The sequence below is a fragment of the Microcebus murinus genome, chromosome 1 (genome assembly GCF_040939455.1).
Source record: "Microcebus murinus isolate Inina chromosome 1, M.murinus_Inina_mat1.0, whole genome shotgun sequence".
Taxonomy (NCBI): Eukaryota; Metazoa; Chordata; class Mammalia; order Primates; family Cheirogaleidae; genus Microcebus; species Microcebus murinus.
This window is the reverse complement of record NC_134104.1, coordinates 73,676,078-73,820,256: the sequence shown is the minus strand read 5'-3', so window position 1 is coordinate 73,820,256 and position 144,179 is coordinate 73,676,078. Positions and strand designations below refer to the sequence as shown.

At 35.8% G+C, this 144,179-nt stretch overlaps 4 protein-coding genes across 4 annotated transcripts; 1 reads left to right on the top strand and 3 right to left on the bottom strand.

The window, feature by feature from the left end:
• Positions 1 to 243: 243 nt before the first annotated feature.
• Positions 244 to 16,968, bottom strand: CLDN1 (claudin 1). The gene is made up of 4 exons (XM_012745199.3): positions 16,485 to 16,968; positions 7,363 to 7,527; positions 4,503 to 4,587; positions 244 to 2,838 (listed from the first exon to the last, which is right to left on the bottom strand). Exons 1-4 carry the CDS (start codon positions 16,705 to 16,707, stop codon positions 2,676 to 2,678), a joined length of 636 nt encoding a protein of 211 aa, XP_012600653.1. The 5' UTR covers positions 16,708 to 16,968; the 3' UTR covers positions 244 to 2,675.
• Positions 16,969 to 55,362: 38,394 nt separating this feature from the next.
• LOC142870935 (ferritin light chain) lies at positions 55,363 to 56,255 on the bottom strand. The gene has a single exon (XM_076002961.1). The coding sequence runs from the start codon at positions 56,028 to 56,030 to the stop codon at positions 55,503 to 55,505; it is 528 nt and encodes a 175-aa protein (XP_075859076.1). The 5' UTR covers positions 56,031 to 56,255; the 3' UTR covers positions 55,363 to 55,502.
• Positions 56,256 to 80,354: 24,099 nt separating this feature from the next.
• Positions 80,355 to 104,793, top strand: CLDN16 (claudin 16). Its single transcript, XM_020286731.2, is given in 6 exon segments — positions 80,355 to 80,683; positions 80,685 to 80,864; positions 93,188 to 93,290; positions 97,295 to 97,459; positions 99,950 to 100,141; positions 100,827 to 104,793. Coding segments are annotated over 6 exon segments (921 nt in total). The 5' UTR covers positions 80,355 to 80,536; the 3' UTR covers positions 100,961 to 104,793.
• Positions 104,794 to 113,587: 8,794 nt separating this feature from the next.
• TMEM207 (transmembrane protein 207) lies at positions 113,588 to 138,679 on the bottom strand. Its single transcript, XM_012745204.3, has 5 exons — positions 138,488 to 138,679; positions 136,627 to 136,664; positions 126,627 to 126,671; positions 125,313 to 125,455; positions 113,588 to 116,763 (listed from the first exon to the last, which is right to left on the bottom strand). Exons 1-5 carry the CDS (start codon positions 138,560 to 138,562, stop codon positions 116,627 to 116,629), a joined length of 438 nt encoding a protein of 145 aa, XP_012600658.2. The 5' UTR covers positions 138,563 to 138,679; the 3' UTR covers positions 113,588 to 116,626.
• Positions 138,680 to 144,179: the final 5,500 nt, after the last annotated feature.

The following is a 144,179-nucleotide window of genomic DNA, read 5'->3' as shown; positions in this document are numbered from 1 at the left end:
TTTTTATGGATGAAAAAAATTATTAAGTAATGTCTCCTAGCATCCTCTTTTAACACAGCCTTGACGAAGAGCTCAATTTGAGGGAAAAAAGATATTCTAGTGGGTGGAGCCACACAATATTCAATGGATGGCGCAGAGGCATAATAGCTATTTCCCAGGAACACAGTGAGTCAGATCCTATCCCAAGACACCTCCCTCCTCCATGCATGGCGATCTTGATAGAAACGATTAGCAAATAAGCCAAGAATCTGTTTTTATTAAAAAAAAACACAATTTATTGAAAAAGAGTAATGCTTTATACAAATCCCATTATAAAACCCCAAAATATCTATTGGTCTGTTTCCAGGCATGGTAATGGAGTATAAAAATATCAAAATTGGGTAAATTCTGTTGTAACTATTCTGTTGGTCATTTTTACCATAGGCTTTTTTTTTTTTTTTTTTTTTGTAGAGTTTAGCAACTGGTATCCACATGCATTTACATTCACTTATCATTAGGATCTATGTATGTGGCTAAGGTTCCTTAAATTATAACTTTTAGAAGCATAGACTTTCATGTTTGGAAAACAAAATAAAACTGTTCTAAATCCAGATCCTCTTAAGACATAGTCCTCTGGCTAGCTTTCTCCATGTGGTTCCCCAGGAAGTTCCATTCCCTAACTGATACCCTAGCAGTGTCAGCTGCCAGCTAATAGCAACAGCTCTGAAAGCATCACTTAACAGATAGCACCTTACAGATATTTCCAAGTTATTATAATTCAAAACATCTCCAAAATTGCGGCTTTACTCATATTTAGGCTTTTATTTTTTCTCATTATATCTGCCACAAATGTGTCAGGCCACACTCACTGAAGAGTCTTAAACTTCCCTAGAACCCTTTTCATTTAGTGAGCTGAATTTTGCTTCACTCTCATCACTTGTGAAACTGGTTAAGGCAAGAAACCCATTTCTTAATATTCTCTCTTTACAGAGATTTGAAAAGTAACTTCCAAAGCTATGCACTTAAATTTCATAATTTTTTTTTTCTTGTACATCACTTTTAACCTTACAAAACCACATTTACATGTATCCTTTCTCACTGAATTCCCACAACATCCTGTGAAGTAGGCAGATCAGGAATTATAATCCACCCCTGACAGATGAAGCAATAAATCTAGGGCAGCCAAATACCTTGCCCAAACTCAGACAGTAACTGATAGTACTGATAGATTCAAATCTGATAGATTCAAATCCAGGTCTCCAAACACCAATGCCAACATCCTTTCCATTACATCATCTTGTACAAGTGAAGTAGTATTTTGTACGGACTGGAAAAGTAACAGCAGTTGTTAAAATGGAACAAGCACCGACAACATGCTAGGGACAGCTTAATGAAAGAAAATACACCAGTGGAGAAAGGAAGATACTGAACCACATTAACGTACTTTGTGTAGGTTTTGTTCAGCAACTTCTAAACAGCCAATTGAGCAAATAAAAACACTACTTAGACATATTTCATGTTCAAAGAATGAGAGTGATATCAACTAATTAATACTCACAGTACTTCTACCAACTGGTTAAGTATCATTATCTCAATTTGACAGCTGGGAAAATAGGTAGAAAGATTAAATGACTCGCTTACAGCTACACAGAGAATATTTGTCACCACATTATCACTCCAGAAAGTCTAGCACTTTGTTCAGACAAACAGACCACACCTCTTCAGGAAGAGGTAAACTACATGATAATTACAGTGGGAAAACAATATAGTTGAAGACGGAAGAATGAAAAGGTAGTCTGGGGGATATGTAACTATAAATAAGTAGCTTAAAAATTCAATCAATAAAATTGTGTTACAACATGTGGGTGAGCAGCACAGAACTACTCAATTAGACAAATATTTTGAAAGCAAACAAGAGTGCTACAGGTCAGAGTACAGGGATTGTGTGGGAAGGTCAACAGGAACATATCATTTCAGTCATGCAGAAAGATTTGCCTTCAAAGCTCGGATTTGTAAGAGATTCTTATTGGCCTTAGAAATTAAAATGCAGGCTATGAAATGTGTTAGATTCAGGAGTTAGAAACCAACCAAGTGAAAAACAAATATGGGCTTAATGAAGAAGCAAGTGCTATAAGATTATGGTAAAAAATAAAATGAGTATCTGTAAAGCACACATGTGAAGAATTGAAAGAATTCATACTTGGCAAAGTAGGTTTGGTCTTACGGTAAAGACATCAAAAGCTGATGAAGGAGGTTAAATGATATTTGACTTATTACATATGTATAGTTAGAGAAAGAAGAAAATATACCAATAAACTCATTTAATCAATATAGAATTAAATATTTTTTGTATTTTAGACATATTTTAAGTTGGTATCAACATAATGAGAAGAGTTCTTTACTAATTTTTTATAGAAAAACATGTATATATATACATATCTATATATATTTAAAAAGCAAACCCTCCCCCCATTTGAGTATGGGGGAAGCAGTAATACAAATGGATAAGCCTTTCCTCTTGTATTGAGGAAAGAAGATAAAATAAGACTAGGTCATGTCTAGCAATAGGTCTTTTCTTTTGTAATACCACAGTTGAGATTACAATAGTCAAAACTCTAAGATCCTAATGTCAATGCTAGTATTTTAGTGTCCATTTTCTGTTTGTTTCAACATGAGTATCTCCTTTTGCCTCTGTGTCACACGTAGTCTTTCCCACTGGAAGGCGTAGGTTTTGGATAGGGCCGTGGTGTTGGGTAAGAGGTTGTTTTTCGAGGACAGGAGCAGCAAAGTAGGGCACCTCCCAGAAGGCAGAGAGAAGCAGCAGCCCAGCCCGTGAAGAGAGCCTGACCAAATTCATACCTAAGAAGAAAAGAAAATGCATTTGTTAATCAATAAATTATTGGCAATTTTTCTAATATAATTAAGGAAGAAAAGAAACATTCATTTTTTTTTATTGAAAATAACCTATCATAATCCCTTAGGAAAGTACTTTAAGGTCTGCACACATATACTCAGAATGTTTATATTGCAATTATTGACAATTTGCAATGGTGGATCAGGAAATAGGAGATGCAATACTAGGTTAATTACACAAATATTTCCAAAGATTTTTCCATGTGTAAGACACTTGTAAAGCATGCTTATATGTTTTAGAAGTGAGGTTTGGACCATGACTCCTAGGCTAAACCTTAACAAGTTATGCTATTACCAAGAATAAATCCTATTCTATAAAGAAACTGACAGAGTGTGATAGAGACTATTAGAGTTTTTAAGTTGACCCCAGGCATCTACAAACTGAAAACCAGATATTATGGTTTTGTAAAAAGGATTAAGCTGATTCCAGTAGATGTATTAAACCACACACTTGGGCTGAGATATCTGTGAGTAACTGCAGACAATAAGGATGGAGAAGGGTTGGATCTATAGAGGTTGAAAGGCCTGAGTTTGAATCCTGTTATACATTCTCAACTGCTGCAATTCTGAGATAGCAACCTTTCAACCTTAGTTTCTCCTCCTCTCAAAGCAGGATAATCCCACTTGCCTGACTGGACTGATTTCAGGATCATGTGCATTAATGTAAATAACAAATGCATAATGCCTAGCAATTTATGAAGTGCTTTCATGTGCATAACTGGCATTATCACTTTGGCAAAATTTTGGCCTATTGAACTCAAGCAGTTTCTCTCCCTATACTGTAAATCTTATGGGATGGGCTCCAACATAATCATTGCAGTATGTGTTCTCCTATATGTGGGTGATTATAGAAAAAGAAGCACAACTTATCTCTCCAAACAAGGAGATTTTTTACCCATTCATCCTAGCATTTAACAAATAATAATTATATCTTAACATCCTGACTCTGAATGTAGTTATTAGGCTTTAAAGATGTGAAGACAGCAAGATGAAGAACCTTGTCCCTGATCAAAGAGTGTTATTAAATGAGAGCCAAGAAATCTGCTCTTCAACTTGCCTAACTTGAAATATTAGTAAAGTCAATTATATAGTTGTGATGGAACATAAAATTTCAAGGCAGCAGCTCAATATACTTAAAAAAATTGTGGCTTTATATGTAAGATTGGGAATAAAATATTATTTATTAACCTCTGCAGTAGTATTATTTTTCTCAATCAACCATAAACTGTGCATAGCTTACAAATAATCATCATTAGGGGTTATAAACATCAGAATATACTTCAGAAAGGAAATTTCAAATATATTAATATCTTCATCAATACTTGAAAAAAAGAAAACAAGAGAAAAAATTCCAGCAAACAGAAAGTATAGGGCTTCAAACTTCTCTACTTTGAAGTACATTTTGTCATCAATACAGGCTGTTAAAGCAATTATCAAACTCATCTTAACATGAGTCACAGGTCATTTAAATTGTTTGCAAGTTTGACAGAAAATTCCATAAAATTTTTCAAAACAAAACTGGGAAACTATGGGACTAGCAGAACTTTGCAGGACATAAAAAACGGCATGTTTCTCAGAGAATAAACTATTTTACGCATGAATAGCATTACCTGGCATTGACTGGGGTCATGGGGTCATAGAATTCTTGAACAATTCTATTGCCATACCATGCTGTGGCAACTAGAACAGCCAGACCTGCAAAAATTCCAAACAAAAGACTGTTAATCACTATGGAATACTAAGCATAAATATACAGCCCATTAAACCTAAAGATATTTTATAAGAATTAAATCTTATCAATAGTGCTGACATTTTTATTTTAGTATTAGGGAGATTAGAAGTTCAGATGATTTATTCCAAGTATTCTGTTAAGACATACAAAAATATTACATTGGAGTTAGGCATAATTTATATTCTTAATGACATCTTATTCACCTAGAGTTCAGGGTACAAATAATGTTATTTGTAAACAAATCAGCAGTTTTATGTTGTACAAGATCTCCTTCAGAGATACATTAGTGTATTAAACTACTTTTGATGAAACCATTGCCATTATTAGTGCAAATAGCATTGCTTGTGAAAGGGAAGATGAAAACCTTTCTATGTTCTTCTTAACCAAATTCAAATTTTACATTTCTGCGGGGTCAAAAGGGAAACAAGCAGCTAGATAACAGAGAGAAGAGGACGTATCTCAGAATGGACCAGAACATTCATGTTCCTACTGCCGCACTGGCCAAGGCAATACTTGGCATAGGTATCGATTGCCCTGAGATTTGCTGAGGGTGCCGCATCAGATCAATTTGTGCATCCCAATCTTAATTTCTCATAGCACATTGCATTTAGTAACACCAAAGAAACCACTAAGTCAAAATCATTCATTCCATCATTTATAAAAAAGTATAAAATACCTCAATTTTTCTTATCCAAAGAAACTAAATAACTTCTTTTTATATAATAGTAATTCTAAAAATTAATCAATATAGATAAAATATTTCTATCCTGCTCCCACTCCCTTCCAAAAAAGTGGTCCAATTTAATTTTCTCTAATTCTTGATAGAAAACACTATTGCTTTTGCCTGTTCAAATAGACCATGTGAATGCTCTTGAACTGGTGACCCTTATTCCCAAGAAAATCCCTGAAATTGAAATGAAAGTGATGTAGTCACCTATGGGAGTTATAAGAAGGCAAGTAAAGAAAGGATGCAATGCAATAAGTTTTGCAACTTTTGATGTAACACTAAATTATTGGGAATAAGAGTCCATCATGCCCTTTCAGACAGTTGCTAATTTGTGTTTGGATAAACTAAACAATTGGTCATTTTAAACTAACCACATCTTTGGCAAAGCCACAGACAATCTCCCTCCATACATATATAGTATATATAGCTATGTATTGGTTAAACTCAGGTGTTATGCTGGAGCAAAAGCCCCTACAGGTCTTCTGTCAAAAATAAAATAAGAAAAGAAAGTCTATTCTAGTTTTTCCTAGTAGTAGATTTATATCACTGATGTCATTTCTAAAAGCAATAAACTATTTTATATATGTATACTATTTATTATACATAGCATAGTCTATAGTCTACTGTTATACATAGCAATGCCATAGTCTACTGTTATATCTATATACTATATACTATTTATATAGATATAGCTAATCTATTATAGATCAGATAAATAGTAAACAGTAGTCAAATGCTGATTGATAAGGTTAGATGATGTATCCTTTGAGAAACTGAGAGCCAGAAAACATGGACAGCACCATTTCAAAGCTTTATAGTAAGGCTTATTTTACATATTATATATAAATAAAATCTAAAATTTTATATATGTATAAACATACACACTCATATGTCTTTAGCAGTATATCTCTATATGTATCTATATATACTATAAACTATTTTATATAGAGATAGTATATAGTATATATAGCTATATATAGATATGTTATATATTATATATAAATATAGAAAGTTATATATAGATATGTAGTATATATGCTATATGTAGTATATATTAGCATATACATATATATTATCTATATATGATAGTGTTTGTATATATAATCTTTAAATGTATATACTATATCTGCATGTATTTATCTATCTATACCTATATATACTATCCCATACGTATTTAGTATATATAGCTATATAGAGAGATATGTAGTATATATGCTATCACATTTAAAATAAGCCTTACTATAAGATTTCAAATGGTGCTGTCCATGTCTTCTGGCTCTCATTTTCTCAAAGGACACAACATCTAATCTACTAACCAGCACTTGAATAATGCAACAAATACATATTTATATTCTATGGGAAATTTAATCTCATTATTTTATCAAGTTTTAAAAAAGCATTTCTATATTGTTGTTTTTCCTAACTCATTTAAGCTAACATCCTACCATTCCAACATTCCACCTCTATTCCAATTGGCCTTTCTTTTCACTGATCTATGGTTATATCCTATTTATTCTAGAATTAGATCTGCCCATCTTTTAATAAAATACTGTCCTCATTTTTCTTTAATAAACCCAATACCATCCATCCCTCACAGGTCTGTAGTAGTCATATGTTCTTTATGTTTTCTCTGACTACTCCCCATCTTCTCTGCATAGTATCTGTGGAGACACCATAGACATTTTTTTAATTACATAGAACTGTTCCTTAGTGTTTGCCAGGTAGCTAACATCTCTCTTCACCTGAAGAGAGTGCTTCTAATAAACCTGTTGTCACCTGAAACCTCAACAAATAGACCTGTCAGATATAAGCACAGATCTCATATTTTCATTTGGCTCCTGCATGGGAACATGAAAGTCAACTGGACTTAAGGTCCGTGTCTGTAGACTTTAAAGAGACTGAACTCAATTCAAGTGCAATGAATCCAACATAATCTAAGGAAACTGAAAACTAGATCTCAAATCATATCAGGAACAGGTTAGTAAGGTGATGAGGGGTAAGGCCTCTTTACCTGAAATAAGAAATATCACACCCCCGATGACAGCCATCCGCATCTTCTGTACCTCATCATCTTCCATGCACTTCATACACTTCATGCCAATGGTGGCCACAAAAATCGCTATCAGTCCCAGCAGGATTCCAATCACCATCAAGGCACGGGTTGCTTGCAAAGTACCTGGCAGAAAACATTTTAGAATATGTAAAAATGTGCCTACACCAACAAAAGAAGAATGGAAGAAGACCTCAGTCCTAGTAATGTTTCTGTCGGTAACCCAACACAAGATCCTCTCCAGGAACACAAACACTGAGCTGGATGATAAAAAAAGAGGTCTCCCCGCTTTAACATTTTATGTTTTCAACATTACATTCAAAATCAACAATAAAAATAATTAACGATCTAATTGAATAGATTTTGTTGAACTAATACATATTTAATCCTTACTAATGGAGAATTTTCATTCTGAAATAACAATCATATACATTACCCTCAATGTTAACCATTTGTAATTAAAATAGTTTACAATATATCCTTGCTATTAGTGACCAGCTTTACACACCAATCATCGAGTTTCAGAAAAACTGCACGAATTTGGAAGATTAAACAATGAATTTTTGTTAGATTGTTATGGCTGGGTAAGCAACATTTGTCTCTCCAATGACATGGCCAGGTGTAAAGGGTAGGAAAGGATATGAAAATCATTTCCTTAAAACAAAATAACCTTTGAGATATTACCTTGGGGCACAGTAGTAGATTCTTATCAAACAAGATCACCAGCTTTTAAAACTGTTTAAAATGTCATGTGGTAAAATAGTAAACACAATAATTTAATGTAGTATGTCTCAGGATTCCATTAATTTTCTGTTATTGTCTTTGGTGTATTAAGTCATGATCAAATAGGCACAGTTAATGTTTGATAGATTATACCAATATGTTTCTTAAAGAGTAAAAACTTGATACCATCTTTGTGGCATAAAAGCATAGACTTTAAAAATGAAATGAAATTATGCTGGTTAGAAGATTTTGTTTAAATTTTAGATTTACTTCCTCTTTCAATTAAAGATCACTATCTCACTGACAGCATTAATATGTAACAAATATTTTTACATAAATAAGTATTATTTACCTTGTAGTAAACTATGCTATCTTGGGTAAGCTATTTAGTATTCTTCGTAACCATCTTTGTATTACGTAAAATATGAATTATGATCTCTCTCTCCAGGGGATTGGAACAATTGACTCCAGGATGGTCTTCAAAAGTGGCTGAAAGGCTGGGCACGGTGGCTCACACCTATAATCCTAGCACTCAATGAGGCTGAGGTGGGGGATCTTTTGAGCTCAGGAGTTCAAGACCAGCCTGAGCAAGAGTGAGACACCGTCTCTACTAAAAAAATAAATAGAAAGAAATTAGCTGAACAACTAATATATATATATATATATATGTAAAAAAAATTAGCCAGGCATGGTGGCACATGCCTGTAGTCCCAGCTACTAGGGAAGCTGAGGTGGGAGGATCGCTTGAGCCCAAAAGTTTGAGGTTGCTGTGAGCTAGGCTGACGCCACGGCACTCTAGCCCAGGCAACAGAGTGAGAATCTGTCTCAAAAAAACATAAATAAAAGTGGCTGATATATGGAAAGATTTTGTATCTCAATATCTAATTTAGACCTAGACTAATTCTTAACATCTTCAGGGGTGATAACTTAGGTTATCAATATAATTAAAGCCAAATATTTGTAAAACTTCATTAAATTTTAATTTACTGATATTTCCATCTTTTCCATAACCAGATAATCTATGACAAAATTACAGTAATCTCTTTCTAGAGGTGCCAAAGGTACTTTTTACAGTATTGAAGAGATATTTTGGAAGCCAAGATAATTTTCTACTTGATTTCATTTAAACCAAACAAACAAAAAAAGAGAACTACTCTCTACTCCCCTCACAAATCACCCCCTCTTAAGTGTGTGTAGGCAAACATGCACACTCATCTACACACTTATCTTAAGGTTCCAAGGTGGTAAAAGAACTGCCAGATCAAAGCATGTTCCATGGACCACAGGTTTACCAGGAACTGAAACTGTTTATAAGATTATTACAAAATGTTTTCCTTGGAATCACAAACCACACTCTGGTATGAAGAGGAAAGTACCAATAACTCTATGGTTAAGGTGTGTCCTTCTTTCTGATTTATCAGCAGTTTTTGCAGAGATAATCATTACTTAAAAGGAAAAAGAGAAATAAAACAACTAAACTCTTATATATAACATAAATTTCATATTTGGTCCTAAGATTACACTCAGACGAAAAACATTTCAGGCAAAGAAATGCTAAAAATGGAGATGCTAAAAGTAACAAAGATGATCTATGTGCCTAGAGGATAGAGTGATCACATATCCTAGTTTGCCAGGAACTCTCCTAGTTTTAAAACTAAAAGTTTTACATCATTAGAAGGCTCTCAATCTTGGGAAAACTGGGAGAACTGGCCACCCTATTGGAGGATGACAAGATGTAGAAAGTAAAATGGGGTTTAGCAAGGTGGGCAGAAGACCTACGTCATGCAGAGCTTTGCAAGTTAGGGCTAAGGGCCTGGAGCTGATTCTAAGTGTAATCAGAAGTCACTGGAGGGTCTTAAGAAAGGAGTGATGTGATTTTTACCCTCAATACAGAGATCACACAATTAGTAAACATTCTTTCTATTACAGCCCTTCAAATATGTTTAGCCTTTTACATCTCAAAGAACCTCCACTTTAATTTCTCATACATACTGTTTTCCAAGCCTTTATTAATCACTTCTGGTGCTTTCTCTGATCTCTGTCCAAGTTTTCCACTTTGTTAAAGTTGTAGGGCCCCAAACAGGACTTTGCTTATATAATAATCACACTTCTGTGTTCTTCAGGTAAAACAGCAAGTGACTAGTTTAGCAGGTCTGAGTACTTGGATTACAGGTTATAGGCTTCATGAGGAGTCTACTGGGCATCAATCTCATGAATCAGGCTTGTATAAAACCACTGATCTCACAGCAAGGAACACACATATGTAAACTACTCCAGGGCTCCATCTGTATCCAGCTGGAATGATGTGATACATTTTTAATCTCTAAGTTTTCCCCCTTGAAGTTCTCAAAGAAAACACATTTGATTTGTGTCAAATCTATTTTTAGTACTTCTTTTATAAAGTTTCTAAGGAGGAGGGGACAGATATTCTATTCTATGTTTGCTAATAACCCAACTATGTTTCATTTCTCTATAGCATAATGTACTGTTTGCAAAATACAAAAGAAATGGAGAAATTGGAAAAAATAATATTTAGCAATTAATATATATCACAAACAGGGGATCATGTTTCATTAAAAATGTTTGCAAATCAGTATTTTTCATTTTTATCCTGGCAACCACTGACTTATGAAATTCTTTGTATTTTACAAGATTAGATTGGCATCATATGCAAAATTTCACCTTGCTTCGTTGGAGACATTTGGATAAATTATTTACTGACATGTTGGGGAAAATGTAAAAATAATACACACATGCAAACATAAAAAAGGCTGAGAATTAAAACAGTACAAAAACTCACTAGTCAGGCATATATAATGATAGATTAGAAGTCAAAGTAAGCAACTATTGTGTTACAAGTTATGAGTGTTTTATGTGCAGATCAAATCTAAATTGCACAGTTTTAGCTGGAACCAGATGAGTCCCTTTAAATTAAGGTCTTATGGAAGCCTTTTAAGTCATTCTAAAATATGTAATTGTGAACCCCAGTATGATTTGAGCCAGATATTTATTCCTAGTCCCATTCTATTACCAGTGCCTGGCAAGTCACATGGATTATTCAATCTATGTTTGATAAATTTTAATTATAATATGTCTTTATCCTTTAAAAATTATACTAATATGATAAATAAAAATACTTTCTTGCGTTTAGCTTAATCTTTCAAATACTGAAAAAATCTCCCTAGAGAGCCCGGGAATGCTAAAATCTTGCCACATAAAGCCAGATTTACTTTAGATCACTAAAAGCTAGACACTCATGCAGAGAATAAAAATTTATACTTTTTGCTTACCTTGATCTTTTTTTAAAATTATGTTTCTAATGAGCTTACTAAAGTTTATTTTTTCCCCTAATGGAATTATGAGCAGTATGGCAAACATGTTGAAAGAGATTTTTGAAAGTTATAAAATAATATTTTGGACCAGAGAAATATGACATAGCCTTGCACTATTAACTTTGAGCTGATCTGATTGGATCAAATCTAGAAGCATATGTATTTCATCCCTGGCCCCTTAAATTTGAAAATACCTCTACAATATTAGGATCACTGACTAAAGTTATCTATGGAAATTCAGGTTAGTAAACATTCAAAAAGTTACATTATTGTTTCTCATCATTATTCAGCAGTAAATGGAGAAGACAGTCTTTTAATTATACTTAGCTAGACTGATAATCTTGAGATTAAAGACCCCCTAAGGAGTCCTCACCACTTTCAACCTGAAAGTATAATTTAAAAAAAACACTTACAAAGACCTCTACTTATAAGACAAGAAATGAGTTAGAAGTTACTGATCTACCATAGTTAGGTTAATCAACAAAAGTATAGAAAGACAAGCATAGACAAGTATGTGGAATTTTTTTCCTAAAGCTTTAAGTCTTGCAACACAAGCAGCACAATCTATTGTAAATATCTGACACAGTTTATGTTATTTACTTGCCATATTAACCTATATACTATATGTCATAAACAAAATACTGTCTTCCCCCAGTATACATTGGAGATTGGTTCCAGGGCCACCTGCCTATAACCAAATCCACCCATACTAAAATCCTGCAGTAGGCCCTGCAGAATCTGTGCATACAAAAAGTTGGCCCTCCATATACATGGGTTTTACATCACACAAATACTGCGTTTTCAATCCAGGGTAGGTTGAAAAAAATCCACCTATAAATGGACCCTGGCAGTTTAAATCCATGTTGTTCAAAGTCAATTGTAGATATCAGTTATATTTCTATTCTCTATTCAGTCCTTTTTTGTATCAGTAGTTGCTTAATAAGTATTAGGTGAATAAATGATTGGACAACTAGAACAAAAATAATTTACCCTCTTTCCCCCAGCAACTAAGTGAGACTGTCACAGAACTATACTCCCATGGCTTTTTCACTTATTCAATCTTTCACTTTTACTGAAGTTCAAAGTTCTATAAGAATCCTCATTGTTAGTATTTCCATTTTATTGCTGCATGAGCTGGTGGCCACCAGGTGTGACATCAGGACATAAGCACAGTGTGTAACTGAAGTGGTCAGAATGAAGCTGGATTTACCACTTTTTAGGATGTCCTGAGAAGTTTTGCTACCTTTTTTGATTGTTTCTTAGAGAAATTGTCTTATGCTTAAATTTATGCTTCTATATTACCTCCATAATACTTACTCATCACTCCAATCAAGGAAATGTAAGCTATGCCACTTTCCTTTTTCCCTTCAGTCACTGTAGTTACTAACAAAGAATGCTGGCACTAGAAGGAACCTTAGAACTCATCCTACTGATTCCCTATGAGCCATAGGACCTATGAGCTCGTTTGCTGAATAGATAAATGAATCACACATTTATCTCTTCATTCCACCCACTCTATCCTATTTTATAAATGGGGGACACAACTTGAGCCCAGGGAGATCAAGTGGCTTATCATTATATAAGCGGCTACTTAGTGCAAAACTGGAGTAAGAATTGAGAACTTCTGATTTCAAGCTTGGATTTTTGTTTCAACTTTTATCATTCTCAGAATCAGAACTCATTCTTGAAGCAGATCTGAACACCAATGGCCCTTTGAACCTTCAGTTCAGCAATCTGGAGAAGCAAAAGTGGGTGCCCTCCTCTCTGCCTATACTTCAAAGACTGTCCAAGTCAGTGATTTTGTCTCTGATTGAGCCTGACATCATGGTGATAGTGCTGGGAAGCCTCACAACAACCAATACTCATTATACACACCTACACACATGTGGATTCATGCAAAGCAAGTTAAACAGGCTAGAGGAGCTTATAAACAAATTACAGAATCTCAGGGTTAGGTGAGACTTAAAGAGAGAGTCTAGCCTAACCTCCCATTTGTCTGGTGCTTGGATCTTCCCTACAACATTCCTACAAAATGCTTACTTATTCTCTGCTTGCACACCTCCCACCATGCAGCCTCCTATGGAAGCCCAATCTTTGGATAGCTCTAGCTAATAAAGTCGAGAAATTGGAAGCAAATAAGCATATAAAATAGGCACTAGCTTCCTAAAAGTTTGAGAACTGGATCAAAATAATACAAGATGTACAGGTTAACCAAGAAAATCTACTGCAACTGTATCTGGAACTCTTTTTTGTATATTCCAACTTTCAGCTGCAAGAGTCCTCAATATCAATAAACATCACACACTTTGGATGGAAAGAAAATTGTCTGAGCCATTGTGAAACTTCAATACACAGTGTGACATTTGTTTCCCCAGGAAGTTTCTCAGTTACATTTTCATAAACTGCTTGGCAAGAACTACCTAAAAGAAGCTGTGCTGTATCTCTTTTCTTGTATATAGTGTATACTGTACACAATGTGAGCACACTGTATCCTTTTAGATACTCTATGAAGGTCATGTGCTTTTTCAACTGACTCTAGTTAAAGCAAGGAACAAAGGATTTTAATATTTCCAGTGTTAAAACCTTGATAAATCCGTGTCTGGACTCTAAGTCACCAAGTGGATGCTACTGGAAAAGAGAGCAAGATAAAATTTCAGGAAACTACAGCCAACCTTTTCACTTAAAAGCACTTTATGAAATGCAATCCTTTTATGAAAAACACTACTTATATACACCCAGATAATTCTTTTCATTTCTAGATGTCATAGAACTATACCAAAACTAGGCAATGAATCATCACACCAGATCTCTACATCAGGTGGGTGTGAACACCACTGCTCAGGTGTGGAAACAGAGACAGGTTTTCTAAGCTCCATCTAAAGGCATCCAGTGAGTCATGGGCAGGTTCAGAGAGAGTATGTGAGTCAAGGGACCCTCTTCTGGGAATTAGCTTTGAGAGAAAAACCTCAGCCCCACCTTGGATAAACTATGGCTTTAACCAAAACAAAAAGTGGAATCTGATCTGAAGTTAAAACACACACACACACACATGCGACAAAATCTCTAAAATGTGTGTGGAGGGGATATTTTTTGTTTCCACCACAGTTTAAAAACTATGATAAGTATATTAACCAGTACTAAATGAAAATAAAACATTTTAATACATTATCATGTGAAAGGATGACCTGTTTGAGTATTTACATCATAGATCAATCTGGTTTCATTTGGTCATTAAAGGAAATTAAAAGCAGCTTATTTAAAGATATTGAAAATGAACTAATTTGATCAGAAGAATAAAATTAAGAGAACTCTTTGGAATTTCTTTTAAAACTTTCTCCATCTGCCAATTCCTCAACATGGTTAACTAAATAAATTTATCTTTCCATGAGAAAATTCAATGATTACTTCCCAATTGTTTACTTTATAAGTATAAATGTAACTCAGGAGGGCAATAACCCATGCATAATTACTAAAATTGTGATCAATTCTGTTGTAAAGGAGTCCTCACATGGGAACCTTTAAAAGCTGAAATAACACCCCAAATCACTACACACATTGACCAATTGCCACAGGTGTTCAAGGTGTTTAAACAAATTTGGAACAGGTTCAATAACTCTAAACTATATGGTTTTTGACATGCACTATTAAAAGTCCCTCGCTAAGAGGTAGACAAAACAAGTGAAGTAAACTTGAACAATGCCAACACTGCTCACCCACAGCATACAGTGGGGACTGGCGGGCAGTCTTGTTTATCTAGGCAAAGACTAAGGAAGTTTTTCATCATGGTATTTAAAGGCTGTAACAGACCTGCAATACAAGACAACTAATGTGATTTCTCAAGGAACACACTCCAGCCATGAATTGTTATTACCTAAGTAAATGGGAATTTAATTACTTTTTGACAAGGCACTCAAAACCTTTTATTTTAAGAAAGGTAAAAAAAAAAAAATCCATCCCATTATCCTTCTGCTCACCACGCTTAGAAATATTTCTGTCTACATAATCCTTTCCAACTTGACAAGTGAGCACTGAACATCCATTACACAGAATTTTTTTTGTGGGACATGGAAGCCTGGAGAAGACCCACCTCTTCATACCCTCTCACCCCCTTCTTCTTCCAGCTGACCTCTGTTTTCATCAGCTGGGACTATTTTGCTGCATTTCCTTTAGTGCCTTCACTTTTATTATGTTTGGCAGGTTACTTAGAACTTTTCTTTCTTGTCCCTCCCTTCCTTTTTTTTTTAACCAACTGCTAACTGTCTCTTTCCAAAATAGCACTACACACAATTGTGTACACACAAGGACCTCTTCTGAAGTCCTTGGGCTTAAAGGCTAAAGCTCTGGGGGGACCTCAAGAGGCTCTTCAAAGAGTCTTGTTGGAAGGGACTTACTTCCCTACACTAACTGGATTTGAAAACTTAAAGAATGAAAAAATTCAACCTCAAGTGTCAGTAAGTAAAAAACACCAAGATGTGACATTCCATATAGGAGTGTAATAGTATGAAAAGCAATAGCCAAGGTTAAAAATTTGTTCTTATCTAGTACTTTGGGATTATCTTTTTAATTTTGCACACTTGAGAAGCTATCAGCCTCCAAACTTTTAAAGTCGTCCCATTTTCTATTCTGACCCTTACCAATTTTCAATTTACACAGAATCTTAGAATGTCCAGGAGAGGCCTAACAGCTCAAGCTCATCTGAGAACATCCAGGAGAGGCCCAAAAGCTCAAGCTTGAGTTTGATGTGGACTCTGTCACTCTCCACCTACCCTCATCAGAATTCAGTATGAAACTACACCTACAAGGGGAGAAAAGTGGCACTCAGGGAGTTACAGGCAAAACTAGAGCTTAGGCCTGGGTCTCCCTTTTCCCAAACCAGGGTTCTCTACACTTTCTCACGACAGGGCACATGATCAACTTGATCAGCTGAAGACTGATAACCATGCAATCACACAACAGAATGAGCTCACAAGGGAGCCACTGGGCTTGGCGCCTCCGGACGCTGGCTATGGGGAGGGGAGATGCACTCACTGTTCAGATTCAGCAAGGAGTCGAAAACTTTGCACTGGATCTGCCCGGTGCTCTGAGACACGCATGACATCCACAGCCCCTCATAGATCGCCTGGGCGGTCACGATGTTGTCGCCGGCGTAGGAGTAAATCTTCCACTGGGGCAGGGCAGTGCTGACGATGGTGCCGATCCAGCCCAGGAAGGCTAGAATGAAGCCCAACAACTGCAGTCCCGCGTTGGCCATGGCTCGCTGGGGCGTCCGCGCTGGCTCAGGGCCGGCAGGTGCAGAAAGCGGAGAGTTTGCAGGTGCGCGCCCGGGGCTCCCAAAGGTGGCGGGGCCTCACCGCGGAAGTTGCGGCGGGAAGCCCTGCTCGCTGCGCTGCCGCTGAAGAGGCTCTGGGTCCGGCTCGGAGTCTGGGTCTGGGTCCGGTTGGCGCTGGCGTCGGGATGCTAGTCGCTGCCCGTTGCTCCCCGGCTCAGGAACTGAGACGCCAAACCTCTGGGCGCCGCGTTTTAAAGCGACTCCGCCCCGGGCCCCAGCCCCGGCAGCCTCGCAGCGCCCCCTGGCGGTTTCGGGACGGCTCCCCGGGAGGGCGGCAGGGAGCGCCCTGGAGGGAATTAACTGCCCACGTGGTGGGGCAACCCAAAGAGGACCAGGCACGAGAGTGCGTCCGTGCTCACTTTCTCTCATTTCTCCCCTCACTCTTGTCAGGCTTTCAGCCTTTTCATTCATTCACCCCACAGTTACCCCAAAGTTATTATATACAATAAGTGTAAGCCCTAAAAATGCATAAAGATAAAAAGCTAAGCCCTGAAAGAGCTCCGGTATTATTTGTAACTTTTTTTCAATTCTTATTGAAAGGCTTTTTCTATCCACCTCCGTGTCCCTCCTTCTCTCTCACACACAAGTCCACTGTTCCGCTTCCTCCCTCTTTTCTCCTCTCCCTTTGCTCCCTTCTTATCATTGTCTTCCCCTGTCTCTTTGAGGACCCTCCTGAATCTTTACACTTTATAGATCAGGAAACTGAGACCCAGAAAGCAACATGAATTTTATAAAGTAACACAGCAATTTAGTAGTAGCATATGCAGTGCTTAGTTCCCGCCCATTCTGCTTTCCATTACATTTTAAGTTGACCAAAATATGTTCTTTGAGCTATTTGCCCTCCTTATGAAAATGCAACTTACCTGTTCCCCACTCCCCTACACATACACGTGCACACACACACGCACACACATGCACACGCAAACACACTCCAACCTCTCTGCTCTGCAGCAATTTGTCTCACATCAGCAATTCCTTATCAGAGAGACCTGGCCAGTGCCACAATCCCTGTCAAGGGTGTTTCATTAATGAATTATCAGATGTTGTTCATCAAAGTTGAGTGCATCTAAACAGTGTTTCCCCAATAGACAAAAAACTGGGCTGGGATTTAGGAAGTCTGGGTTCTGGCTCTGGAATTGCAAAAACTGGCCATGCCACCCCTCAGGTTTGGGTCTAGTTCAGCCTTTCGTTTCCCTCTATGGGTCTGTAAAACTTCCTTCTTTGTAGTTACTCACAAGTGGTATTGTGGTTGAAAATAATTAATATGTTTTCCCAACTGCTTTTTGTGTGTGTTGTGAGTGTGGTGGGAAGAGAAGTTTCTGTGGTTTTAGCAAAAACAGAAGCACTTTAGAGGCAGAAATAAACATATTAAATACTAAGGAGAAAACAAGATATGCCCTTATATACTGTGGAGGCTGCCAGGTTGTGACAAGGAAGGAATGGTAAAAACATTCAGAGTGGGAATGGGAGGAATGACAAAAGCCATATCACCCTCACCCCCACCTAGCTGTTTCCAGTTACCTTTTGTGAAGGTTTGAGGCTAAAAGACTGGTCTTTGCAAGGATTTGGGGACTGACAATGAAGAGGATAATATAGGAGCTGAATGAAGACAGTTAATTTGGAGTAAGCAAGATTAAGATAAGCAGGGGTTGTGTCTTCTACCAGCTTTCCCAGACCCCAGAAATCATGTAAGTAAGCTCTGTAGGGCAAGACCATGTTGATATATTCTTAGGATCAGGGCCTGCAGGAGATATTTATTATTTTCTAAGTCCAGATGGATGTTTTGTGGGTGTCTGTAAGTATGGATGAAGAGGTATTGACATTTGATTTTTTTATTCCCCAGAACAGAGAAGGTACTCTGAGTTTGCTGTAGGAATAGACCAGTACCACGTGAATCATACAATCTTACCTGTTTTGTTGTTGTTATTCTAGTCATTTGAGAATTAAAACTATTTTTAAAAGGCACAATTAGAGTTTAATGGATATGCACAGGACCTGTTTCTTTCAACCTACAATTGGCAGGGAATTGGAGGGATGAATTGTGTGGTCAACAGGGCTCCATATTTGTGTGTTTTTATTCCAGGTCTGCATGAGGCTGATTACTTCACTGCCCACAACCATGTTTGTGAGGCTTAGGCAAAAGCTGTTTGCTTCACTGTGATCCATGCCCAACTCTGGCATCCTTAATCCTGTCTAGTTTTCTGGCCTTAGCCTCAGTGCAGAGGATAGGTGAGATAATGGCTAAGCATAAATCCATCAACTCAAAAGGAAAAACAGCTTACCAATGCTACACTTTCATATATGAAGGATAAAGGCAGCGCTGTGACCAAGAAGATTCTAGAAAGACTGGCAGTGGTGTAGCAATTGTCCTGGCTGGTTGAATAGGAAAATCTGCTATGTACTCTCAGATGAATTACTTTGTTTTTCTTTTTAATTATTATTATTATTTTTATTTCAGCATATTATGGGGGTACAAATGTTAAGGTTATGTATATTGCCCAAGCTCCCTTCTCCCTTCCCCCCTCAAGTCAGAGCTTCAATCATGACCATCCCCCAAATGTTGCACATCTCACTCATGGTGTTTGTATGAACTCATCACCTCCTCCCCACTCCCACCTGCCCTACACATGATAAATGTTACTCCTATGTGTCCACTTAGGTGTTGATCCATTAATACCAATTTGCTAGTGAGTGCATGTGGTGCTTGTTTTTCCATTCTTGAGATACCTCACTTAGTAAAATGGGTTCCGGCTCTATCCAGGAAAATACAAGAGGTGCTATATCACCATGTTTTCTTAAAGCTGAATAGTACTCCATGGTATACATATACCACATTTTATTAATCCACTCATGAATTGATGGGCACTTGGGTTGTTTGCTATTAATGAAAGTTAGGGATTGACTTCTAGAAGTCACCCAGTCTAAACCTTTATGCCTCTAAATAATAATAGTTAACATTTGTGAGTAATATTTTTTCACCAAGTGTTGAGCTCATGGTTTTATATGCTATCTCTATGAGCAAGTGACAGAGACACAGAAAGGTCAAGTTGCTTGCCCAGGGTCATATTTGGTAAATGGTAGTTCTGGGATTCCAAATGACACAGTTTTGAATCTATCCATTATCCTATAGTATTTCTCTCTGGGAGCCAAATCAGTTGAGGACAAATGGCTTTTTTGGATGGGGTTTGATATCCTTATCATGTATGTCTAGCTCCAGGCAGTGGTGAGATGTTCCACTCTGTGACTGTCTCTTCTCAATCTCTGTTGCAAGCCACTACCTTGGGAATCCAGAATCATGTGGCAGAGGAGTGCTGCTACGGAGGAGGGGGGTGAGTGTGAAGACAGCAACTAGCCCACGGGTTTACTCCATGTGCATATGTGACTGATAATTTTGCTTGGCCATGATTCTGAGAACCATCAGTAAGTAGAAGAGATACACAAAAAGAGATCTACTTCAAAGATGAAAGTAAAGGAAACACTAAGGGTGGTAGAAGAGAATATGCACAAAGAAACAAGTTCCCAAGAGTCAGCATGGCAGATTCTCAGAAACGGTAATGATGAGAATAAGAAGGCTTTTGGGATGTACATTTTTTACTCAGAGATTATGTATGTTAATATCAACTGTTCAGAGCTTGTCAGGTGCTAAAAGCAAAATGTATGAACATTACTAAGTAAGCAATCTGCTGTATAATTATTTAGAGCTCGAGAGAGGGATCAGAGTATAAATGTAAAAATTTAACATGAATTTTAGTATTAGAACATACAGGTTACTAATAAAAAAGATTGGTGCATGACTGACGTAACTTTTTATTTATTTATATTTTATTTTAGCGTATTATGGGGCTACAAGTGTTAAGGTTACATATGTTGCCCATGCCCCCCATGATGTAATTTTTTAAAATAGCCGTTTGAAACTCCTTGTAGATTTCCAGAGTGGTGAGGGATAATGTTCAAAAGCATAAACTTTTTGAATCTTCAATCTGCCCTTTCCAAGTAGGGTTACTTGGTTACTTGAAAAATTTGTGCAATATCTTTGTGCCTGAGATTTTCCTCTTTTGAATGACTGAAACCCTCATGATGTTATGAGCATTAAACAAGTTAATACATGCACATTACTTAGAAGAGTAGTTGGTATATAGCAAACACACATGAAATGGTAGTTATTATTTCAAGCATATTAGGCACATTTAATTTGCTAATCCTGCCACTTACAAATGATATTCATGTTTATTGAGAAAGAACCCTTCTTGCCTTGGTTCTCTTATAATCTCAATGTCATGGTTAAATAATTGTGAAAAAAATATGCAGTTTCTCTAGCAGGAAGATATATTTTGTGTTCAGAAACAGAAAAGGCAGCAAAGAGAGGGGTGTGGCCTTAGATAAATTTCTAGGCCCCCTGTCTGGGCCTTGACTGGTTTTCCCTCTGAGTCCTGTATAGTGTCCATGGCTAGGACTAATGCCTGCAGGGCTCTTTCTGAGAAGGGACAGGCCAAGAGCAGATGCACAAGGGTGATGTGGAGCCAAATGACCCTCCCAGAGATCAGTGAGGACCTTCAGTGGGTCAGGGAGCAAAAATCCATAGTTTGAGATTTTTATTATCAAGATTTGCCTTGTTATCACATGTATATAAAACTCCCCTTTAGGTTCTAAACTCCTCGCCTGAGAGATCGACCTCTTCAGAAAACTGGTGACTTTAGGGGAAGATAGAATTTCAGCATTAAAATCCACTATTTCAATCATAAAAGTCTACTTTAAAGCAAGTTAACGAAGGACTGTTCCCTTTATCTTTTTGCTTCTGTTGTTTGGGGAAAGGTTTCCTTTCAATAATTAGAGGTGCTAGAAACACTCAACTAATTTGATCATTAAGAGTCAATGTCACATTTGTCATGATACTATGCTTTTAATCTCCTTAACACAACACTACTTGTATGAGTCATGATTCTTCAGAAAAACAGAACCAATAGGAGACGGTGTGTCTACGTGTCTCTCTGTGTGTGTGGAGAGAGAGAGAGAATTTAGAGAAGATTTATTTTCAGGAATTGACTCATGCAATTTTGGGAGCTTTTAGTGTGAAATTTGTAAAAAGCCTCATCAGGCCGGAGACTAGTAAGAGCTGATCTTGCAGTGTTGAGTCTGAAATCTTTCAGTTTTGAGGAGAATTCCTTTCCTTTTGGGAAACCTCATTCTTTCCTTGATTAAATGAGGTCTACCACATTATGAAGGATAATTATGAAGGCAATACTGTGCAGCTCTAGGTGGCTCTCTGGTTTCCTGTTTCTCCACAGTGTCCATTTTTCCTACTTCCTTCATGCGTGGTCCATCTCCGGGCCCTGTAGACATTTGGTGCCAAGGTATGCATAGGTAGTGCACCATGTAAGTAGCTAAATTGACTGGGCTTGCATGCCATTCAAAGCCTATGAATTTAAATGTTAATCATATCTAAAAAAAATCTTTATAGCCACATCCAGGCTTGTGTTGACCAAACAAGAGGACAAGGTAAGTGGACACATAAAATTAACCGTCACCCTAACTAATGCTTACTGATCATTTAGATTCTAAAGGCTTTCCTTGTATGAACTCAGTACTCATCTATCACTATAGATGAGGAAAATGAGGCCCAGATTTAGCAAAGTAGTTTGCCCTAAGTTACACAACTTGAAAAGGGTAGAGTTGACATCCAGACTCAGTGGTCTGGCTCCTGAGTGGGACAGCTTATACAGTGCACTATACTATACTACGCTTGAAGCCAATGTGTATCTCCTACCTCCTTTGTGACTCTGCAAAGCACCTAGTATAGCAACACCCCAAAACTGAGTCCTCACTAAGCATCCAATACAGAGTCATGTCAGAGAGAATAGTAGTTTCTCAGCAAGTGTTGGGTAACTAAGTGAATGAGTGAACTGACAGATGGACTGGGGGAAGAATCTCTAACCTTTATAGTAAAGAATCAGAGGCACCAGGAACACAGTGGTGAGTGAAAACAGTTTTGACCTTCAAGGAGATCCAGGTTCTTATGAGGGAACAAAGATCTAAACAAAAAGAAGTAGCAATGCAAGAAGGCTTTTAATGCTTTTGTCTTCGAGATAACACAGAATCTGGGATAGGATACTGCTTTCTCCTTGCATTAGAGATGATGTTAAACAAGTTAGTTAATCACTCTGTGTCTCATTTCCCCCCATCTGCAAATAAAATAAATATTTGTATCTCACAGAGTCATGAGAAGTAAGTAAAATTGATTAGGATAATGTCTAGGAAATGCTGAACTCTGTATCTGGAACATGGAGAGTGAATTGCCATGGGACAGAGGGTGTTAGTAATTTTTAAAAAACTAAATTAGCTTTTAATTTTGAAAAATTAAAAGAGTTCCCTAGATTCTGTTTTGTTTAGAATAATCAAGAGGTGGCAATACTGTGCAGCTCTAGGTGGCTCTCTGGTTTCCTGTTTCTCCACAGTGTCCGCTTTTCCTACTTCCTTCATGCGTGATCCATCTCCGGGCCCTGTAGACATTTGGTGCCAAGGTATGCATAGGTAGTGCACCATGTAAGTAGCTAAATTGACTGGACTTGCATGCCATGCTAAGAAGTGTGGACTTTATCATGTGTTAGGCAATATGAAGATCACAGAATTTCAAGAAGGGACTTGAGCATATTTGTGATTTTTCTGGGAGGCAGGAGGCAGAGATAGAAGTTAATTTAATGGAGACACTATGGGAATAGTTCAGGAATGGACTGCTGAGAGGTAGGGTCCTTGGTGAAAGAGATGAGTGCACCTACTAGAGATAGATGGAAACAAATCATGTATGATTTTATGTGATTTTAAGTATTTATTCTGAGCCAAGAGTGATAAAAATCTCAAAAAATGCTGAGTAATATTTGTTCACAGACATGGGAGATAGACATGATATGTGTCTTTAAAGGAGAGCATTGGATGGGAAACATGACTGATTCCCTCTCTCAGTTTCAACCATTTCGGAGATGGAGGAGAAGCTGGACCTTTTGGACTTGCACAGTATGTCCACCTTTAATATGAATACTTCTTAAGGGATTCTCAAGGGGGGTTATAGTACACGTGATTTTTAGCCTGTAGAAATAATTGTGCTATATTTTATTAGGAAGAATAAGATGACTTGGAACAGGGAGGATTGATTAGGAATAATGTGTATTAGAGATTATTTCCAATTAATATGTTGAAGTGAATGGTTATTTTAACTTCAGGAAATTTGGATTTTTTTCTCAAGAGAATAGTAAGACAATAAAAGGTTTTAAGTAGGAGCAAGACCTGATAAGATTTGAATTTAACAACATTTCTCTGAAGAGTAGAATGGATTTGGGAGGGGGGTTGTGGAGAGGAATGGCAGCACATTCTAGTTAGAAGGATGTTAGTACGATCTGGGTGAGGGATGGAGGCCAGGATTTCAGAAGCCAAATAGATAGAAAAGTAAGAAAAACAAGATGGATTAAATTATTATTCTAGTATGCTGGAGACCAGTTAGCCATCTAATTAAGGGACTAGTGAAATATTGCAGAATAGAGATCTTAACCTTTCCTCCTCTCACTTAATCATATACATGGAAAAATGCAAGATTATGTGCAAGTCCAAGTACACTAACTATAAATATTTCCCTATGTGAGAATATAATACATAACATTTATTGAGTTCTAACGCTATGCTTACTATTCCAAGTGCTCTGCCAAGACAGACATTTTAATTCCATTTAATTTACTGAAAAAAAAAACAATTATTTTATTGCTGAATGTTGGTTCTAATGATTAAACTAACTAGATATTACATTATTAAATTAGCTATGCTATCTTATAGTAATAGTGGTTAATAAATTGTGATTCGTCCTCTAACTGACGCTCACTGGCTGTGTGTCATATGAACTTACTGAAGTCAATGGGGTAAAAATGGCCAGAAGCACAGGGCACAGCTCCAGATTTCTTGCATTCCAGTCCTGGACTTGCTGGTTGCTAACTGTGTAATATTAGGTTACTTATTATCCTCTGGATGCCTCATTTTTTTCATCTTCAAAATAAGAATACCAATATTACAGCTATTATCTGGTGGTGGTAAAGAGTGGGTTATCACATATAACCCATTTAGAAAAGTGCCTGACACATGTTAGGTGCTCAACAAATCTTAGCCCTTATAATAACTGGTGTAGGAGAAGATGGGAGGATCTGAACCGGTATGTAACTGTGAGGATGGAGAATGGGATAGAGGTGAGAGATTTTGCAATGGGAGAAGCTGCCTTATTGTGCCATAAGATGAGGTATAAATAATGAAAATTCACTAACCACTAGAAAAGTAATTAAAACTTACCAAAATTAATTTTCCAAAGGCATGCATATATGTATATACTTTTAATTTTTAAATTAAAAACTAATCTCTCAAAATAAAATCTGCTACTCTTTCAGCCTTCTCCCCATCCTGGTTTTTTTTTTTTTCTTTTTTTTTTTCTCCCACCTCAGAAAGCCTTAGAGGAGACTGCTTATTCTATGAAAGTTGCGCAAGGGAGAGGTTAAACCAAGTACTGGTAGAACCAGAATCAATGAGAAAATGTGAGCTTTAGAAAGAGGACAAAGAATGCAACATTGCAAAAGTCCCACAGTTAGGAGTGAATATGAAGCTGATTTACTGTTACTCTGCCCCTCTGACCTGTGGCACACATGTGTATGGAATTAGACCAGTAGATGAGACTGGTTTGCCAGCTGTGCTATGCCTGTGCTTGCTTTTACAGAGGCTGAGCTGGAATGTGGCTGCAAACAGTTGACACCTTCTCCCCAGTAACTGTCTTCACCTACTCCCTTCCTGTTAATAGTGGCTGCCACCACATTCCCACCAGCTTTAGCAAATATTTACTGAGTACACAGTTTACTAAACGCAGCTCCAGTACTGAGAACAGGCAAGAACTTGTTTCTCGTTTTCTGTGGTATTAGTTTAGAAAAAAATTGTCTTTCCAACCTTGCCAGGCTATAGGGAAAAGAATTTAATTATAATCCAGGCACCAATGGTTCTGTCCAATTTGATAGCCACTAGTCATGTGTGGCTATTTACATTCTAATTAATTAAAATGAAAATTAAAAATTCAGTTCCTCTGTTATACATGACACTTTTTGAGGGCTCAGTGTAGCTAGAGGTTATATGCCGATGATTCAGACATAGAACATTTCATCCTCTCACATACTTTTGTTGTGCAGCACTGTGCTAGAGTGTTCTGATCACAATTTCAAAATTGATTTGATCAAATAGATAGGTTCTATATCTATCTATGTCTTTTGAAATTTTCTTTTTATATCACTCTAAAAATAAGTGTATTAATTTTCTGTGACTATCATTTAACAAATGACCACAACTTTATTAATAGTAGCTTAAAGCCACAAATTTATTATCTTGCAGTTCTGTAGTGCAGAAAACTGAAATGGATCTCACTTAGCTAAAATAAGGTATCAGCAGGACTCTGTACCTTTCTGGAGGCTCTATTTCTTGTCCTGGCAGTTCTGCTATATCTGTTGGCTCATGGCCATCTTCTTCCCTTCCTCCATCTTAAAGCCAGCAACTTTGGGCCAAATCTTTTTCACAACACTATCTATCTAGTTCTCTCTCTCTTTTGCCTCCATCTTATTCTTCTAAAGACTCTTTTGATAACATTGGGCCCAACCTGATAATCAAGGATAATCTCCATATCTTAAGGTTGATTGATTAACAACCTTAATTGCCACTGTGCCATGCAATATAACACAATCCGAGGTTTGAGGAAGTAAGACACTGACATCTTTGGCAGGGGGAGGTTATTATTCTACCTACCATGAAGAGTAAATATTTCATAAAGGACAGTGATTTTTTTTAAAAGAAAGGCTATGTAAATATATTACATATAATTATTTGTGTGTTTCTGATTTAACAAAAATTCTGATTATGTATAATGAAATAATTTAAATTAATTAACTATAAGAAAAATAACATATTAATAGCTTGCACTTAATATGCACCAGACAATAAGAGCTAAGATTCTAAGAGCTTACATGCACTAGTCATGAATGACTGGGTGAATAGCGACATTAATAGCACCTTAAGTAGTAGTGTGGGATAAATGAAGAAAGACACAGGGAATATTAATCAGAAAAATGGGTTTCTCTCCTGGCATAGCCACTTACTCTCTTGTGCAATTTCTCTGAATATAAGTTTTTTAGGTAGGTAAAAGAAGAAGAGCTGATAAAATTATCCCAAGGTCCCTTCCAACTCTTAAAAATTTCCTTTATGAGCTAAGGCAGCAGAAAAGATAAGATCGTAAAAAAAATACAATATTGAGCAACACAGAATTGCTCTGTATTACAGGAAAATAAAATAAGATAGCATGTACTGGAAGACTAAAGAAAAGTGATTTAATCAGATGTAGCAAAGCATGATTTTATTTTTGTTACAAAATATGCTATGGCTGAAGAGGGAAAGAAACTGGACAAAAATAGTCAGACTGAGCTAGGAAATGTGATGGCACACACTTTGCTTAATGAAGAATAGAGATTGAAGGAGGAATACAGAGGGAACACTTATATTTCCAGTACAATTAGACTGAATGTATTCGTCATAAACATGTTTAAATAACTTTTTATCCTCCTACTTTATTTTAGTCAGGTCTTTAGGGAAAAAAAAGAGTATTATTACCATTAGAAATGTTACAATTCTGTCAAAAGTTATCAGATTGTTTGCAAATAAACCTTTACACCCAACAAAGTTGATAAACAACTTAGACTTTCTCTACTGCAAACATGTGTGGTGTGCCATGAATGCTCACTGAATGTTCATCTCAGATAATGAGATGAAGGCTTTTTATGCATAAAATTAGGCAAAAAGAAGATTTTTGAATGAAATAAACCTTGGGCTTAGGAACTCAGGATCCACAACTTTCAGATCAAGGTGATTTAAAATAACATATTCTCTGAAAGTGTGTTAATTCCAAGACTCAGATTCTTAGAAATCTTTGGACCAATGATACTCTATATATTAATGAATTAGCAATGTTGAGTATCTTTTATAATCTAACTTGAATGTGTATATCCTTACTCAAAAACTATAAATAAAATTACATATAATATCAATTGGAAATTTTTCCTTCTCGGGATTGAAAAATAACCAGATAAAGCCACAGTATCTATCTGTCAGTCTGTGATGTTCCGCCTAATGTTGTGCTGCCCATTGAGCATGCCACACTTACTGAAATCTTATTGTAATTTGGAGTTCTTTCTCTGATGCTGAAAAAGGAAAAAAATGCTCTTTCTCCAGATTCTATGGTCTTCTACTGTCTGTTATACTCATTCAATTATTTATTCATGTTTCACTTTATTTGAAGATTATTTATAAGGCAATAGGAATATGATGATTAAAAGGCTCATATTTCAGTGGGAGTAACAGGCACCTAATAAAACCATTCTGATAGAACCAGGTAAGTTCTGTGAAAAATGTAGGTAACAAGTATTATGGAAACAGAGTGAAGGGGAAACAAAAATTTGATGCAGGGAGGAGAGGATAGAGTTGACATTAAAAAGATATTGCTTAAAACTGAATCTGGGAGAACCTGAATTAATCATTTATTATTTCTTCCATTCATTTACTCCTTGCTGCTGTGTGCCAAAGAAATGCAAAAACAAAGCCATCCTTGTGCTCGAGTAATTCCAAGCCAATTTGAGAAATAATTTATAAAGAAATAGAGTGCAGAGTGATTGTTATTATGATAAAATTATGTGTGTGTGTTTGGCACGATGAGAGGAGTTTAGGAGGGGCTGCAGAATGAGGTGCTGAGATTAGGGAGGGGCATACCAGGCAAGAAAAAAGTATTTCAGTAATGGAAGTCTGAAATGTGGCCATACTGTATGTTATATTAGGTAGGGACCTGTGAAATGTGCAGCTGTGAGGCAGGCAAGAAAGACAATCTGAGCAGAGTCTGCTGTGTAATATAGACTTTGGGCTTTCCCTCTTAGGTTATGTGGAATCCCTGAATGATTTTATAAACAAGCACTAGATGTTTTCTCTGTGCTCCTCCACATCCATTCTGCAATCTTCTTCACTTTGCTCTGTGCCCCAGGAAGTGAGTATTTACACTTAAATTCATAGTCTCTCTTCCTTGCTGGCTTTGGGCAAAGAAAAGCACCTTTAGGAAATTAGAGGACAAGAGGAGAGTAAAACTGGTGTGGTGGATGTTATTGGTGCCCCACCCCATCTTCTCTGTTAGGATGGTACACCCATCCCCCAGGTGCCATGGTGTTGGCTGCTGGCAACTTATATTCTTAGCAGCAATGAGTAGAGCCTTGGCTAGTGAGGGCCATCTCACCAAGAGATGCCTGGGAAGGTATGTGATTCTTCACTTCACCAGTGACTAGGAACCAGTTGTTAGGAACCAGTGGTTGATCTATGCAATGGTGTAATAGCCCAGTCCCATTGCATCCAGGCAGTACAACCTCTATCAACAATTAACATTCCACAGCTCTTCATGGGTCAGGCTAAGGATGAACTTCTTCTGAAATCACATCTTTGTCTAGCTTCTTCTTTTACCCTGTTCCATTTCCCTTGCCCCTTTGAAGGTACATCCTGAGAGGATTTCTTGAATAAAAGGATTTCTTGCATAAGATTTTGTGTCTCAGACTCTGCTTTGTGGGCATAGAGCTTCTAGGGAACCCAATTAAATATAGTTATTGTCAGAAATGGTCCTATAAAGCAGACTCTAAAGATTTAATTCTGGTGTTGGATCATACCCTATCCCTTGGCAATAAAAATCCTATCTCTAGTTCTAAGTGGAGTATTAATAGTTCCTTGGATATTGTAGCAGTACAATTGCTAATGGGATAGAGATGTCTTAGTTATGGTGTTTTGCATTTGGGAGAAACACGGAAAACAATATGATTAAGGAATGTGGAATATGGTGGCTATTGGTGAGTGCCTTTTTGTACACTCAGGAGAAAAAAATGGCTAATCATTAATTTAAAACTAAGTGCAAAAGTCAGAGGTCCTTCTTGGTAGTCTTTACACAGATGCTTATCACTTGCAGCTTGGAAGCATACTAAACTGGTGAACAGGCATAGGACTTAGTTGTGAGAACAGCAGAACTTCAGAGAAGACTGAATTCACAGCTTAGATAAGACTCTGGATGTCATAATAAGACATATGTGCATAGATGTGGTTTGCCACATCTATGATGCTTTTAGGGATCCAGTGGTCTGGGGCATACTGGGAAACCCCCTCCAAAGTAAAGGGCAAAGTTACTGCATCTTGTGTATCCTACCATTAGAAAGAAGTAATGTGCAGCACATAGCACATTGGGAATACTGGACTAAATGATTTAGCAAGCAATGTGGACAGCTGCCAGTTTTCAGTGAGTCCCTGAGTAAGAAAGGGCATATCCAGGCTGTAGAGTACAAGCTGTCCTACCACGTGGTTCATGTGACCCAACAGATCCTATAATGGTGCAAGAATTATCTCTAGGAGATAAAGATTTTATGTAGAGTCCCTGGCAGGCCCCAACAGAAGGGTCTCAAAGAAGACTGCTGAGATTCTGGAGCAAGGCCATGCCATCTGCAACCGAGAACACCATTCAAAATGCAGCTGTATCGAGTCACCATGAGACAAATTCTGCTCATCATGAACTGGGCACTGGCGGACCAAATCATAAACTTGAGCAATCCCAGCTGCAATTATTTATAAAATGGAAGAGTTACATCTTGGATCACCCTTAAGCGGATCTAAAGGCCATATGTAAGCTGGATGAACAAGTATTCCAAACTCCTATGTCACCAACACAGTCTCAACAGACATCACTCACTGAGTTCACACTTGTGACCTCATGGAAAATTCCTTATTACAGCTAATATAGGAAGAAAACAACCCATGCTTGGGCCATGGATGATTCAGCTCAGTAGGTTGTGGGCCAAAAAAATGCACTGCTGTTATAATATAGCCCCACTCAGGGACAGCCCTGGAAGGCAGTAGAGATGAGAAAGTGCAAACCGTAGGGAGGATTTTGATTAGTTTTACTAACCATCCAATTTTGGTGAGAGACAACTGGCTCAAAAGAAGGATATACACAAATGCATGGGCAGTGGTGAATGTCTGGCTTATTGCTCATTTGGCCTAAAAGGCACAAAATTGGAAGATTTGGGACACGGAGATCCAACCCTATCAAAACATGGGCAAAGGACATGAACAGAAATTTTTCAAAAGAAGACAGAATAATGGCCAACAAACATATGAAAAAATTCTCAACATCTCTAAGGAAGAAAAATGTGGATGGACATATGGAAAGTAAGAACTTCCCATTATATGTCAACTTCCATCAGAGAGCATCTACTATTAAAGAGACACAAAAGAACTAAGTGTGGAGAATGACTGATCCAACAGATGAAGCCAACCTCTTTGCTAGCTGAATGGGCACATGAATGAAGTAGCCATGATGGTGTAGGTGGAGATAATCTGTGAACCCAAAAGCAAGAGTTCTCCTCTTACTGAAGCTGATGTAGCTAATGAAGTGGATAAATGTCCAACCTTCCAGAAAAAAATTTCTGTGCTGAGCCCCTGATATGATATTGCCCTTTGAGGCAACTGGCCAGACACTTTGCCTTTTCTACTAGCAGGACCTCAATCAGCATTATATTCAAGGACTTACAGAGAGCTCTATTAGATGGCATTCCATATAATATCACCTCAAACCAAGAGACCCCTTTATGGTAAAAGAGGCATGGTAATGGGCACATTACAAAGAGATCTATCTTCTGGCCCTATGATACATTGAATCAGTTAGAGGCTGCTGACCTGATAGAGCATAGCAATGCTCCTTTTAATATGTAGCTTCAGGGCCAGCCTAGAGATGATGCCCTGAAATGGGAACACTATACTTCAGGAAGCAGTACATTTATCCTAAACAAAGGGATGTTATGTGGTGCTGGGTCTCCAATAGGTAGAATACATGACTTCAGAAACTAAGAGATGGGGGAAATATTGGCCCTACTTCACCATCACTCCAGAGCCCAACTGGGAGACTGTATTTCCTATCTCCTCAACTTTAGAACCTATGGATCTAGAGGTCCTATTTCCCAGACTAGGGATGCTTTCAATCAGGAACACAGAAAGTGTCTCACTAAACTTAAAGCCATGGCTGATACATGATCACTTTAAGTTCTTCAAGTGGATCAGCAAGCAAAGAAAAAAATGATCATACTTGAAGTATTGTGTACACTGGGATATTTTAATACACAGGGAAAGTATTTTAGCCTGGTTAAGGAGATAGTGTTGCTGCTACTTAACAGGGGCATGGAGGAATATTTTTGCTGCTCAGGCAAACTACAGGATATCTCTTGATATTCATACACCCAACTTTATTTATAAACTAACTGGTACTGCAATTATTGGCTGACAAGTGCATGGTAACTAGGGAATCAAACCTCTCAGGAATGAAGGTCGAAGTCATCTCACTAGACAAGCCACCTAGACCATCTGAAGTTCCAGCTGAGGCTAAAAGGAATATAGAATTGTAGGTAAAGGAAATGATGAGTATCAATTACAGCCTTGAGACCAACTGCAGCAGAGAAGGCTGCAATTCATCCTACTAAAGTTCCTCTTAACAAAATTTTTCCAGAAATTGAGACCAATTGAAATTCCGAAAAAGCTGAGACCAGATGGGGAGAACTTATTGTGAGAAGTGAGTGGCAGAAGCACTTGGTACCTCTCCAGACCCCCTTGACTGGGCTGTGTACTCATCTCCCAGTTGTTGCAAAGTCTTGACTGATAGCTATTCAAGCTGGCACATTTCACTGTAGGATTGTACTAAGCTGATTGAAGCTACCTCACCCAGAGATACTGCAGAAGTTAAACTGTTCCCTCCCCAAGGGTGAGCCTGTATCCAATGACTGATGCAAGGATATGACAGTACAGCCCTCTTTTAACTGGGCAGGAAAACCTCTGATTACAGTCTATGTTCTAGAGCTTTCCATGGGATTAGATAGAGCCTAATAAACCTCTTCTGAAATCACATTATTGCCTAACTCCATACTTCACCTTTTCCTGCTCTCCTGACTCCCTTGAGAATCACTCCCTCAATTAATCACTAGAACAAGACTCCCTGTCTAATGCTCTGCTCCTGGGTTTTCTGACCTAAGTCACTTGGGTGTGACAAGGACCATGTTTCTCTACTGAGGACCACAGTCTCACCTAGTGGTCATTTCCTGTATCTACATTTCTCTTGCCAGGTTCTGTAAAGGCTCTTTCCATTGTCTTTTTTTTTTTTTTTTAATTTCAGCATATTATGGGGGTACAAATTTTAAGGTTTCAAATAATGCCCTTCCCCCCCCTTCCTCCACAAGTCTGAGTTTCCAACGTGACCATCCTCCGGATGGTGCACATCTCACTCATTATGTATGTATATGCCCACCCTCCTCCCCCCTCCCCTATACCCAATTACTATAGTTCCTATGTGTCCACTTAGGTGCTGCTCAGTGATAAGGGACTGATAACTAGAATATACTTTGAACTCACGAAAAATAGCAAGAAAAAATCAAGCAACCATATCAAAAAGTTGGCAAAGGACTTGAACAGAAACTTTTCTAAAGAAGACAGAAGAATGGCCAACAAACATATGAAAAAATGCTCAACACCTCTAATCATCAGGGAAATGCAAATTAAAACCACAATGAGATATCACTTAACTCCAGTGAGAATGGCCTTTATCAAAAAGTCCCCAAACAATAAATGCTGGCATGAATGGAGAGAGATAGGAATACTCTTACACTGCTAGTGGGACTGCAAACTAGTTCAACCCTTGTCTTTTAAGATGACCAAAGAAACTATCAAGAGAGCAAACAGACAACCCACAGAACGGGAGAAAATTTTCGCAAGCTACACATCCAATAAAGGGCTGATAACTAGAATCTATTTAGAACTCAGGAAAATCAGCAAGAAAAAAATCAAACAACCCTATCAAAAAATGGGCAAAGGACATGAACAGAAATTTTTCAAAAGAAGACAGAATAATGGCCAACAAAGATATGAAAAAAATGTTCAACATCTCTAATCATCAGGGAAATGCAAATCAAAACTGCAATGAGATATCACCTAACCCCACTGAGATTGGCAAAATACCCAAACAATAAATGTTGGTGTGGATGCAGAGAGATAGGAACACTCCTACACTGCTGGTGGGACTGCAAACTAATTCAACCTCTGTGGAAAACAGTATGGAGATACCTTAAAGCGATACAAGTAGATCTACCATTTGATCCAGCAATTCCACTACTGAGCATCTACCCAAAAGAGCAAAAGTCAATTTATGAAAAAGACACCTGCACTCGAATGTTTATAGCAGCACAATTCACAATTGCAAAGTTATGGAAACAACCCAAATGCCCATCAATTTATGAGTGGATTAATAAAATGTGGTATATTTATACCATGGAGTACTATTCAGCTTTAAGAAAAAATGGTGACATAGCACCTCTTGTATTTTCCTGGATAGAGCTGGAACCCATTCTACTAAGTGAAGTATCTCAAGAATGAAAAAACCAGCACCACATGTATTCACCAGCAAATTGGTATTAACGGATCAACACCTAAGTGAACATATAGGAATAATATATATCGGGTGTCGGGCAGGTGGGAGGGAGGAGGAGGGGATGTGAGAGGGGCGAGGGGAGGCATGGGCAGTATACATAACCTTAACATTTGTACCCCCATAATATGCTGAAATAAAAAAAAGATGACTTGCAGTAGTGTCTCTTTCCTGCAATAGTTCTAGGAGCTTTAATATTCCTTTAATCTTACTCACGTCTTTGAAAATAGTTCCTATATTTACCTCTTCTCAATTCCTTCATTTGTGTGTGTCTTCGTTTCCTGTCACAATCCTGACTAATAAAACAGGAGCAAGCAGGGAGTGATAGGATTAGATTTGCATTTAGAAAGATCAATCTGGCAGCAGTGTGAAGGAGCAATTGTGAAGGCAAGTTTAGCTGTAAAGAGATACTTCAGTAGGCTATGGTAACAATCTAGAAAATAATTGAAAAAAGCTTAAACTTTAATATCCATGGAAATAGCATGTTGGAATAAATTTGAAGGAAAGGCATGCAGTAAAATTGATTAAAGAATTAAAATCTGCTAACTTCCTAAGAAAATGAAAAGCAGCATATATTAACCTTATGAATTTATTAAACAATGATTATTTTCCAACAGATATAAAAAATTACTACTCTCAAGGAGCTTGTATTTTTAATAATGAATCGTGCCTATTTTGAGACTTGTGATTAAAGTCGAAACAAACTAAGTATTCTACTAGAGTTATAGGTAAAAGACTGAAAATAAAACTGTAGGCTAGTATGTGTAATGAACATTGATGCAAAAGTCATTAATAAAATATTAGCAAATCAAATTTAAGAATACATCAAAAAGATTATACATCATGACAAGTGGGATTTACCCCTGGCATGCAGGTCTGCTTTAACATATGCAAATTATTTAATGTGGTGTATTACATTAACAGACTGAAAGACAAAAACCACATAACCATATCAACTGACACAAAACGAGCATTTAGCAAAGTTCAACATTCTTTCTTGATGTTGTCTAACATTTTAGGTATGGAAGAAAATTTCTTTATCATACTGAAGGCCATTTATGAAAAACCCACAGCTAACACTATAACCATTGGGGAGAAACTGAAAGATTTTCCTCTAAGATCTGGTGTAAGGCAAGGATGCCTACTCTCACCACTTCTGTTCAAGATGGTACTGTAGTTGCTATCAAGAGCAATTAGAAAAGAAAAAGAAATAAAAGATATCAAAATTGGAACCAAAGAAGTAAGATTATTTCTATTTGCAGATGACATGATCTTATATGTAGATAACACCAATGACTACACCAAAAAACTGTGAGATCAAATAAATGAATTCAGTAATGTCATAGGATATAAAATCAACATACAAAAATTCATGGCATTTTATATACACAAATAATGACCTAGTCAAAAAAGAAATCAAGGAAATCCCATATATAATCACATCAAAATATTGAAATAAAATATTTAGGAATAAATGTAACCAAAGAGGCAAAGATCTTTTCACTGAAAATGATAAAACATTAATGAAAGAAATTAATGAGAACAAAAATAAATGGAAAGGTGGGGGGTAAAATATATAGAGAATAGAGAATAAAACAGTGGTTACTAGAGTTTGGGTTAGGGGAGGAAATGAATGGGTAAATGTAGGTCCAAGGATACAAAATAAAAATGTAAAATGAACAAGTCCAGAGATCTAATATACAACATGAGGACTATAGTAAATAATAGTGTATTAATTCAGGATTTTTGCTAAATTAGTAGATTATAGCTCCTCATGACACAAGGGGTAGAAGGTGGGGGGAAATGAGTAGCTATATGAGATGATGTATATGTTAATTTGTTTCTAATATGTATATACATTTTACTATATATACACACATATATTTTACTATATGTATATATAGTATTTTACTATGCATTTTTATATTTTGCTATATACACACATATCTATATATATCTTATCACATCATGTTGTATATCATTTTACTATAGATTTTTTACTTTCTATATATTATATATACACATATTTTACTATATATCCTTCTACATTGTACTGTATATACACATGTATGTCTATATATACATATTACTATATATACATATAAATCCACATATATGTATCTTATAACATTATGTTGTATACCTTAAATATGCACAACAAAATTTATTTCCAAAAATAAAATCAATTAAAAAATAATTTAAAAGAAGAGTTTGAAAGCACAATTAAGGAATAGCCATCACTCTATCATTATAAAGTACAGGCCGGGTGCGGTGGCTCACGCCTGTAGTCCTAGCTCTCTGGGAGGCCGAGGCGGGCAGATTGCTCGAGTTCAGGAGTTCGAAACCAGCCTGAGCAAGAGCGAGACCCTGTCTCTACTATAAATGGAAAGAAATTAATTGGCCAACTAAAAATATATACAAAAAATTAGCCGGGCATGGTGGCGCATGCCTGTAGTCCCAGGTACTCAGGAGGCTGAGGCAGGAGGATTGCTTGAGCCCAGGAGTTTGAGGTTGCTGTGAGCTAGGCTGACGCCACGGCACTCACTCTAGCCTGGACAACAGAGCAAGACTCTGTCTCAAAAAAAATAAAATAAAATAAAATAAAATAAAATAAAATAAAATAAAAAAAAATAAAGTACAGAGTTGCCTAATTTCTATAACTAAACACTGTCTTCAAAGAAATTGCTCATGTTACCTAAACATCTCTGAGTAACTTCTTAAAATTGCCACAAAAGCTATATGTGGATTCTTAGGCATGCATTTCCCAGAAGCTATAATTCATTATCTTAATCATATTTACTGCTACTATTAAAAGTATTACAAATACATTTCTGTTAAATATTATTTAAATGATCATTAACATTTGATGGATTTCATGTGCATATAAATTGCTAACTCTCAATTTTCATATAAGTATAGTGGAATAATGAGAAATGTATGTTTTATGTGTATAGAGTTTACAATTAGAAATGGTGCATAGTGTATTACATATTACGTTTTCTCTGTGTATGTATATATAGAAAATATATTAAAATTATATATTAATGTATAGTTTTAGCCCAAATTTTTATTTTGACAAAAGATTCAGAATTAAATCACTAAATTCTCTTTTGTCCTCCATAAACGAATAACATAAGCAAAGGTGTAAAAATGTAAAAAACGACTTAAGATTTCAGACAACATTGTGATTAGGGTATAGATTATATGAAGAAAAATGTCTGGAGAGAAGGTTATAAAAGTTAGCTAAGGCCAAGCTATGAAGGGGATTTTCTTGTTCATGGTAGGGATTTGATTGGGATGTACGGACTCATTGAATATTGACAGAGAAGGTCAGGTAATAGTGAGTTTTCACATTGGTTACTGAATGGAAATAATTCTTTTTTTATTTTTTTTATTTTTTAATTTTAGCATATTATGGGGGTACAAGTGTTAAGTTTACATATATTGCCCATGCCCCCCTCCCCCCTCAAGTAAGAGCTTCAAGCATGTCCATCCCCCAAACGTTGCACATCTTACTCATTGTGGTTGTATATACCTGTCCCTTCCTCCCCCCTCCTACCCTCCTGACACCCGATAAATGTTACTCCTATATGTCCACTTAGGTGCTGATCCGTTAATACCAATTTGCTGGTGAGTACATGTGGTGCTTGTTTTTCCATTCTTGAGATACTTCACTTAGTAGAATGGGTTCCAGCTGTATCCAGGAATATACAAGATGTGCTGTATCACCATTGTTTCTTAAAGCTGAGTAGTATTCCATGGTATACATATACCACATTTTATTAATCCACTCATGAATTGATGGGCACTTGAGTTGTTTCCACAGCTTTGCAATTGTGAATTGTGCTGCTATAAACATTCGAGTGCAGGTGTCTTTTTCATAAAGTGACTTTTGCTCTTTTGGGTAGATGCCCAGTAGTGGAATTGCTGCATCAAATGGTAAATCTACTTGTATCGCTTTGAGGTATCTCCATATTGCTTTCCACAGAGGTTGAATTAGTTTGCAGTCCCACCAGCACTGTAGGAGTATTCCTCTCTCTCCACATCCACACCAGCATTTGTTGTTTGGGGTCTTTTTGATAAAGACCTGAATGGAAATAATTCTGTTTACCTGAAAGTATAACCATAATGAATAAGAAGATTGAACTTTTACTCAGGAAAAAAGTATGTAACAAATAGAATCAGAGACAGAGGAAGAGTTCATCTAACCCCAGGGTTAACATTGAAATGTGTCCATTTTAGCAGTAAAGAAATCTGACTGAAGACACTCTCTCCATCCTGACACACGGTACTGCTACAGTTGTCTGTACTAAGCTGCACTTTTTAGTTCCTGGTTCTTGTTGTTTTACTAACTTTTATGGCAACCAGGAAGGTGGAGAGCTGGCAGGAGCTTCTAGGGGCAGGCAGGCAGGATTTGGGCTTGGATGGAGAGTACTAGACAAAAGATCTTTCATAAATGCTCTGTTTCTTTTGCATTATATCTCGATTTAGGGAATTTCTCTTTTCCTCCCCAGATCACACACTTGCTGCACTTTAGGAATTTGATTTCCCCTCCCTTAGTTACACATTCTCTCACTGCACTTAAGGAATTTGAGTTACTTCCTATCAGTTTTGAATCACCCTATTTGGCAATCCTGGAATTATTTAAAAATGCTCTTATCTCATCCGTATTATTTTTGTCCTCTGTAAACAAATTTAGTGGTTTTTCCAGGTCGATTATTTCAGATGTGTTATCTCATATTCATTTTAAACGTCCTAGCTCTGCTTCTCTTTAGTGTAAGCAGCATAAGGCTATAGAAGGACTCTCAGGTGAGGAAAAGAGATTCTATTTATAGTTTTTGCCATTGATGGCTGTCCAGCTTTGGGTAAATGCTTTACCTGACTAGGCTTCAGGTACTTATTTATGAAATATATGAAGAGGCTGAAATAAATGCACTTTATTGACATTCCTTCCCATAAAATTCTGACTTTTACTTTGTCCCAGGTAACCTGCCAGCCTACCTTTTCTTTCCTTTAAAGTCACAGTTATATGTTTATTATCATATTTATTACATTGTACTTATATAACCTCATTCATTTATTAATATATAACCGTATTCATTGATTTATATAATTTATATTTATTGAGCTCGTGCTGAATATATACCAAGTATTGGGCTAAGCACAAAGAACAAGACAATCGTGGCCAATCTTTTTAGGGTTTATAGTGTAACAAAGAATACAAAGGCACATTTACAAGTGTGAAGAAAGTGGCTGAAGATAGAAGTGGAGAGCTCTATGGGATGGAAGACAGAGGGATCTCTTCTAATCAGGAAAGGGCTCCCTTGAAGAAGAACTTTACACAAGGACCTAAAGAATGAGAGTTACCTGCAAAAGAAAAAGGAAGACCGAAACAGAGGAGATGAACAGCATGATAGAATGCCTGGAAATGGGAAAGAACAAAGGTTTGACAGAAATTCTGTTTAGCTGAAGAAGAAAGAATGAAGAAAAAGAAGTACTGTATGCAGAGCTGAGTGTGTGGCCAGATTCTGTTCCAGGGCATTTTGAACCATCTTCAGGTCTTGGACTCTATCCTACGAACAATAAAAAGTCTCTGAAAAGCTGTAAGCAGGGATGCATTCTGGTCACATTTGCATTTTAAGAGTTTTAGTCTGGATTCAAAATGATAATGGAATTTTAAAAATAGCTAAATTTTATTTCGATTTTATGATAGGCACAGCAGTAAATTCTTTATGTAAGTTGCCTTCATTAATTCCTCACAACAACCATATTAGTTTCCTGGGCCTGCTGCAACCAAGTACCACAAACTGGATGGCTTGGAATAAAAAAAAAAAATTATTCTCTCACAGTTCTGGAACCTAGAAGTCTGAAATAAAAATGTCAGCAAGGCCATGCTCTCTCTGAAGGCTCTAGGGGACTATGCTTCCTTCTCTTTTCCAGCCTTCTGATGGTTGCCGACAATCTTTGGTGTTCCATGGCTTGTGGTGTCATCACTCCAATTTCCGCTTCATCTTGACATGGTGTTCTCCCTGTGAATCACATTGTTTTCCCTCTGCCTGTGTCTCCATGTACAAATTTCTGTATTTATTTTAGTACTATGCCCTTAAGCAGTTAACTCAATTCCAATTTGAGAGATAAGAAATCTGATGCACTGTGAAGTTAAGAAATATGTGCAAGGTCCCAAAGTTAACATGTGGCAGAGCTGGATTAGCAGGGGGATCAGTTGGAAAGCTATCGCAGAGAGATGATGATAGTGGCAAAGGGGTGAAAAAATGTGGATGGTTCTGATGGATATTTTTAGAGTAGAATCAATAATATCTACTAGTAATTTGAAAATCTGCCAGGTTTCGAATCTGAGCATTGGGGTAGAAGTTCCATCCATTTACAGTTATAGAAAGCACTGGATAAAGGGCAGGTTTGGGGAGAAAGGAAAAAAATTCAGGGTTAACAATATTTAGTTTGAGGTGCACATTGAATATATCATTGGAAATGGATATGATGGCCTAGGACTGAAGTGAAAGGTCTGGGCTAGACTATCAGAAAATTTATTCATTCATTATTTACCAAATATTGCCTGCTGTGTGTCAGTTATTATCACAGGCATCAAGAACACAGCCATGAACAAGACAGGCAAAATTCCTGCTCTCATGGAAATGCCATTCTTTTTTATTTTTTGAGGCAGGGTCTTGCTGTGTTGCCCGGGCTGGGGTGCACTAGCATCATCACAGCTCACTGCAACCTCAAACTCCTAGACTCAAGGAATCCTCCTGCCTCAGCCTCCCAAGTAGCTGGGACTATAGGCATGTGCCACAACACCTGGCTAATTTTTAGGGTTTTTGTTTTGTTTTGTTTTGTTTGTAGAAATGGGGTCTTGCTATTGCCCAGGCTGGTCTCAACCTCTTGGTCTCAAGGAATCTTCCCACTTAGGCATCTCATAGTTCTAAGATTATAGGCATGAGCCACTGTGCCCAGCCAAGGAATGTCATTCTTGATAGGGGAGACAGACAATAAACAACAATAAGAAATAAGATGATTTCAAATAGTGACAAGTGCTATGTACACAATACAAAAGGGTGAGATGAGAGTGAATGATAGAGATTACCTTCTACAGTTTGCGTAGTAAGAGTAGGATTCTCTGAGGAGATGGCAATGAACTGAGACCTGCATGATATGAGGAGGTGACCTCCTGGATCTAAGTGTATAAAAGCCCAGAGGCAGGGATGTTCTTGTAGTTTGTGAGGAACAAACAAAAAAAAATGCCAGTATGACTGGAGCATAGGAATCTAGGGAGGTGAAGAAGTTAATAGAAGATGAGACCAGATGCCACAGAAGCCCAGAAAGAGAGAGAGAGAAAGAGAGAGAGAGAGAGAGAGAGAGAGAGAGAGAGAGAGAGAGAGAATTGTGTGTATGTATGTGTATGTCTTTGGAAGATTTTATTTCTTACAAAGATACACAGACACACAAATACTTTTTTTTTTAAATTTAAAGGCATGAGAATGGAAGACATTGCCTAAGGAGACATAGCAGAATGAGAACAAGCAAGAGCCTATGACACGGGCCTGCAGTTACTTAAGTCTCATGGATAAGAGATGGTCAGATCAGAAGCAAGAAAACAACATGCTTTCACATCTGTCTCTCCCATTAAAATGAAAGTTGTTCTTCCAATAAAATGAAAGTTGTTCCCCCACTGCCAAGCTGAGTGTCTTTTACAAAATTGTGCCAATAAATATTTAACTAACTGATTTCAAATAGATACAAGGCAATAGTAAGGGAAAACTTTCATTTGTGGTATTTTTCATCAATGGCCACATCTTTATTTTTCCTGAGTCTACATCATTTGCTCTGTAACTTTACCATTTTTTTTTTTCTTCTCAAAAAGGAATTCATATAGTTTCCCAGCTTTTGACTTGCATAGGGTTTGACCCTGACACTGCATTGGCCAGTGGCATGAAGTGGAAGTGCCCTTGTGCCAGCTCTGCATGCCGGCCTCCAGAGGCCTACTGTGTTCCCCTTATGCTCTTGTGTTTCTGCCATTACCATGAGAAGGACAAGCCGGGACCGGATCCAAGATGACAAAAGAGAATGAGAGATGCGTGGAATGCAGCTGTCCCGACTGTGCTGTGCCAGCCAAGCCTAACCTAGAGCAGAGCCCTAGCTGAACTGCAGGTAAACGAGAGTGAGTCCAACTTACATCAGCATAGAACAGCCCAGTCCACTCACAAGCACAGCAACATAAGGAAGGAGTGATGTTAAAGCCATTGAGTTTTGGAGTGGTTTGGTACACAGAAAGAGCTAATTGATTCACCAGTCTTTTAAGGGGGTGACCTAGATGAACAAGCTGTGGGATAATGAGGAATTGATAGATGGATTAGAGCAAGGCATGGAGAAAAACTGTCAGTCATCTCCCACATCTAAGTATATCCAAATAATTCATTAAGATTCTAAGAATCCAGTTAAATCCAGTAGAAATATTTGCAGCTTTAGTTTAGAAAGGAACAGATTTTTGAGACATGATTCATTTTATTCCTTGTATAAAGCTGTTCAAATTGACCCAAAATCTGATGTAAAGTAATAAAGCTTTTCTATGTGACAGCAGTGCTTGGGGTTTAAGAATCATAATTTATGATGACATATAACTTTGTTATAGATATTGGATTTTATTATTAAATTACTTACCATCTTAAAGACATTAAGAATTACTTAATGTTAAAAAAAGAAAAATGTCAAAGCATATTTTTAAGAGCAACTAAGAATTATTCATTTTGATTTTAAAATGTTGACAAAAGTGTTGGATATCAAAATCAAGAGAACATGCACAGGTCATAAAAATATAATAAGTAAAGGGAGTAGTCTCTAGAGCCAGGGATATACAAGGTTGAATTTCAACTTCAGCACTCTCATGGCTATACCAGCCATGAGACTCTCTGCTACAGCCATGAGACTTTCCTAGACCTACTGGGTGCTTGATTGACTGAGGGCTCAGGCTGCTGGCACTGAAATCCATTACCGGGTTTGAGTTGAGGCCATGCCTTCCATGGGCTGATTTGACCAGTGACTGAGTGTGGCTGACTTGTTTCTGAAAGTCAGGAGACTCTTTTGCCAGTGACTTCGGTTCAAGGGCTCTAACAATTTTGCCCAGACTTCCTTAGCCTGCAGGCAATCTTTTCTCCCTGGCTCCTTCATTCTGGGGCCAGACTTGTATTGTGGTCTGGTTTCTTTCCCAGGCTTCTCCAGCTCCCTCTATAGGTGTTTCCTTTACTTAAATTTGTGTACTTTTAATCTCATCTAGTGTGCTGCTGCTTGAGAACCCAGACTGCCACACCAGCTTCTGTGACTTACTTTCCTCATGGGTAAAATAGAACCTACTCCAGAGGAGTGTACTAACATTTAAATGAACCAGTGAATTTAAAGCAAAATTGTGCAGTGGCTAGCATTTAGTGAAAATTGAATTAATTAATGGAATCTTTTATTATTGTTGTTATTATTACTTCTTAACTTTTTTTTTAAAGTCAAAAACATAGAACATATCAGCTGATACTGAACTGAGAACTATCTGTTGCTGGGGAGAAATAGGGATAAATAAATGAAAAACAAAATAACCAAGAAACCGACTATATAAATAATGAATGCAAATATAGTAGACAAAAAAGTCACAAAGACTTAAGGTTATTTTATCTATTAGCCATCTAGAGTGAACCATAATATAGATCCAGGATATCCTTGCCTTCTATTATAGGGCCATTAAGGAATTAAGTTCTCTTTTAATTGTGAAAACATTGAAGAACATTCAGGTTAAACTAAGCCATCTTTTCCCAAATATAAATCAGAATGTCAGGAAGAGCTCTAGCAAGTGCAGCCAAATATTTCTCCTGGCTTGAATTATCCCAGTAATTACATTTATTCTACATTTTCTTAGGTTGAGAACACACAGGTAATTAATGGTCTTAATTGATTGTAATTTGGGGATTGTGCTTTACTAAACATTATTTGTCTGAAACTGGAGAGCAACTGAAGGAGTGAGTTTGTTAAAAAAAGAGGAAGAGATAACTTAGTAAAATTTATTTTAAAAGGAAGGGAGTTCAGGATTGCTTCTTTCTAACTTTAAACATAATTAAAAGTTTTAAAGAACAAGGAAGTTTTATCAAGGGAATTTAGTTTTTCTTTTTCTAGACATTGAGCCTAGCACATAAATTTTCAATAAATATTTGTTGTATTTAATTATATTGGAATAGCTTGGAAATAGAATATGTATTTGGAATTCTCTTTGTTTAGATCTACCCTAAAGTAGAAGGATAAACAAGACAAACATTCAAGGTCATTTCCAACTTTAGGAATATGTATGACACTATTTTGGAATGTTTAATCTAACAGTGAATTCTACTTTCTGTAGCAAAGTGCTGTTTGAATTTTGTATCCCAGACAGAGCTAATCAGGTTAGCTCTAATTAAGTAATTAGAAGTCAAATTAACTATGGTTGAGAAAAGTTGCACAGAAAACTGCTGTATTTGAATGTGACAGTTTTCTTTTTCTGTGTCTCATTAACATAAGCCAAAGCTATAATTCCAGGACATCCAAAGGACCTTGAAATATTGCTGGTGCTTTCAGAACAGTTTGGGGTCTTCACTGAGAATGTCTTTGAGTTTATCAGCACTCTGTTGTTTTCTTGGGAAAAATAAACAAACAAAATCTTTTCTTACATCAACTGCCTCTAAGCATTGGGCAAATCACTGGTTTTAAACAATTATGATAGTGCTAAATTTTTCACATTTTGCTCTCCTCTTTCTTCTGCCCTCCAGAAATAGGTATCAAATAGACGAGAATATGGTACTAGCTCAGTATCTAGAAGTTTTGTGTGCTTAGAAAGGCCCTTGACTACAACTTAATCTTAATTTCCTCCTCAGCTCCTAATGGAGTACTAAACCCATAGTTAATGCCCAATAATATTTGTTGAATAAATGATTTCATAAAATGGGATCAATATAGCACCTACCCCAAAGAATTATTATGCATATTCATACAAAGTCACAGAGACTGCCACCCAGTTGGCAATCCTGTATGTTGCTTATTAATATTATTATTATTGTATTATTAGCCATACCGCTATGCCACCTTCACCAAAATTCAATCTGAGTGACCTAGAGTGACTAATACACTTCAATAATCTCTTGACTGATCCCTCTGCTTTCAGACTCTTCTCCAACTTACCTCCCATAGTACTCCCAAAGTTATTGTTTCTAAAATATCAATTGTATCATGACAAACTCATGTCCTAAGCCTCCAATAGCTTCCCATTTTTTATGGTTATGGCCTTTAAAGATTTTTGTTCACTTAATCGTAACAGTAAAAATATAAATAAATAAATATACTTACCACAGAAGTAAGTATATTCAATTATTTAATTAGATCCAGGAGCCATAAAATTGTCATATTACTTACAGTATAAACACCTAAAAAAAAACCTTAGAGGAAGTTGTAATAAAGGTGAAATGAACACCACTTTACAGGTTTTGTTAATGATGGTGGCTCTGTTTTAATATTCAAGGCACGATATACACTTAAGGTTTATTTTAACGATTGAGATAAAAAATAGACCTCTTGATATGTTTATGGCTGACTGCACCAGACCTGCTTATATCATTATTATCATCATTTTTACTCATAAAGTTGCTGACAAAGAGTTGTTTCTAGTGGTGAAAGTAAAAGCTCTCTTCTTCTCGTGGAGTTTTCCCATTCAATACAAGATAACATTATTCATTTTATCTTCAACTCACAGTTTCTGTACTATTATTAGTTTCCTCTGGTTATTGTCATAAATTACCACAAATTTGGTGGATTAAAAGAACAGGCATTTACTCTCTCACAATTCTGGAGGTCAGAAATCTGAAATCAGTTTCTCTGGGATGAAATCAAGATGTTGACAGAGCTGCACTCCCTCTAGAGAGTTCAGAGGATAATTTTCTTTTCACCTCTTTGTGTTGGATTTACTATCACATACAATAAACCCTCCTAGTAGTCTGGTCTCTTGGTAGCTGCCAGCATTCCTTGGCTTCTAACTACATTATTCCAATCTCTGCCTCCATGGTGGCATTGCCTTATCTTTTGTCTGTATCAAATCTCCCTCTTCCTCCTTCTTATAAGGATGCAGGCAACTGCATTTAGGTCCCACCCTGATAGGATAATCTCTCTATCTCGATCCCTATCTTAATCATAGTTGCAAAATCCTTTTTTTTTTTTTTTTTTTTTTTGCCATATAATTAACATTCGCAGGTTTCAGGAATGAGTTAGAAGACATGTTTTTTTTGAGGGGGGGCATTATTTAGTAGACCACAGTTGTTTTTTTTTTATTTTTTTTTCCTTGCAGGAATCTTTAATAAGGTTGTGAGAAGCAAAATTCTGAAAAGCCTCCCAAGATTTCCACTCCCTGGTGTGCATACCTTGTATATGAACTTCCTCTTGAGTGTGGGTAGAACTGTCATATGATGGATTTCACTTGTGATTATGTTATGTTGTATGAAAGAATGGATTTTGAAGATGCACTCTATTCCTTAGGAAGCTATCCTTTTTCCATGTGCTTTGTGTTGTCTTCTTGTTCCTTTGATGTGAAGACAGGTGGACAAATCATTGTATCCTGATTCCTGGGCCACTATCTGAGATGGTGGATGACCAAAACTGATCAATAAGAGTTTTTTCTACTTTTTAAAAGTGAGTTTTTCCTACGTTTTTAAAGTGCCCATAGAGAAGACTTTTGTTCTCTTTGATTGTGAGATTGTGGGGAATGTAAGTCTAGGACCACTTGAAATCTCATGGTTTTAGGCTCTGTGAAGTTTCCGCAATTAAAGGCTGAACCCAATAGAGAGGGAGAAGCAAAGAGGAGATGGAGAATCTTAAAGTGCTTAATACCATGAATTTGTATATCCTTAATACTAGAGCTATGCCTGCCCTTTCTGAGATAGCCCTACCTTTTCATACTAGCTCACAAAATCTTCTCTTTTGCTCAGGATGATTGTGTTTTTGTACACCTTAAAAAGTTCTGCTCAGCACATTGAGTACCTAACAAGTGGTCTGGCTCACAAAAGGTGTTACAGTGGCTGTTCAGCAAATCAGCAATATTCTAAAGGTCTTTCCATGGCACCATTATATTTACCTGAAGAAAACAAACTAAGAGAATCTCTAACGTGTATAAAGCCTTACAAAGTTATTTTTAGAACTCCTTTGTGTTGGATTTACTATCACATACAATAAACCCTCCTAGTAGTCTGGTCTCTTTCTCACACCATCATTATACACTTTCAGAGATAATTAAATGTCTATGATAAATAGGATTTGTCATGGCTAGACTAAGAATCATTTGTTTTTTTAGTTGTTGATACCTTTAACTTTGCTGTGTTTATATTTTAATTTCTACCAAAATTTTGATTTCTGTGATCTTTCTTTACCCTCACTTTAGCTAAATGCTTAACAATAATTGACATTTTAAAAAATACCCAAATGCTAGTCTTTTCCCCTTAAACCTTTGTCTTGGAAACATGAAGACAGCGTGCCAGCTCTGTTTGGTTTTGTTTCTTGAAAACTTTCTAATAAAAATCACTTGAGAAATAATTGTGTAGAAAAATCTACCCCTTTTCTAGAATGATTGAAACTTAATAAGAATTTAAAGAAAATCACTAGATCTCAGATTATTAGAAAAATATATAATTTATGGGCTTAATACCATTCTATATTAATTCTAGTAACAAGTATTTACATTATTACAATTTTAAAAAAATTCCTCATAGTACTAAGAGAACCAATATATAAGGCATTTTAATGCAATGTTTATATTCATTAACATTCCAGTGGCATGCACATAGTCAATGCCAGATTGATCACCCATATAAAATAAAAAATAGCAATATAATTAATTATTGCTGTAAGGGTATGGAAAAAATGTAGCAACTTTCAGTCCATACTTATATTTCTGATTTTTTGTGTAGGGTTTTTATTTTTGTTTTGTTTTGTTTTTTACTTTTCTATGAGGGATATCTGAAGTGCTGAATTTTTAGCTTTTAGGACCTTTTCACATGAAGAGATTCAGGGTCATTAAAAACTAAACTGAGCAAAAGGAACTCAAGAGGAAAACCAATTTGATTTTTACTGAAAAGAATAAAAACCATCGTTTTGGTGGGCTGAGCATGTGCAATCTTTTTTCTTTTCAGGCTCTTATACCAAACAAGTATAAACAATATATTGATGATTACATTTATAGGTTATTTTTATCACTGCATTTTCTGGGGTTAATAAATAAAAAGCTTGAATATGTCTCTTCTTTTTTTTGTAGATTGACCTGTTTTTTCATTACTGGTAAAATATTGCTATGGTAAGCATAAGATCTAAACGATATGATAACATTCAAATTTAGATAATTCTTATTTGTAACAAAATGTTTGTATACATGAAACATAGATACCTCATGTCTGGATGAATCTGTATATTTTCAGACTAATGTACCTGTTGATGGAAAATGTTTGAACTGCCAGGCACAAATAACACTGTGGTAAATTACCTACCTGCGGTAAACTAAAGATGTGTTTGTCTGATATGATTAGGTAGCCCTTCCCCAATCTCATTTAAAACCCCATGTTATTCATCCTGAAAAATAAAAAATAATTTACTTTGTAATAAAGCTAGTAATTAGAAGCAGTAGGGTTATGAGATTTAATAAGTGGTATTGAAATAGATATTTTGAAGAAATAAAGTTGTATCTTTCCCTTACACCATAAAGTCTATACAAAATATTATTAACAACTATAAATCATTTATATAATTTTGAAGCTTAATGATTGAAGATGTTTATTATTTATTGAAATTTTTTTCATTCAAATAATAAATTATTATTTATTGAAAATTATTATTGAAATTTTTTTCTCATTCAATTATTAAAAGTTCTACAATATTGCATTCAAATTGAAAAATTATCCTGTGTGTATTAATATATAAGGATTTTAGTATAGCTAGTATGTGATTCTCTGTGCTAGATTACACACATCCTTGCATTTTATATTATCCAAAAAAATAATAAAAAGTAATCATCATGTTATGAAAATGCCTATTTGAGTACCGGATCTATTCAAAGTCTTTATCATTATATCACTTTAAAGGTAATTAAATTAATCAAACTTCCCCCTTTTTTGGACTCAAAAAGAAATTGCCTCCATTTTTACAGAGAATGTTCATATGGAGTTAATATCCTCCTACGGAGTATGTCCTAATATCTAATTTTGGCAAGATTCTTTTCTGTTTTTTTTTTTATGTTTTTAAATTTTTAAAAAAAATTTTGAAAAGCTTCTGTTCATGTCCTTTGCCCACTTTTTGATAGGGTTGTTAGATTTTTTTCTTGCTGATTTTCGTGAGTTGTAAGTTATCAGCCCCTTATCAGATGTGTAGGATGCGAAAATTTTCTCCCACTCTGTAGGTTGTCTGTTTGCTCTCATGACTGTTTCTTTGGGGGTACAGAGCTTTTTAGTTTGACCAGGTCCCATTTATTTATTTTTGCTGCTGCTGTGATTGTCTTTGGGGTTTTCTTCATAAATTCTTTGCCTAGGCCAATTATAGCAGCACAATTCACAATTGCAAAGCTGTGGAAACAACCCAAGTGCCCATCAACACATGAATGGATTAATAAAATGTGGCATATGTATACTATGGAGTACTATTCAGCTCTAAGAAACAATGGTGATAAAGCACATCTTGTATTTTCCTGGATAGAGCTGGAACACATACTACTAAGTGAAGTATCCCAAGAATGGAAAAACAAGCACCACATATACTCACCAGCAAATTAGCATTAACTGATCAGCATCTAAGTGGACACATAGGAATTACATTTATTGGGTATTGGGCAGATGAGTGTGGGGAGGAGAGGACGGGTATATGCATACATAATGAGTGAGATGTGCACCATCTAGGAGATGGTCACGCTTGAAGCTCGGACTTGAGGGGGTAGGGGGGGCAAGGGCATTATATGTAACCTTAAAATTTGTACCCCAATAATATGCTGAAATTAAAAAAAAAAACGTTACTTTTTTAGTAGAGACGGAGTCTCTTGCTCTTGCTCAGGCTGGTCTTGAACTCTTGACCTCAAGTGACTCTCCTGCTTCGGCCTCTCAGGTTGCTTGGATTACAGGTGTTAGCCACTGCACCCAGCCAAAGGATTCTGTGGACGGTCTTCTAATACATGAAACTTCTCCAAAACTATGTATGGCTATGATTAGACCCAATATAGCCTTGCCTCTACCTAATCATTAAGCCATACTCTTCCCTAACTTACAAGTCAATTTCATTTTCAGACATTTCTCATATCCATTGCTGCCTCTGTCCTTACAACCAGCACTTCGATTCAAGTACTCTGTGTCTTTGCCTAGACTAAAACAACTTCTTACCTCTTCTCTTTGCCTTCATTTTTTTTTCTCCTTTCACATTTTGCCTCTGTTCTAGAAGGATCTTTCTAAGCTCCAAACATAATCTTTAAGAAATTCTGATTTCCCAAAGACTAAACTGCAATTCCTCAGTATAATACTAAAAATTCCTCACAAAATAATCCAAATTTACCTTTCTGACTCCTATACTACACCCTGTACATTTGCTGTATTGACTGCATCTTTCCTTTCATGCTTTGGTGCTTTACTCATGGCTTTATATTAGTCCAGATTGCAAGTCTACCTCCTTACGGTTCCTAAATCCTTCCCTTCCTTTAAATTCAAACATCACAGCCTGCCTAAAGCTATCTTCGAATCTACCTGTCAGTTACATTTCCTTTTCCACAATCCTACAGCACTTCAGTCTACTCTCATGGCCCTTATTACACTTTGATTCATATTAGTATTAATTAGTCTCTCTACCATGATTTATAAATTCCTTCAGGGGAAGGATTGTTTATTCTACTTTTATGTTTGCACTTTCCCTGGGTCATGGGAACTAGTGCAGATGTCCCTAAGTAATAGGAGTTCAATCCATATTTACAGACTAGAACTCTAAACATAGACTTACACACATTGAGGAATAAGAAATACTATATAAAAAAAAGGAGAAATCTGAGAATTTGAACTCTGTTCTCTGGTTTCTTTCCTCTTTGTATTTCTTCATAAATGAGAATGAATATCATTTGCTTTGTGATTTAAGAGAAATAATTTTTTTCTCCTTGTTTCAAATTCCTGTTTTGTAAGCCCAAAATGTGACTTTGTGAATTTTAAGTCATAAGGACCATCAAGAGGTACCATAAGGATACCAGAAATAAAGTATGCTTTATAATGAATGTTTTCTCTCACAGTGTAAGAATATCTAACCATTAATGCATTCATTTCCCCAATTCAGCAACTTTCAAAGTAGAATGCCACACACAGAGCTGAATACTTCAAGCAGAATAAAAATCTGGTTAATTCCTCCTGAATACAAATAAATGGATGAGTCAGAGAGAGATACCCACTCTGTAAATTCTCATCCACAAACAAAAGGTGGACTGGGAAGTAAAAGCATCTTCAGGGACAGCAGGAACTGTAGGATGATGGCAAAGTATGTGGGATTTTGCAATGAGAGCTGGCTGTTTATTCCCAGGATGTCATAATTAGTCTCCACAGTAAACTTTTCCTAGAAAATTCAAACACAGGGTTACCGCTTGAGAATCTAACAAGCTAAGATTGTATTAGCAAACTAATAATAGCCATACCCACCATATTAGCTTACCTAAATTGAAATTCAATGCACATAGTCTTTTCATTAAATCCAGTTCTGCTGAAGTCATGTTTCTTTCTTCCAGTTGTCACTCTTGGGAGAATTTCAGTAGTTATTGAAAGATATAGTACAATTTAATAAGAAAACTTTTCTAAATAAGAGGTTTTATGACTCTTTCTTTGGAAAATATTCATAATTCAGGATCTTACTAAAAACTAATTTGTTATTATTTTTAAAGAATGCTCCTTTTCAAATTGCAGATGGATTCATTCCGGGCTTTCTGATGTTCTGTCGTTTTGATGCATATATTTACTCTAGTTAATTAATAAATTTTTCTTATCACAGTGAGTACAATTTGTAATCAGGACATCAGAGCTCTCTATATAACTGAATGCTTGTGAAATGTGATAATTTGGTCACTTAAGTGTTTTAATCACCTTCAAATTTTTATGGAAACTTTTGTGGAATAAAAATCATCGTCAATTTTGCTCCTGAACAAATGAACTTAACATTTAAATTAAGTTCAGACATCATACATCTTGCATGAAGGACTTCCAATTTGACTCTCCTGAGGCCCGTTCAGTATTGTCAGTAATAAATTATTTCCACATATGCTTCAGCTCTAGTTCTATGTGGATGTTTAGTAAATGCTGGTTTAATTAAATGAGTGGAATTCTTGGCAACTTTAAGATAATCCTACACCTGTTTCTAACCAGCAAATGAGTATAACTCTCCTCTGTTTTTGATAAGTTGCTTATTCTACATTATGACAAATTGTATGTTCGGTCAACTATCACCTAGCAAAAAGCTTTCAAATGTTAGTGTTAGTACTAAGTGCAAAGAGGATATAATGATAAATAAAATCTTGTTCCTCACAGTTTAATGCTTGAGTCAGACAGACAATACTTACAATTGAATGGGATCTGTGCTGGTTCAAAGTAGGTGGGGGTACTGAGGAAGAAGAGGCAGACTAACTTGATTGGGAAACATTTCAGACTATGTGTAAGAGTTGAGCCAGGTCTTAGAGGATGAGTTCCCAAAGCTGAGAAAATGGTTAGGATATTTTAGAAAGAAGATAAATGGTTGTAAAGATCCAAACAAACTAAAGAGAAAAGTAGAAGGGCAGGGGATTTCTCAAATTTGGTGTGGCTGTAACCTGTGGCTTGAAAGGAGCTACGGGGCTTGTTATGAAGGTACGTGCACGCTAGAGTTGTAGTACAAAGTATTTGAATGCTTCTCCTGGTCAAGCCGGCACTCTGCCAAGGGCTGGAATTCTTGGCTGAGCCCAGCTGTGTTGGGTTGGGTTGAGATGAGATTGAGGCTTGGCTGACACTTAGCCTCTACAACTGTGAAGCAAAAAAAGAATTGGACTACAGCATTTAGGGCAAAATAGACAAGGAAGAGAGAAACCTTGCAAAAAAAAGTACAGATGCCCAAAGATCTGGAGGAGAGAGCAGTTCATTCCAAGTCAAAGGATGTACAAAATACTCTAAACAGTGTAAACTATTTCCAGGGAGGACAATAGAGACATTTTCTAAGTTTCCAATTTCAGCTCTAGACATTTTATAGATAGGAAATCTGTAACTTCACTTGTAGTTTGGAAAGAAATTGGTAAGGCAGTAAGGATTGTGTGAGCCGAATTCTGTGGCAACAATTGGGTTTTTTGAAAGATTTATCTGATGTTGGTGTGGTATGTGAAGATGTTGAGTCAGAATGACTATTTTAGGAAGCTTTCTCAATCATTAAAATTAGGGAACTAATAAGAAACTAAATTGATATAACAACAGAGTTAAAATGAGGAGGATGAGTGAGACAAGAATAAAATGTAGCAAGAGTTTTCAGTCCATTTTTATTCAACGTTAAGTGTTGATTTGGTTAAATTTGAGTTTGTTGTCTTACTCTTCTTTTACTTTTCTGATTCTGTTCTCTGTTCCTTTATGTCCTCCTTTCCTGCTTTTTTTGGATTACTTTTTTTCCTATATAGTTCTATTTAATTTTCTCCATTGCCATTTTGACTATGACTCTTTGGTTTTTCTATTTTATATTTATGTGATTGCTTTAGAGATTCAAATATGCATTCTTAAATTATAGTTGTCTACCTTGAAATATTATAGCACTTCACTTAGAAAGAACCTTTATAAAGTGTGTGTTTGTGTATTTTATATATATATATATATATATTTACCCCTCCTGTTCTTTATGCTATTATTAAATGTGATAAACCCCACAATACATTGTTACTGTGCATGCTTAACACCATTAAATTATTTTTAAAGTGGTTAAGTAATCATGTTTAGTGTAGGTTTGCTGTGAGCTAATTCCTTAAATTATAGCTTTTTTTTTTATATAAAGACCAAAGAAACTTTTGTTATAATCACACAGACATTGAACACTTCAATGCAATGATATTGTTTCATTTTTTCATTTAGCCAATATTTATCAAGCACCCACTACATGCTAGTTACTTACTAAGCACTGAGGATTTATAGTTTTATACTATTTCTAAAATAAGTAACAAAATTGATAATTGGACACTTCAACATTCATTGTCTCAGTTTGTCTTTAGTTCGCTCTCATTTCAGAAGAATTTTTTCAATGACTACATAATTTTAAGTTGAATTTTTGTTTTGATTCATTTTATTTCATGTCTTAGGTGCGTCTTTCTTTTGTCTTCTAGCTTGCATTGTTTCTGATGAGAAATCAGTTATGACAGTAGACCTCCCTTATTCATTATGTGTGTGAGATTTGTTCCAAAATGCTAGTGGAAGCCTGAAATCCTGGATAGTATTGAGTTGTATATATACTATGCTTTTTCCTATAGATACATATTGTGGTAAAATTTAATATATAAAAAAAGGCACAGCAAGAGAATAGCAACAATAATAAAATAGAACAGTTATAACAATATACCATAGCAAAAGTTATGTGAATATTTTCTCTTTCTCCTCTCTCTTAAAATATCTTATTGTACTGTACTCCCTCATTTTTAGACCACAATTGACCACAGATAACAAACCTAGGAAAGTGAAACCATGATGGGTTTCTGTAGTTGTATCTCTGTTTCCCTTTCCATTTTATTTTCCTTTTCTTTTTCATCATCTTTAATTTTTCTTTGTCCCTGTCCCCTTTTAAGATATTCACTTTATTTTTGGTTTTTTGGTAAAGCAGTATCCAGGTGTACTTTTCTATTTATTTTTCCTGCTTGGATTTATTGGACTTCTTGGATATATGCATTATTATTTTTTTTTTTTATTTTATTTTTTTTTTTTTTTGCTGCAAAAAGCTTTATTTCCATTTGGTCCAAGGCTTGGAAGAGGACTCCAGGGTGGTTAAAAAGCTGCCTAGTGGCTGGAGGGAGAAGCTCAGGCAGAAGCCTTGATACTTTGAGAGGGGCTCTTCAGTGGTCGCTGGGCTTGGCAACCTCCTAGTCGTGCTTGAGAGTGAGCCTTTCAAAGAGATACTCGCCCAGCCCAGCCTGGGGGCCGGCCAGCCTGCGGAGGTTGGTCAGGTGGTCGCCCATCTTCTTGATGAGTTTCACTTCCTCATCTAGGAAGTGATTCTCCAGGAAGTCACAGAGATGGGGGTCCGTGCGGGTAGAACCCAGAGCATGAAGATCCAGAAGAGCCTGGTTCAGGCTCTTCTCCAGGGCCATGGCGGCTTGCATTGCGTCCTGGGTGGTACCCCACTCATCTTGAGATGGCTTCTGCACGTCCTGGAAGAGAGCGCGCCCGCCACGCTGGTTTTGCATCTTCAAGAGACGCTCGGCACCCTCGCGCTTCTCATCAGCCAATTCGCGGAAAAAGTGGCCCACGCCTTCCAGAGCCACATCGTCGCGATCGAAATAGTAGCCCAGAGAGAGGTAGGTGTAGGAGGCCCGCAGATGCAAATTGACCAAGCGGTTGACGGCTGCCTCCACCTCGGTGGAATAATTCTGACGAATTTGGGAGCTCATGGTTGCTCGGCAGTAAGACGCTAACCACAAAAAGAGGTGTTAGCTGGCTCCAGCAGCAGGAGATGGCAGAGAGAGGTCCGGAGATCTTGGTCCTGGAGATTGCAAGTGGAGAGGCGATCAGAAAGCAGTCGGAGGCTGGAAAAAAGGGAGTCCTCGGGTCTGTTCCGTCCAAACACTGTTGAAGCAAGAGACAGAGCCACGAGACCACCCAACCCTCTGCCTATGCATTATTTTTTTAAAATCAAATATTTTTTGTGAGAAATCAAGTAATTATTTTTAAATATATTCTTCTCTTACAATTTCTCTTTCCTTTCTTTCAGAGACTTCAATTATAACCAATTGATACTAATTCACAGGACACAAATTTCCTCCCCCTCCTGTTTTTCTTTTCTCTCAGTTTCAGTTTAGGTGACTTTTATTGACCTGTCTTCTAGTTTACTAATTTTTTTTTACTGTCCAATTTGCTATTGAGCCCACTCAATTGAATTTTGTAATTTCATATATTGTATTTTTTAGTCATAGACTTTCCGTTTGCTTTTTAAAAATAACTTCCATTTTTATCCTCAAATAGACCAACTATTTTACTCACTCTATGCATCTTTACCTGTAAATGCTTTACCATGTTTATAACTATTATTGTAAAGTTTTTGTCTGCTAATTACAATAAACAGGTCTGTGTTGTCCGTGGGACTATGTCTACAAACTGTTTTCTTTTAATTATTGGTCACATGTTTCTGCTTCGTTAACTGTCTTATATTTTTTTTATTATATTCTATATGTTGTGAATAAATGGAAAGTGAAGACCAAAGTATCATTTTTTTATTTGTTTCTCTTCCATGTCTGGCAATTAGGGTGAGGTGCAGATCAATGAGCTACCTAGAGAGTTGAGTTGAGCTGTAGCTGCAGCTTTAAGTAAGTTTTTACTTGCTGGCTGATGTTAACTGCCTACTTGGTTGTTTAGTACCTGTTTCATAGTGTATGTTTTCTGGTGGGCATTAACATGTGATCCAAAGATCACACTTTGTGCTTAGCCCCATAGATGTATCCACATGTCTCTTCTGTATAGCTCTTTTTACTTAATCTAATCTTCCAGATTCCTGACCATTTGCCACTGTCCTTGAGTCTGTGTATATTCTTACTAAAAGATATTTCTTTTACCACACAAGGTGAAGGATCAACTATATCACCTGATGTTCTGCCTAGCAGGAGGATTTTCCCTCACTACTATCTTTGAATGCTGTCCTGAGTGAGGCTGTAGTGCAGAATGGTCCTTTTTTTGGCCTGTACCATATATGAAGCCAAATGAATTATGTTTGTGAAATAAGCTTATCCTTTTTTCTCCTCCTCCAGGCAGATATAATGAAGCCCCCATGTGAACATAGTTTGGCTCAAGGAGATGTACCAGTATTATAATGGTATATGGCCTGAGGGTCTGAGTCACCTTTCCTGTAGCTCTGGTCCTGTTCATGCCATCCTCGATGTACATTTTCTGTCTCACGATGAATTGCTGTAGACATGCCTGATCTTATGACTTTGTATAATAGTTCGCAATAATGTAGCTGAGAATGAGCAGTTGATGGATAGGTCTGGCCAAATGGATTCTTATTGTCCCATGTATAGATACTTCATCTTTACCAGGTATTGTATACCAGGAATTGTATTTCAAATGGTGTTTACTTCTCTGCTGCAGATGACTTGCCCTAGAGCCCTAGGGATTTATATTGTGATTTTCCTACTGGAACTTATCATACTTACGATCTGGCTGGTGCATGTGGCAAAGCTGCCTGCATTGTAGCCTAGATCTTCTACAGAGTCCTTTACTGTGATGAGTCCACTCAAAGCTAGCAGTTGTGAATGTCACTTGGCAAATAGATCAAATAAGTATTTTCAAATCGGGACTATTCTGCCTGCAATGAAGGCTACTGGGTGTTATCTTTTCAAAAAAATTTAGGTGCTATCTCAACATGTCCCACACCACAGAGGCCCCCAAAACCTCACTCATTTACTAAAGAGTGCTTGTAGGAACATACCTTCAATAGATTGAGGGAGCAAGATTGGACAGAGTGAGAAATTGATCTCTGATGCAGTTACAAGACTTTGAGCAATCTCACATGAAGCTCTGGGTTTACAATGACCCTTCAGAGTTGACCCAAAAGTGGGAAGAGGGCCATGACTTTATTGTGCTATATCCTGGATGTGGATTGCTTTTTGGGAGGGAGATTATCCTTGGGAGAGAAGCTCCCTATAACAGAGTACTCTCTGGAGAGCATCTCAGTGGTGAGCCAACAGCATCTGACACTCCCAGGAGCTTGGGCAAGAGAGAGTCTTATCCCCATAGAGGGGTTTCAGAAACATGCCATAGCTGTGCTATATTTGATATGATGTGAGCTGAGGCCTCCAACACTAACAATGTCTGAGGATTACCAAGGCCTTAAAATTGCTCCAAGGCAGATGTGGGAGTGTTCCAGAAATTAGATGAATGGAAATAATCAAAATTTTAATTTTAACACAAAATTTAAAAGCATGGGCTAGTTTGAAATCCTTCTTATCTTCAGTTATGACTTTCAGATCTTGCTTCCTTTTGAATTGGAAGATTTACTTTTCATTCTGAAAGAAAAGGGTCTTTTTCTTATTTACTTTTTGATAGATAATACTATCTGCCCTGGTAGCTACAAAGGTTTGTATTTGACTATGGATATAACAGTGCATGGTGAAACTTTCGATATGATAGAAAAATAATATATATTATTATTACTTCCATGAAACTATCTTTCTATCCTGTGACATTTTAGGGAATTGATGTTTAAAACTTGAAATTATAGGCATAACTTAAGTTTTCTTAGGACTTTGCTAACACATCAGATGAAACCCATCTAACAGAGAAATTTGTCCTATGAACTAGTGATTTGCTACTACTGTTCCAGTGTGAATTTCTTCAGGGGGACATCTAATACATGAATGTTGAATAAGCAAGGAATATATCATATATTAGGATTAAAGGGGGATGGAGGTGAACATTTTGTCCAAATGTACAATTTGTTATATGCCAAAGACTATTCCATAGAAAATAGGGCCCACAAAATGCTTTGTTTTACAATGGCTTTCTTATACAAAAAGAAACTTGCTTTGTTTTGTTGCCTTAACTTTCTGGCCACAAAACCACTTTATTGTAGAGCTCTTTATTTTTTTATTTTATTTTAGCGTATTATGGGGGTACAAGTGTTAAGTTTACTTATATTGCCCATGCCCCTATCCTCCCTCAAGTCAGAGCTTCAAGCATGTCCATCCCCCAAACGTTGCACATCTTACTTGTTGTAGTTGTATACACCCCTCCCCTGCCTCCCCCTCCCGCCCTCCTGACACCTGATAAATGTTCTAAATACTCCTATATGTCCACTTAGGTGCTGATCCGTTAATACCAATTTGCTGGTGAGTACATGTGGTGCTTGTTTTTCCATTCTTGTGATACTTCACTTAGTAGAATGGGTTCCAGCTCTATCCAGGAATATACAAGAGGTACTGTATCATCATTGTTTCTTAAAGCTGAGTAGTATTCCATGGTATACATATACCACATTTTATTAATCCACTCATGAATTGATGGGCACTTGGGTTGTTTCCATAGCTTTGCAATTGTGAATTGTGTTGCTATAAACATTCGAGTGCAGGTGTCTTTTTCATAAAGTGACTTTTGATCTTTTGGGTAGATGCCCAGTAGTGGAATTGCTGGATCAAATGGTAGATCTACTTGTATCACTTTGAGGTACCTCCATATTGCTTTCCACAGAGGCTGAACTAGTTTGCAGTCCCACCAGCAGTGTAGGAGTGTTCCTCTCTCTCCGCATCCATGTCAGCATTTATTGTTTGGAGAATTTTTGATAAAGACCATTCTCACTGGAGTTAAGTGATATCTCATTGTGATTTTGATTTGCATTTCCCTGATGATCAGAGATGTTGAACATTTTTTCATGTTTGTTGGTCATTATTCTGTCTTCTTTTGAGAAGTTTCTGTTCATGTCTTTTGCCCATTTTTTGATAGCATTGTTTGATTTTTTCTTGCTGATTTTCCTGAGTTCTACATAGATTCTAGTTATCAGCCCTTTATCAGATGTGTAGCTTGCAAAAATTTTCTTCCATTCTGTGGGTTGTCTGTTTGTTCTCTTGACAGTTTCTTTTGCTGTGCAGAAGCTTTTTAATTTCATTAGGTCCCATTTGTTTATTTTTGTTGCTGTTGTGATTACCTTTGGGATATTTTTCATAAATTCTTTGCCTTGGCCAATGTCTAGAAGAGTATTTCCAACATTTTCCCCTAGAATTCTAATAGTTTCACACCTAAGATTCAATTCTATTACCCAGCGTGAGTTGATTTTTGTGAGAGGTGAAAGTTGTGGGTCTTCTTTCAGTCTTTTACATGTGGCTATCCAGTTTTCCCAGCACCATTTATTGAATAAGGATTCTTTTCCCCAGTGTATGTTTTTGTCTGCTTTGCCGAAGATTAGTTGGCTATATGTAGAGCTCTTTTAATTTATTAGAATTAGTAGAATATGTTTTATGCAGTGTTGGCTCCATTTCATTCTTGAAAATTTTCAATGGCCCTAGGTAGGGCTAGAAACAATTATATTAATTAATGTGAAATAGAAATTTACAGGCTATGGTAGTAGATACCTGTTGGTTACATTCCCAGAATCTTTTCTCTCTTTTTCCTTTTTAAAAGTCTTTGTAGTCTAATTTACGTTGGGTTCCCTGTGGTGTTGGGGAAGCTGATACTGCTCCTGGCTGCAGAGTGGTATGCATGGCTCTGGTAGCCACCTCCAAAATAGCCCTCAGTGATCTCTGTCATCTTGGTATTCATACCTTGTGCATTTCCCTCCCACATTTTACTGGGATTAGTCTGTGTGGCCAATAATATTTAGCAGAATTTATGACATGTTACTTCTGAGATTAAGTTATAAAACGATTGTGGCTTTCATCTTGGGAGCACACTGTCTTTCTGTCTCTGACTACCCTGTGGGAAACCAGCTTTCACGTCATGAGAAAGCTCAGCCAGTCTGGGGGGAGGCTCACGTAACAGGGGTCTGGTGATCAGACGATAACCAGTCAGGAACTGGAGCTCTCAACATCAGTGGAGAGGAAGCAAGTCTTTCCCCAGTGGTGCCTTCAGGTGAGACTATTTCCCTACCTAACAGCTTGCTGTAACCTCATGAACGATCCTGTCTCAGAACCACACACTAAGGTGATCCTGTGTTCCTGACCCATAGAAAGAGATGCTTCTTATTTCAGCTGCTAATTTTTGGGATAATTTGTTACACAGCAGTAGAAACCTAATACAATGATGTCAACTAAGCCAACCAGTGCATTTTCATTCCTCTTGCCACAGTGATAGGAATAAAAGTGGATACATAACCTAAGTTCGTCCATTCAGAGTGACTTTCAGGACTTTTCGGGAGGGATTTCTAGCACGTGGATATTGTCTCATCTCCTGCGTGTATGTGAATGCTGGAGCCATTCTATCAGGACAAGGGAAACCAGCCTGAGGACAAAGCTGTCGTTCTGAAGAGTGTGGAACATAAAGAATTGTGGAGAAATCCCCAGAACGCTGATGAAAAATGCTTAAAATTCCATCTTTCCTCTCTATCTTTTCCCTTAGGCAAACCAGCCAACCCTTTTACTGTTTAAACTAGTTTGGTTTGGGCTTTCTGTCCCTTGCTACTGAAAAACATCCCACCATACACATGGGGAGAGAACATGCCTTTCAACCTTAACGAGCATCTTAGTTTATACTGTAGTATTAGAGCACAAAGAACAGCCTTGTAAAACAACAGCGTCCCTGATTTCAAACAGGTGGTCATAGATCTTAACGCGACTAGCCCTCATTTCCCTTGCACTGGATTATACTGTTTACAGTCATGCTTCTAAAAAGATGGATTTTTTTTTTCAAAATAACATTGTTTTCACTTCATTTAGTTTATCTCTACTGACTAGTAAAATCTGCTGCCATATGCACCTCTCTAATTTAAACCTTATCCTCAGACTGCCTTTGAGGGGCAAGTCCTAAAGCCAAGTCACTCTTACCAGCCCACTGTATCAGACCATACCTTTTTTTTTTTTCTTTTAAAATGATTACCTTTAAGGTCTCGATTCTAACATATCTTTTAATGGATTCTTGAAGCTACTGTGGGGTTCAGATGAAATTGAGTATAGATCTGGCTTATAGTAGTTGCTCAGTAAATGTATACCAGATGCACGAAAGTCCTCTTTAACTTAATGAGTTCCAAATACTCATAAGAGAATTTGGCATAATTTGATTATTCTGTCAATTTTATTACACAATGAATACTTGTATAATACAATTGTAGAAAAATTAGAAAATCTAGATAAGCAAACCACTCCATTAATCAAATTAATCTAAAATGAATCCATCAGAGGAACTTGATTGTTTAAATTTTGATGTAAATTTTTCTAGTCTTGGCTCATGTCTGTATTCCCAACTTTTCAGGAGGCTGAGGCAGGAGGATCATTTGAGGCCAGGAGTTCAAGACTAGCTTGAGTAAACATAGCAAGAACTCTAAATATGAGATCTCTAAAAACATGAAAATAAAAACAAAATAGCTCCTACTCATAAGGCTGAGTGGTAAGATTGCTTGAACCCAGAAGTTCAAGGTTACAGTAAGCTATAATTACACCACTGCACTCCAGTCTGGGTGACAGGGCAAGATCTCATCTCTAAACAATTTTTTTAAAAGTCTTATTTTTTCTAATTTAAACTATATGTATACTTTAGAAAAGTGAGCTCTTACTATTAGTGTTTTATCATTTAAAAGTGTATCATGAACATCTTTTCATGTCAACAAATACATGTTAATTTGTTTATTGAGCTCTATGTTCTCATACTCATTCTCTTACGTATTTCTTTGTGTCTATCTTTAGGAAAAACAGTGACTCAGACTCATCATAAACAAAATCTTATGAAAGAATGGCTAGAAAAATGACTAAAGCAGCTTTGGCTCTGTTTAGACTTGTTTGCTGGAGGAAAGAACTAAATGTTATTTTCCCTTGCTCAAATAAAAGGTGTGGGTAGATGAAACCTGTGAAGTTTCCATGAACTGAGTCAGATCAGCACAAAATTTTAAGGTACATTTTGTATGCAGAGAAAGGCTGAGGCCTCCAGAGAACATCCGCTTTTGTCCTAAACAGCTGACATTCTTCTACGTGAGGGGCATGGCAATGTGGTGGAGGTGCACAGAACACTAAATGAGCCTTTAGGAAACTGGGGTCCTGAAACTAGAATTGTCATTAGCATTTATGTAACCTTGGGAGGGTCTCTTTCCTTTTAAGAAATTTCTTAGACGTATTCTAATTCTGCTATTTTAAGAATCTTTAAGATTGTATTGAAAAGATATGTTTTTCTTTAAAAAAAAATACATGAATAATCAGGTAGGTATATGTCTTGCTTCTTCATCTATTCTAATTTAATCCTAAAAGTTCCCCCTTTCTCTAGAAGACAGGAGAAAAAAAATATTTTCTCAATTCGTGCTGTATCTTTAGCTATCTACTTTTTGAACATACTGGTTAATTTAAATGAGTTCAACTTAGTATTTTGCAAATAAAATTTTAGGGAATGATTTTAGTGTCATATATCTAGGTTAACACCACTACAAATTAACACCAATCATTATAGCTTGGTAAAAATTTAAGGATTCTAGATGTGGCTCTGCAAGTTGTGCATTGCTTATCTGCAGGAGTGTAATTCACATAGAACATGATCTGAAAGATGAACTAAACTTACATAATGTGCTACCTGCAAAAATGTGTTTTGATTATAAGTATACTCATGATTGTTAAACATCTCATATAGGCAATCAGATAGATATAAGTAAGTCGTACATACGTGAGGGTTACATTTGTCCTCTTAACATATGCTATAACAGCAGTGGTGAATTTCCTGCTGCCTCACCCTCCCAAACTCACACTTTGAAGGTTCACTGCCACTCCAGGCTTTGAGAACAAGTGTGTCCCCATTAATAAAGACATGATGAGGACTGATGTTCTCAATTTTCCCATGAATATCTGCTCTGGAAACTATGTTTCTGTTTTGTTCCTTGGTACATGGATTATTTGCTGTTTTCCTTCTTCCAACAGAAAGTAAGTTCTATGAAGGTGGGTATTTTTATCTATTTTGTTCACTGATATAATCCTAAGCTAGAGCAAAGCCTTGAATTCAGTAGGTGCTCAATAAATATTTGTTGAGGCAGTTAATGAGTATTCTGTCCAATTTTACTTGCAGCTGGGGTTTTACCCACTCCTGAACCCGAGCTCCATGTCAGGTGCCCTGTCCCTCAAAGTTTCTACCATTCTCCTTAGTTCTCTGTGTTGCCAGACAATAGTCTCCCTGACACTGGAGCCCACATGTCTGCTGTTCTAGGAGGTTGAACACCTACTGACTGTCCTGATGCCTATCAATGGCAACCAGAATCTTTTGTTTCTGTGCTCTACTTCCTGAGCTATTTGCCTCCATCATCTCAGAAGTCTTATGCTGGCTCTGATCACCTACTCCAGTGCGAAATGTGTCTCATTTCTACGACCCAGGCCCTTTCTCCTAGCCTTCCTCACTTCCCAACTAGCTCATATCCCAACAGAACTTACTGTACTTTAATCCTGGATAACAATAAATCTTTCATTTGGAGATTTTTTTTTCAGCCCAAGTGTTGAAAAGCTTTGCAAAAGGAGGCAGGCACCATTGTCAAACTTATCACCAGACCCTTTCAGAATGGATATCTTGTTCCTTAATGTCCTCTGAACCTTGGGAAAGTTACTAACATTCTTTAGACCTCAGTTTCCTCAAAAGCTAAGCTGAGTTAAATGAGTTAGAATTGTGGAAGTGCATACTATGGTCCCTAGTATCTAGCAATTATATCCCAATTTGCTTTTCTTTGATCTTTTCCTTAAGGGGAAATATAAACGCTGGCATTTGTCTGAGGCCTATCTTTGGTCTCAATATCTTTCCAATGCAGTTGTCTTGTGTCTGTATCTGATCTGCTTGCCCTGGCCTGCCTCTTTCGGTCTATCCAGCCCAGCTCCTATTTCCTGACTATTGGCCCCAGTCCACCTTTCTTTCCTTTCTGGCATGTCTGCCTGTGTATCAGTCTTTACTGTACATGCTGATATCTGCCCAACTCTTCAAAGGGCAGCCGTTCGTTTGTTCTGCCTTCCAATCCCTGATATAACTACCCTGATTCTTTCTGTCTCTCATGTGTCCTTTATTTGATATATGCAGCATTTAGGAATCCGATTTAGAATAAGAGTTTTAAAAGCTGAAAACTCTCTTGCCTCCCTCCTCATGCTTTGGAAATGAGGCTCAAAGTAATGATATATTTTTCTTAATATAATGAATATCTGTCTGGAAGTCTGGGTCTTCCAGAGCCTCAGTCCATAGACTCACCTAATCTGTTCCCTGTTCCTCCTCCATAACCTACTTCTATCTTCTGGGAGTCACTGAAACTACTAGCTAGCAAATTCTTACTTCATACCTTTGACAATAGAAGTATTTTATGAATAGTTCCATTAATCATGCAGGCTAAGAACATATTAAAATTTTATGAGTGACTCACATATGAAAAAATAAATATGCTTTCTGGTTCCTAATCTGCTTGACAAGCTTAAAAGAAATTTTGACTGAATTCTAATTTTAGCATAAAACTTCTAAGAAAGACTATCTTTTTCTAAATTTCTTAAGTGTGAGGAGTGTGTATGCCTCAAATATAGTTGTAATATGTTCCAGTTAACTAATTTATATTGCCTCAAGTAAGGCTATTGTGCTCAAAATAGATTGTGAGCTCCTACAGAACAGACTCTTATTACTCAATATCTACTACAGTGCTTAGTCAGCATTTTTACTGCATGAATGGATTCTTCAGAACCAGTTAATGACGTAGGAAACTTCTGACTTCATCTTTTGGAAAAAAGAAACTTCCCAGTGGCTGCATTTAATTCTAGGTGCTTCTGTCTCCTTCTGGGTGATGAAAGTATGAGTGGGGATTTTAAGAAGCAGAATTTGAGCTTGTTAGGCTTTATCTCACATAACCATAGAAGTCAGGCATAGAAAGGAGATCAAAGGGCAGGTAAGATTTTCCAGGTTCCAAGAATCCAGACTGGTCTACCCTATGATAGATGGGGGCCATCAATCTCTATAGGCACCATTAGGTTTCTGTATTTTTCTTCCAACATTGAAAAATATGTGTGTGTGTGTGTGTGTGTGTGTGTGTTTGTATGTATGTGTGTGTGTGTGGTTTTCAGTGAGGCAGAGTCAGAGATCCTTAATGTGTACAGGCTAAATGTATAAGTTATCAACAAGTTCCATGAATTGTATTCAATCAGAAAAAGTTCACAGCTTATGAAGGATGCCATCTAAAGGAGTGGCAAGCAAGTGTTTACTTCTGTTTCCTGCCCTAACACCCTGAAATACTTCATTCTTTATCATTCTGCATGACTGAACATGCTGTTGGTCACCTCTTAAGAAAACTATCCTTTTGTAGTTGGACCTAATATATGTAGCACGTAGAGTTTAGCATGTGTGAGTTTGACTTCTTTCATCCAGACACTAATTTATCCAGCTAGATTCAGGTATATCACTTATTAGTCTTATTTCTTCAGGTGACATTAATTTATATTTGTTAAACAGCAAAGAAATTTTGCATAAAAGACTGAAGGCTAGTAAACCTAAGACAAGATTTTAAAAATTCTACATGTAGTGTATGCTGATTTTTAAAACTATTTTGTCTAGTTTTAAGCATTATTAATGATAATAGAGAGTAATTAGCTCTACCATTGGATTTGACATTTTAAAAATAAGGGTAGTGAGTAGGAAACTATTAAATAAGTTTAAATAGCTTTATATTTGCAAGTCTTTTGTATTAATATTTATTCTATATTTCTTTATAAAAACAGGTATATGTTTACAAAACTTTTACCTGGTATATTATTGTGAAGTATGATCTTTCTGTTTCTCTCTTCTCTGTATTTCATTTTGCCACTTTTATTTATTCAGAATGGGATGTTTAAACTCCAGTTAGTGAGATGCACATTAGGATAAATGACAAGCAGCCCTGCCTTTTTCTTTCATATATAATTCCTGAAGGTCAAAGAAATAATGTTTGTTTAATAACTTACTGACAGCATTTTTGCAAATGTTAACTGACCAAGGGGATTTAGGCTGTTTAATTTTGTTTTGCAAACTTGGCATTTAATTTTGCTTCAGCCCCTGGGCTCTTTAGAATTCCAGGGTTATAAGTGTCGACTTGTTATAGGTCTAGAGGAAGCTATTAGCCATTGCAGGAACTCAGCTTAGAAGACACCACATGATAGGATTAAGAGAAAGCACCTCATACATGGACAATGAAGGAAGGAACCAGTTTGTTTTACAGTTGATTGTAGTTACAGCTGAGAGATTTAGACATCTCTGCACAAAGATTATGGCAGGGCATAAAAGACAGGTTGTGATGGTACTATCTGAAATTATGGCATAAATAAAACCAGGTCTTCATTCATGCATCTACTTGTTTTTCATTTATCTATTTCTTCAGCATTTACAGTTCGTTCCAATTTATTCATTTTAAGAGTCTTCCTTCTACTCAGCAAGGTATTTGTAGGTTAATGCAAAATGAGTACCTCATAGGTTTTCTATGTTTAGAAGACTTAGCTTCTCCAAATAAATCATTACTTTCCTCTGGTCACCTTCCTTCTCTGGTTTTTGACCATTTCTTCATTGTTGCCTTAATTAAGCATTCTCATTTTAAAACAATCCCTGATTAGCCACCCGGTTCCAAATTTATGCTCTGTTGTCCCAGTGACTTAGTCTCAGATCACATCTGATATAATAATTCTGGGAACTACCTCCATTTTGCCAAGCATGACAATCATTCTCTTATCCTGTTTTTTTATTGGAAAGTTCTACTGGGTATAGGTTGAAACTGAAGGAACATTAGGGTTGGATGGTTGAGGCACCATTTGCAAAGGAATCCACATCACTACCTTCAGAATAAATTGCACTGACACTATCAATTACAGATTGATTTATTATAAAGAATCTTGTACCCAATTTGAGTATATCCCAGCACTTCTGCAGGAAAACTGTATTTCTATGGAATGTTAAAGGGTCATAAAAATTTAATTCTGAGAATCTCAATGATATGAAATAGCACAAAATTAAAGAAATACAAAATTTTAATTTATTTCATCAACAAGGATGAAGTATATTGATGATTGCTGAAGCAATCACAAAATTGGGGGAAAAATTAGTCTCTGACTCCAGGAACTCAAGGGAAGAAATGCACAAATACATAAATATAAGTAAGAGTATAAAGTGTTATAAGAGAAAAATGAATCTAAGTATCTGGCATGGGAATATACAGCAAGGAGAGATTAAGCAAGAGGATCTGAAAAAGTTATCAGGAAAAAGTAGATATGGTCATATTGTAGACAGAGGAAATGATCTGAGGAAAGAAGCTAATGATTTGCCAACCTCATTTATTCATTTATTCATCCAAACTTTACTACTGATATGCTGGAATTAGAGAAATGGAAGGTGTGTCTCTACCCGTGAGGAGCTTCTAACCTGGGAGGGAGAAGAGACACAGAGGATGAACATCTGATAACTGATGTAATAGGAAGGAGAAGACTCAGAGGAGTTATCTAAGGTGTAATTTTCTCAGAATCCCCTGGTATTACAATTTTAAGATATTACAATACCTAGACATCATCACCTCTATGGGCATCTGATTTTTAGTAGCAAATCCCAGATGATTCTGGTGATCAAGCAGGTTTTAGAATCAATTAGATATGAAATGATGAAAACTGGATCTATAAGGAGCCAGAGGAGTTAAGTGGAGAGGAGGTGAGGGGAAGGGAAGGGCAGCGATCTTCCAGGGAAAGAGAAGAGCATTTTCCATATACCAGAGAAAACATTATGCACATTTCAAAATAGCAAGAAAAAAGGGTGCTTATTAGGGACTCATATGAGGTGAATCTATTAATAGAGAAGCAGAGAAGGGCCAGACTGGGAAGGATCTTGCATACCACACTAAATACTTTTTTATTTTATCCTGAGAGTGATGGGAATCTTTAAAAAGGTAGGAAGAGGAATGTGGTAAAAGAGGCACCAAGAAAATACTGCTAATGCATTTGATCCACAAAGAACTTTTTTTGGTTGATGTTTAAATTCTGTAGTCAGAACATTTTGCTACAATGGAGGGATCACACAGTTATTATCCTTCTTTCAAAAGAGTGTGTATTCTTAGGCTCCATTTGGGGCTTTATTAGTTTTATCCCTATAAATCAGTTTAGTTTAGCGAAGCTTAGTTGGTTCCTGGTAAAACAAAACAAAACAGTGTTGTGACATCCTCTATTTAAAGTGTCCTTAGATATGCAAATAAGTTACAGTTACTAGTTTGTATTCTATGTATATTATTAATAACCATGATAAGCTCTGACATCTCTGTGTTTTCTAATTAATGATCTTTGATCACAAAGAAATTCCAATGAAATTTAGGTCTTTAAGCACTTGCTATGAGCAAGATGTGTGTGCAATGCTGTGGGTGATAAGTGGGTGAGCAGCTGTCCTCTCTGCCCTTGTGCATCTTGCAGACACTGCAGAAAGTATAAAGTAGAGGAAGTTTGGGCCGTATCTGTCTCATTAACCTGCTGTGTCACCCTGGGTAAAAGGCTTTCCTGGAGATTCAGTTTATTCATTTGTAAAATGAGGGGGCTGAACAAGATTATCTCTGAGATCCCGTCTAATTTTAACCACAAGTTTCCAGTGATCTAGTAGGAAACAGTATGTTGATAATGCAAGGTAGAAATCTGTATTACATTGTGGTATTTAGGACCATGTTTTCTGGAGTCAGTCAGAGCTGAGTTTAAATCCTGGTTCCATTATTTACTAGTTGTAAAACTGGGATAAGTTAAGTTATGACTCCAAGCAATTGTTTCCTCATCCTTTAAATGCATGTTTATAATAGTGACTACCTCTTCTGTAATTATTATTACCACAAGCAAAGAGTTAAAATTAATTCAAAGAAAATATTATCTACAGAAGGGGGCTCACTATGCACTCATAAGAAGACCGTAATTGAGAAGATTCTTCAAAATGGAGGACGATCTCTGTAGGAGCGGTCAGGAGATCAGAGAAGAGGTAAGAATGGGAAGAGAGTTATTTCTAAAAGAGGGTAGAACTTACATAACATTTTCACATATGTGTGAATTAGAATATAAAATACAATAGAACCTTCTGCCTTTCTGGAAGGATGATGCTTCCTTAAAGGCAAGTTGATTGAAACTACTGCACTGATAAATTCAAAGGAATGCAGTGACTTGCCTCATAGTTTCAGTAGAGGACTTCCATGAACCAGGATGATAATCTAGGCATTATGAGTGCCACACCCTGATTCAGTCCTATTCAGCAGTGGATGAGGATTTTATGTCTGTATACCTCTTTTAGGAGCTTAATGAGTTAGGGTTTTCGACAAGGAATAGGTGGAGTGGGAGCCTGTCCCTGACAAGTGCCAGTTTTGAGTAGGCCTTGCTCCACTCAGAGGACTTCCATTTCTCTGATTCATCTACATAGGCCCTTGTCATTTCCATTGGATGCTTGCCTGGGTTCCACTCTGCTTGTCTTGGATCCAAACTCTGATTTCATCATTTTCTAGCTCTGTCAGGTTGGATAAGTCACTTAACAAATGGTCTTCATTTCACTAATCTGTAAATTGGTGATATAATGCATTTTCAATTATAATTTTTAGTACAAAATGAAATAATATAAATATAAATGTTTATACACACTAAATATGACTAAAATGAGAAATATTGATAAAGAGTTTTTTTCACTAATTTTTCAAAACTTAGAATATAGATTATTATTCATTGAAACAGGCAAAGAAATCTACTTGCATTTTTTTGTTTTGAACCTCAGTTATACAGACTGGCTGTCTACAATAATCAGATTTACTGGACAATTGTCAAAGTCCCACCTCCTTTATTGCCATATAATATAAGCTAATAAAAAAACCTGAAGTGTACCTTGGACTGAAACCAAGTATCTAGAATTCCAGTCTACTATTTTCTATTAAAATACACTTCCTCTTGAAGATAAAATATATTCTAAATAAAATACACAAGTATAGCATCTCTTTAGAATACTTACGGTAAACTTATATCTTTATTTGATAGAGATAGCAAATATCTATTGAGAGCCTAAGTATTAGTTGATACTCTTCCCACACTAGACTATCTTGTTTACTGATTAATTTCTAGTGCCTAGCACAATGTCTAGCACATAGAATTCATTTGTTCCTTTATTTATTCACTCAAAATGTATATGTATTAAAATCCAGCATTCTAATCACACAATCCTTATTTCCACTGGGCTTAAGTTCTTAAATAAACAGTATCAGCGTGTGGGCTTCTATAATGATGCGCTCACTCTATTTGGTATTGTTGGGCATTTACAAGCCCAGGCAGAAAGAAGAATCCCTGCTTCAAAACTGTTTATAAGATGCTCGTCATAGACTCATTCCTCAATAAAGTGATGCACTTTCACACCTCTTTGCCTTTGCTCAAGATGTTTCCCTTCAGAAACATTATTTTCCTTCTTTTGTCTTTAGTAAATTTTTCTTAAAGAACAAAATCATCCATCATCTCTTCCATGAAGCCTTTTGTAATGATTTCCTGGAAGTATTAATCATTTTCTCATTATGCTCTTATCACATTTGTGGAAACATACATTTCAATACTATAGTTATAGCTATGGATCTATCTGTCATCTCTCTACCTATCTATTCTCCTATTTGACTGCAAACTTCTTGAATGTTTTATTCATCTATAGATACTAAGTGACTAACCCTGTGCTTAACACACACTTTCTACTTGGTGAAATTTTCCCTTCCTTCCTTCCTCCGTCCCTCCCTCCTTCCCTCTCTCCCTCCTTCCCTCCCTCCCTCCCTCCCTCCCTCCCTCCCTCCCTCCCTCCCTCCCTCCCTTCCTTCCTTCCTTCCTTCCTTCCTTCCTTCCTTCCTTCCTAATAAACATCATCTAACATATAGAAAAGTTGAAATGGTGACATGTTAAACTCTGCAGTTATTGATTAGAAGTCAAACACAGAGGAGAGTGAGCTGAAGATATTAATTCAGACTTCATAAAGTTAATATTCATTCTTGAATAATGGTTAGGAGTATAATAAATAGCAAGAAAAAGAAAAAGCATTCCAGACAGAAGAAACAGCATAAACATATGTTCAGAGACAGAAGTAATCAGGTATATCAGGCATTAAGAAAGAAAGTGCATACTGAGTGAAAGACAGAGAGAGAGAAAAAGAGAGAGAATTAGATGATGTGGGGCGCGGTGGCAACGCCATTCCAAGATGGCGCCTGCTTCCTGGTCACACCCTACTGTGCGTCTGACAAACAGATGTTCAGCGCGTGTGCAAAGCCTTGCCTCCTCTCCTGTTCTGTGTTGACCAATCAGGTTATGCCCTGTGTACTTACTGTCTATATAAGCAGCCACCGAGAACGCCTCAGCGTCTTCCGCATGTAACCAGCTAAGCAATCCCCATTAAAGTGCTGTCAGAAGAACTCCAATTGCCGCGTCTTCCTTGCTGGCGAGGGGGCGCGACAAGATGACAGTGAGAAGGAGAAATAGATTTATTATAGGCTTAGCTTACTTGATTATTAAGTTGAGCAAGTCCTAAGATTAGCAGTACGAGTTGGCAAGCTAAAGACCTAGAAAGCCAATGTTTTAGTTCCAGTTTAGGTTCAAAGATCTGAGAATCAGGAAAGCCAATAATATATATTTTTTTCTGAAGTCCAGCAGGCTAGAGACTCAGAAAGAGCTGATATTTCAGTTCAAGTTCACAGGCAGGGAAAAAGCCAATGTCTCAATTCATAAGCAGTCAAGAAAGGAGAATTCTCTCTAACTTAAGGAAAGGTCAGCCTTTTTCATTATATTCAGACCTTCAGTGGATTGGATGAGGCCCCATCCACATTAGGGAGGATTGTCTGCTTTACTCAGTCTATAGATTCAAATGTTAATGTCATCCCAAAATATCCTCACAGAAACACCCAACGAAATGTTTGACCAACTATCTGGGAACTCTGTAGCCCAATCTAGTTAACACATAAAATTAATCCTCACCAGATATACATAAAAAATTAGGAAATATTATTTTTTTCTAGTATTATTAATAAAAGTCTTTCTGAGAAAAAATATTGTGAAGGATATGTAGATTTGAGATAAGTGGATTTAGGGTTTTAATGGAGGTTGTTCCTGATGTCAAGCAGCATGAGAAAAAATATAAGTAAAAAATGGATAAGAAATTTGTGGTTCCTGCACCTACATGGAGTACAGCATAGGACATAAAGAGGGAGTGACAAAATGCTCCCCACTCCAAACCTCCTCTTTCCTCAACAAGTCAGTGCTTTGAGTTTCTGTTCTCGTCTCACATCCTCCTGTTTTAGTTTAAAGCTGACCAAGAAAATACTGCTGGATATATAGAGTACGGAAAAATTACAGAAATGTAAAAAAGTTAGATTGATGGATTTATTTCTAAATTACTAGAATTTTTGGTCATATATTAAGGAATTAGAAGGACAATGGAGGCCTGGAGTTGCTTCCTTTTCATGGGCAGAAGGAAACAGTCCTTGAAAACTAACCGATACAGGATAGGGTCCCAGTACCAGAGCTAAGTAGGATCAGATGGGAGTTATTCAGATTAATCAGCAGGGTGAATACAAGTTGCACCCTAGGGAATACTAAATGTAAAAGATTGGGGATCTTCAGTCAATTTTCAAGTCCAAGGGTTCAGCACTGAAATTTAAATGATGGATAAACTACAGAAGCTGTGAATTCAGGAAGCCATTCGAAGATGAGGAGGTGGGGTGCTTTGAGGCAAGGAGTAAGGGAAAGAGTAAAGGGAGAGAACACAAGATAATTTCCTAAACTATAATTGACTTGGACTGGTTTTCATTAACTTCCTCACACCTGGGTGGTGGGAGGTCACTCTGATTTAAAGGCTAAGGATTAAGGCAGGAAGGAAGGAGTTACATTGATAGAGGCAGTAATAAAGGATGCTACTTGATCTGTCTGCTTTTTGGTTACTGTTGCTTTCTTATCTAAAACCTTCAGTGACTCTCAAAGAATAGATCAATTTAACTCATGCTCCTTTATCTGGAACTGAAGATCTTCCATTAGGTTACCATAACTCCAGCTTTATTTTCTCCATAGTGTCCTAAACATATGCTAAACTCCAAACATACGTAAGCACTCATTCACTGTTTCTTAATCTTACACTTTGTCCTGCTGTCCTACACTTTGTCCCTTAATAACATTATCTGTATCCTTAATGGCATTGACCACCACTGTTTTGAGTAAAATTGAAAGTTGGTTATCTACTGTCTTAGGTAGGGATTTTCATCATGTACTTGTCATTCCAGAGTGTTTAGTTGGGAGCAGGTGAGCTGAGTGAAGATACATCAATAAAGTTGCCCCGGCTGGAAAGGAGGACAGGAGTGCAGTGATAAGGACACAACCTAACAGTCTACAGGAGAGTCTCCTACAATTGCCTGACAATTTCAATGTTTTCTTGCTTAACATGGATTAAGTATACACTGAACATTCACCATTTCCATAGCCTTTGTGACTTAAAAACAAGAGCTGTCACTGACTTCATAAGAGAATGCTTAAAAATTTGGAGAGGAAACAAAATGGTGAGAAAAATTAATAATGGCAAATTGTGCTTGAGTCAATTGCAAAAACCTTCCGATGAATTCATTTTACCTGCAATTTAATGATCATAGGATATACGTGGAAAGGTGCAGGATGTGCCAGAGGAGTTTCATGCCAGAGTAATTTCATGAGTTACCTGCTAACTCAATGAGAGTAAAATGCTAACCTTAAACACCAAGTTTATTCTATCCTGGTTCACCCAAAGCACACCTGATGGCTTAACTGTTCTGCACCATGATGAACTTTTTGTTTTTCCAGGTGAAATAAGTTACAGAATGAGTAATGGAATATGCTTGCTGATAAATCTGAAATGTGATTTTTGATAGATGATTTACTGAGTCATCTCTGAGTTTTGGCTTCAATAAAACTCAAATGCTATGTAACCTGAGAGATAAACTAAGAGCATAAAATTTCCAGGGCCCCATGCTCTCCTAAGCACGTTACAAATTGGAATGGTCGATTATTCCCATCATGAACTGATTCATGACCCCTCTAAGTAACACTCCCACCAATGGTGATCCTGTCTCTATTTGAACCTCTAATGTCAGGAAACCTACCAAACCAGAAAACTTCCCTTTTAGTCAGTTCATATGAGATGGTTGGCAAGTTCCTCATTAATGTCACTAACTGGAACCTTATCTTCTAGATAGGCTTCAACTTATCTTAAATGGTGGTACCCAGGTGTAAACACAACAAATCCAGGTGTGGTCTGCCCAGAGTGAACACGAGACTTCCAGTTTAACATCATGTAAACCTATGTAATAAATTTTTCAATTGGAACCATTATAGTCCCAGTTTCGACTGAGGCCACTAGACAATAAGTATTACATTCCAAAATTAAATGAGAGACCCTCAGGCAGAAGTTGCAAAAGAAATTTCTAAGAACCGGTTTTGCAACCCTTAGTGGACATGCTATCTACCACTTCCACATTGCAATTGAGGAGGGAGGCAGTGGGGGTTCTTGTATTTCACTTTAAACCTAAAGAACAAGGTTTCAACTCATCTACTCTGAAAGCTTTGCATTTGTTCCCAGATCTGGAGAGACATAGTGGACTACTGTACATGTCCAGCCTAAGAAATCTAAAGGACAAATATTACGGTGGGCACATTGCTTTGCCTTCTACACAATGGAGGAGCAGATGCAAAGGAATCAGCCTGTGTACAGATGTTTACACCATTGGAATGAAACTGTATCTTTATGCTTTGAAATGTCCGAAGATTTATATTACCTGATAATGGCAGAAATGTCATGGAGCTAGCCCTAGATTTTATTCAAAGGGCAGGGGAAGAATTGGCCCAAACTAAATGGATTTGAAATTACCATAAGAGACAAAAATAAAATAGTTCATAATTATACCTTTTGTTTCCCGTATGTTCAACTTGCTAAGTTGTTTTATATATAGACACATATACATATATACACATGTATGCATACACATATATATGTACTTGTATACACATACATATGTATATATGATACATACGTAATAGAATATGCTTATAATATAAAATCACAATAGCTATAAATTATTTATTATTAATTATATTTTATGCACTGTATTAAGACCTTTACAAATGTTATTCATTTTTAGTCATTTTATGAGACAGAATTCATAATTCTCATTTTATTGACAAGGAGGCAGCCCCAGAAACTTTAAGTAGCTTGCTCAAGATCTGACATATATTAAGTGGCTTAGCCTGAACTAAAGTCTGCCTGACTCTGAGGCCCAAGCTTTTAACTTGTGATTTATTTTGCCATTAGTTATAGTCAGTGTAGCCTTTGACAACAGCAACTGATTTTATTGTGTAGATTTTTCCCATAAACACTGGGCATTTAAAAAGAAGTGAGAAGATTATTCATAAGATATGGTATAAATCAGTTTACTCCTTCTAAGAATTCACATTATTATAATTTCATTATAATAAAAGGGACATTTTGTGACACTAGAGGTAACAACAGATTTAATACAAAAATATTTTTTTGCTGTTTTGTTCAACTGAAAATGCAGGGCTGCTTCCACCTGCAGACCAAAAGTACAACTGCAGTATTTCCAGTTCTATAATGAATTCCTTTCATAGACCAATAGCCAGGTGTTAGGCTGAGGGTGTCACTCATTTCATCACCAGGTGGCTCTAAAGCCTCAACCAGGAGCAGTGCAAATACTGGGTTAGCAGGAACATGGTGCATAGTGAATTGACCAAAATGTTTGTTTTAAGGATTTTGCAGAACAGCTCTGGGGCTGCAAAGATGATTGGGCCACTTCTACCAGTCTAGTATGCATCCTGGAAGACCCTAAATGTTTCAACAAGAGAAAGTCCATTATTACTTCCTCTTCTATAAAATGTGGGGGTTATGACAATTCAATTCAATGTATATTTGTTGAGGTCCTACCACATGCCATGCAGAATTTCAAGCATGTGTGATACACCAGTGAACTAAACAAAGATGTCTGTCTTCATGGAGCTTACATGAAATAATGTATTTGAAAATATGCTATAAGCCCTATTGAGCCATACACAGCTATAATTGTCCTTCATGTCTATAATAAATTGGGAAATCCTGGATATTTCTAACTAATATGCCTATGTACTATTATGGGAAATGGTACTATAACTTAAGGCTGTTGTCGGAGTAACCTGAATGAAATTCTTTGCTTCCTCTCATGTGCCCGGCTCTGGTCCACTCACTGCATTGTAAATTTCTCAAAAACTGGGATGAGGTCTTCCATCTTTTATTTTCTCTGTGTTCCCAGGACCTACCATAGTACTGGAGTCAGAGTAGGCTGTGCATAAAGCTAAATATAAGGGTCTAGAGCATGACAGAATGTGAAAGAGATTTATCTGTATAGACTTGTAAATGATTTATTCCAAATCTGCACCCTCCATCCTCACCGCTTCCTGCACATTCATCTCTTCCTTAGAAATGCACTCATATCCCGACCACGAAGTCGTTGCTGCTCTGTCAGTCTACAGGATCCTTCTACCCTTCTTTCTTGGATCTCCCATCGTATTATGGCCTCATCTATAGAAATTAATGTAAGCATGTCTGTCTTACGTCATTCTCTAAAAGTAGTAAACATCAATCCAGGCACAGTTCTGTATTTATGTGAATTATCACTCACCCCCATCCACATACAATATCAAGTAAATTTTGAGAGTGAAATAAATAAATTATAGTCTAGATCTTACTGGTGGAAGAATCTCTGATTTCCAGAGGTGTGTGTGTGCGTGTATGTGTTTCCATGTGGGAAAGCATGCATGTGCTCAGTGTGTTTTCCCTCCTTACTCCTCTCCAGTAAGTTCTGATGTTTGGATTTGGGACCTGCTATTGGTATTAATTAGGGAAGAGCTTTTACCAAAGATGTAATTGTGATATCCCCTTTTCTACAGCTCTGTCTGTGATTGGTAATATATGATTCTAAAAAATATTATTCTGATTTTTATGCCAGTTTTTCTTTTCTTGTTCTGAACCAGTCTCCCAAAGCATGGTCATCTGTCTCAGAATCAGAATTTTATACAAAACATATAGAAAATGTGAATTCTTGGCCTTTACTCCCAATTTCCTGAATCCAAATCTCTGAGGGTGGAGCTCCTAGGTCTGCATTTATACCAAATGGCCTTGGAGATTCCAGTGTACACTCACATTTAAGAAACACTGCCCTTGGGTGCACTGCTAGCAAGAAAAGTACATTGTGAAAGGTCCCTGGGTGGAAAGCTAGCAGCTAAATTCAGGACTTTTCCTGTAATGGGAATGTGCTTTTGGAATTGGTTTGCTCTCCCAGATCAATAGAGCCTTAGCATTTTAGGTTTTAGGGCACAGGGAAATATTCACTTGTGACTCACCAAAGCGGCATGTGTGAACGAGTATGCCATGGGTAATTACATTCTTTGAATGAGCACTTTAAAAAATGCATACTATTTTTTTCTGTCAAGTAAAATAAATAAAATAAGTGAAATGAAAGGCATCTGTAATAAAAGTCAAATAAAATATATAAAGTGAACTTCACAAACTAGTGATAACTAATGTTAATGTATAGAGTAGTACCCTCTTATCCTTGGGGGATACCTTCCAAGACTCCCAGTGGATGCCTGAAACCAAGGACAGCATCAGACTCCATATGCACTGTATGTGGATTCAGCAATCAAGATGGCTGTTAAATGACTAAGGGGTGGGTAGTGTATACAGTGTGGATATGCTAGACAAAGGGACGATTCATGTCCCTGGGCAGGATAGAGTGGGATGGCTTGAGATTTCATCATGATACTCATAATGGTGCACAATTTATGACTTACAAATTATTTATTTCTGAAATTTTCCATGTAATATTTTTCAATGATGGTTGACTGTGGGTAGCTGAAATCTCAAAAAGAGAAACCCTGGATTATGGGGGGATGACTATAGATTATGTATAGTAGTAATTGGGCTTATTGTCTACATATGGTTTTTCATTCAGCTTTTATATTTAAATTTGCATTTTATATAGTTGAATAAAAATGAATTAAAATTAGAAATAACAAAGCAGTCACAAAAGTTTATTATTTTAATGTACTCTTGAAAAATGCTATGTCAATACTGATTTTATCCTTTTATCCCTTTATACTAAATACTATGACCAAATCATTATTAAATAGAAAAAAGTAATCCCTTTATGAGCTGTCACTAAAATAATTATCTTTGTAGTTGATTCTTTCCAGAATAATGAACTATTTCTAATCCTTTTCCTTGCACCTCTCTCTCTTTCTCTCTCTACCTTCCCTTTTCTTTGTTTCTCCTCCCTTCTCATTCTCTCTTGCATCAAGAATAATATAAAAAAATTTTCTATCATTCAAAAATATTATTTTAATATAGACAAATCTATCTGTTGAAGATAAAAATTAGAACATATTATATGTGATTTTAAAATATTTTTAGAGGAGTATTGGTTATGAAATATTTATACCCATTAAGGCTACACATTCAGGTATAGGTAAAACTCCAGTTGCCTCTGCTATATCAAAAACTTTTTTAAAAAATTACCTTTTTACCTAATATAAACAGGTTTTTTTATTGGACACATTTTCAAATATGGGTAATATTGTCATATTCATATTTACCATTTAGACACTATTCTAAATGATTTACAGATACAATATCATTTAATCCTCACAGGCATCTTGTGAAGAAGCATTTTACAGAAACTGCAGCCCAAGAGTTCTCAGGCCATAAGCTTCAGAGCAAAGTTTTGCATCTAGAGCAGTCTGGATCAAAATGTACACTTGTTTCCATTCTCTGATGCTAAAAGGTCAGGAGCCTTGGCTGTACCTGCTGCCCAGGTACTGGAAATCCTTCATGGGGCTGTTCTGCCCAACACTTTGGAATGCAAACTCCCTTGAGCAAGCGCTTGTTTAGCATAGTTTCACAAGAAGCCTGTCTGTCTAAGGTAGTCAGCGAATATTAAAATAGTCCTAACAATAAAATAACACTCAGTCAACCGTGTAGCCTTCTTCAGAGGGGGAGGAGAATAGCTCACTTTCCCTAGAGGGCCTGAGAAAGATCAGCTTACAGACTCTAGCATAGGGTGGGACCCTTCCTCCTTCCCTCCATCTTGGCGGCGGCATGTGTCTCTGGTGACCATCACCTTGCATTTGCTCATGGTTGGGGCAGAAAACATTAGCAGGGCTCCTTCCCTTCCCCACCCTAAACATACTCAGTCCTTTCACTGACCTGGCTTCTGATTGGAGGTTGGTTGCTTCGAATAATGACCTCCAGGACCCCACTGTTGGTTACAGCCTGTTTATATTATTCTTACTGCAACTTAAGACGCCTGCAGGGGCATGTGAGAAAAGGTAAAAGACTGGTATTTTCACATCCACAGGTACCAGAAATGCAGAAGACCGACAGCGTTCCAGCTACCTAAGTGGGCCCAAGGTGATATCTGCCCATGTTGCCTTCCAGACTGGCTACTTGCCACGATGAGGGATCTTCTTCAGTATGTCGCCTGCTTCTTTGCCTTTTTCTCTGCTGGGTTTTTGATTGTGGCCACCTGGACAGACTGTTGGATGGTGAATGCTGATGATTCTCTGGAGGTAAGGAGTCAGCAACATTTTTTTTCTGATCCCAGCCAGTCCAAATTTTCTCTAAGTCCCACTGCCATATACAAAACTCAGTATGTTTATTAAGACTAATAATAGCAAAAATAGGCAACGTGGGCTGACTGATTACTAGTGAGTCTTTACATTATCAGCTCATTTAATCCTCATAGCTATTTTATGAGGTAGGTCTTATTGTTATGCCAATTCACAGATGAGGTAATTAAATAGTCTCTCTGTTTTTCATAAGGACAAATTTACACAAGGGTAATTAAATAATCCCTGCACTGTGACCTCCAGAAATCCACCTCTTCCATTGCTGCATATACCAGATTGAATAACGTTTCAGTAACTCCCTTTCCTTTAAAGATAAATTCAATCTGATGACAGTTTTAAGAGTAGTGAGGTGGACTTATTAAATAAGAGTGATAATAATCTAAGAGACTGAGTAATCAAATGCAAGGCATATAAAACTTACCCAATTTGTATGCAATAGAAAAATGTTATCTTAATGAATTTCCAAGTAGAAATAAATATCCTGTGGAAGAAAGAATCGTTCCAGTCCATCCCAATGTAAAGGGGATAGACATGGGTGTAAGAAATCCTCTCTTAAAAATCAATTGCTCTTGGGAACTGACTATTGTGCAAGAGATGAGTCAGTGAGTTCACAGTTGAGGATTCTATTTTTCTCACTGGAGAAGCAGAAAGAAGTAATTTTGAAGTTCAAAAGCATTTTTCTGTGGCCATAGAAAACTGAGAGAGGTAGAACTGAGTGAAAAAAAAAATCAGATCTTCAGAATCAGCTGCTATTCATTATCAAGGTTTAGGAAAGTGTAGGTAAGAAAAAGAAACAGTATTTCAGGAGCTCAAACAAAGAGTATAGAGCAACACAATTTGCTCTTTTATGTACTACATCCTGAAGGGAACAATTTACCCTAATAAATGCTCTAATGCCACTTCTGTGAAGTTAGGAAAAATACTCAAGTGTGAGTTTATATATTTTTCTTCTAATTTTCTTTATTAGATTCTCAAGTTGGAGTTAGAAATAGAAAGTAATAATCTTCCTATTTTGCTGTGCATTATTTTTGCTGTTTACTTTTTCTTTTAATTTTCCTCTGACTTCTACATAGCATTTCAAAACCAAGGAGTTATAAATACTATTTTAGTGATAGAAAATTACACTTCTAAAAAAAATGTGATAGAATTGAACTCCTATAAAGAATATCTGCTATAAGTGAGTCTAGTGATGCATTTTATCTGGCCATGAGTATAAGCAGTGAATGAAAAAAAATGCCCTTTGAACAGTGCTCAGGGAAAAGTGCAGCAGATAAAACCTTCTGCTGCCATTAGTTTGTCATTATCTACACTGCCAGTGGTAGGTGATTAATGCAGAAATATGTTGGAATTGAGAATACTTAAAAGTATGTTTTTAAAAATGTAAAAAAATGCAAAATCCTATCTAAAGACATTGTGAAAATATTTTCTAAAACAATTTAAAGTCTTTCTGCTTAAGCTAACATAATTGCTAACTTCGCTTGATAAGAAATAGAATTTTAGAAAGGGTCAAACCTTACAGAGAAAGATATTGGGAGTGCTGGCATTTAAAGCACCTTCTTGCGTTTTAGTACATCCAACCAATTTACCATCTGTCCTGTGCAAGAATACGTCTGGTTAAAATGAATGGAATGAGCAGGTCAGGTTATTCACCTCAAGTAAATCTTTGCTAATCTTGGGCAAGAGTTAGTATTTCTTAGCTTTGTTCTCATTTTTCATCCTTGCAATGTATTGATAGAATAGTCTCCAAGAAGCCTCCACGTTCTAAGAAGAACCCCATAACAAATCAGGCTCCCTTTTCTTTCAACCATCTCTTTATTTCCCAATATTTTTAATCAGAGAGGAAACTCTCATAATAATTGCTACTTCAATTGGTCAGGATATAAAATTTATACTACTGTTCACAAATCTGAAGATTCTGATACTCACTAGCTGAATTATACTTCTCTTCTTCCTTGCCATCTTCCTCATTTATATATATCACCTTTTGGTTCATATAATAGCTCACATTTAAAAATTGTTGTACAAACAACACAAAACTCTGTGTTGTTTTTTAAAGCATACCCATGGAACATTTAAGCAAGAAGTATTATGAATTTCTAGCTTTGTTACTATTTTAAGATAATACAAGCATGAGAGCTGGAAGATGGATTCTATGGTTCAATGCAACATAACAAAAATATAAAATATATGTCCTATAGAAGATACTATGCTAACCCTACTAGGGGAGACAAAGACAAAGCAAGAATAGGTCCTGCCTTCCAGAAATGTACATTTAGTGAGGGGAAAATGGAAACGCATGAAACTCTAAAAATAGGCATAAGTCAATTCATATTTTAAGAAAGAAATGAATAAGATATCACTGGAGCAGAAAAATATACAGTGAATATTTCCTGCTAGGGACACTGAAGCAAGACCTATGGAAGCAAAGACATTTGAGCAAAGACTCAAAAGGATGCAAGGCATTTCAAAAGGTAGAAATGACAGCCAGGGCCTTTCAGAGAAGAGGACTATTTGGCAGAAGTACAGAGTGAGGTCCAGGCATGTTAGAGGGTTAAGGTGAGTAACACTAAGCAAGAGGCAGAAAAAGGTCATATATTCTTTTGTCTTACCATAGTGTACCTGCCTCACTGAGGGAAGATTTTTGTATTAAGTAAAAATCTTAGGGAAAAAGAAATAACATATGGAATTGCAGTATGCACAGCCCCAAATCAGGAACCAAAGGCTCTCAGCTACCATCCTGCTTTTGTCATTATTGGCTCAACTGGATCTCTGGGAAGACTGATGTGGGGACGAAAACTTGGGTTTTGAAATTTTTCAAGCCTATATTTGCATCTTGACCCATATTAACTTTCTTTTATGAAGTAACTTAATTATTTTGTCTCCCGCTGTTTCCTCAATTATAAGGTGAAGTTAAACTTAGTTGTTTCTAAGGTTCTTTCCAGTCTTGATTTCCTTTAACATCAGAACTCCATGACCATGTGTGCAACTGCAGAGTTGGCTAACAACTAAAGGACTGATGCTGTCTAGAGCCTTCCCAGACATTGCCATTAGGAATCTAGTGTGAACATTTTCCATTTTTCTATAAATTATACACTGTCTCTTTCTTCCTTCCACCTTCCTTTTCTCCCTTCCTCTCTTTCTTCCTTCCACCTTCCTTTTCTCCCTTCCTCCCTTTCTTCCTTCCTTCTTTTCTCTTTCTTTTTCTTCTCCTCTCTCCTTTTCAATCTTTTCTATCCCTCCTTCTATTTTCTTCCTTTCTCCTTATCTTTTTACTCTTTCTCCTTCACCTCTATCCCTCCCTTTCTTTCTCTCTCTTTTCTTTATTTCCATCTTCCTTCATTTCACAAATATTCCTTGAAACCTTTGTATACCTGGCACTGTGGTAGGTACAGAGTTATAAAGGAAAATGAGACTTAGAGCTTCCTTAGGTTGCTCCTAGTGTAGTGAGGGAGACAGGCAGGTGAACCGATAGTTTTAGCATGATGTGGCAAGTGCTGCGATAACAAATAACCCCTAATGGGTTCTCACCCAGTCTTGGATAATCAGTGAAGGCTACCCGAAAGAAGAGGTATCTGAACTAGGACTTGAAGGGCAGATGAGTGAGGCAGGAGAAGTAAAGAATACTCCAAGCACAGGAAATTGTATGCACTGAGCTCTAGATACGAGAGCACTGTATGTCTGTGGCATTGTGTATATTTCAGCATGGTAAGAGTTTCCAGTGTGGTGAGGAGAATACGGGAGCTAGGTCATCAAGGGCTTTGCATATCATGTAAAATATAGATCTTCTACCATAAGCAAGGGGCTTCACTCTAAGCAAATAGGTATGTGCTTTTTAGAAAGATCAATCAATCATTCTGCCTGCTTGTGGGGGGGGGTTGGAAGGTGTAAAATGAGGTATGGGGAGATCAATTAGGAGACTTATCATAGATCAGGAGGGAAACAATGGTGGTCTGAACTAGAGTGGCAGCAAGTATGAAGAATTATGTAAATATATGGGGAAACTCTAAAGAACTCACTGGTTTGTAACTGACTGCGTGTGTGAAAGAAAGTGATGAAAAGAAGGAAGACAAAGTTGAAATCCACCTTATTGATTTCGGACAATTGGCAGGATACTGAAGTCACTCACCGAGAGCTTAAACAGAAGAAAATTAATCATTGTATAGAAGTCATAATGGATTAATGTCTCTGGATCATCCCACTATTTTTTTTTTCCTGCCTTAATATGTTGCACAAAACCTGGATATAGGAACACGATTCTTTATAGAGGGGAAGTTTAGAGGTTAGATTTGATGTCACTGGGAACTGAGGTTAAATCCCATTTTGCCAGGTAGCATCTGTATGAATTTAGACAGGCTTTTAAACTGCTATAAACCACATTTCCTCTTCCATAAAGGGAGAATAATAATACACACATCAGAAGTTTCTTGTGAGGATTAAATGAGTTTGTGTATCTAAAGCATTTGCTGTAGTAGCAGGAAAATACGAATCAGCCAATAAATGTTAGATATATTATTGTCTATTTGCAGTTTATTGTTTTGTTTTTGCCCTGAATAAGAGGATGACATTTTGCATAATATTCACTGAGCAGAGAGATATGAGATTTAAGTTCTATTCCTATTTTCTTTATTGATTTTATTGCAGAGATTTTGTTTACTTCTCTGAGCTGTGGTTTGCCCATGTTGATACTTAGGACTATTTCCTTTTTGTTTGACCAGGGGAGTGAGGCAGACAATAGAGTCAAATAGCAAAAGTTATCTATGAACGACTCACATTTAACAAAACAAATTATGAATTATTTATTATTGTGTTAAATATAGAATATGTAGTTCTAATTATTCACACTGAAATAGAAAGGTAGTTTCTTCACACAGTTACTGATATCTCAATTATCAGAAGGAAAAAGTATTTTTACAGGAGGATTCCATTTTCAGTTAATCTTTTGTTAATTTTTTATTAAAAACCTGCTATGTACCAAACGTAGTTACGATTGAAATTTTATTACCTCAAAAGAAGGTTGCTCACTTTTGAATTTATTTTATTCCTATCATCAGGTTCTCTTCTGAAATGTCTGTTTGCATTAATGATGCTATAATTCTTTCAGACAGAAGGCAAATATTAAAATGATTAAATCTAGCATGCACTTTGATCCTTTATATAATAGTTTTACTTTCCAATTGAATTTCAAACACTTTCAGTAGACATTTGAAGCTACAAATATTCTCCCATTCATCTCATGATTCCTTACAGGACCTGGCACTGACAACCAGATAATAGGAGCTCATAATGTATTTGTTCACATGAATTGATGGAGCACCTATTAAAAGACCTGGCACATTTGTTGAAAGAATGAATAAATGAATGAAATATAATATTAGGTGACCTTTAGAAATCTCATGTTGTGCCCTAAATAAGAAGAGAAATGACTACTTTTTTAAAGCAAGATTTTATATCTTGCTACAATTTAAATTTTTCAAGATGAATGTTTTGCTCATTTTTAAATTTCAGAATATTACAGGTGTACAAATGTTTTGGCTACATGAATTGCTTTGGTACAGTTGGAGTCAAAGTTATAAGTGTGCCCATCACCCAGAAAGTGTACATTGTACCCATTAGCTGTGATTTTACCCATCTCCTCCCTCCCTACGCTTGATTTCTATTAACTTTTACTTCCATAAGATGTTCATTTTTTTAAAGATAGCAATAAAGATATAATCTTATGAAATGTCTAATAAAGTTGATGAAGAGTGAATTCTGGTCTGAAATAAAGACCATTCTGGTCATACAATAAAGAAAATAGAATGTGGCTTTTCTGCCTGGTGTTTCAAAGATAGAAAGAAACAAAAAAAAAGACGAGAGAGAAAAAGAAAATTAATAATTTACAATAATTCACTCAACAAAAATTTTGATCTCTGTCACTGGGAAGTAATCATTGCAAAGTTGTAATATCTTACTTTTATAAAGAAAGCATTCTGATGTATGTAACTTAAATAAATTAAACAAAAAATATTAAAATTTGAAATATTTGGAGAGTTCAGATATGTAAACCAAGTGAAGATCACAAATATTATATTTTTATACTAAGTTTGCATTATCCCATTTTTATCATTTACACTTTTAGCCAGTGCTCCACAAATAACCAGATAGAGGTAAAACAAATGTATTTCAGCAAATAAACTCATGACTTTCTTTTATAGCTTATCGATGTAGAACATAAAGACAGCCGAAAGGAAAGGTGACATCTGTTATGATTATTTTAGTCTTGCTCCCTCATCTTTATTAAGGCCTGTCTTGACTTCTTTTAGACTCTAGGATAGTAAAAAATATAAAATATAAGAATAAAAAAGTTCAGAATCCCATTTTTAAAAATTCAAATGTATTTTATATTAAAATTGAAAATGTTTCAAGTTTTAGTAGTAAAACATGTTATTTACTACAGTATTATTAAAAATTTCCATCTTATTAAATATATCTAAGTAAGTACTGTATATAGGCAAGTTGTATCTTCAATGTTAAAGTACATTAGCATAAGGATGGTAAAGTGGTGTGAAAATTATAAATTCTTATAATATATGTATGTAAGGTGGTTTTAAAAATAATATATCTTAATGGCTTATTTTTCTTTCAGTTTATGCATTATTTGTGTCTCTACATTTATAATCTAATGCCTATTGACAAACAAAAATCTTGTTTGATAGTGGTTAGCTAAAAATAAACATTTACCTACTGTGTATAATTACTATATATGTATGTGTAATATATATTATGTATTATATATATATATATATATATATATAATCTACTATGCCACTGGAGAAGAGATAAATACCAAATATTTTTTAGTATCTCTAATTCTCAAGGATTTTTGAGTATCTCTAATTCTCAAAAAATACACAAAAAATGGGCAGTAAAAATTATTACTGTTTATATTTCAGAAGTGATAAGAAAATAGAAATTGGCACAGATTAGGATAGAGAAGTCTTAATGGAAGACTGCTACAGAGTTCAGAATAAGAAATCTCAAGATTAAGGAACTAATTTATGTTATGCCACTGTAACTCACCTGAGAAGAGTTATCATCAATATGGTTTCCTGAAACTTTTTGGTATCCTGCTCATTCTGAATACTGTAGTAAACACTTTCCCGAGCAGTTGAGCAGACAGCATTCAGGATTACACCAAATCAGCATAAGGTCTCCAGTTTAAATAATAATTCTTTGGCATCTGGATTTAGCTGTTCTAGTTTATTCAGTCAATTGAATGCATATATTAAGCAACAATTGTGCATGTAGTGTATCCATAACCATGTTCTACTCCAAAGTTCAAATGAGAGTTAAAGTGTGTAGATTAGAAAGATTGACAGATTTTTTTTCCTCAATAAGCCTCTACTAAGCACCTATTATGTACCACAAAAAAGAGGCTGTATACTTCTTAAAGGAAGGTACCATGTCTATTTTGGTCATTGCTGTACCTCCAGCATTTAGTTAGCATGTTGATCAGCACGAGACAGGCATTCAATAAATATAGTTTGAAAAATGGCAGACAGATGCACTAAATGCACCTATAAAAGAGAATAGTTTGCATAGTTTGTATGGCAATAAGTGCTATACAAATATGGACAAATTACTGTGAAATCTCAGGCTAGGAATAGGTTAACTCCAGCTGGAGAGACTGGGGCAGGCCTCATGAAAGAAGGGATGTCTTTGAAATGGAACTTGAGTAATAAGTAGAAGTTTGACCTGTTGAGAGCAAGGGAAGTTATTCTTATTAGTATAGCAGAAGGAGAAAATTAAAATGCTTTAAGGAACAAATAGCCAACAGATATGAGAGAGGCAGATTGGGTAGGAACTGTAGGAAACTTGGTGAGCACAAGCCCTACCTAAAATGGAAGCAGCTACTCCTCTCTTGCTAAATGTCGCTTTGTGGGACTGGGAAGTTCAGGTGGCCAGACTGACCAAGTTCTGTAAAATCTCTACATTTTAACTATTGTAACTGATTAAGAGTTTTTTGCTGGCCTCATGTTTGTGACTTCTACCTTATTGTAATATTTTGGAAAAACTGATTTATCTCCCCACCCCATTTAGGAGATAATCTACTGCTCACTTTCAGAAACAAGAGATATTTATTGAAATAATATACAAATTACTTTAGCATTTTTATGTTATTTGTTAATGTATAAATGACATGTTAGAAGGAGAAAGTTTAAATTTGGACCCTTCTATTTTGGACAACCCTGTGAGATAAAAATTATTAGCAAGTATTTTGCATTTTTTGCCCTTTAAGTAAGGTTAACCATTATTTTTTAAGCATCAGTCTGCTTTTTAAGAACCCTTTCTTAAAACTTTCAAGAACTTAGAGTTGCCATTTTATAGAGTTTCTAATAAGCCATTTTAAAACAGAAATAGGTAAATGAAGACTATATATTATAACAAAGAGGACTTTTCTTAATATGATAAAATAAAATCTTTCAACCTTGTCTTTTGTGCACAAAGGCACCTTTAAGAGTGTCTCCAGTAAGTGCTATATTAACACAGAAGTTTAGTTAATTACAGCCACTATTCTCACGTACCTTAACTCAGTGTGAATTCCAAGCAATCTAATAGTGTGCCCCTGAGCATTAATACCTAATGAAATTGGATTCCTTGTTTTCTCTAATGAGCTCATTGCTTTTCTAAATATGGTCATTGCAGGTAAATGATCAATAGCTTTGAAGTTGACACCAATACTGGATTATTTTGGCAAGACAGAAATACTCATTAGTGTAAAATAAGAATTTGTGTGTGTGCATCTCAAACCACTTTTAAAATAATGTCCTGTATAACAGGAATGACCATAATAGACTAGTTTATTTTAGTGGATGGCTTAGACAGTAGGAAATTGTGGACAGTCATTGATTACAGAGCAATGGCTTCAAATCTATATCACCTGGGTCAAGTTAAAATGAACTGGATCCAGTGCATTCCTGTTAAATGAGAAACTGAAGTGCAATAGGCATGTGGAAGGCCTGTTTTCTGTCATGGTATAGCAGTTCAGAACAAATTGTCTTTACTGTATTAATTTCCTGTAGCTGCTTTAACAAATGATTGTAAACTAGGTGACTTTAACAAAAGAGAAATTTGTTCTCTCACAGTTCTGAAGACCAGAAGTTTAAAGTCAAAATATGGCAACTCATCTGAAGGTTCTAAGGGAGAATCCGTTCCTATCCCCTTCCAGCGTCTGGAGGCTGTAGGCGTTCCTTGACTTGTGGCTGCATCACTCCAGCCGCTGCTTCTGTGGTCGTGTTGTCTCCTTTTCTGTCTGTGTCTCTCCTGTGTGTCTCTGATAATGATGTTCATCGTTAGTTTAGGGGCCACCCAGATGATCCAAGATCACCTCATCTCAAGATTCTTACTAAATTATATCTGCAAAGACACTTATTTCAAATAAGGTCACAGTCATAGGTTCTGGGGTTAAACATGTGAACACATTTTTCTGAGGACCACCAACTTTCTCCACTTTCATTGTGGTTAGTCAGTAAAGCTGAACACAGCCGCCTCTCGGCTCCTCATGATGTTTAAGCATTTTACTACCATATCTGTTTATTGAGTGAATCATTTATGTTGTGTATGTTTATAATATTTAATCCTTAAAACTACCCTACCATCTTCTTTATACACATAAGTAGATTGTGGTTCAATAAAGGTAAGATATTGCCAAAGGTTACAACACAGGTAATAACAGTGTCAATTTATATTTAATAGTTAATGCATATGTAACTTATTTATATTTAGTGCATGTATAATTTAGATGTTCACATTGTGCTTTAGAAACTGGTGTTAAATTTTACAAGATGAATTTTCTTCATTAGATTTTTGGTCTCTATGTTTCTCTGGGTCAGATATAATCTTCCATAAAGTCTAAAACATTGCTTCCAGATACAAGCTTACAAAGAGCAAGTCAAAGTGAGGTTTTATAGAATAATTGTCTTGCCATGAGATTTCAGTATGGGCTTACTTCCTGTGAAGCTATCTTCCAATACCCAACTCTGGAGTACTTTAGCCTGAAATGGAGCTGGAAATTCTTTAAAGATGGATTTAAACATTTTTTACTTTCATGTTTTATTATTTTTAGCACATAATGCATCATTTTTAAAGGGGTGATCATGATATTTTGATACATATAATGTATAGTGATCAGATCAGAGTAATTAGCATATCCATCATGTCAAACATTTATCATTATTTTATGTTGGGAACCTTTGCTATTCTCTTTCTAGCTTTTTGAAAATATATATTATAATATCCTATGGTTAACTTTAGTCATCCTACAGTGGTATAGAACACTAGAACTTATTTCTCCTACCTAGCTGTAATATTGTATCTTTTAACAAATCTCTCTATCTTTTCCTTTACCTTGCCTTTCCTAGCCTTTAGTATCTTCTGTCTTACTTTTTACTTCTATGAGATCAACTTTGTAAGCTTCCACATATAAGAGAAAACATACGATATTTAACTTTCTCTTTCTGGCTTATTTAATTTAACACAATGTCTTCCAGTTCCATTCATATTGTCATGAATTACATGATTTCATTTTTTATGCTGAATAATATTCCATGTGTATATATACAACATTTTCTTTATCAATTCCTGTGTTGTTATACACCTACATCGACATCAATTCCATATCTTGGATATTGTGAATAGTGCTGCAAAACACATGAGGGTGCAGATGTCTCTTTGGTAAATTGATTTCTTTCCCTTTGAATAAATGCCCAGTAAAGAGATTGCTAGCTCATAAAAAATGAGTTTTATGTATATTGTGATGCTTAAGTGTACACACACACACATACTGCTGTGTTTGAGTCCCGTTGCTTCCATTTATTAACTATACTTTCTTGGGGTTATCACTTAATTTCCCTATGCCTTCATTTCTTTATCAGTAAAATGGATGACAATAATAACATCTCATAAGGTACTTTAAGTAATAAATAAAATAATAACATGCTGAATTGTAGCTGCTTCATAGTATAGATGCAATATAGAATTATTAATTATAATCAACTATCAAAATTTCATATATAAAGTAATAATGAAAATATCACATTCAAAATTGTGATAGAATTACAAACAGGTCAGTTTTATTTGGCACACAACACACCGTTAAAGCAGAACATGGGGCAGAGAGTTTCATATGCATATACTCCTTGATATGATATTCTTTTGCAAAGTAAAGTGTTTTTATGTTCTTTCCTTTCTTCTCCACATCAACTTAGCCCCCCTTCCTTTGCATTCCTCTTCCTAACCTGCTCTATTATTTATTCTTTATTGGAGAAAAACTTAAGTTTTCATTTTCCAAGGTAATTCTTTGTTAAACTTTACTAAACTATTCCCAGATTTCCAAGGTAATGTGAATCCATAATTGATTCAGAAGAAACAATCGTATTAGCTCTGTTCCATATGCATGAGCTCTGTAAAGAATACTTGAAACTATTTTCCGTTGGCATGTTTATAATTCTAACAAATCCATTATGACTTACAGATTATGGATAAGGTATGGGAAGGCTCAGGGTATTTGGACCTTTTAGCTCTGAGTGGACACTTAGAGTCATCAGTACATCATTTCCAAGTAAAAGTGATTTATATCTGTCAAGTTGTATGAAATTAATGTTCAATTTGTTCACATCCATATCATAGCTTAAGCATTTGTATTATGTCAGTGAAGAAGACTTTATTTTATGTATTAGTGTCTTTTCATTTATTTGTGTTCTTTGCTAATTATTTTAGATTTATGAACCTCTTATAAAATAGCACCTTTTTTCCTGGAACTCGCTGTTCATGATGAAAAAAATTAATGTACATTACTAGTAGACTCAAGATACCAATAATTATTATCTATTTTATACCATTTTTCTTTTGTGAGTAAATGTTGGCACAGAGAGGTGGAATGAATTGTTTCCATGTTAAACAATGACTATAGGATGGAAGCAGCCATAGATATTTGAATATATTATGTTTAGTTTTGATTTTATCCCTCTTAACCATGTTTTATTTTCTTCCCAGCCCCCTTCTGGAAATGGACTTAGTTCCTTCCTGGTCCAGAAAACCTTTAATTGTCAGTGCTTAAGGGAAAATATTCTAAAATGCATTGTTTGTTGTAAATGGAATTTTCATCATGCTTGTAACCACTGCTCTTTGCATCAAACACAGTAGCCACGTTTTTGCTTTGATTAAAGGGAACTAAAATGCATCTGCATGAGTTGTTGACACCGTGTGTCTTCTCTGACATCCAGGTGAGCACAAAGTGCCGCGGCCTTTGGTGGGAGTGTGTCACAAATGCTTTTGATGGGATTCGCACCTGTGATGAGTATGATTCTATATTTGCGGAACATCCTTGTACGTATGCCTTAGACTTCTCTACTTGCCAGGAAGGGAATGCCAGAGAAAACTGAGCTCAGGCTTCCCTTGTGGGTTTTGTGTTCTATAGTTCTATATCAAGGTCTTGTCCTGTTTGAAATGTTTCAATTTGAAATTGAGTTCATTTCTGAAATGTTAATTAAAACATTTTAAACGTATTTACATTTTAAAATATTTTAAATGTTTTAACATATTTTATCTTTTTCCATATATTTTCCATGGAAAATATCTTTTTCCATATTTGGAGTGTTTCCAAAAACACTCTTTATATTTTAATATTTAATATGTACTCTTTATATTTTAATTTATATTTTAATATTTTATATTTTAATATTTATATCTTTATCTTTGTCTATACTATCTCACAAGTTTTTCTTTTGTTTTTGCTTAATAATTTCAAATAATATACCAAATATTTCTTTAAAAATTGCTATCATATGTTTAAAGATAATAGAGACAAAACATATTACAGGAAAATAACATATTTTATCCTCTATGTAGGGATATTACCTATGAGAAAGTAGAATTTTATTTTTAGTTTTTGCTATCTTTTATACTGCCACAATTAGATAATTCTCTTAATGGCCCTATGGCCCTAAAGTGTGTGGTCTCAAATATTTGTTTGGCATGGCTTCTGTTGATATAGATAATTTGAGTCCCCGTAAATCATCATTTTAATGTCATCCTAGCAGCCACATTTCACATGATCCCCCCAAATATCTATTTCCAAATACAAATATATTTGTATTCTTTGGGGGTAAAAATACTTTATATTTCTGCTACTTCCCAAAGAGCTGAGCATAGTGCTTTATACAATAGGCTTATAGTAAACACTTTTTGAACTGAAAATGATGTTTTTAGATGCTATGATTTTATGATTAAAATCGACAGGTTAGATGAAAAGCCTTTCAGAGGTATCTTTAGGCTACAACTTATTTCAAAGAGAAAGTCTGCAGTTATTTCTATTGAAAGTTTACTAAGAAAGAGAGAGGTGGAACTAGGAGCAGAGACAGAAAGAGACAGGTAGCCAAAGAGGGACACAGACTATGAGGATTAGTGGATGAAAAAAATCAACATATGTGACACGTTATAACAGACAATATTAAAGCCAGCTCCTTTGTCTTCCCTACTTTCGGTTTTAAATTAAGTTAGGTGTTAGCAAGGCCCAAATTGCTATAAATAAAGAGATCTCTTAAATTAAAAAAATCTAATTGTTGATTATTTCAATCTTTTTCCCTAGCATTTATTTATTTATTTATTTACTTCTTTACTTCCTTACTTATTTTAGAACATTGGATTGTGCCAACAAACACCAGTCCTGTTATCAAAGCAAAGTGGTTATAGTCTCATTCAAAGTAAATGATGGATGATGGCACCACATAGCAACTTCTCTTTTTCTCAAGATAAATTAAAAGTAAACCCTTGGAATGTGACGTTTCCCCTGAACAGCTATTTCAGTCCAAAGGAAAGCACTTAAAAAGAGCAATGCTCTAAAATATTTAGGAATTGGGTGCCTGAAACATTTTTTAACATAATTCATAATGTCCTTATTTTATTTTTGTTTAACAAAAGTGCTCTTAATTCTTTTCCTTTTTCTCTCCCTGTGTTAACTTAGTTATACCTACAAAGAAACATAATTTGGTGAATAGGAATGGAAATTCATTTGATCACAAAATTCAGTGATGTGGTCAGAGCTGAGAAGAAAAATGAAAGATTAAATATTTCAAACTTTTAAACACTATTGTATACGTTTATGCAAGACGAAGAGAGAAATCACTCATCAGCCCACTATACAGAAAAAAACACTCTTTATATTTTAATATTTAATACACACTCTTTATATTTTAATTTATATTTTAATATTTTATATTTTAATATTTATATTTTTATCTTTGCCTATACTATCTCACATATTTTCTTTTGTTTTTACTTACTAATTTCAAATAATATACCAAATATTTCTTTAAAAATTTCTATCATATGTTTAAAGATAACAGAGACAAAACATATTACAGGAAAATAACATATTTTATCCTCTATGTAGGGATATTACCTATGAGAAAGTAGAATTTTATTTTTAGTCTTTGCTCTCTTTTATACCGCCACAATTAGATAATTCTCTTAATGGCCCTATGGCCCTAAAGTGTGTGGTCTCAAATAGTTGTTTGGCATGGCTTCTGTTGATATAGATAATTTGAGTCCCCGTGAGTCATCATTTTAATGTCATCCTAGCAGCCACATTTCACATGATCCCCCCAAAAGAAATTCCTTTCTGACTGGCATGAACCATCTACTTACAAAGCTGCTCTCCTGGAATCTGGATGGCCGTGGTACCCCTGGTCCACCTCCTAGGTGTGAGTCCTGGAGCTCTTGAGATACCCTGTATGTGGGGTGGGAGGCAGAGAGTCCTGAAGGGAAGGATAGGACCAGGACCCGTGAGGGTCTGCATGAGGGAGTTCAGGCCACCCCAACTTAATGGTACTGCTCTGGCTGGGTAGTCCTAGGTTCTAAAAGGGGACTTGAAAATTTTCAAGGGAGGTGCTCCAAAGTCCAGGGACCCCTTGGCCTTGGACACTGAGTAGGAGGCCCATTTGTAGATAAGTATGTGGTGATCAAGAGGATGTGTTGAAATAGTGATATTACCTAATGAGTTGCATGTTTTTCTCTTTCCTCTATTTTGTGAAAAATGAGTCTTATATTTAAAACATTTAAATTTTTTGAAATAATGCCAAATTTTGAGGTTTTGCAAATTATCTTCTAGGAACAAATATGTACTCATATATATTATACTAATAGGATAATTACATGTCCTATATTCTCCTGTTAATAAGGCAAGAACTGATTTTATACATTGATTTCCTCTCTCAGATGCATCATAAATTATTTTTTATTTTTAATAAGGAAAATTGGATGCATTTTTGCAAGCAAAATTTGCCAAATAAGCCCTAAGTTGGCTTACCATTGAAGAAAAATTATTTAAAATTCAAGGAATCCCCAGATCACTATAGAAATAAAATATATTTGGTGTACTATGAAAGGAATAAATTTTATTGCTCTTATTTATTAGCCAGCTAGAATAGTAGTAGTTCTGACTTCAGGTAATTAACCCTCTCTTTGTGACATAATTTCCCTAATTTTAATTTAGCATAACTATAAGTCAGAGTTTAGAAGGCTCTCACAATTGAAGAGGCTTCTATTGTAGAAGATGATTGCTACTATTCCACTTTTATTTACCCAATAAAATAATCTTTTCTTTCCTGGACCTTTGACCATATATTATTATGGGCTGTAGCTTATTTGACAATATAAGTTCAAAGGCTTGATATGGAATGTTGACCAAGAAGAGTCATGATCTGAAGAGCTGAAAGAGAAGATGATGTGGCTTCCAAAATAGTCTTCTACTACTTAATAGAAGAAATGAATTCTCCTCCTTCTAAAGATCTGCTGATGGCTCCCACTAACCTGAATAGGCAGGAGAAGTCTTAAAATATTTTATCCTGCCTTCCTGTGCCAAATTTTAACAAAATATTTTTAATTTTTTCAATTAAACTTCAAACAATTATAGTGATAATTTATTCATATCTTCATTCAACCCCTATTGGGTAATTTTGTAGAGCAGATATTCTATATTCAAGTTAGCACTCACTTAAAATACTTATGAACAAGACTCTTTTCAGAGCAAGAGGCATAAAGGAAAACATTTGTTTAATACCAACTATCTACCAGGATGCTATCTGCTAGGATGCCAACAAACCAAGTAATCATCAGTGCTTAAAGAAATAATGTCAATAATCTCCTAACATTTTTGAGTTTTATAAAAGAAATTAAGTGTACTCATGTCCAAGTTCATTAAAATGTGAATTCTGACTTCTGTTGGTGGGCCTATTTTAATGTTATAAAGTTGTCTGTTTATGATGCATCTCTGTGAGTTAATACGTTTTCCTCCTTTGTCTCTTCTGTAACCACATGCCCTGGTCTTCCAGTGAAGTTGGTGGTAACTCGAGCGTTGATGATTACTGCAGATATTCTAGCTGCATTTGGATTTATCACCCTGCTCCTTGGTCTTGACTGTGTGAAATTCCTCCCTGAGGAGCCGTACATTAAAATCCGCATCTGCTTTGTTGCTGGAACCACATTACTAATAGCAGGTACCGGTCTGGACTAGCAATGGGGTAGAGATACTCTGCTAAGGACTTGAGGTGAAAAAGATGGGTACTATCTCAAAGCAGTTCATTATAGGATCATATGTGGCTTGCTTTTCTAGATCGAATGAATAAAGAGCATATCTACCAGCCCTAAATTCTTTAGCTTTGGAATTAGATAATTTGGTGGTTTTTTTTGGTCAATATCCCATATCAAAATATGCCAAAGTTCTCAAACTACTTTTTAGCCATTTGAAAAGTTATATAATGTTTCAAATGTTTAAAAGAATTTCTTTTGTGGTTATTCTTGAAGTTAAATCCTAAAGTAAGCCCTAAACCACCACCTCCTTAGCTGCACCCAACCCCACCAATTCTTTTTAGCAATGAATTAAATTGTGCCAAATCCTGTATGAAACTTTTCCCATGCACCAACCCACTTGATCATAAATGAAACAATAAACAGATCTATTATTATCCCCACTTAAGCAGCAGATAAAGAAATGGAATTCTGAAGACTAATAAATTAAGCATGACTAATAAACAGTAAGTCAGGAAGCACTTTCTGTATGTGCTGTTTATTAGTGAAATGGCAAAATTGATACATTACTCTTGTCTGTCTTCAACTTCAAAGCTTAGCACTCCTCTGTTATAGCATTATATCTTCTTAGAATCTGAATGCAAGTTGGGAGGAGGTATAGGGCTGAAGAAATCAAAGTACAAAAGGGTTGTAAACCAAGGGGCACACCCCAGAGAGAAAACCATCTTCTTGTCTGATAGCAGCAAAAATTTAGTGGAACAAATATAAGTGAGAACCTGACCAGACAGTTTAGGGAAGTGAATGGATATGGGCTTTGGAACTAAAAATACTTGGAGATAGATTTGTGTGATCTCTGTTTCTTGATTTGCAAAATTGATTTGCAAAATGAGTGAAGCTGGGGCAATAATATCCACCTTGAATTGCTGCTGTGAACATTCTGTAGAGCAAGCTCTTAGCAGAGGGCCTAAACTTTTACACTCAGAACTGGGAACTTCCTGATTTTTTTCACACAGAAATGTTGAGTTAAGGTCCTAAAAATCCTCAGGTTACATTACAAAATTATAAAGGTTTAATAATTTATTCTTTTTAGGACATTTCATTTCTATATCCAGCCTACTGACAGCATGAAGCTTTTGCATATAACAATGTATTTTATTTAATAAATTTAAAAATTATTTAAGGCTACACAATTTTAGTCCAGAATATTTTTTGAGGCATCATTATATATATATATATATATATATTTTATAAAACAACAAAGCAAATAAAATTTAAAAAAAAATACAAGTCACTGAAGAAAATTCTGGCAGGAATGACCGCAGAAATGACTTCATGACCAGGGATGACCAAAGCTTTGAAACCATCATTCAGAATTAGTATGCTAAATAAACACATTTTTTAAAGGCCATAATATAGTCTGAAGTTTCAGAAAAGTAATATTTAATGTAAATCAGTGGGTAACAATGTTATAGAAAAAGTGTGGCAATATATACCCTGTTTTCTAAAGGTCATATGTTCACGATCTGGTTCTTCTTAAATTCCTTGCATTAAATAATTAGGAGAAAAATGCAATGAAATCATTATTTAAACAGAAATCACAGCTTCTCTAGGAAAAAATGTAAACGTTTTTTTTGAGGACTACGAATTTTAGAAACAATGCTTGAACATAGCTTTTTGTCCCACAACTCCTCATCTTTCTTTTTTGTATCTAGGCTTTGACATACAATTGATCCCTTTAGAGGACGAGAAACCTAGTGGCATCATTTCAAACCAGCCAATTATCAGAGAGGTATAATTTGTGGAAATCAAATTTTATTTAAAGAGAATAACATTTCTTGTTCCATTCTTATATGGCATGGTATATAAGGACTTACTTGAAAATAAACCAATTTTTACTTTAGTTATTTGTCTCTGGCCTCAACAAACTAAAATGAATGACTTTAAAAGCATAGTTTCTATATAGGTGCTAATTATGTAGCTGGCATAGCTTTAATCGTGGGGCTAAGGAACAACAGAATACTCTTAATGATATATACTAGCAATTTAAAAATTGCTTGTATATTATATGTATTATTTGTATTAGACTCTGTGATCTTTTTTTTTTGTTTTGCTTCATTTTGAATATTTTCCTTTATACAATACTGATATAGCTTTGGAAAGATAGGAAAATTAAAGAAAATCAAGGTGGTTAGTTTAGGTTTACACAACCAGATGAACACTGAATTATTTTATTTTTGTATTTCTCCTTATGTATAAACTGAAATAAAATTTAAATTATACATAAGGTAGAAAGGAAAAGGAGGAGATATAAGAGGTATCTAAAATTTGAGTTGCCCAAGAATCCATAGTATTGTTACCTCTCTAAATGTTGTCATTTGTTTTGGGTAGTAAGCAGTTTTCCTTGGATTTAAATTTGGAAAATGCCCCATATTATTTTTAGTATCCTCTCTTTCTTTTAGGTGCCCCAGGAATCATTGGTTCTGTGTGGTATGCTGTTGATGTTTATGTGGAACGTTCTTCTTTGATTTTACACAATATATTTCTTGGCATCCAATATAAATTTGGTTGGTCCTGTTGGCTTGGAATGGCTGGGTCTCTGGGTTGCTTTTTAGCAGGAGCTGTCCTCACCTGCTGCTTATACGTCTTTAAAGGTAAGAATAAAATAAAATAGCATACTTTCTTGCCTCCATTATCATTTTTCCTAGCCCAATGGAAACACATCTCAGAAGAACAAAATAATATTTTTCATTTAAATTCCTATCTATTATCATTAAAAATTCCAGTTGTTCAAGGGCAATTGAACTGTAATACTCAAAACTTATTTCCCTGGTAGTGATATATTAGTTGAGAAAAATATCCATGGCTACAACCATGTCCAATATTAAAATATATAATAGTTATTTTGGCATGTCATAATCTTATATATATAAAAATATATATAATATGTATATGATATTTATGTATAAAACTTCATTCAATCAACTAAATTTATAATTAACATTAAATGGAGAAGTAGACTAAGAGCCAGCCAGATTGTCTATTGTTAAATAATTTAATGTGTTATATTGAATTTCTAAAAGTACGACTTAAGATACTACTAAGAGACTATCTCTCCTCATCAGAAAAAAAAAATGCTTTGCTGAATTTTAAATCTAAAAACAACTTTCAGCATGAAAATACTAGATTTTCTTAGGGTTCCTAGATGATTCCTGCTGTGAATATCTATATTCTTTCCCCTTTTGGAGAAGAATATATAAAATGGCATTATTTTTTCATTTCCAAAGTTTATGGAGTCATATTTATTTGTATGTGTCTGCATTTATCTCCTTCAAATAGATGTTGGATCTGAGAGAAACTATCCTTATTCCATGAGGAAAGCCTATTCAACTGCCGGTGTTTCCATGGCAAGGTCCTATGTGGCCCCTCGGACAGAGACTGCCAAAATGTATGCTGTAGACACAAGGGTGTAAGATGCCACTTATCAATCTGTGTTGATATATTATTTAATTAAACAATAAATATATCCAAGTCAATAAAATAGCATGCTATTCCAGGAACATTTAGACTTCGTGTTCAACTAAATTAAGTGCTAGCTTAATCAAACAGTTTGATTCTGCTGTCTTTTATCCTTTCTGTTATTCTCGTATTATTCTCTCTGTTTCTCTTCCCACACACTTTCCCCATAATTTAAGATAAGGATGTGAGGATGTAGAAGTGTTTGTGGTTTCTGTATTTCTATTAGAAATTATGACATGGTGATATTAAAATAAAATGATACTTTAAAAATAGAAAGCAATCTCAAATGAAGCCAGAAATCCTAATCTTTGAAAGGATTTACAAACTCTTATCTTTCTCCTTGGCCTTTGGTTCATTTTTTGTAATCTCAACGAGTGGGTGAGTTATTTGATAACTTGGAAGAAGATGAGTCTTTGAAATTCAAACAGTATATCAAAGCCTACTATTTCTCTGATTCTGTAAAAAGAGAGAAAGAAAATAATAGCTTCATATACCAGCCACTGGTGGGCGTTAAAGATAGGAAGTTCCTCTTCCACATTCTAAATGTCAAAGGCAAATGCTAAATTAATAGTGGAGTCAGTGGCGATTTTCTACCTCATTAACAACATAAAATATCTGTGTATTATTTCACCACTATTCTAACTTTGTCTGCATATTGTCAAATTGTTAGACTACAGCAATAATAGTTCAACCATGGAGTTCACTCATTAATTGAACATCCAAATATTTTTCATGGATGCATCATATTAGGATGCACCCATGCAAGTGTCCGTTCACCATTGGATTCTCAGAACCCAGCAAAATATTTGACATATGACAAAATTTAACAAATGTATGTGGTTAAAATAAATAAAAGGTCATAACTCTCTACTGAAAAATTAATTTTCCCTTATAAAATGTGTTATTTTGAAAAAATAGAATTATATACACACATAAAGAAGTCAGTGATGATTGCTAATAGCTTTTTCATCCATATTCATAATGTAATCATCTTGAATTTTTTTAAATTTTAGAGTTTTTGAAAAGGTTACCAAATTTAATCTCAAGTTTTCTGATTCTTTTTAATTCACATGAATATCATTAATATCCTTAAGGCAACCTTGCAGTACTCTAAAAGAACATCAACTGAGCTAGAAATTAGCTCTTTGGGAAAATGGAAATTAAATTGTGAATTTCTGAAGACACCAAAAGATGTGTTTCAAATTTAAAATGTTAAGAATAATGTGAAAATGAGATGATGAAACTCAAGTGCATGTATTAATGTTGTTGAGAATGTTGGCCATGACTTCCCACAGTATCTCTTTAGCAGTGTTCTCTGGAGCTATTCCAATCTAATTTTAGAATTAAGAGCAATTAATTCACCTTTATTTCATGGATATTATTAACTATATAATTGACATTAAAATTATTTTTAGATCATATACACTAGTTATTTGGGTATTATCCTATGCATATTATTTTGTTTTTCTTTTTTCTTGTTTCTTTAAATTTTTATTCCCATTTTAATTCTATGATATGTTTTCTGACATGTTTTATATATTCTAATAAGTCTCTTGAAATTCTCCATGGCAAAGGCAGGGAAAAACAGATTAGGTTGTAAAGATGTTAATTGTTTTACCTTTAAAGATTTCATTTGCATAATTAAATATTTCAGAGACTCATGGTGATAATTAATATGTATAACTGTTTTGAATATTTTCTCAATTAAAATGTTTGTATATCCTGAGGGGGATAACAATGTTTGGGTTTTTTATTTATTTGAAATATTTATTCCTAATCCATTATAATTTAATGAAGCATCTCAAAATAAAGCATAAAAGAGAATATATTTTGTATAGCAATTAGTGAATAACAAAACAAATATCAAATGGTAAAGAATTAATAATTGACATGGTGGTTGATTAATAAGGCAAGAAAGAAAAAATAATATAAACAGTATACACAAATAATAAGTTTATTATGTTGAAACATTAAAATAACTCACTAAATTCTGGGTACTATAATTTAGTCTTGCCTGTTAATAACAATAAAGAAAGAAAAAAAAGAAAAAATTGGAAATGCTATTTACCTACTCCTTTAACTATTTACTTCATAGTGTTATATTTTAAAATTGAAATTAGCCTTTTATTATTACAAAATTTGTCTATGTGCATTATAGAAAGTTAGAAAACACAATGAATCAAAAACATATCTTATTTAAATATCAAGGTACCATATTCTCTCCACCTAGAACATCACTACTATTAAAACTTAACAACTACCTACACATCCCTCCATATAATCTTTATACACATACACACAAAAACATTCATATGTACACATATCTCTTTTTAAAGACATTATTCCATATATGTTGCTTTGCACCTACTTTTTTTTAAGTTAATAATCTTTGCCTTTTGAGAGCATACATTCTCTATCTAGGAGAGAGATTTTGTCTACCCCAAAATCATGACAATATTCTCCTGTTTTCTTCTAAACTATGAATTTTAATGACTCCTCATATTTTATTTTGTGAAACCTTATTTATTTAAGTATAACATACATTTAAAAATATGCCCAAATCATAAGTGTATAATTTGATAAACATTTACAAACTGAGCATAGTACGTAATTGGCATTGAGATCAAGAAATAATACTATACCAGCACTCCAGAAGTTGTTTTTTCACACACTCCCAGATGATGCTTCTGTAGCTTGCGTGGCCCAACGTAACTGATTGAGGTTTCAAAATCACTTTAAGAAAAATATCTGAGTGAAGATGATTTCCATACAAGGGGATTGGATAGTATAATAGTACAGCTTTCTAATTATGTCCTTCACCATATAATTTTGTTGTTTTTAGTACTGTGAACTTTAAAATTTTTTAAATATACTGAATTAAAATGCAATGACCACAATATATAGTTCACAAACAAATATATTACTAAAAGAAGTTGATTGACTCTACACACATGCACACAAACAAATGATGTTAATACTTACTGGGGTTAAAATTAAGTAGACCACTTAGAGTATAAAGTCAAACGTATTTCTTTTGTTTCCGGAGTTTCATTTCTCTGACATAGGTTATATTTTATGTGTTGGTGGAATGTCATAAAGACTCAGTATTTCTTTTTGTTTCAAAATATGAACAACTGTTTCAGTACAGAAGGAACATCTGCCACTTACTTTGGGAATTAAGTTTGATGCTCAATTTAAATATGAACCCAAAATTTTTGAATAAACTTATTTTAAAGAATATGAATTTCATAGCAGTTTTTGGTTATGAATGGGTCATGAAAAATATCTTATATATTTATACATACATCTTGGTTCAATAAGAATATGTATTGACTTTAAAAAACTTCTTTTAAAAATAACAATATTTAGGTTGGCATATTTTTTACAGAACACTGTACTGAGGTCCTGAAAAAGTGGTTTTGAGGTTTATTTTTAATTTGACAATTACTCAAACCAATAAATTTTAAGATAATTGACTTCTTTTCAGTTTCTATTCATAAAAATTAGAGAATAATACAAATAAATAAAATATAGAAAGAAATAAAGAAGATGGCAAAGATGTTTTAGACAATTTTCTAATAATGCAAAATATAGTAAAAAAAAATAGAAGGGAGAAATATTATCTTTTTATGAAGTAGCCTTCCATAGTCAATTACTAGTTTGATTATCACATCACCATAACTTCATTTAATTCTCACTTTAGAGAGAAGTACCACAAAGTGTTTTAACTAATTTTTTCCATAGAACTAAAAATTCACAAACACACACACACACACACACACACACACACACACACACACACAGAGTGATATTCAGGAATGTAGGTATTTTCTTCCAACTTTTTTTAAAAACATAAAAGAAAAATTTCAAAGTTAGAAAAGAATCACTACATTAATTATTTAGAAGTATGGAGTAATAATAATTTAGTCCTGAAAAAAATTTTGAGCATATCTTGTTTCACCCTTTTGTTTTACCAAGGTGCTTACTGTTTTAATTATTTTGGATAATAACACAATAAAAATAACAGAAGCTCTTAAAAATAATAGTGTTATATACAATAATACTATGTCTAAGTTTGTAAGATTATGTACACAATGGAATATTATTCAGCCATAAAAAGAAAAAAATCCTATCATTTGCAACAATATGGATGAACCTTGAGGACATTATGTTAAGTGAAATAAGCCAGGCACAGAAAGACAAATGCAAAATGATGTCACTTATATGTGAAATCTAGAAACGTCAATCCCACAGAAGTAGAGAGTAGAATGGTGTTTACCATGAGCCTGTGTGGTTAAGGGGCAGGGAGGATAGGAAGATCTTGGTCCAGGGATTCATAATTACTGTTAGATTGGAGGAATACATTCAAGAGATCTATTGGACAGACAAGTGACAAGAGTTGATGATACTATGATTTGAATGTGTCCCCCAAAATTTCATGTTTTTGAAGTTTAATCTGTCTGTCCTCTGTTTCATTAATGGATCAATGAGAGCTCTACCTTCATGAATGCATTAATGTCACTATCACAGGGATGTGTTTGTTGTAAATGCAAGCTCTCTCTGGCTCCCTTGCTCTTGCCCTCTCACCTTGTCATGCCCCCTGCCATGTCATGACACAGCAAGAAGGCTCTTACCACATGCTGACACAATGCTCATGAACTTCCCAACCTCCAGAAACATGAGCTGAATTAACTTTTTTTCTTAATATATTACCCTGTTCGTGGTATTCCCTTATAGCAACAAAAATCAACTAAGATGATACATTGTATCCCTAAAAAGGCAAAGAGAGTCTATGGTAAGTGCTCTCACCACAAAAATGATAGCTATGTGAGGAAATGAATTTGTTAATTAGCTGTATTTAACCATTTTGCAATGTATATATACTCCAAAACCCCATGTTGTATATGATAAATACATATAATATTATCTGTCAATATAATTTGTTTTTAATAATCTGTTGCTAATTTATTTAAAAAACATTTACATTATTCTGTATGCTATATAACAGGTATTTTATACTTAATGGAAAAGCCTGGAAGGGCTTACTCATCGCCTTCATTTCCATGGCCAATCAAACATTAATTGCTACAGATTCTAACTCATTAAAAGCCTTCTAAGTCATTCTTTTAGTCCAAATCATTATCTTCATCCTAGCCCAAATCTTTATTTTCTTTATCTGAGATGATTGCAACAGCTCAGCTTCTTCTTTTCCTTCCTCCAATCTATGTTTCATACTGCAACCAGACTGCCGTCTTTGGTTTCTTAAGATAAAGTAACAAAAATTGTAATATATATATATATATATATATATATATATATATATATATATATATATAGGCTGGACATTAGTTGACTCATGGGTACTTCTGCCTTTTCTTTTACCACTCTTTCCTTACTCATTACCTTCCAACCAGATTACATTTCTTTCATTGATTAAAAGGGCTCATGCTTTCTTTTGTCTAGCCCTGAACACCTCTCTTTCCTGCTTCTTCCCCACTAACATCCTTCCTGATCTCAATAACATATTGGTTCTTCAGGCATATTTTCCTGAAGAAAGCAGTTTTTCCTCTTTCCAAGGTTGGAAAATTGAGGTGAGGATGTTTGCTTGAAATTCTTCAATGCCATTATTAGAAATAAAACTCAATATATTTAGTGCATCATTTATGTAGCAAAGTCTCATTAAGCCAAGCTTCACCATCAAATAAATAATTCTGATTCTCAAATTAATTTTCTTATCATACACTCTCCTTTATACTTTAATCTCCTTTCCAATCAATTCTTTTACCTTTTGGATTTCATTTTTTATATCTCAACAGTCTCATGCTGTAAAGAATAGTTCCAATCTCATTGTAAGGGAATAAATTGGAAATTAGGTAGAAAAGTCATTCCTAGAGCAGATTCTGCAGCTTTTAAGCTCAGAAATAGTCGTTCTCATGTGGATAACATTGGCCCCTGATATGCAGTAATTACTTGAAAACCAATATCATACACAATCCAATATTGGTTACCCTATGTTTCCCTTCACAAAAACTGGTGATTTAGTCATTTGAAGAATTTTTTTGAAATATTATTTGTCTAAAATAGAAAAATTGAAGAAGAAAACAAAGAAACAAATCATACCAATTATCCCAGCACCCAGAGAGTCTTTATTATCATACTTTTAAAAATTTTAAATGCATAAGGTCTTTAAAAATTAACAGAAGAAAATGTAAATATCAATATTAAACTATGTCTCTATTACCCACACCCATAGTCTTTCCCCATCACCCCTCTCCTGAAAGGTGTACCTATCACCAATTTCTTATATTTTTCAAAGAAAAAAATTTTAATATATGGCATATGTAGATCCATTGAAAATGTAAACAATATACCTTTACTCTCTATAGTCCCTTTAAAATTAAAATTAATAATTAAGTATATTTTGACCTTTTTTTCCATATTGCCACATCCCTTTTAATGGCTGCATAGTTCACTGTACATATGCACCATTATTTACCCAATCTGTCCCCTTAAACATCTCCCTTATTGCTAGTGTTGCTATTATAAGCAATGTTGCAATGAATATGCTTTAGATAAACATCTTTGCCTTTTTATAGTATTGTAACTATAGAATTAATTTCTAACTGTATCTAAAAATAGAAATCCTGAATTCACGTAAATATGTATTAAAATTGTTGAGGCCTATACCCAAGCTGGACTTCAACAAAAGTTTAATAAATTGTAATAAATTTATACTTCCACCAATAGTGTATAAAAGTACTTATTTCTCCACACTTTTGCCAACACAACATATTAGCAATCTTTAGTATTGTTGCCAATCTTATGAATAAACAAAGATTGTTTTAATTTGCATTTATTTAATTAATTTAAACATAATTGAGCAATTTTTCTACATTCACTAATTGTTTGGATATGTATTTCTAAAGATTAAAACTATAATTTTTTTCTTGTTTTTAGTCTCATGCTATGTTGTATCTCTAATTTCAAAGCATATAATAATGAGGTTCTCAAAGGGTGACATACTACCAATGGTGTTTGCAATATTTTCAGGTGGTATATGGAATATATTTATTTTATAGCCATTATTTTTATGTAGATTTGAAAAAGTGTCAATTTTCTATTTGTGATATAATTTAAAATTTCCACTTAAATACACTTAAATTTGAAACTGAGTTGATTTGAAAATACATTAAATAAAAGTAAATAAAAATGTTTTTCATTCTGTGTGTGAATAACTGAATTTTGGTATATATTGGGCTAATCCATGTATTACTTTCTCAATAAAATATACTCTACAAAAAAAGAAAAAATAGTTTATTGAACTATACTACTTACATAAAGCAGAGCCAAGAGCTAGGATTAGAGTTAGCAAGTATAAAATAGACACATTCTTAAATTCACCATATAGGCTTTATTCAGAGCCTCCAAATAAGAAAACAAAAATATTTATTTGGTTATTTAAAATGGATCTCAGAAATTATATCATTTGTTCACAAATACTTCATTATAGATATAGCATTTAAGGTCTATAATAATATAGACCTTATCACATTGAATAGTATTAATAGTTAACAATTTCTTGATATCAATTTCTCAGTGTTTATTTCAGTTGTCTAAAAAATGTTCTTTCTAATTTGATACAAAATGATACACAACTTGGAGTCAATACCATGCTTAAGTAAAATACTGTAAAATACTGATGTCATGATTAAGCAAAATAATATAATTTTAATTTCTATAATCACTATTCAAATCACAGTTAGGGAGACTTTTGACAAATGTGAAATAGTATAAGGTTTCCTTTGCAAGAATTAAGCTGCCTCCACAAAACTGACAGGGTAAATGTTTGTTGATAATAATTAGGGAGAAAAAACAAAATTGGAGTTGGAAAGGAAATTGGAAATATTATAAAAAGCAAGTAAAAGGGATACTTTTGTGATAAAACCTTAGTACAGATATAGGGAGATGAAGCAAAGTAGACCTGGGCTCTTTACTTATAATGATGAGTCTGCTAGGAAAAAGCTGGGTTTAGGTGGAAACCTAGTAAGGATTGTTGAAATCATCAAATTTTTCTGCTGTTTTCTAAATTAAGCTGTTATATGCAAAGCTAAGCCTATGTAAGCTTAAAGGTTGAGAAATGCCCTAGTTGCAAATGGTAGTTTTCCTTCCTCTCAATTAAAATGGACATTATACAGTATTGTTGTTTTCTAAAGCTAATGAATGGGAAGTATTGATTAGAGAAGGCAGTCAGAGGGGAACTCTACTGGAGAAGGGAAAGTCTTCAAATTTTGTAAATAGAAACAAAATAAGCTAATTTAGCTAATATGGCAGAAAGTGAAGCAGTCAATAAACATTGCCAAAGCTAGATAAAATAAAGATGTGGGGGATCGTATTATAAATCACGGTGGAGGCTTAATCACATGGAGTTCATGTTTCAGTGATGGCTGTTTCTGAGCATATTTCAATTCTTGTTGCCTTTCCAATGGAATCCACTCCTTATGCAAACAAAAATATAATAAAATAAATACATATACTGTACATATATGTATATGCATATTTATATATGTGTATATTTATATATACATATATACATAATAAACTCTCCTTGAAGGTTTTGCACAGTTTAGTTCTGATCCCAAAAATGTGTACCTCAAAGGCTGGCAGTTAGTGACCATCTATTGTTACCTGAGTGTGCCCCTTGGGTGGCTGTCCCTTACTTTTAGCAGTTTATCAAAGTATTCCTTTTAATTGCATACTCTCCTTAAAGAAAAAAAAAATTCTTACATTTCCAGACATAGCTTAGCATCCCAGCAATGTTTTGTCACTCTTAAGAGATTGCCATGCCATTTCTTATTCCAACTCTCCTCAAATAGCATCAATATATTTTGTTGGCCATGTCTCAGGTGGCCAGCAATCCACAGGATATCAGGTAAGCATGCAATTGTCCACAGGTTATTTCTAATAAATCCCTAGACTTTCGTATTTTGTGTCTCTCAGTTTCTTCAAGAAAAGATAATCATTTAAGCCCTTCTAAATCTAGAAGTCAATTAGTCAGTAGTACCGAAGACTCTTTAGTATTATAAATTTACCTAGATTTAGTACATAAAAGAGAGAATAATCTGAATTAACACATGACTTCACTTTATTTGGTCTGTTTTCCTATCCATTGGAGAAAAAATCTGGCTATTTATTAAATATAAAGACAGACATTATTATATTAATTACTAGATAAAAGAAACTTAGTTAACTTATTATATCCCATAAACAGATTTTCCAAAGAGGAAACTCTCCCCAGCAAACATGATAATGAAATTTTAACCAACCTACTTTCATTGGTAATTTCAGTACTTTTGAGCAATACTATCTTTTAATAATATAAAAATCTGGCATCTTGGTTGATATACATTGTTTCCTTCATGAGTCAGATCATAGGTATAGATGAGCATAATTTTAGAGGAAAGAATAACTATTTTCCAAAGGCACAAATAAAAATTACATTTTGTTTATCACCAAATTACTTCATTTTATAAAGGGGAACCATTTCTATTTCACTTTTCTGGAACTATAGTTAGTAAAATAACATAAAAATGATACTATTTTGCCAAGAATCTAATATTAAATATAAAAATACCTGCATGAAGTTATTTTGTACAAAATCACAAACAAAATGAATTTGAAAGTAAAAAATTTATTTGGATTCTAGTCCCTTTCTTTTTTTATTTAAAAAAAAAATCATTATTAAGAGTGGGGTCTTATAACCAACATATTTTCATTGTCTCACTTTCCTTTACACAAAAATAAATTGTGAAGTATATCACATTTTGCCTTAAATATAATATTCTGGGTGACTTTCATGTTATTATCCAAACCAATGCTTTTCAGTTCTATGACAGCTTTATTTCATTTCTGTGAAAGATATCGACTTTCAAAGTTGTCTTTTATAAAAGTTGTGCTCCTAACACAAATGAAACAAATTTGGAACTACAAAACTGAAAATTAAAGGAGAAATTGTAGTCAGGTAAAAAAGAAATAAGCTACACCTATAAGGTCAGTGTTGTAGATATTACATATCACATTGGCATCATATGCACAGATTAGCCCACCCTTGCAGGCAACTCAAGCTCAAAGTTCTCATCCCCTGAAGATGGAGTATGTCTCAAACTTACTCTTCTGATGGCAGGCATCCCACCTGATGCACAGGTTACATGTGCGCAATATGAGCTAAAGTACCAGATACCTCTTTTCAAATTGGAACCCCATTATTTTTTCATATTGCTAGGGTCTGTCAATAATCTGATAATAGTAGTAACTCAGCTTATAGTTTCATTTACTCTTTAAATCAAATCTAGTTAATGGGCTGGAATCATAGATAGGCTTTCATGCCCTCTGGTGGACACACAAAGAAAGAACTACTTACCTTTTAGCAGTAAGAAAAATGTCATTTATAAAATGAACATTCTTTAATATGAGAACAAAAAAAAAAACATCCAGTTCTGTTAGAAATAAAATTGGAGGCACCCAGTTAAAACAGAATTACAGAACTAAGAAACAGGAATATATTTTCAGAGATGAGACACCAGAAAAGGAATACATGTTTATTTCTTTAAATTTATTTAATCATAAAATCAAAATTAGCGTTGTTATTTTGTTATTTGCAATAGTAGTCAGTGAACCATGAAGAGTACCTGCTACAGAACTTTCAGGTCTCTCTCTGGATGGTGGTCAGAGCAATTTCCATTAGCCACTTGCTATTTGAAAGAAAAACTGGTGGACACTCCACCAGTGATAACTAAAGTAATACTAACAAAGTTTGTTGCACACAAATAGTCATTCAGTTCAGTCATTTTTCAGACATTAAATGAAAATGTAACCTGTGATATTTGTTAAGAGGACTTTGTCAGTAAAGTTTCTATGAAATTAAACTCTTTTTTTCTAATAGTCCTACCCACTTGCCTATTTGCCTATTCTCACACTTCCTCCTACACTACTCAAAAGTAAACCAACAAACCACATGCTAAGGATGCACTTTAATTAAACTTGCACTGACACATAAATACAAGTCACTTAAAAGCACATTCTGATTGCTTCAACCATGATTTTCACTAATGTCTTAGGCAAAATTCAGCTGCTAAATCATTAGACTATTTCTGGATGTGCTTATACTTTTCTAGGTGTCATTAATAATTATAACTAAGGCCTGCTCTGTAAATGGGATGAATTTTAACATAAAATAGCTCATAGGATACAAATGAAAACTTGTTTCTTAGAATTACTTATTTGAAATAAATGTAATTATAATCCACATTCTCTTTATTTTCATAGCCAATTTGGAGTTGGAAGATTATAGTGGAAAAATACTTGGAATAGGAATTGAAAGATCAAAATACCTAGTCTCTAGTTTTATCTCTCACACTAATTAGCTATACACCTTAGGCAAATTAAATCCTCTTTCAGAGTTCACATTTTCTCATCTGTTAAATGAAAACTATTATATATATACACACACACACATAATTCTTTTGTGTCTACTTTTCAAAACAGAAATTTTGTAAATTTTAACTGTAAAAGTAATATACACACATTATTGAACAATTAGAAAATCCAGAATCATGTATAAAAAATAAAATCACCTGTCGCCCCATTACCTAAAGATTTTATGTGACAATAATTTTCAATTCTTCTAGCATTTTGCTTCATATATTTATGGCATAATTTTGAAATGATGTGCTCTACTGCCATTTGATTTTTCCTTTAAGTTATTATTAATTGACTTTCTACAATCTAAGATTAGGATTTAGTTTCCTTACCTCCACCTTCCCTCACAAGCACTTTCCCTTTGGCCAGCTTGTCAATATAAATAATGTATATTTTTTAAAGTTTTAATTTAATGATTTTAATTGATTTAACCAATATCAATTATTTACATTATTTACAGCTTAACCATTTTAAACAATGTTAATTATTTACAATATTTGTAGTTTACCCACTTTTTTAAATTATCCAACTTTTTAATGAGCATAATTACCTTATTTTTCACTTTCTTTATTTTGTATTTATCAATAACTAATTTAACACCACAGCTACATTATTTTTTCTTTAATCATTCCTTATCTCCTGCAACTCTTTGCTGTCATGTTCTGATGGGAACTGGTGTGCTATCTTCCTACAAACTTTAATGTCATTTTCTGAATCCTTTTCACTTCTCTTGTCTCTAATTCTTGGGCATTTCTGGATTGTTATGGCATGGATTTGCTTGATCATTCTCAGGTTCTTGCTTGAAGATGCGTAGCAATGTGGAGAAAGTTGAAGCTCCAGTCAATTACAATAATCATGTATATCCTCTCATTCATCTTTCCAGGTACTAAAATCTTATGGCTAACTCTCATCTTCTTACTACTCTCCTTGTCCTTGTGAATTAAAAGCATTTTTATTCCTTCACTGTATTCTTAGTGGATTTCCAAAGTGAGTAGTTATTTTCATTCTACCATGTATAACTTGATATTAAGAATAGCCAGGTCAGAAAATTGTTATGAGAATAAAATCTGATAGTATATCTGAATAGTATATTTTAGTAGTATATTTTAATTAGTATAATAGTATATTTTAATTAAATAGTATATTTTAATCTGAAAGTAGTTTGTGCATCATAACACCCTACATACATATCAGAGATTATTACATTACATTAATACAAGTTTCTTCAGACCTTTTTCATCAGTGGATACAAGTGAGATTATGTTAACAGCACTGAGTCAGTTGTCCCTGACTTTTACCCATATTTACTTTCCTAAGATTTCGTGCCCATCAAATACTCATTATTTGGGGGAATTTCCAGAACTAGGGAACATTTCTTACAGAATCAGGTTAATACATACTACATATCGAGAAGGTGCTTTAGACACTTGGGTACAAAGCAGTGAATAGGACAATGATTCCTCTACTCATGGATTTACATTCTAGCAGGAGAAGACAAACATCTGACTATAAATAGAATTCAGCTGCATAGTATAGTAAAAAACAGTAAGTGCTATGGAAAAAAGGAAAAGTGTATCTGAGATAAGGTGATGGAGAGTTCCAAGGTTGGGAGAGGCTGTAATTTAAAGCAGAATAATCAGGGTTGGTCTCAATGACAAAGTAACTTTAAAACAAAGACTTAAAAGATGTGAAGGGTGAAGCAATGTAAATGTCAGGCAGAAGAGGGTGAAAAACACAAGGAACAGCAAGATGGAAGTAGGATAATACCTGGTAGGTTTGAGTACAAATGTTCCCAGAGCAAATGAGTAATCATAAGAAAAGAGACCTGAGAGTGGTACAGATCATATAATGCTATGTGGCAAGGACTTGGGCATTTTCTCTGCCTGAGGTGTGGTATCTCAGAGTTTAGTTCAGGGACGTGGTGATGCTCCTTATATTGTAAAAAGATTACCTATCAAAAGATGCTCGATATCATATGTCATCAGAGAACTCAAATGTTAAAAATCTATGATATACCACTACACACCTGTTAGAATGGCCAAAATCCAGAGCACCAACAGTACCAAATGCAGGTGAGAATGTGGAGCCATGAGAACTCTCATTCTTTGCTATTGGAACCACAAAATGGTATATCCACTTTGGAAGACAGTTTGGTGGTTTCTTACAAAACTAAACATACGATCCAAGAAGGGTGCTTTTGGTATTTACTCAAAGGAGTTAAAAATGGATGCCCACACAAAACCTGCACATGGATGTTGACAGCAGCTTTATTCGTAATTTCCAAAACTTGGAAGCAATCAAGATGTCCTTCAGTAGGTGAAGGGATAAACTGGTACATGCACATAATGAAATCTTATTCAGTGCTGAAAAGAACTGAGCTATCGAGCCATTCAAACACATAGAAGAAACTTGTATGCATATTACTAAATTAAAGAGGATAATCTTAAAAGGCTACATGCTGTATCACTTTAACTATATGACATTCTGAAAAAGGCAAAGTTATGGAGACAGCAAAACCATCAGCAGCTGCCAGGAGTCAGAGGGGAGGGAGGAATGGAGAGGCAGAACACAGAAGACATTTAAGGGCAGTGAAACTACTCTGTATGATACTGTAATGGTGGATACATGTCATCATGGAATTGTTAAACACATAGAATGTATAACACCAAGAGTGAACCTTAATATAAACTATGGACTTTGGGTAATAATGGTGTATCAGTGTAGGCTCATCAGTTGTAACAAATGTACCACTCTGGCAGGAAATATTGATAATGGGGGAGGCTATACATGTGTGGGAGTATGGGGATATGGAAAATCTATGTACCTTTTGCTCAATATTGCTGTGGACTTAAAACTGCTCTAAAAATAGTCTATTAAAAATGGTTACTATGGCTATTGTGTTGCAAATAGAATACAGGATGGCAAAGGCAGTAGCAAACAGATGAGTTTAGCTACTCATGCATCATTAGATGCTTGTAGCAAGTAGGAACTGTTTAGAATCTAAGCATATTTTGAAGGTAGTGTCAATAAGATTTTTGAGAAAGTGAATGTGGGAAGTAACACAAAGAGAGGACTGATGCAGGAAGGAAGGATGCAGTTACCATTAACTGAGATGGGGAAGGTTTGGATAAAACAGATTTGGGAAAAGAAGATGAGGAGATAAGTTCGGTCAAGTTAAATTTTAGGTATCTATTGATGGCCAAGTGGAGATATCAATGGTTTTGTTAAACAAATTTGTCAGCTAAAGACCATATGGCATCTTCCATGGATTTCTTCTCCTGCCCTGCTGCTGATGGCAATTGCCAAAATGCCCCTTGAAGATGTCTCACTGCTACTTCTGCAGTCAGAGTCTTCCACGAGGACACTGACATTGATGCCAAAGTTTCTTAAAAGTTCTTATCATGGTTTTGCAATAAATGCTAAACTTTGAGGCACCAGAGAAAGGCTGTGGACTTCTGAGCCCACATTCACCACATAAAATGAAATTCATCTTTCTCTCCCTATAGTGGCATTACATATGCCCCATGTCTTAAGAAATCTCCTTCAACTCCTATCTAAACTTTCTCCCTCCTCAAGATGAGGCATATGACCTCTTAAACTGAGACTTGTAATCTTTTCCTGTTCATTTATCCTTCACCCTTCAACTCCAAACTGTGCTTCTTCCTATTCTCTCTCCTCACTCTAATTCAAATACTCTCTCTCTGGCTCTAGGTCTGAACATGTGCTTAGACTATTGTTAAATTATGATAATTTGTATGGACTCCATACTAGGCGAGACATCAGATTAAGACAGAGATATTGAGGCAGAGAATGGTGTGATGTGTACTGACGTGGAATCCTACATGTAATGGAGACTACTTCTAGCACCTAATTACTGCCTATTGGGGTATTAATAGAGAGACATTAACTTGATTGTGTAGCATAAAAGTATAACACAGCTGTGATACATCAAGAATCCACTGACTCACTATTTAAACATCTCCATGACCAAAATTCTTTCTCCACATCCATTCTTTTGTCTATTTGTCTTTTTTCAGACTATATTAATAGATCTCTGGGAATTTCCATTAAATGAAAGAATTGTTCCTAAATTTGATGTTTTAGAATTACAAATGTTTCTAATACTTTAAATTGATGATCCAGATCTAAAATTGGCTTATTTTTAGAATTTCTTCATATGGAGGTGGGGTGCTTAATGTGCCAAAACATGGAACAGGAAACAGTTCAGGGTTTGGGGTTTGAAAGTGAATTCCAACAGTTGGACTCACAGCTGCTTCTGTCCCTGGAAAGAGAAAGATGGAGACTTGTAATCTTTCTAGTGAGCATGAAACAGAAGTACATGAACTGATAAAATCTGACATTTCTTGGATTACTGGAGCAACACAAAATTATTTGTACCCATGAGAAAAAATGTACAGCCATCTTAACTTTCTGCAGTGAAAGTTTAGTCATCATTGCAAGAAAATTTGCTTGCATGATCTGATTATGTCATCATTGACTAATTCATCAAGAAGCATTTACAATTAACAGCTAAAACCAGAAGGAATATCTTCTTTAGTGGATCACAAGACAGGATTTCTCTAAATACTAACGTCATTTCAGCTAATGCTCTCAATCATGAGAAATGCAAGGCCCACTAGAAACATTAAAATATCACTTTCTAAACTTCATCATTTTATATTTATGCTTGCAAAATTGCAACTAATACAAATAATTACTGTAATCAACTCTCTGTCATGAATAGTAAAAATGTTCCCATAAATGGTGAAAAGTTTGCAATTAAAGTATACACACACAATAAAGATAAGGCATTCTAAAGTTTTTTTCAAATGTCTTGAAATTAAAGTTCCTGACTTATAGATTATTCACAAGCCATTAACTATTTAAAACAATCCCATTTTTCTACAAACTAGTCACCTTATGAGATCATGATTATATTCCAATAGCTCATGAGGAAATCTTCTATTAGTGTTTCCTTGAAAGATTATTTTTGAGTCATACAAAAAATAAATAGTAGTATTTTATAAGCACCTCTCTTATATATATACATATATATTTTTTCACCTGGGTCTTACCTGCCTTTGAATGATTTTGATTGCTTCTTGCCAAAACAACAGTAATAACTATGAATTCATTTTTAAAGAAAAAACTAGGCCTTTGAACTAAATCTTGCTCTTTGAATATTTTTGTATATTAAATTTAATGGAAATACAATCATATCCATTAATTGACATACTGTCTATTGCTAATTTGGCACTGCAATGTGAGTAAACAATATGGCTTGCAAAGCCAAAAAATATTTTTTATCTGGCCCTTAATACAAAAAGTTTGCCCTCTTCTATTTAAGACCTTTCTTAAAGGAATAAAATTTGATACCATTGGGAAGATTTCAAGGAACATGCCACAGTTATCAAAAGAATTCAAAGAGTAGTTACATACTAGGCATTAGCTACATCACTGAAACCAATATGTAGATTACTCAAAATGATTACTTTGAAGTGCACAATGTTAGTTTAGAATTATGGATTTTTATACATTTATATTTGTCTTATGTCTTATCTCACCGGTTCTCAGAGCAATGAATAAAAATTCTTTGCTCTGAGAAGAGTAAAAACATTTAAAATATAAGTCTCACTTCCTGGCTTAGCACTTTTCTTAGGGAGTTATTTATTTAATTGAATAACCTACTCCTAGGCTATTAAATAACATTTCTTTATCTAAGTTTTCTCTTATACAGTAAAAGAATAGTGTTATTATTAGTATCTACCTAGCAAGGCTTCAAAGGAGTATAAAGTGCTTAAAACAAGACCTGGCACAGTAACTGCTCATCAAATGTTTATTATTGTTACTATATATCAAGAACAGTATTATGCTAGTAATATGCATGCATTTTATTTTATTTATAATATTATTTCCTAATCTATCCTATTTTAATGATTAAATAATGATTTAATAATTATCATTATTAGTTATATTAACAACACAAATTATTAAGTGAAAAATATCACAGAGTTAGAACGTTAGAACTTCTTGCAGTTCATAAGTTTAGGTTGATGTCAGCTAATTATGTGAACTTAATCAGAGTTGACATTGGTAAAATATACAACTAGTTCCAATAATTTCCTCTATTGAATACTTGTACTAAATGCTGGCCATTTTCTTGGTGAACTGCTTTTAGTGTATTCAATACAAAGTCAAATGTAACTTAGCTCTCTTTCTGCCTGGAAAGTCAACCAAATTAACTCAAAACATCTGTTATTTTTACTAGATCCAATTTATTTCTACTACTGCCACTATCAATATTGTGCTCCAGGTGATAGGATCTTGACAATTACTCTCTGTGGTAGGAAAGTTTTATTATCTACTTGCTACAAATTTGGCTGTTGCTCTTAAACTTGTTATGAAAACCACAATACATTCTTTTGGTAAATATAACTAAGCCAAAGTGCTCAGAAGCTTTTGAAAATCAAATATATATTATATCAGTTTTAATTTTATTCAAAGCAGGTTTACATACACTATCAGGTGATGGGAACATGGAGGAGGCAGGTATTATTTTATCTTTTGACAAATGATGAAGCTGAGAGAACTCAGTTAAAAATGCTGGCAAAAATCCTTTAGTTTTACCAGAACTGCTGGCTAAGACACTAGCATTTATTGTTTAATTTTATAAAATCAATACTTACTGATGAGTTTTTATAGTGAAAGTTCAGATTTCCACATTATTAAGAATCACTCAAATAGACTTCATTTATTTCAACATGCTCTTTCCACCTTTTTCTTTTCTTTTCCCTTCTTTATCTCACCCTTTTCTCTCATATAGGAGTGGCCAAAAAGTCTACATTTGAGTCACAGTTCCACCATCTACTAACTGTGTTGCTTAATCTGTTACGTGTCTTTATTATCCCATCTGTAGAGTGTTCAGAACAATAGTGAACCCTTCATATTGTTGTAAGGAAGAAACAATGAGATTAAAGATGTCAAGTGTTAACATAGGGCATGCCTTGTGGTAAATGCTTAATGAACTTGAGCCATCACTATGATCACATCTTTCCATGAAAGTCTGTGAATGAAACACTCCCTCTTTCATTACCTAAAGTAAGTCAGCAAACATAAAATATAGGGAGATGACATTTCTAAAGGATCATAAAATAAAAGATAGAATCCTGGGAGACTTGGAGGGAGAAGGGAGTGGAGAGTGTAAATCCCTGCTTCTTGTTCATCTTTCTCCAGCTCTCCTTCTCCTTCCCAGCTCTGAGCGTTCACATTTAATCACTGCTGGAAGACTGGTGTTTCTATTTTCCCTGAATTAAGAAAAAGGGAAGGTTGTCTCTGAAATTGCAGAAGACATGGGATCAGAGAGATTGTATAGTTAAGGGCAGTGTCATCAGGAAATCAGCCCTAGTGAGAACCCAAACCAAGATCAGCCCCAGTGAGAATCCAAGCCATCCCCAGGAAAGCCCTCACTTCTTGCTGTCTTCTCAGGAAGGACAGAGGACATTGTCAGGGCTGAGCAGACCTAGCTTCAATCCACAGACCTCATTTGATAAAGGCAAAAGGACCCTTATGTTATAGTAATTTACTATTCTTTTGGTTAAAAACATGGACAAAGATTGGTGGAGGCTCCTCTTCTAAGCTCTCAAAGTCTCTCTACTCTAATGTATATTAGATTGTTTTTCTGCCTCAATCCTTATTTGCCATTCTCTCCTCCCAAACCCCAAACTTTTTTCCCTTCATTATCTTTAAATGTCTTACTTCATCATTAATATGGGTTTTTATTCAGCTTAACAATCTTATTTTTAATGAAGCCTTATTTTGATCCTTATTTTTAGTGAATTAAAATAAAAACCTTTTGTTTTTAATAAACTTTAAAACTCCTTTGACATTACCTACATTTCAAATGCAAATTAGAAAACAAAACAATTAACCTAAGAAACAAAATCAAAATCCTTTTTATCTTTTTTCTTTCTTTAATCATGTGTAACTCCTACCTGTTTCACGCAGTTATAATTATAGTTCTTGGTTTTAAAGAGTGGAGAGCAATGATCACAAGTGATAGAGATTCAGGATACAGATGATTATATGAGAATTGTGATAATTTTCCCTTCTTTCCTGATCTTCATAAAAACTTGCACACACTCCCTTAAAAATCACTTTCTGTGGTCCGCTGTGTATTCCCACTTTCCATTTTCATATTTGAGTAGGGGACGGGGAAGTGGTTGCAAATTTTCTGTATGAGATGAGAAAACATTGAAAAAAGAGATCATTTTTACTCCTAACACAGGTGCTAAAAAATGATAATGCTAGAATTGTTAGTCTGTGAGGGTTATTAGTCGAGAAAACTATATTATGGATGATCTCATTCAAGAAATCATAGGGGCATTGAATGGACACTTTCTGGGGTTGTAGCAGGGATGGTAAGAGAGAACCCCATCCAGACATTAGTGGACTTTGAGGAAGACTAAGAAAGGAAAAGGGACTATCTAGGAGACTCTGGATCTGGGCTCAGGAAAAAGAGGTCGGCCTGAAGCTAAATAAACAAATAAATACATGTGTGCATACATATATAAATAAACAAGATGAATTTAGGGTTTGTATATAATATAGAGATTTAAATTTTAGTCCTTAAAGTATCTCTAACTTTAACTGTAAGTTTCTTCTCCTTTTGGTCCTTCTCTTGCTCTTCATCTTTCTTTTCTCTAGCTTCTTTACTTTCTTCTTTTCGTCCTCCCTCTCTTCTTTTCCTGATAACACTTTTTTCTCTCCTTTGCTCCCCAAGATAATGTGTATTAGTTTGCTAGGGCTGCCATAAGAAGTACCACAGACTGTATGGCTCAAACAATGTCAATTTATTTTCTCACCATTCTGGCAGCTAGATCTCCAAGATCCAGGTGTCAGCAGGATTGGTTTCTCCTGAGGCCTCTCCCTTTAGCTTGAGATGGCTGTCTTTTCCCCTGTCTTCACATGGCCTTCCCTCCATGCTTGTCTGGGTGCACTCACTTTTCCTTGTAAGGATACTGGTCATGCTGGATAAAGTCTACCCCAATTACCTCATTTTGACTTACTTAGCCTTATAAAGGCCCTGATTTCAAAGATAGTCATATTCTGAGACAGTAAGGATTAGGACTTGAATATATGAATTTGGGTGACACACAACTCAACCCATAACAGGGGGTATCAGTGAAATCATTTTTTCATTTCTGGAGGGTAAAAGCTTCATCACAGCGTATTATGGACAGGATAGTGATAGTTGCATGAAGTTCAGTGCCACAGGCTCTTCTCCTGACTCCAACGACTCTAGAGAAGCCCCTGGGTCTAGGACCACCATTCAGGAGCATACATCTTATGAAGGGGAAGGAAAACCAGCTGTCCAAGCACTGAATCAGTAGAGTACTGTGGAAAGGCATGATCACTGGCCCTGGGCCTGGAGTGTTTGGCTGAGATGCCCAGGACCTTTCCCAGACAGGAAATCTCATCAGACATTGGGATGGGCCATGCTGAGAACACCTTCATTAAATATCCTTTGTAAGAATCCCAAGCCACGAGTTTTCTTTTTTCTCTTTAGTGTTTCTCATCAAGATAATTGGCAACCTGAGCCATGTGATACTGTGAAGTAATTGCTGTTGAAAGAAATTTCCTATTTTATATCTTTTAACATTAGCACAGTTTAGTCAACTCCAGCCTCTTATATTCAGCCAAAATTTTCCTCTTGGCTCTTCTCAGTTGAGGGCAGCTTCTGTGAGATCCTGAGTCAAATCTCTGACCCACAGTTCAGAAGAACAGAGCTATTTCAACTAATATATTCAACAAATAGTGATAATAAAGTGGAATGAGTTTTGAAAAAGTAAAAAATTAAGTTCTGGGAGAACCCAAGGTTAATATATCAACTCTAGTCTCTCCATTAAAGTGTTTTAAATGGCCCATTTCTTACATTCTGTATTCAGGGGGGGACATCTTGTCTTCCCCTTTGTGCTCAAGGGATCACAGAGGGTCTAGAAACCCTATTTCATATTCTAATATGTCACCAGTGTCATTTAAGATGTTTCTCATTTTTCTTTCCCTCTTCTGAACACACACAATGAGGAAAACTCAGAAGAACAGTCCCATTACCTCAGTGTGGGCACATGCATCCCTCAGTAGCTGCGCTCACCCCCAAGCTGTGAGAACATGCTTTGTGGGAGCTGTGGAGGTAGATGCTGTGGTTTTGACACTTCCCTTCCTCTGCAGCCACAAACGTTAGTGATTCTCTAGCTTCCCTTTTGCAGAGCAGCCCTTTCTTACAGAAATATTATGAAGGAAGAATCATTTGTTTGGAGAAATGAAGGTGCGATGAGGATCCAGTGGGAAAAGTAAATTCAATGTGGGTCCAGGTTTCAGACTGCCTTAAAATATTGACTCTCTGAAATTTACTTCCATAATTACTAGTTAAGAAGTCACTAGAAAACACAGAGATCATTACTTCCTAATTTACTCTCTTATATTTTATTTTAGAGAGGAGAAAAAGGAATGTCAAAAAAGCACAACTCTGGGCACGACATTCATATCAAAGATGGTGTGAATGGGTGTTCACTGTCGGTGCAGCTACCCTGAGCATCCCTGTGAGGGGATATAAGATGAGCAGTGGGCGGGATACTCTAACACCCAACCCTGTGCGGGGATGAGAAAAGATACATGGGAAAGGGCCGCTGAGTCTGTAGCCTCCAAGGTGGGAACCAACAGAAGAGAGCTTTGTAGTCCAAGTCAAGAGGGAAGAGAGTTTAAATGCTTCTTAAGAAAATTAAGGTCTAGAATCTATACCGGAGGATTGGGTGGAAGGGAGAGAATGAAGATGGATGGGAATGAAGATTCTTGACTGCAAGCCCTACCACTAAGGAGCACTATAGTATATGTCTGGACATTCAAAATATGAGGCTAGACTTAGTTTCCAGGGACGAGATGGCTGAGCCATGAGTTCCCAGCCCAAATTTTCACTGGCTCCCTATTCCCAACTCTAGACAGTTTGAACTCTATTAGTTGACTTTCAGCAAACATCTTTGTATGCAAATTTACCCAGCAAAGTGAAAAAAAGTAGATAACATCCTCTAAAAGAAATAACAGCCACTTTTCCAAGTTGATTTTTAGGAATTATAGATAATATCTGATAAGACTTGACCTACTGCCTAGCACTTGGTAGATGTGAAATAAATTGTGACCACATTTTTTTTAAAAAAAAAAGTCTTCTCAAATTGTTTTACTTTCCTGTTCATAGTAATTTCATGGTAATACAGAGAATGTGATTCTACTGGCAGGCACTCAGTGCTAACATGTGCAGATTATTGAAGAGTAATATAACTGTCTTGACCCTTTCTCTTACTTGTTCAGGCAAGTTCAAGAGCATATAAATTAAGCCACCGCAGGAAATTAAAAAAAAAAGATTAGATAAATGAGGACATAACCATGGCACTGAAACTGCTTTAAAAATTATAACAGTATACTAAGTAGTTTATAATATACTTAAAATTAAAAACAGAATTCTTTTAAGATTCAAGATAGTCTAGTCAGTGGTATTCCTCAAAGTGAGAGAAGGGCTGAAACCAGGCTTCATTTTCCTCCTTAGAAACTCAAGTTTAGTTAAAAAAAAGTATATGTGAATTTATTTTAAAGACCTCTAGTTAAATAAGGAAAAATAGACCAATGCTACCATGTTGATACCTTTCACTAACATATTTTGTTTGAAAATCAATGATCCTATTTCCCTCTATACTCCGTGGAAAGTGCCTTTGATTTTAGGAGAAAGAACTATTATCACTTGAAGCTTTAATTATCCTTCCCAAAATAACCATTTCCCAAATTTATAATGTGTTGTGCTTGTTAAATAATGACCTTTGAAGGCAAAAAACTCAATAGCGGATATCACTAAATCTTAGAGTACTAACAATTTAGTTTATTTTTACTCCACTTTTTTACTGAGCTGTTAGTTTTTCCCAGGGCGCACCTTGCTTCATCAATTGAAAATCTCATGCTGCCCTAAGTTTCTGAAGGATAGTTGTTAATATCTATTGAGCACTCTTGAGGCAACTGTGGTGTATAAAGCAGTACGTTAAAGTCAAGTCTCGTAACAGTCTCTGGGGGAGAACAATGCTTAGTATAAAGAAATAGCTATGGTCTTTCAAAAACCAGTAAATGTAATTTTTTTTTTACTTGCAGCTAAGGCTGGCAGCTGCAAATAACCCTTAGTTTCCTCCATTACTCCTCCGTATGCAAACTGGAAAATGATGGAGGGGCATGATTTTGGGAGCAGGGGTTGGGAGTGGCAGGGTCAGGTGCCACCAGTGTGTCTGTGAAAGGGCATGAGGATTGACACTTTCTTGCTCAATTCCACTTATTTCAGACTCTGCATTTGCAGCAGACAATCTGGAAAATGTGCTTCAATGTTACTTCAGATGAGTTAAGTAAGCCATAGAAAGCTTAGTTAATGAGATTACAAATAGAGGTTAGGGTAGACTGATATCAAAATCTCAGAGATACTTTCATGCACCTTAAATCCTACCCCTCACTTGGAGTGCCCAGCTCTGCATATCTCTTCTCTTCTGCTTGTCAACTGAGCCAAATGTCTAGTTTCCAGCCCCACACTCAGCTATGAGTCAATTCTCCAAGATACCTTTTCTTTCTTCTGGCATCTCCTTTTTTCTGAACCTTTCTCCCTTAAACTCTCTGTCAATGCATGCCTTCAAGTTTCCAATACGCCGTGTCTTGTTCTAAGTTAACAAATCTGTTTTTCAGAGAATAGTTTTTCATTTCACCGCAAAACCACGTTTCAAAGAGGAGTCCAGAAGTGTGTAGACAACTCACCATAAATGGGGTCCAAGTCTCCAACAGCAACAACGGCCACTGTGCGTCTTTGGGAGTCAATTCGGGGTCTCTTCAGACAGCACTGGAGACATAAGAGCACTACTCCACAAAGAAGAGCCACCAGGAAAATCAGCAGGAGGAGCCTAATGCCAAAAGTAGCAGTAGAGGAGTGAGGTAGAGCATGCAGGAAGCTAAGAGCTTCTGTTGCTGCTTAGAAATGGGGCAAAGACTCAGCTAGACTGGTTGAAAGTAATCTGGGATACTGAAATGGTCAAGCAATTCCCCCCTCCTCCTTCTACCACTACCACTCATACATTCTCACTGAAGCTGAAACAGTCTCTGCCTTCAGAGGGGGTCAATCTTTCCAGGTGGTCATTTATTCATCCATTCTTCTTTTCATTCAGCCATCCATCTATTCATTTAATTGGTATTCAAACAACTGAACCCTTTTTGATATTAGGGTTAGACACTCAAAATTAGACAAGACAGTGCCTCTGTCTTTGAGGTGCTAACCGTCTAATTGAGAGAACTGACAATGTTTTTTTTTTGGTGGGGGGTGGGGGAGACAGTCTTGCTTTGTTGCCCAGGCTAGAATGAGTGCCGTGGCATCAGCCTAGCTCACAGCAACCTCAATCTCCTGGGCTCAAGCAATCCTCCTACCTCAGCCTCCTGAGAAGCTGGGACTACAGGCATGTGCCACCATGCCCGGCTCATTTTTTCTATATATATTATTTGGCCAATTAATTTCTTTCTATTTATAGCAGAGACAGGGTCTCGCTCTTGCTCAGGCTGGTTTCGAACTCCTGAGCTGGAGCAATCCGCCCTCCTCGGCCTCCCAGAGTGCTAGGATTACAGGCGTGAGCCACCTTGCCCGGCTGAGAACTGACAATGTTAAGTTCAGAAAATACAAACATCAAGATTTACAAGGTTATAATAACTGCCTTAAAATTTCTAAATGCCTATCTCATAGAAGAAGTAGCAGTCTTATTGTGAATGGCTTTTCAGGCCAGAACTAAAATCAGTGGAGGAGTCATTTAGGGAGATTTCAAGAGAAAGAACAAATAGTTTGCCATTAAAAAACTCCAACACTAGAAAAAACTCTTATTCTTAAAAGTAGTGAATTATTTATCACAATTAGTGTTTAAGTAAATACTGGACAACAACCTAAAAGCAATGTTTCTATAGATATGGATTTGCATGGACCCTAAAATTTCCTTAAGCTGTATGATTTCTTGTGCCATCTCAAATTGTTTGGGGGGAAAAGTGTGTCTATACAACCCAATGTCTTATAAAATAAATTGAAGATATCCTTACCAGATATACCAACCATTAGGGTGTTGATCATTATAATTTACACACCTAGTGATAAAGGAAGAGAAGTTAGTGCTAGAACTCTAGATGGCCAAAGCCTATTTCTCCAGACCATAAAATTTATACTGATCACACCTGTTTCCCCAGAACAATCAATGACTTATCATCATACCAATATCCCTCCCCACACTTAAGCAAGTGTTTACCATATGCTCACTGAGGATATAGATAAATGTGATGCTACCAGACATAGAAACAGACAATTGCACTGAAGTAGGTTTGATTCTGGAGTTACAAATACTGTTGTGTATCGATATGGCAGTGACTAACTCTTCAGAGCCAACGTGTCACAGGTATTAGGTATTAGGCAGATAACCATTCCACCATTCCTTTAATCTAGAGTCCCTTAAAATCCAAATTCTATAGGGAAAGTTCATAATATCTGTTAACCTTTACTATCTTGGTAGGGAATAGCAGGCATTTAACAATTGGTTGCACTCTCATTGGACAACTGGTGAGGAAAAAGTTAGGCTAGAAGGAAAGTGAGTGAAAGTGGTCACAAGTACCATTTACTAAGGAGTTAGAAGTTGATCCCTTCAGTCAGGATGATCAAAGCATTTGTATATTTAGGTACTCAGTTATTCCTGAGATAAGTTTAAAAAGATCACTCAAAAACAAAGTTCACAGTGTGATTTTCAGAAAGTTTAACTCTGCAGGTGTAGAGAAATCTCTGTTATTTATTCCAGAGTCCCTCACAGCTATGCCTGACATGGTGCCCTGAATGTATGTTTGCCAATGGACTTTTTTCATACCTCGATATATGGGCCACTGTTAAGGTATTCTGAGCCTGAACAGTGGAAACCTGCTCATCACAGCCCACTACGCTTCTGAGATGGAGCTATACTTACCAATGTCTTCTTCATCCATTGTTAAAATAACACTCAATAATTTTCAGCTTGAAAACATTCATAGATGTCAGTTAATTTATTGCTTCCAGCATCCCTCAGGAGGCAGCGTGTCATGCCATCATCACATTAGTCAGAAATTACTTTTTAACATATGTGAAGTGTCAACTTAAAATTTTTACCCCAAACATTAAAAAAATCTCCAAAATATGTATTATTTCATCCTCTTCTATATGTAAATTTTCTGCTTCTGGGCTTTTTGTTTGTTTCTTTTTTTGTTTTTGAACATCTGTATGGTTTCGCCAAGTTCAGAGGTACAAATGGCTGGTAAAAAATGGCAACTGAAGTATGACTTTAACAAGAATTCTAAGACAAGTGACCACCAATAAAAGATTTAACAAATAATTAATGGCACATACTTACAAAGGAATACTATTTCAGTCATCAAAAAGAATGTAGATTTACGTTACTAATTAAAAATCTTGTTAAGTAAAATAGTATAAATAACTCAATCCTACTTTGTAAATACTCTTTTACACAAATACAATGATTTCACCAAAATAACTATTAGTTAAATGTAAATATGCACAAACTGCTAACAGTGCTTACTTCTAATGAAGATGGTATTATGAAGTATTTTATCATTTCAATATTTTTATATTTTTTGAATTTTTATAATGTTTATAAATCACTTTGTAATCAGAAAATATTTACATATTAAATGAAAATATGAAAACACTAGAGATGTAGTATCCCACTTAGTGGTGGATGCCGGGAAATTCTCTTGGTGTCCTGGCCCAATTAAAGGGTAGAAGGTTCTTATTTTTGAATCTTGACATCTAAGGTCCTGGCCAGGACTGTGTATTATTTTATATCCCTCCTCCTGCTTCTCTTTTTTTCCATTTAAAACTAGACCTTATTCTTATAATTAAAGTCGATTCTAAATGTTAACTACCTCTTTTATTTTTTAATTCTAATTTTAATTCTAGTTTTAATTCTAATTTCTGAGCCACTCAATGTATTTTCCAGTGCTAACAATTGCTAACAAGCTAACTTGTTTCACTTTCTCTTCCTGATCCTGTGCACCCTCTGGTGGAGGTTCTGATAAGCAATAAAGTGGCCAAGAAGCAGTTAGCATGTAATTTCAGAAGTGTTTGCACCTTTGGAATCATTTATTTCACCCTTAGGGTTTTATCCATTGTACGGTTGAGACCCAGTATGGGGAAAGAAAGTGGGAGGTCACTAGTTCAGGGAACTTAACCTAGACTATGGGTCTTCTGAATCCACATGCTTCTCTCCCCCCAACCATTATTTCCATTTCTTTCTCAAATTCAATTTTCAAACATAGATATTTTGAGTTCTCAAAAAAAGTAACATCATTCTCATTACTCTAATTTTAGATTTAAGATCTTCAGTGTAGGATAACTTATATTTTTGAAAATGAAGTTATTTCTCAGGGATTGCTTCAATTGGGTTAATGATGCTAAAAAAGAGGGGAAAAAAATAGAGAAAAGTGAGAGCTGACTATAATGTTCAAAGAAGACATTTAGAATAATAAGAATTCTCTAGAAGTAGTTACTGAAAAAACAAATTCTGTTCCTGCCAGAAGAGCTATTATCTTTTTTTACTTGGATGTTGTGGAGATGATTCCTGCTCTATATGGATGGTTAAACAAGTTGATCTTGATTATTATTCTCAGTGTTGATAATCTGTGGGCCTAAAATTAACTATTAATTCATTAATTTGATAAATTCAAGAAGAAATCCACAGAGTTGCTCTACTGGCTTCTCTGTTATAATCATCTAGCATTTCCTAGACCAGGCACTCTTCTAAACTGGTACATCACTTTGCGTGAAATGACTCACTTTCAGACTGGCAGTTATCACGTAGAGCCACGCTATTATAGTCTTCCTTTCACAATTGAGAAAACTCAGTCATACAGAGGTAAGTCATTTTCCCAAGATAACATAGTTAGAAGCAGCAGAGGCAAGCTTTAAACACAAATGATCTGGCTGTAGAGTCCATGTCTCTTAGTACCATGTAATACTGCAACTGGCTCCAGTAGAAGCCACACCTAGCCTCATAGTACTATGTGCAATGTTGCCCGAATGCTTCCGATATCTTGTGTTCAAAAATGCTTTGAGGAAATATCAAAAATGCAAATAAAATTTAGAAATGAGAGCATGGAGAGTATCAGATAAATGGAATGGGTCAAAAGTGAGGTCAGTTTGTAAACGAATGCAGTAAATCTCAAGAGTAAAGGTTGTTTTGTAAAAGAATGTAGTAAATCTCATATATAAAATTAGAACTAAACTCCAGACCTGGCTTAAGCTTTCTAGTAGCTAATAGGATGAGAGAGAGAATTGGTTATGTGGTGTCCTCTCAAATTAAAAACAAACAGCACTACTCACCAGATATATAACTATTACAGGTATAGAAACCAGAGAAAAAATTTAAATTATGAGACCTCATAGAGAGCACTGTTAACAATAGGAGCAATGCTTTCCATAATACTCTCAGAATGAATACAATAACAGATTTCATGGGTTTGTTTTATAAAATTATTACTGAACATAGGCCACAGTGCAATTCAGCTACAATAATTTGAGGGAGGAATGAGTGTCAAATCATACCATCCAGAAGCTGTTGGTAAATTCTACAGTATCTAAAACAGTGGACTACATATCCCTCAGATATTTCACTAGATGTATAATTAATTAAATGTTAGATATACAATATAGCTTTGTGTTTAAAATTCTGGGCTAGGGAGCCAGTCTTAGATCCAAATCTAAGCTCTGCTTCTTAACTTGCATGGAAAACATTTAACTTCACCAACCCAAGTAAGATGTAGCATATCATCAGGACATCTATTAATGCAATTAATTTACAGAATACTTTATATGTACAGTTATATTTATGTTTTGTAAATCAATCTATTTATGTACATACATGCACATCAGTTTACTTGGTAATTTATGGGGAGCAGAATGGATCAGAGGTATAGTGAAGGGGGCTCTTTTATGTTTTTATTTTATACAATAAATTACCTATGATAAATTAGCTATTAAATGCATATAAAATTTAAGTGTTATTTAAAGGCAGCCTAGCAATGAATTTTTTATACTTTTACTAAAAATTGCTGTTATAAAAATAAAATGAGTTGGTTAGATCAGATAAAACCATGGTCTCCACTAGGCAATCTGTTTTTCAAGGTTTCCTTTTCTATTCTCTTGCATTCAAATCCAAGTCTGCCTTTTCTGTATCCATTTTGCATGTAAATTTTGGCAAGTTACTGTCCTTTTATGTTTCCCATTTCTAAAAGATACTTCGGGTAGACCACGTCTATGGATCTTTTCACCTGTAATCTACCATGTTTTTGTTACTCCCTTATGGCAGTGCAAGTAAAGATGAATATGTTCTCTTGGCAGGGGAACATATTTTAACAGGCAATAATATCTCAGATCAAAGAAGTGATTTTAAACTGAAAATCTCTTGAATAAATATAAGTAGAGAAAGAGGATTTTGTTTGGGAAGGGGCTTTTTACTCTCTCAGAAGATAGCATGCCTTTTATTATAGACTGATCCTACAACACTGTCTCGTAGTAGCAAAAGATTTAAGATGTCTTGTCTACCTTAACACATTTACTTATCTTATACTATGTTTCCACGTCCCAGCCATTCTCTTGCCTTCTCTGCTTTTATTTTCTGCTAATTTGCATTTTATCTGGAGTGGTTTCTTGTTTTTACTCAAAAGCAATGATATCAAGTAATGATAAACATTACAGACATTTAGATGAAAACTTATGTAGCCTCAAAAGGTCATAGGTAGGATCAAGATGGCGGACGAGAAACACCGCCAGAGTGTCTCTGCAGAAAAGAAAGAATCTAGCAGAAATTAGAAAAAAGAAGCAAGAAGGCGAGCATATGGCGGACGAGGGTTGGAAGGAGGGGTACCTGAGACCCCGGGAGACTCCACGGGAGGAGGCTGCGGAGGAGAACTGGAAGATGGGACTGCCGGAGCAGCCCGGAGGCCAGCGGCAAGAGTAGGTGGATAAATCACCTTTCCCCTCCCCTGCATTTGGGACTGCTGGTGGGCTCCCCAGCGGGTGGAGAGACCTGCAGACACCAGCCCAGAGACAGCCACCGCCAGCTAGCGGTGAGCCTGTAGCGGATGTGGCACCAGACTCCCAAATCCCTCAGGGAACCTCTATGTGCACAGACCCGAGCTGTGCGGCAGGCGCCATATTGCCTCTTTCTCCCCTCTGCCGACCCTACCCGTGGCTGCCCAGAGAGACAATACAGCCACCAGCCAGAGGCACCTCCAGGGAATGGGACCTTCCCTTTTGGGACCCTACAGCTGACTAAGGGGAACTCAGACTGTGAGCTCCCTACCCGCCAGCCCTCCCAGGTGCTGCTGGCACGGTGTTCCCAGGAGAACGGTGCCGACTCAGAGGCTGAGAGACACAGACACAGCCTGGGCTCCCTGTGTGTGAATTGAGACCGGAACTCCTCTCCCTGATGGGGATACAGTTTGAACTCTGGGACCCAGAGGTCGGACCTGAAGACCAGATCCCGTGCACCCAGGTATAGCATTGCCTGGGGCACAAAGGGATATTTGTGAACAGCCTGCTGAGGTGTGTGTGCCTTCAGGGGCAGATCAGCATCCTAGAGGGCAACCCTCCCCCCAAAGGGAGGCCATGTGCCCAGCCCGGGTGGCGTTCCTGCGCAGGGAACCTCCCCGTCGGCATCACAATCCGGGGAGGCCTGGTGGCGTGTGGTCTGGCCTGCTGGCAGAGGCCCAGGAGTAGCTGTGGAGTTGGGGAGGGTGGAAAGAAGCGAGGCCCGCTCCAGACTGTAGGTCTCAGACAGCCCCACCCCCACACCCAGACTTTCTGGCTGAGCAGGACCATTCCAGCCCCACCATGACAGCTTTTCCTGGAAGCAGAGAACAGAACTTTGACCCCTGCTAAGGGCATTGGTGGTGCCTGAGGGCAGGCTTACCCAACCCAGCTCCGCCCAGAACAAGAGCTGATAACAGGACACAAAAACAATAGCATGGCCTGTTCCTCCAAGCAAGCGCCACCTACTGACAGGGACAGCATCCTGCACAGCCTTTTCACGGCACCCACTGACTCAATATACAGGGAGTGGTCGAATCTCACCCACAGACACTACCTAACGGCTCAGAAACTAAACAAGGCGTGTGAATACCCAAACAAAAACCTAAAGGAAAGAAACAACAACTGATCGACATGGGAAGAAATCAGCGAAGGAACTCAGGAAATATGAAGAACCAAACAGAACCCCCCCCAAAGAGAAGCACCAGCCCCCTAGAAACGGACACCAACCAAAATCAGGCAACCAATATGACAGAAGAGGAATTTTGTATGTGGATCATAAGAACACTCACTGAACTGCAACAACAACCCAATAACCGACACAAAGAAACCACAAAAAGCCTCCAGGACCTAGAACAAAAGTTCACTAAAGAAATAGACACAATGAAGAAAAGTTTAACCGAACTCCTGGAAATGAAGAATCAATTCAGGGAACTACAAAATACAGTGGAAAGTCTCAAGAACAGGGTAGATCAAACACAAGAAAGAATCTCAGTGATTGAAGATAACATCCTCCAACTAAATAAAACCGTCACAGAGATAGAGCAGAGAAACAAGAGAAAAGAGCAAAGCCTACAAGAGATGTGAGATTATGTGAAGAACCCTAATGTGAGGGTCATAGGGTTACCAGAAGGGGAAGAAGACAACACTCAAGGGTTGGACAAGCTGTTTGAAGATATAATAGAGGAAAATTTCCCAGGCCTTGCTCAAAATCTCGATATACAAGTTTAAGAAGCTCAGAGGACCCCTGGGAGATTCAATGCAAACAGGAAGACGTCACGACATGCAGTCAACAGACTGACCAAAGTATCAACTAAAGAGGCCCTTCTAAGAGCTGTAAGACAAAAGAAGCAAGTGACATACAAGGGAAAGCCAATTCGAATAACACCAGACTTCTCTAATGAGACTTTACAAGCAAGGAGAGACTGGGGCCCCATTCTCACTCTTCTGAAACAAAACAATGCCCAGCCTAGAATATTATTCCCTGCAAAACTAAGCTTCGTATATGAAGGAGAAATAAAGACATTCTCAGACAAGCAAAGTCTCAGAGAATTCACCAAGACAAGACCAGCCCTACAAGAAGTACTCAAAACAGTGCTACGCACGGAACACCATAATAAATACTCACGAATATAAAAACAATCAAAACCCAAAGATTAAAGGCCAGATAATACAATGGCTCAAGAGAGAAATCAAAGCAACAACATCCAACCCAACAGAATGAACAGTAATCTATCTTACCTATCAGTTCTCTCAATAAATGTGAATGGCTTAAACTCTCCACTCAAGAGACATAGGCTGGCTGAATGGATAAGAAAATACAGGCCAAGTATATGCTGTCTTCAGGAAACACATCTAACCTGCAAGGATGCATGTAGACTAAAAATAAAAGGGTGGAGATCAGTATTCCAGGCAAGTGGAAGCCAAAAGAAGGCTGGCGTGGCAGTTCTAATTTCAGACGATTTAGTTTTTAAAGCAACAAAAGTAGTGAAAGACAAAGAAGGTCATTATATAATGGTGAAGGGCACACTTCAACAAGAAGAGATAACAATTTTAAATATATATGCACCCAACTTAGGTGCACCCAGTTTCATAAAGCAAACCTTACTGGATCTAAGCAAAAGGATTAATAGCAACTCCATAATCACCGGAGATTTCAACACCCCACTGACAGCACAAGACAGATCCTCCAAACAGAAAATTAATAAAGAAATAATGGACTTAAACAAAACCCTGGAACAACTGGGTCTGACTGACATCTACAGGACATTCTACCCCAAATCCACTGAATATACATTCTTCTCATCAGCTCACAGGACATTCTCTAAGATTGACCATATCCTAGAGATTTACACAAAGTAAATCTCAAGAAATTAAAAAAAAATAGAAATCATACCATGTACCTTGTCAGATTTCAGTGGAATAAAAGTAGAAATCAACCCTAACAGAAACTCACATTTCTACACAAAAACATGGAAATTAAACAACCTCCTACTAAATGATTACTTCATAAATGAAGAAATCAAGATGGAAATAAAAAAATTCTATACTCCTACACTGCTGGTGGGACTGCAAATTAGTTCAACCTCTGTGGAAAGCACCATGGCGATACCTTAAAGCAATAAAAGTGAATCTACCATTTGATCCAGCAATCCCATTGCTGGGCGTCTACCCAAAAGATCCAATGACACTCTACAAAAAAAGACACCTGCACTCAAATGTTTATAGCAGCACAATTCATAATTGCAAGGCTGTGGAAACAGCCCAAGTGCCCATCAATCCAAGAATGGATTAATAAAATGTGGTATATATATACCATGGAGTACTATTCAGCTCTAAGAAACAATGGTGATATAGCACATCTTATATTTTCCTGGTTAGAGCTGGAACCCATACTATTAAGTGAAGCTTCCCAAGAATGGAAAAACAAGCACCACATATACTCACCAGCAAATTGGTATTAACTGAACAGCACCTAAGTGGTCACATAGGTACTTCAGTAATAGTGTATTGGGCAGGGGGGAGGGAGGCGGGTATATACATATATTATGAGTGAGATGTGCACCATCTGGGGGATGGTCATGCTGGAGACTCAGACTTGTGGGGGTAGGGGGGGAAAATGGGCATTTATTGAAACCTTAAAATCTGTACCCCCATAACATGCCGAAAAAAAATGGCTTTGTCTCAGAGTGGGGGAGATAATCAAACAGAAATGGCTTTGAAATTAATTACAGAATGTATAATAAAATAATATTTGTGAATAATAAAAAAAAAAGGTCATAGGTAAATACCATTTGAAGTTTTGCTATTAATTACTCTCTCTCTTTCTGGGTCTCAATCTCTTCACTTGAAAAGGAGATCAGTAGTTTAAATGGTTTTAAAGTCAGCATAAAAGTTCCACATTTCTCAGTCACATTGATTAGAGAGTTAGAGTTGACATTTAAGATCCTTTCCAATTGTGAATTTCTTTATTCTATTATTCTGGGTCAAATGCAGAAGATGAGCAGGCAAGATGAGGGCATCCACGAAATTCAGAGTCAGGTAAGCGCACAAACCAACCCAAATCTCTGTTATGTTGTAAACAGCATAAGAGGGCAAAAAAATCAGGTTCACAATTAATGCAAAGAAGTGGCAATGGAGAGCTATGCAAAAGCTGAAAGAGCTGCACAAATTTAATAAGTAGATTGTCAAGAGTAAGATGCTTCACCAGAAAAAGGTAATAATTTCAAGGCCAAGAAAACATCACACCTAGAATGGTCTCTTACTCTAGAGCCACTGTTCAGAGATGCTGGCTTTTAGGGGAGCAGGCAATGATAATTGAAAACAGCCAGCTGGCAGTTAGGGCTGCAAACAGTAGAAGACAGTGCTTGGCAGGAGTGTTTTTCTGACACTTGCACTAAGTCACAGTGCATTAGGGTTACCATTAATCATCAGCAGCATTATTAATGACACCTTCTCCCCATCTCCTGAATAGAATTCTAAGAACCATTAAGTATATGGTACAAAAAATGAGAAAACGGAGTCATTTATTCACAAAATTCATATCACAAGCATTTTGAAATGTACACACAAAATGCATGTCAAAATTTTGGTTAATTTGCTTATATTTGAAATTGATTTATCTAGAAAATTATTTCTCATCATCACTGTGACTTGGAGTGTTGATGCAGCTGTGGATGATGTCATGACTCTTTCGTGAACTTAAAGTGCCCTTGAAACCTCAAGGGAAGAGAATTCAGTGAGCAAAAATACCTAGAAATCTACTAGGCCCCTTGTTTATTTAGCAAAGCTGATCATAATGAAAATTATCTTTCGTGTTTTCAGAAAAATTGAGCCATCTGCATTTAAAAATGATTTATTTTTTCTCACATGATTATAATGATTATTTGAACCTCATTTTTCAAATGACTTGAGCCTTTTATATTCTTTGAATTTTTAAAATGCTAAATAAAAACAGGGAGTTTGTAGCTATTTACTTACATTTCATTTTCTTCACATGGTAGATCCGAGAGCACCAACTGAAACACATGTTTAGAACAATAAAATCCAAACATCTCATCAGTCTAATCCTTTAATACAAGCAGTGCCTAGAGACAATGTGGTTTTATATCATTGTGTTAGCTTTTTTAATTAAAAGCTTTGTGCAGAGTTATTGTTGGTGCACAGAATTTTAATTGAAAAAAATCTCTGGGTAGATTCTTAAGCTCAGCAGTGACAGAAGATGTATATTGTGAACCAGATTTCTATTCTATGTATTTCTAGATGCATTTGACAACCTTTTTTGTTTTTCTATAAGAAGATTTTGCTTTCTCTAAAGAACGTCATGGACCTTGCATTTTTTGTTCTTATATTTTAGCAAAAGGAAGTAAGTTCATTATTTGTATTATTTTCATAGGAAGAAATCAAAATTCATGTATGCACATGGAAACAAAAATCAATTTATTAGCATTAATGGATGTGATTGAAGGTGCGATTTTAACCTGCTCAAAGGCTAAGGTCCATTTAAGATACATGACATTCCTGTTGAGATTTACAGTTTTCTCTTTTACAAAAAAGAGGGAAGAGTCCCAGATCATAAGCATTCTAACACAATTATCTTAGTTCCTTGTGTTAAGCCTCATAGGTTACATCTTACATCTATAATCACAAAGAAAGAAAGTACTTTTCTCTAGATGTTTTACTTATTTGTTTGTTTGCTTTACCTCTTGAACTGAAACTGCTTCCTCGTACAATGAGAAAATCTTTAAATGTCATTTGTAAGTAGCTCTAAAAACTGGGTTGATGAGGTCAGTTGACATATTTATTTTACTGGACAAATAAAAGTAAAAGTAAGAAGGTACAAAATGTAAAATGATTGACTTGGGAATTTTGTGTGAGATGTCTTTTCCCCCTTAAATCCCAAATGCATCTTCTTCAGCACCTTGTATTTTCTCCACCAAGTTTATCTGGGCAAAGAGATTTGTGTAGTTGCAGATGGAGCTATGAATTGGCCATCAGAGAGCATGGTAATGAACAATTTATAAGCACAGAAAATGAGTTGCATTTTTTTTTTTTTGCTAGAGTGCTACAAATAGATTTGTATCCTAATTGAGAGGAAAATGAACATTCAAATTTTGTCTATAAAGAAAGTTTATTTATGAGTAGATCAAATCATTTGGGATCCAGTTTAACAGAATTTCACTTGCAAGTCACTTCCTAGTCTTCTCTGTGTGTTGTACCCTAGCAAGAGTACAAGATATTAAATTATTACCACCTCGCTGCCAATGCATTAGCTGTCAGACTTCTGGGTTGTTATGAAGTGGCAAGTAAACTCTTATTATACTTTAGGTCTAAATCTTTCAGATACATTGCATTCAAGTAACACAGATATAGACATGCAGGTATTAGTCAGGGATGCTGAAGCAGAGGAACCAAAATAAATCCTAAAATGGTTCTGTCTGTATCAGTCAGCATTGAAAAACTGTCAAGCATCAAGTATGGTTGCAGGCAACAGTAAACATGTTATAAATTAATCCAGCCATAGGATTTTGCTCTGTGTCAACAGTATTTTTGAATTTTTTTTTAATTACAGCATAGCAAAATTAAGCAAAGGCTAAATTTTTTATCACATTTTTCAATGACAATAAAACTAAATGAAGGAAAAATAAGGCTGCTATTATGGACACTTTGTTTTCATTATCTCTGACCAATGAATATTAGTAGTTATGAGGTGCTGGTAACACTTTCTCAAAGGAAATCTTTTAAATGTAGAAGTAGTTAAGTTGACCAAAGAACAAATCAATAGCAAATCAAACCCTGAGAGTACCTCTGAAAATCTTTTCCCAGAAAGAGATGTGGTTACCTGGAATAGTGGCATACACAAGGTTCCTGTTGTTGAGATCACTGAAGTGACACTGAAAGGTCTGGATCTTGACATACTTAAAGGACGATCTGCTCAGAGATAGTGGTTTGCTAACTGTGTTTATCTCTCTCTTTCTCAGAACTTGTTAGCTTCTTTGTAAGTCATGCTTCCCACCAGGGCATTCATTGCTGATGGCTCCTTGTGACTAGTAAAGTGCATGCTAGGGGAAGGAATGTTGGGTGCATGCTCATAGGCACAAGAGTTCAAGGAATTTAAGTTTAAGGTCAGAACCTTGGTACTGTTTGTCAAGGCCCTTAAAAGTAGAGGTTATAAATGCTGACTGGCAGAGCTAGCTGGCTGCTTAAATAACTTCAAACATTCAAGTGCATGTTTCATTCCACTTCAGAGTTTTTAATAGTATCTTGTATTTGGAACGTTTATTCAGTTCATTCAGAACATTCTTCCCTTTGTTGGTTCCCTTTTGCACATCACTGTCAGTTCCAGACTTGGGCATAAAGCTTTCCCTGTCCCACAGTGATGACTCCTTTCTTTTAAACAGGGTATAATTCAATGTTTATCTTTATGAAACAATTCCAACACCACTGACAAAAAAAATTGCAAAAAATATCTAGGGAAATTCTGAAAAAGAACAAATAAATGACACTAAACTATTGTGTATTAAAATGTCTTAAACTATGGTAATATGCAAAAATTGGTACTGATGCATATTAACAGTAAGATAAATGTAACAGAATAGAGAGTTCCGAAATAGACTCAAACAAACATAGAGATTTATTTAAACTGCTATTTTAAACTAATGAGGAAAGGATGGATATCATTCATGGAATGATGAAGAACTACATAGCTATGTGGAAAGACAGCATGATCAGTTTTTTTTCGAGAGAAGATAGACAAATGGCCAACATATGAAAATATGCTCAATATCACTAATCATCAGGAAAATACAAATGAGATACCACATTCCCCCTGTTAGAGTGGCCATTACTAAAAGGTCTAAAAACAATAGATGTTGACGCAGATGCAGAGAAAGTGAATGCTTAATACACTGTTGGTGGGAATGTAAAGTAGTACAACCTCTATGGAAAGTAGTATGGATATTCCTCAAAGAAGTAAAAGTAGACCTACCATTTGATCCAGCAATCCCACTACTGGGTATCTACCCAAAGGAACAGAAATCATTTTACAAAAAATACAACTGCATTCAAATGTTTATTGAAGCACAATTCATCACTGCAAAGTTGTAGAATCAATCTAAGGGGCCATCAGCTGAGAACTGGATAAAGAAATATGGTGTATACATACTATACAGCCATTTTATGCCTGAGGAGTACTACTCAGCCATAAAAAGGAATGAAATAATGTCTTTTGCAGCAACGTGGAAGGAACTGGAGAACATTATCTTAAGTGAAGTATTTCAGGAATGCAAAATCAAATATCACATATTCTTATTTATAAGTGGGAGCTAAATTATGGGTCATATGATCATAAAGTGGCTTAATGGAGATTGGAAACTAAGATGAGAGTTGGGTGGTGGGGCATGAGGGATAAAACTCTACCAATCGGCTACAATGTACACTATTCTGGTGATGGGTACACTAAAAGCCCTGACTTCAGAATTATACAATTCATCCATGTAACAAAAATACTTGTACCCCTTAAATCTATTGAAATAAGAAAATTATAAATAAAAAAATAAAATAAACTGCAAAAAATGTCTTTCATGAATAAAAAGAACTAAACAGTGGAATGTGGAAAGAATGTAACAAATGATTTCTAAGATGCTTAACCCTAGTTATAATTACATAAATTTACCTTAAAATTAAAATCAGATTCAAAAAATAAATAACATAGTGAGGAGAGATAGATACAGAGAAACAAATCCTCTTTATGTTTGATGGGGAAAACTGCAGTTTCTTTAGAAGACGATTAGCCAATATGTATCAATCTGAACAATAAATATGCCCTTTGACAAGAATTTTCCTTACATGATAAAAGAAAGTATTTACAGATATTCCTACACATGGCACAGATAATTATATACAATGATGTTCAAAAAGGCATTGTTGGTATTAAAAAAAATATTGAAAACAACAAATGTCCATCAAAAATGTGACCAGTTAAGTACAAAACCATTATATCTATTCAACAAAATATTAGAAAGCTATTTAAAAAGGTAAAGACAGATTGCAGATTCTACTGCGGAAAAATCTCTACGAATTAGCATTAAATAAAAGGAACAAATAATAGAATACTGTGTACATCATGTTACTTCTTTATGCAAAAAATAGTGAAGTATAGCTGTAGCATTTTCTCTATATACAAAAACCTATGCATTTATAAGTATATATGCATAGAGTGTCTCTATATTAAACTGTTAACAGTGGTTATCTCTGTAAAAGGATAAATGGAGCCTAAGGAAACTAGAGTGTGGGGGAGGGAAACTCCCTTTTCACTGTTAGTTCCTTGTATGTTTGATATGTATTATTTGATGTTTTTTAGAATGTCTATATGTCATTGAATCATTTTATAATACATTTCTAGGACCAATTTTGAAGTCAATTACCTAGAAATCAGAACAAGCAATATTGTAGTTCAACCCCAGCGTAGTTCACCAAATCCATTTCATATTATAATATATGAACCCATTTATGATCATACATATGGATTGCACTAGAAACAAACCAGCAGTCTGAGTTACCTGAACTATGGGTCAGAGTTGGCCGTTAAGGTATATGGATTACTGGAGCTGCATCTGAACAGGCTAAGCAGGCTGCGTGGTGGCCACTGTCTGTTTAGTATGCAGCCACAGTCACCGCCATGAATTTCAAAGCAGAGGAAGGGCTTGGTGCCAAGTCCAATAGGGGAAAAGTAAATCGAGCCTACAGTATTATTTGTCCCTAAGACATCCTCCATTTTGAGTGTCTCTGAAGCCTGTAATTAAACAGAATGAAAAATAGGCTTTTCACTGGTGAGCTTATTTATTAGGCGGTCAGAAGCCTGACTTCCGTCAGTGAAGTCAATGATCTTAAGAATTTCTGGGAAAGGAAGGAAAGGCTGATAACTTGAAAAGAGACAGAATAGAGACAAGGGCAGAATATTTGGTTTCAATTTAAAAACTGCAACAATGGCCAACCAGATACATGGGTTAAATTATTCTTGTCAAAAAAAAAGTATGATCTTGCAACAGGCGGCTGACCAGGATTATGGCAATTGAATGGAGATGGGGTCTACAGTCACAAGAATACTGTGAACACCACTGCTATATTTGATGCTAAAATAACAATTCATATTCATTACCATATTTCTCTTTCCTGATTGCCATTTATCCATTTATTTCTGTGACTTCTGCACACCACTTCCAAAAGCCAGCATGATGGAATCTAAGACTATTTTCTCCCATTTCTTTCTAGCATCATAACAGCTTGATGGTATGGAAAACAAAATCCGACCATGACTGCCATTTTAACTGCATATTTTTTACATATATTTTAAATATGTATTTAAACTAAAATAAGTTTTTGAGATAATTTTAAATTCACATGCAGTTTAAGAACTAATACAGAGGTCCCACATAACCTTCATCCAGTTTTTCCCAGTGGTGACATCTTACGTAACTATTGTACCATAACACAAACAGAAAATTGACACTGATACAATCCACCACTTGCACGATTTTTAAAACATTTTCATGGGTACTTATGTAGTTGTACATATTTATGGGGCATATATGATACTTTATCATGTAAAATTTGTGATTAATTCTGTTTGTCCAACTACATACTTATGTGCATAAACTTGTGGTAGTGAATTCTCATCACAGGAAAGGGAAGCTGAAAGTGGACAACTGCTATTCATAACAATAGTCACTTAAGTCAGTAAGAGTCTAGGAACTTCTTATGTTTGAATATAAGGGTGGAAGAAAACAAAACTCTCAAAAAGCATCAAAAAGAAGAAGAAAGAGGACATGAACTCGATGGTATATGAGATTACACATCCAAGATTCACTGAGTACTTGGATGTGGATGTGGACCTTATATGCTCACCTTTGTAACATGAGAATGAACACATATATATTCACCTGTACAGTGTTGGTCATTTATCCAACTCTTCTCTTTGCTAGGAGGAATTATATCCTGCAGAAATGGATGGAGTTTGGGGGATATGAAAACTATCCTCTGGATTCAGAGCCTAGCAAAAGTCCAAATTCCCTGAAGCTCTGAAGTCATATCAATATTTGTCCTTAAAGGTCATGGCATGCAGCTGTTCATAGGGATCAAGGACTAAAATTCTAGGGATTAAGTCAAAATAAATAAAAGGTGTGAATAGAAGTGGGCATGCATAAAGGAAGTCTAAAGAATATGTAAGGAGGCAACAGTTACTGTCTTTATGGAAATTAAAGGAGCAAAGATAAGGTTCTAGGATTCAGAAGACCTTAGCTGGAGACACCACTAACCAGCAGTGTAACAATGACATAGTTATTTATTATCTCTAAATATTGTAATTTCAAAATCAATAATAAATATGTTGATGTATCTCCCTCAAATAATTTCATTTGTAAGATCAACTAGAAAATATCAACATGAAATTGGACATTGTACAGATATGAGAAACTGATTACTATAGTAAAAAATAACATAAAGTAAAATAGTAGAAGAATTCCAAAATAAGTTCAGAGACTCATGGAAACTACAAGAGCTGGGATAATGTAAGGAGGCATTCAAATGAGTCAGTGTGCTGTCTTAGTCTCCGATTTCTTCATTTGCTTCTCCCTAGTGAGAGGAAATATTGATCCCATTCCTAAACCAATAGTTTAGCTAAACCAATAGTCAATTTCAGTCTTCATTTTACTTTAAGCATTTGACAGAGTTAATCACTTCATTCTCCTTTAAATACTTTCTTCACCTGGCTTCCAGTACATTTCCTGATTTGTCTAGCAGTTCACTGACCACTTCTCTCCATCTCTTCAGACTTGTCATATTAAGGGTGTCCTAAGATTCAGTCCTCAGTCCTTTCTTTTCTATATACATTCACTCTCCCATGAATCTCATTCAGTCTCATAGAATATCATCCATAAACCGAAAACTCCAAAATTCGTATTTTCAATCCAGATCTCTTCCTTGAACTCATGTAATCAACTGCCAACTCCATATCACCATTTGAATGTCTATCAGACTACTGCAGATAGATTTACCCTAAACCTAGCCTCTGATCTTTCCCATCTTTCCTCTACCCCTTTTCTCCTGTGGACAGTTTCTACATTAGTAAATAAAAACTCTTCTTTTTTTTTTTTGGTTGTTCAGACTAAAAATCTTGTAAATAGTTTTTAGTTCTCTCTTTCAGACATCCTCTCCAATTTATTAGTAAAGCCTGTAGTCTCAACTTTCAAAATATATACAGATCCCCAGTACTTTTCAGCACCTTCACCAGCAACTTTTCACTTAAATTACTCACCAACCTCCATTATATGTCACCAGAATTTTTGCAATAGCTTCTTAGCAGGTACTTCTGTTTTTGAACTTGCCCACCTGCAATGTACCCTCCAGAATAGCCACCAGAATAATGCTCTTTACTACAAGTCAGATCCTGACATTTCTCTATACAAAACTCTTGAGTACCTTCTTATTTCCCTCAAGGATAAAAAAAAAGTTCTTACAATGGCTTATAATACCCC

Excerpts from the sequence above, each read along its gene's own strand:
- CLDN1 (XM_012745199.3), bottom strand. The coding sequence starts at position 16,707 with ATGGCCAACGCGGGACTGCAGTTGTTGGGCTTCATTCTAGCCTTCCTG. Across the intron at positions 7,528-16,484 it reads CTCCTTGCTGAATCTGAACA|GTACTTTGCAAGCAACCCGT; the intron begins GTGAGTGCATCT and ends GTTTTCTGCCAG. Across the intron at positions 4,588-7,362 it reads TGTGATATTTCTTATTTCAG|GTCTGGCTGTTCTAGTTGCC; the intron begins GTAAAGAGGCCT and ends GAATTTTTGCAG.
- LOC142870935 (XM_076002961.1), bottom strand. The coding sequence starts at position 56,030 with ATGAGCTCCCAAATTCGTCAGAATTATTCCACCGAGGTGGAGGCAGCC.
- TMEM207 (XM_012745204.3), bottom strand. The coding sequence starts at position 138,562 with ATGTCAAGATCCAGACCTTTCAGTGTCACTTCAGTGATCTCAACAACA. Across the intron at positions 136,665-138,487 it reads TGTGTATGCCACTATTCCAG|TTGGTGCTCTCGGATCTACC; the intron begins GTAACCACATCT and ends CATGTGTTTCAG. Across the intron at positions 125,456-126,626 it reads CCTAATGGTTGGTATATCTG|GCTCCTCCTGCTGATTTTCC; the intron begins GTAAGGATATCT and ends TTTTGGCATTAG.